This window comes from Ipomoea nil, unplaced genomic scaffold (assembly GCF_001879475.1).
Source record: "Ipomoea nil cultivar Tokyo-kokei standard unplaced genomic scaffold, Asagao_1.1 scaffold2826, whole genome shotgun sequence".
NCBI lineage: Eukaryota > Viridiplantae > Streptophyta > Magnoliopsida > Solanales > Convolvulaceae > Ipomoea > Ipomoea nil.
This window is the reverse complement of record NW_017619254.1, coordinates 3,925,001-4,041,443: the sequence shown is the minus strand read 5'-3', so window position 1 is coordinate 4,041,443 and position 116,443 is coordinate 3,925,001. Positions and strand designations below refer to the sequence as shown.

General features: G+C 34.3%; 11 protein-coding genes, 2 long non-coding RNA genes and 2 other non-coding genes across 28 annotated transcripts; 10 read left to right on the top strand and 5 right to left on the bottom strand.

The window, feature by feature from the left end:
* The first annotated feature begins 660 nt into the window (after nt 1-660).
* Nucleotides 661-3,068, top strand: LOC109159139 (protein GrpE-like). Its single transcript, XM_019307167.1, has 3 exons — nt 661-1,074; nt 1,482-1,997; nt 2,637-3,068. The coding sequence occupies exons 1-3, from the start codon at nt 763-765 to the stop codon at nt 2,874-2,876; spliced, it is 1,068 nt and encodes a 355-aa protein (XP_019162712.1). The 5' UTR covers nt 661-762; the 3' UTR covers nt 2,877-3,068.
* An 861-nt stretch (nt 3,069-3,929) lies between these two features.
* Nucleotides 3,930-18,498, top strand: LOC109159137 (DNA polymerase delta catalytic subunit). 3 transcript variants are annotated; one of them, XM_019307166.1, is made up of 31 exons: nt 3,933-4,287; nt 4,638-4,748; nt 5,300-5,406; nt 5,520-5,679; nt 6,550-6,745; nt 6,851-6,986; nt 7,083-7,220; nt 7,710-7,787; nt 7,905-7,996; nt 8,833-8,899; nt 9,000-9,071; nt 9,537-9,623; nt 11,383-11,502; nt 11,603-11,701; nt 11,899-12,006; nt 12,760-12,855; nt 13,021-13,086; nt 13,707-13,763; nt 13,913-14,000; nt 14,119-14,198; nt 15,051-15,164; nt 15,986-16,100; nt 16,244-16,416; nt 16,524-16,595; nt 17,073-17,147; nt 17,230-17,319; nt 17,392-17,552; nt 17,773-17,846; nt 17,967-18,054; nt 18,163-18,252; nt 18,299-18,498. In XM_019307166.1, exons 1-30 carry the CDS (start codon nt 4,032-4,034, stop codon nt 18,248-18,250), a joined length of 3,264 nt encoding a protein of 1,087 aa, XP_019162711.1. In that variant the 5' UTR covers nt 3,933-4,031; the 3' UTR covers nt 18,251-18,252; nt 18,299-18,498. The 3 variants fall into 3 exon arrangements, 2 of the variants coding, with proteins under 2 accessions (XP_019162711.1, XP_019162710.1); XR_002050517.1 differs by having other exon boundaries at nt 3,930-4,287; nt 16,524-16,630; nt 18,163-18,482; XM_019307165.1 differs by having other exon boundaries at nt 18,163-18,482.
* Nucleotides 18,499-19,944: 1,446 nt separating this feature from the next.
* On the bottom strand, nt 19,945-21,410 carry LOC109158768 (UDP-glycosyltransferase 73C3-like). Its single transcript, XM_019306665.1, has 2 exons — nt 20,895-21,410; nt 19,945-20,838 (listed from the first exon to the last, which is right to left on the bottom strand). The coding sequence occupies exons 1-2, from the start codon at nt 21,408-21,410 to the stop codon at nt 19,945-19,947; spliced, it is 1,410 nt and encodes a 469-aa protein (XP_019162210.1).
* Nucleotides 21,411-27,505: 6,095 nt separating this feature from the next.
* LOC109159005 (KHG/KDPG aldolase-like) lies at nt 27,506-32,623 on the top strand. 5 transcript variants are annotated; one of them, XM_019306971.1, is made up of 10 exons: nt 27,506-27,741; nt 27,894-27,948; nt 29,449-29,484; nt 29,590-29,634; nt 30,045-30,128; nt 30,395-30,460; nt 30,809-30,847; nt 31,137-31,236; nt 31,542-31,692; nt 32,132-32,623. In XM_019306971.1, the coding sequence occupies exons 1-10, from the start codon at nt 27,536-27,538 to the stop codon at nt 32,145-32,147; spliced, it is 798 nt and encodes a 265-aa protein (XP_019162516.1). In that variant the 5' UTR covers nt 27,506-27,535; the 3' UTR covers nt 32,148-32,623. The 5 variants fall into 5 exon arrangements, with proteins under 5 accessions (XP_019162516.1, XP_019162514.1, XP_019162512.1 ...); XM_019306969.1 differs by having other exon boundaries at nt 32,129-32,623; XM_019306967.1 differs by having other exon boundaries at nt 31,750-32,623.
* Nucleotides 32,624-34,140: 1,517 nt separating this feature from the next.
* LOC109158767 (UDP-glycosyltransferase 73C3-like) lies at nt 34,141-35,664 on the top strand. Its single transcript, XM_019306663.1, has one exon. It carries the CDS (start codon nt 34,141-34,143, stop codon nt 35,662-35,664), a length of 1,524 nt encoding a protein of 507 aa, XP_019162208.1.
* Nucleotides 35,665-37,471: 1,807 nt separating this feature from the next.
* Nucleotides 37,472-39,751, top strand: LOC109159006. Its single transcript, XM_019306973.1, has 3 exons — nt 37,472-37,965; nt 38,237-38,361; nt 39,390-39,751. The coding sequence occupies exons 1-3, from the start codon at nt 37,575-37,577 to the stop codon at nt 39,591-39,593; spliced, it is 720 nt and encodes a 239-aa protein (XP_019162518.1). The 5' UTR covers nt 37,472-37,574; the 3' UTR covers nt 39,594-39,751.
* Nucleotides 39,752-42,860: 3,109 nt separating this feature from the next.
* On the top strand, nt 42,861-47,417 carry LOC109159002 (protein ZINC INDUCED FACILITATOR-LIKE 1-like). 2 transcript variants are annotated; one of them, XM_019306965.1, is made up of 18 exons: nt 42,863-43,089; nt 43,960-44,000; nt 44,215-44,275; nt 44,356-44,458; nt 44,612-44,714; nt 44,835-44,888; nt 45,010-45,072; nt 45,226-45,275; nt 45,388-45,463; nt 45,561-45,600; nt 45,631-45,761; nt 45,933-46,020; nt 46,124-46,209; nt 46,303-46,410; nt 46,548-46,592; nt 46,672-46,760; nt 46,846-46,889; nt 47,174-47,417. In XM_019306965.1, exons 1-18 carry the CDS (start codon nt 42,942-42,944, stop codon nt 47,275-47,277), a joined length of 1,434 nt encoding a protein of 477 aa, XP_019162510.1. In that variant the 5' UTR covers nt 42,863-42,941; the 3' UTR covers nt 47,278-47,417. The 2 variants fall into 2 exon arrangements, with proteins under 2 accessions (XP_019162509.1, XP_019162510.1); XM_019306964.1 differs by having other exon boundaries at nt 42,861-43,089; nt 45,561-45,761.
* Nucleotides 47,418-47,692: 275 nt separating this feature from the next.
* LOC109159003 (ABSCISIC ACID-INSENSITIVE 5-like protein 2) lies at nt 47,693-52,860 on the bottom strand. 4 transcript variants are annotated; one of them, XR_002050482.1, is made up of 5 exons: nt 52,684-52,859; nt 51,598-52,587; nt 51,396-51,467; nt 48,912-49,097; nt 47,693-48,050 (listed from the first exon to the last, which is right to left on the bottom strand). XR_002050482.1 is itself a non-coding variant. In XM_019306966.1 (3 exons), exons 1-3 carry the CDS (start codon nt 52,417-52,419, stop codon nt 47,970-47,972), a joined length of 975 nt encoding a protein of 324 aa, XP_019162511.1. In that variant the 5' UTR covers nt 52,420-52,860; the 3' UTR covers nt 47,693-47,969. The 4 variants fall into 4 exon arrangements, 1 of the variants encoding a protein (XP_019162511.1); XR_002050483.1 differs by having other exon boundaries at nt 52,708-52,859; XR_002050481.1 differs by having other exon boundaries at nt 51,598-52,860.
* Nucleotides 52,861-55,136: 2,276 nt separating this feature from the next.
* Nucleotides 55,137-58,179, bottom strand: LOC109159007 (protein PLANT CADMIUM RESISTANCE 10). Of its 3 annotated transcripts, none has more exons than XM_019306974.1 (4): nt 57,968-58,179; nt 57,430-57,646; nt 56,279-56,505; nt 55,137-55,488 (listed from the first exon to the last, which is right to left on the bottom strand). In XM_019306974.1, exons 2-4 carry the CDS (start codon nt 57,602-57,604, stop codon nt 55,315-55,317), a joined length of 576 nt encoding a protein of 191 aa, XP_019162519.1. In that variant the 5' UTR covers nt 57,605-57,646; nt 57,968-58,179; the 3' UTR covers nt 55,137-55,314. The 3 variants fall into 3 exon arrangements, 2 of the variants coding, with proteins under 2 accessions (XP_019162519.1, XP_019162520.1); XM_019306975.1 differs by having other exon boundaries at nt 57,430-57,609; nt 57,968-58,163; XR_002050484.1 differs by lacking the exon at nt 57,430-57,646 and having other exon boundaries at nt 57,968-58,164.
* Nucleotides 58,180-59,687: 1,508 nt separating this feature from the next.
* Nucleotides 59,688-75,585, bottom strand: LOC109159299 (beta-glucuronosyltransferase GlcAT14A). 2 transcript variants are annotated; one of them, XM_019307409.1, is made up of 4 exons: nt 74,860-75,585; nt 74,691-74,766; nt 63,087-63,202; nt 59,688-60,388 (listed from the first exon to the last, which is right to left on the bottom strand). In XM_019307409.1, the coding sequence occupies exons 1-4, from the start codon at nt 75,368-75,370 to the stop codon at nt 59,871-59,873; spliced, it is 1,221 nt and encodes a 406-aa protein (XP_019162954.1). In that variant the 5' UTR covers nt 75,371-75,585; the 3' UTR covers nt 59,688-59,870. The 2 variants fall into 2 exon arrangements, with proteins under 2 accessions (XP_019162954.1, XP_019162953.1); XM_019307408.1 differs by lacking the exons at nt 74,691-74,766; nt 74,860-75,585 and adding exons at nt 63,350-63,425; nt 63,519-64,238 and having other exon boundaries at nt 59,690-60,388.
* On the top strand, nt 61,689-61,768 carry TRNAL-UAG. The gene has a single exon. It is a non-coding gene; the product is annotated as a tRNA-Leu (tRNA).
* Nucleotides 62,351-62,430, top strand: TRNAL-UAG. The gene has a single exon. It is a non-coding gene; the product is annotated as a tRNA-Leu (tRNA).
* A 10,930-nt stretch (nt 75,586-86,515) lies between the features above and the next one.
* On the top strand, nt 86,516-87,311 carry LOC109158869. The gene is made up of 3 exons (XR_002050459.1): nt 86,516-86,534; nt 87,004-87,085; nt 87,199-87,311. It is a non-coding gene; the product is annotated as an uncharacterized LOC109158869 (long non-coding RNA).
* A 1,723-nt stretch (nt 87,312-89,034) lies between these two features.
* On the top strand, nt 89,035-93,720 carry LOC109158766 (TATA-box-binding protein 2-like). Its single transcript, XM_019306662.1, has 10 exons — nt 89,035-89,088; nt 89,157-89,266; nt 90,613-90,655; nt 92,625-92,691; nt 92,785-92,890; nt 92,986-93,069; nt 93,171-93,221; nt 93,293-93,337; nt 93,406-93,504; nt 93,586-93,720. The coding sequence occupies exons 4-10, from the start codon at nt 92,651-92,653 to the stop codon at nt 93,718-93,720; spliced, it is 561 nt and encodes a 186-aa protein (XP_019162207.1). The 5' UTR covers nt 89,035-89,088; nt 89,157-89,266; nt 90,613-90,655; nt 92,625-92,650.
* Nucleotides 93,721-94,353: 633 nt separating this feature from the next.
* LOC109158678 lies at nt 94,354-95,945 on the bottom strand. Its single transcript, XR_002050432.1, has 4 exons — nt 95,740-95,945; nt 95,536-95,624; nt 95,246-95,446; nt 94,354-95,113 (listed from the first exon to the last, which is right to left on the bottom strand). It is a non-coding gene; the product is annotated as an uncharacterized LOC109158678 (long non-coding RNA).
* Nucleotides 95,946-116,443: the final 20,498 nt, after the last annotated feature.

Here is a 116,443-nt window from a genome sequence, read left to right as displayed (position 1 = left end):
AGTTATGAAATTATGAATGCACAGTTATGGAATTATGGAATTATGAACACAGAGTTTTGACATTATGAACTTATAATTATGAACATATAGTGATAAAATTATGAACATAGAGCTTCGAAAATTATGAATTTATAGTTATTGAATTATGAATGTACAGTTACGGAATTATGAATGTACAGTTATAGAAGTATGAATGTACAATTATGTAATTATGAACACAGAGCTCTGACATTATGAACTTACAATTATGAACATATAGTGATAAAATTATGAACATAGAGCTTTAAAATTGTGAACATAGAGCTTTGAAAATTATGAATTTACAGTTATTGAATTATGAATGTACAGCTACTGAATTATGAATGTACAGTTATGGAATTATGAACACAGAGCTCTGACATTATGAACATATGTTCCTATAACGAAGCGATCTGAAATTAAAAAAAAAAACTAGAAAATAACGGTGCCACTAATGACACTATTATCGTGTCCACAATACATACTGGACACGGGTCCATAGCATAACGATTGTCCAAAAACCTCACCATGCTTTAAGAAAAGAAAAAATAGTCAAATATGAAATCCTTGATGGGTCGGGTCCCAATGTCCCACACTCCCACGGGCCATATCTAGGCCCTTCGTTTCATTTCCAAAAACCCTCCATTTCAATAGCCCGAATCACTCACCAATCCACCATACTCACCTGTCCAACTGCTTTCCGTCCATTTCAATCCTCTCTCTCTCTCTCTCCCTCTTCATCCCATGGCCTCCACTGTCCTGAGGACGGCCTCCGCCTTGAGGGCGCCGCCGTCAGCTTCCCTCACCGCCACCGCTAACTCTTCCACCTCACGCCATAATTTCTCCTGCGTCGTTTCCTTTCCCAGACGGAGACGGGCTTCGTCACGCCTCCCTGCACGCTGTCGCGTCCACCACCACTCTTCTGGACCCGCAATTCGACTGCCCGTGAGCCGCTCATCGGGGAAATTCTCGCTCTTTGCTTCTGATGGAGACGTTGCGGAGACTGCTCAGACTGAACCTCAGGAACAGGACCAAGTTCAAGACTCTGAGGTAGAGGTAATATATATCTCCTCCCACTTGGAAAAAATTGCCAAAAATCTTAATTAACTCCATTTGTATAATGTGAACAATCTGCCAAGCTTTGTTTTTGTTTTGTTTTTCCTTGTTGAATTAGTACAAGATATACGGATAGCGTACTAGTAAGCACAGAGTTATTGGTTCAGCATTATGCTTGAGATTGTGAAAAATCGAGTTTTTATCATATACCAGAAGTATTACATGGATAATGAAGAAAACAGGCCAGTGTGGTATCTTAGATGTGGCTGGTATTTTTAGTTTTAAAATGGGGAATGGTTAAATGGAAGATTAATAAGTTTGCCTGTCATGTATTGTTTCCTTATTGAGTACTTCTTTATCTTGATACTCCAATATTGACTATACTGTTTGTCAACATAATTGGACAGGACAATCAAGATGTTGCTCCGGGAAGTGATGATATTTCAAATGAGGCTGATACTACAACTTCAGAGGAAACTGCTTCAATTGTTATGATGGCTTTGAAGTCATATAGAGATGCGTTGGATACTAATGACGAGTCTAAAATTGCAGAATTAGAAGCTTTTCTCAAGTCTATAGAGGATGAGAAAGTCAATCTTGAGAGAAAACTGCTGTTATTAACCGAAGAGCTCTCAAATGAGAAGGACCGAGTTCTTAGAATTAGTGCTGATTTTGACAATTTCCGGAAGAGAACTGAGAGGGAACGACTTTCTTCGTTTACAAATGCGCAAGGGGAAGTTGTTGAGAAACTTTTACCGGTGTTGGATAACTTTGATAGAGCGAAAACCCAAATCAAGGTGGAAAGTGAGGGAGAGGAGAAAATCAATAACAGCTACCAGAGCATCTCTAAACAGTTTGTGGAAATTCTAGGATCTCTTGGTGTTACACCTGTGGAGACCGTTGGGAAGCCATTTGATCCATTGGTAAGTTTATCCTAATTCAAGACACATATATGTATATATGTATTTAAATTATATTTCACGTTGAGCTGTGTTTTTCCCCATTCGAATTATAAAGCTGCCCTCTCTGCATAACTTATCATTTTCATGTGAATACATTATGGTGGGAGTTATATTGGAATATATTAGTTTTGCATTGCGTTATGTTATGTTGGGAAAATCTACAATCTGTTTTGTTTCCCAATTCTATTCATTCTTTAGTGATACAATTCACTCAATGCAGGGAAACTTCTGATTTGCATATTTCAAAAAGCCATATACAACATGTTCTGGTTTTGTGAAGATATATGAATATGATTTTATTCTAAAATTAAATCTTAAATTATTTGAACTAACTCAGACAGATGATAAAATGCACTCTGAACTCCAAAGATGATTAGTTTATTTTCTGATGTGAAGAAGTAAATAGTAATGCGCACATTGAAACCACCTATCAAATGACAAATATTTGCATCTTGTACTGTTTAAGATTTCTATGCTAATATAACAATGTGGGTTGCTGTAATTCTTGTCAAAGCATCAAAATACTATTCCATACCTGAAAATAGGATTTGTTGATGCTAGTGTCTTCTCTGATATATGTATGATTCTTTTAATTGCCAGCTCCATGAAGCTATAATGCGTGAAGATTCAGTGGAATTCGATGAAGGCGTCATTATACAAGAATTTCGCAAGGGTTTCCAACTTGGAGAAAGACTCTTGCGCCCCTCAATGGTGAAGGTGTCTGCTGGTCCTGGGCCTGCAAAGCCGGAGACATCGGACCCTGCAGAAGAACAAGGGGGTTTTATTGAGACAGCTGAGGAAGGTGGTAGTCAGCCAGAGGGTGCTAATGAGACTGGTTAGGAGAGTAACTCTATACAAGGCCCACCTTTATGACCAAAACAAAATTCACTTTTTCTTAAAATTTTGTATGAGTAAACCAAAATCCCTTGTAGCTATAAGTTGAGTTTTTGGTCTGTTTGAAGGGTTGATCTTTGATGAGTTTATCCATACATTCTTGAAATCCAATTGATATGTTTATTTTTTGGACGTTTCTTTCTTCTGTTTATGATAGTTTCTTCATATTCTTTTCTCTTTTTATTTGTTTATTTATTTTAGGAAAAATGGTCAAATAGGCCATTGAACTTTACTAACTGTTAAAGTTGTAATTAAACACATTAACATTTTATTTTGATGCAATTAATTTCAAAAATCGTTTAGTGACCTGTGATAGAAGGCTACTAATTTTGACACCATTTTTGACCAAAAATCGATTGGTGCAAGTTGCTTTCTCCCGTGACCATTTTTGGTGGCCTCTTTGGAGAAAGGCGACCAAAATTGGTTGCCTTATCCGAAGAAGTGACAATTGGAGAAAGGCGACCAAAACTGGTTGCCTTATCCAGAGAAGTGACAAGAACTGGTTGACCAAAATTGGTCGCCTTTTCGTAGATGCGACCAAAACCGACCAAAACTAGTGGAAATGATGCTGGAAAACCATAGGGTTCTGAGTATAGTGTTTTTGTTATGTTTGGTTCTAAATTTTTAAATTGACTACTGTGGTCTTTCGACTTTCAAATTTACCATCCATGGTCCAAATTAACCACTTTTGATTTTTTAATTATCAAATTTTAACTACTTATGATCCTTCTAGAATGATGACTGTGGATTAAATTTCAAAAGTTGAAAGATCATGTAATAAGTGGTAATAATTCAAAAGTCAAAAGATAAAATCAATTTGAAAGTTCAAGTTCAAAGTTAGAAGAATCAAGACTAAACGTAAAAAAACTCTGTATAGCATTAATTCAAAAAAGAGCATCACTCAATAGTCAATGGTGGCTATGGATTTTTTTTTTTTTTTTAAATTAAAGAAAAAAGAAAAGAAAGGAAGGGCATCGTATTTTAACCCTATAAATACTCCCATGACCCAGTTTGACAGTTTCCCACAGAACTGGCGGGAAACTCGTTAACCCTTTCCCTCCTTTCTCCCCAACCCACTCCTCTTGAATTCTCAGGTCCACTATGAGCAGCGGCAATCCTCGGAAGCGACAACAGTCGGCGCCGGCACCGTCGCCGCAGCTGCAGAAGAAACAACAGGCTGCCGTGGAAGAGGAGGACGTCGATGAAGACATCTTCCTCGAAGAAACATTGCTTCAGTACGATGAGGACTCCCAGGTCCTTCGCGAGCTCGAGGAGCAATCCGCCCTCGCCGAGCGTCTCCGCAAATGGAAGCGGCCTCAGCTTTCGCAAGCTTACCTCTCACAGTCGCAAAGCGTAGGTGAGTGAAAATTAAGTCAACTTCAGGAGTGTTATAGTTTCGTTGCTTGGTTCCTTTCTTCTATTTGAAATGCGTCGAGCCTTTCCATGTTTGAGCAATTTTTGTTACAATTCATTGCTTTTATGGTTTATACCATTGATTCCTAGGGTTTCGAAAGCTCTGAAAATTATCAATTCGTTAATTTCAGTTTTCATGTCAAAATAAGATTTTTAAAACTATTTTTTTTTTCATAAAATTATCCATTTAATGTGTGGTGTTTGGTGAGTGAATTATTGTAATAAATTTGCACATTGTATTGTGTTTTAAAATGGCCAGTTTTCTGAAATTTATGTGATTTGTGTCTTTCATAGTATTTCAGCAATTGGAAATTGACTACGTGATTGGGGAGAGCCATAAAGAATTGCTGCCTAATTCTTCTGGTCCTGCTGCCATTATAAGAATATTTGGAGTTACTAAGGAAGGTTTGTGCAACTCTCTGTGTTGCTTACACTCATAAAATGCATACTCATAAGTAATGAAACAAAATGCAGCTAATTTTGTTGTTTGGGTTGTAATTTGGTAATGTAATAATTTTGTATTCATTCATGGAGAAAGATAGAAACTTCTGTACTCTGTGTTAAGACTTTATCCATCTGGCTGAGAACACTAATTCATCAATATAAGATGCATTTCTAAAAGTAATTGTAATAATCTTCAAAAGATATTTGTGTTTAGAGAGTCTACATATTTGAAAATAGTTATTTCTAAATTTCTAATATTTTGCGTCATCTTATAAGTTGCATATGTTTTCTTAATAGGATTGAGTATTTATATTTTTTCTAAAAAAAAAAAAAATACAAAAAGAGATCTAAATCTTAGATTATGAATCTCTAGATGTCCATGGGGTTGTCTGGTAATTGAGTCTAAAAGGAACCTGAATAGAACGGAAGATTTTCTGCATCTAGTGCATGACTCTCTATGTCCTTTCTATCTTTCTAACTTCTAAGGAATATCTCTTGTTGGTGTTGGTCAGGTCACAGTGTTTGTTGTCATGTACATGGATTTGAACCATATTTCTATATCAGTTGCCCTGCAGGAATGGGTCCTGATGACATATCTCGTTTTCATCAAATTCTTGAGGTATGCGCATATTTTTTTTTTGTCATGCATATTTACGTGGTTATACCTTCTTCCAATAATTTTTTCCTCGCTTGGCTTTAATATTTGGTTATATCTTTATGCTATTACTGCAGGATAGAATGAGAGAGGCAAATAGGAACAATAGGGTTCCTAAGTTTGTCCGTCGCATTGAAATGGTCCAGAAGAGAAGTATTATGTATTACCAGCAGCAGGGTTCTCAACCTTTTCTTAAAATTGTAGTGGCATTGCCAACAATGGTTACCACATGCCGTGGTATGCATGATTTTATGGACTTTCCTATTTATTTGTCTCTACTGTAAACCTCTTGTTTTTTTCTGGAACTTAAACATCCCTATGGTAAATGAATAGCTTCTTAACTTGTACTTTCAGAGTCCAAATGGTTATCCATTAAAGTTGTTCTCAACACTCATTCATTTTAAGTGACCCTAGTACAACCATGGCATAAGTCCTTTTATTTAATTTTTTACTTTTCTTAAACTCTTAGTAATATGAATCTCTAAGAGGGGGAGAGCTGACTTTTGCACTGTGGCAGCAGAGAAAATGATCATGATGGAGACAAGAATTCCGTGGGATGATGTGCCTCTCTGCCACAAGTGAAAATAGCAAGTTATTGAAATAGTTGTCGTTGATCATTCATGGCGCATTTGGTTCATGGAATGAAAACAGAGGAATAGGAATATGGTTCCATAAAGGATGGAATAGATAAAGAAAGGAAAATAATTGCTATTCCATTGTTTGGTTAATATATAGATAAAATAGAAGGAATAGTATTCCATAGGTTGGTTGGTTGGCTCAAGGATTCAATGACAAGGGAGCTCATTACTAAAAATATATAGTAGCTCAAATGTTATGCGACTAGTGCAAATTCTTCATAAGAGATTTCCAAATCGTTCTCATATGTGTTACATTGGTCAGATACTTTGTTATTTATAGCCTTATAGGGTGTAGCCATAATTAAAAGACGTGGGTTCAATTAAGTTGGATAATTGTTTACACACATCATTGGGTTCACTAAACTTGTGTTGCAATTTATACTGATTATCAGGTTTTCCCCCTTTATTTTCCACAATATATAAATATAAAATATATATTAATTTTAGTTGTCTACATAAAAATTGGCAGGTATACTTGATAGGGGTATTCAAATTGATGGACTTGGTATGAAGAGTTTCATGACATATGAAAGTAATGTTCTCTTCGCTCTTCGCTTTATGATTGATTGCGGCGTTGTTGGTGGAAATTGGATTGAAGTTCCAGCTGGAAAATACAAGAAATCATCAAAGAATATCTCTTATTCCCAACTGGAGTTTGATTGCCTGTATCCTCATGCATGAGCCTCCATAAAATCCAAATATGTTCCTGCTTTCTTTTGTTGACATTTGGTCATGTTTTTAATTTGTTTTCCTTTATGATTGTTCTTTAGCTATTCTGACTTGATAAGCCATAAGCCTGAAGGAGAATTCTCAAAGATGGCTCCTTTTCGTATATTAAGTTTTGACATTGAATGTGCTGGGCGTAAAGGCCACTTTCCTGAACCTACCCATGATCCTGTTATCCAGGTTAGACCTCAACCTGTTCCATTGAAAATTGTTGTGTGTCATACACTGCTAGTATTGAGCTTCTTTTTACTGACACAAATTCTCATTTTGATCTAGGTAGCGAACCTAGTTACCTTGCAGGGACAGGATCAGCCGTTTGTGCGTAATGTTATGACCCTTAAGTCTTGCTCACCAATAGTTGGGGTTGATGTCATGTCCTTTGAAACTGAACGAGAGGTTTTACTAGCTTGGAGGGTTAGTTTCTCAACTTAGTGCTTCTTGCCCTAGATGGGAGAAACTTTACAACTAAATTAGTTGGATAGAGATGATTCTTCCCAGTGGGCTGTTTCATAATAATTTATTTTCATTGTCTGTTCGGTGAAGAGCAGAGCAGAAGCAATGGATTTTGCTTTTTCTGTGCTTTCCAATTAAACTCAAGCAGTTGGAAAATCTGATCTAATTTTTACCTGCCTGTGCATCAGCCCTGTGATGTGTTAATGTGTCTCTCTTGATTATTTCACAAATTTGTTCCAGTTATAAGGAATTATTAAATGCTGTGGCTTAAAAGTTAAAACATTGAACTGTTTTTTTTTTTTTTTTTTTTTTTTTTTTTTTTTTTTTTTTTTTTTTTTAAAATTTTTGGTGATAAGTATTCACAAACATTGCTAACAAGGAATGCTTATTTGTCTACTGTTTTTGTCTCTTTTATTTTTGTTTTTGACTCAAAATTTGCCTGAACTGTAGGACTTTGTACGGGAAGTTGACCCTGATATATTAATTGGGTATAACATCTGCAACTTTGATTTGCCATATCTCATTCGGGTTAGTGGATATTTTCCACCTTTTGTGAATGTTTCCATTAATTTCAATGTGTTTTTTTAAATTATATTTTATATATTTTTTTTATTGATCTACTGAGATGCATTATCTGGGTTGTAGAGAGCTGAGGCCTTAGGGATGGTAGAGTTTCCTATTCTTGGACGAGTACGAAACAGCAGGGTCCGTGTGAAAGAAACAACATTTTCTTCAAGGTCCCATTATATTTTCATGCTGATTGTTCACTGTTCACAAATTTCCTTTGCAATGCCCCACTTTATTTAACTTCTCTGATATTTTGTGCTGTTATGGTTATTTCCTCGTTGACATCTAGCATCTTGATCCCACACCGCCCAATATATTTTCATACTGAAATTAAAATGAGTTACTACAATCTCCAATTAGATATTGATCCTGGGATTCTATATTTACTCATATATAATTATATATCTTGTTATAAGTGGCTCGCCTTCTTTAAACCTACAGGGCCATTACTTGCATGTAATTGTGATTCACTGAGATCAATCCTGTGCAACTACTGGAGGGGCATAATAGGCTTGGTCTATCATATATAAAGACAGTAAAAATTCCCTGGTGTTATGTGACATTTCAAGCTTTTTAGATGAGTTGGAGATACATAATTCAGTGGTACCTCTATACAGCAAGACCCACATATAATCCCATATTTAGACCATTATTTTTATTAATCAGTCTTATGACATTCTTACATCTATATGACCTTGTGAATGGTAGAGGTCTTTTTGTTACCATTTCTAAATCACTATTTTTATGAATTTATGACATTTTTACATCCATATGGCCTTGTGAATGTAGAGGTCTGTTTGTTATTATTTCTGTTCTTGAAATGCTCTGAATGCAACATGTAACCTTAACACCTCCTCAGTTTGTAAATCCCAAATGGTATTCCTGCATGGATATTTTTGATACTCCGTATTTTGTTTAAGCTGATGAATATGGTGTCATGTATTTTTCTCAGAGATTTTGACTGTGAAGCTTGCTAACTAGACTAATTATGAGCATACTATTTCAGGCAACTTGGAACAAGGGAAAGTAAAGAAATTACTTTGGAAGGGAGGGTTCAATTTGATTTACTTCAGGTTTACACACAAAAATTCATTGGAAGAGTTTCTGATTCATAGTTTTCCCTGGTTTATAATAGCATATATATCTGACTGATATATTTTGCTTCCCTTGCAGGTTGTACAGAGGGATTATAAATTGAGCTCTTATTCACTTAATTCTGTCTCAGCACATTTTCTTAATGAACAGGCAAGGCTTGTGCTTTTTGCCTTTTTATCTTTTCACAATTTTGGATGTGGATTTGATCGAGAGTTCTAGAAAGTAACTACCATTCTGACCATAATTGGGACAACAATAATAAAACTATCTGACATGAATTTTGCTTCACTTTCGTCCAATTTGCCTGTTCTTCGCTTTATATATTTTTGATATATTTTAGAGGTTTTATATTTGTATATTTTGGTTTTGGGTGGGCTATTTTCCTTATATTGCTCCCTTGCTGTTTACTCTTGTGCCATTAACAATTCAAAAATTGACACAGTTGAACTTCTACTTCTGCTCCAACTGCTTAGCTTGCAACAGTTTCAGTTTAATTTTCTTAGACCCCTTAGGTTTATTTATCACTGACATCTCTCAAAAATCTTCTTCCTGTTCTTTCATTTGTTTTTTACTCTTTGCTTCCTTTGTGATCTAAAGCTATTATTTTGCTTGCAGAAAGAGGATGTACATCATTCTATCATATCTGATCTTCAAAATGGTAACTCAGAAACAAGGAGGCGACTTGCCGTATATTGTTTAAAGGTAAGTATGATCTGTAAATTCAGTTGTACTTTTACTCTTTAATGAGTTTTGCAGGGTGTTAAGAGTCCCACATTGATAAAATAAGAGAGAACATATGGGTTTATAAGGCCATGAGTTAGACTAGCTAATTGGTTGGATTCAATCTTTTAGTGTAGTTTGGCCATGTGCATTATAGCCCAGTTGAGTGACCCTGACTCAATCTTAGATTATAATTATAATACAGGGTAAGGTTTAGTTTTCCTTTTGAAGTTTTAAGTTACTTTGACCTGAGATGTTGATGAGCTTAATCTACTTATCAACATGCAGTGTGTGTATACTGGCTTTAAAATGACTTGTAGGCGTTTTACTTATCAACAGGTCAAACTATTTGATTTAGGGAAAGCCCAATCATTCCAAAGTCAGCTTTCTTTTTAATATTAACTAGAGTTTTGCCCAAATAGGTTTCCAATTTTTTTTTTTTTTTAAATTGATGTCGTAGTCTGATTAATTTTTGTAGAGGTTAATAATTACAAATAATTAGAAATTGATAATTATAAAGAATAATCAACGAATAAATCTAATTATCTATATAATTACAAAATAAATTATAAATGTGAGTAATGTGAATAATTTATAGTAAAAGACAAATAAAATGGATCTAATAGTAAATGTATTTTTGAGTATATGAACATTTTATTGAAGTTCATTAATCAAATATAAACAGTTAGACCTACTTAGCCATTATAATTATAATATAATATCCTTAATGATTTAGGGAACTGATTTAATAAGATAATATAGATTATTATTAATACATAAAGACAATTGAAATGGATCTAATAATAAATTATAAATCAATTAATTATGAGTAAATGTTAATAATTACATATGGATAATTACAAAAAAAAAAAAAAACAATATTGAAGATAAATAGTACTCCTACATGATAACAATGAGATATCGTTATCTAGTTATGTAATAGTAACTAATTTCATATCAACTTATTATGTAAATATTATCTAGTTATTTTTAGTTGTATGAAAATAATATCTAGATGATTCATAGAGGTTAATAATTACAAATAATCAAATATATAGATTATAAAATCAATAAATAATACGAAGTAAATAATAATAAAAATAATATTTGATCATCTAGATAACTATAAAAATACTCTGACATAAAAACAAAATAAATTATAAATGTAAGTAATATGAACAGTTTACAATAAAAGACAATTAAATTGGACTTAATAGCAATAAATTACAAATCAATTTTCTCCTAAGTAATTCTACTTTATTAGTAAAAAAGTAGATACATTATGCCTTGGCAGCCTTGTTATCAAAGGTTGTGCCACATAGGTTTATGGTAGTGCAATGATGTACCTTGTACTCAAGTCCAATATTACCGGCTAATTATGGGAATCTATTCATAAAAACATCTCTAATGATTGCATAAATCTGTTTCCTCCTGATTAATGAAAAAAAAAATTCCATTTTGATCTCCTTTGTACTTGAAGCCTTGAATAGTATACCTGTGAACATAAATTGTTGAGAAGTTTGGTCATTTGGGATTATTCTCTAGTAAAAATGCTTGTGCTCCAATTCTTCATCTTGAAACTAGAGAACCTTAAACAATTGCTATACCTACACAGCAGTTTGTGAGCCTCAATGAACATTATTGATAATTGTGATGGCATTTACTTTAAAGGTAGTGAGCATTATATTGATGAACATTTACTTCAAGAGCTATGGTTTGTCAATGCCTCATTCATTCGCAGGATGCTTATCTCCCTCAGCGGCTTTTGGATAAATTAATGTTCATTTACAACTATGTGGAAATGGCTAGAGTCACAGGTGTTCCTATTTCATTCCTCCTGTCTCGGGGGCAGAGCATTAAGGTTATTTTCTTATGAACTCACTTTTCCTAGTATTCTTTTGTGGTGAAAGATCAAAGATGTGGCTGTGCTGGAGATTTGAATTGTAAACCACTATTTTCAGGTGCTTTCTCAACTTTTGAGGAAGGCAAAAGAAAAAAATCTCGTCATCCCAAATGTCAAACAAGCTGGATCTGAGCAAGGAACATATGAGGGTGCAACGGTAATTATATATATTTTGTTTAATCCACAAACCTGACCCTCAACATTAATCTAGTTGTGTAAAGCTTTAGATACACATATCACTAGACTTCTTGAATGTGAAACATAGCCCCACTAAAAAAGAATGTTCCTCTAACATTGTATACCTTTTTATGTTGGTGAATATTTATAACAGTGATTTCTATCTTTATGTCACAGGTTTTGGAGCCCCGTGCTGGGTTCTATGAGAAACCCATTGCTACTCTGGATTTTGCATCTCTATATCCATCAATCATGATGGCATATAATTTGTGTTACTGCACACTGGTAAAATATTTTTCTCTGGGCTGTAGTTCCCCCCCCTCCTTGCTTTACCCAATATTTAGGGTCTATTGAGTACTTGGAAAAATTCTATAGTTTTCAAGAAAAATGAAAACAGAGTTTTCTTTCCAAAATCAACAAAGGAATTTGAAATCAGTTCCCAAATACAAAAACATACATTATTTTACTTATCATCATCACCATTATCATTACTTATGAACTTTCAACCCCCTATCTACGCACCCTCACCCACCACCTCCACCGTCATTACCACCATTGCTTCCTTCCATCCACTACTACCTGCATATTTCCTTACCACCCACCTACTTATGTACCTCCACTCCTAGCTTCCTACACCCCACCACCTCCACCACCACTCGATACAATTGTCACTTACAACTGGTATTCGTATTTTTATATGAAGAAACAATTGGATTTCAAATGGCTTTGTATTTTATAAATTACAATTGTCACTTACAACATATTTGAAAATAACTAAATAGTTCCTTGCCATTATGAATGCCAAAATAATTATTGTGTGATAGTAAAATTAAATGTTATTCACAAGATTGAAGATTTTAAGTCAGCCATTACTTTAATAATTTCAACAATACAATAAGTTGGTCAGACTTTTTATCTAAACAGTGCCTAGCAAATCGCTCTATATGATGGTTGGGCTATAAGCATTAATGTACAATGGAAGGATTCCAGGTGTTTTGAAGCTTAATTATTTTCCTTTTCCCTATAATCTCTGTCTAGGTAACTCCTGATGATGTCCGCAAACTCAACCTCCCCCCGGAGTGTGTAAACAAGACTCCATCTGGTGAAACATTTGTCAAGTCAAATTTACAGAAGGTTAACTTTGAATCCAAATTTTCTTTTTATTTTGTTCTCGAGGACTTATATTTGTGATGTATCTGTCTCAATAAAATCATTGTTTTTTTTATGTTTATAATTCTATTGCCATTCATAAGGAAGCTACTATTATCTGAGCATAATTACTTAAGTTCTCTAATTCAGGGAATACTCCCGGAAATTCTTGAAGAACTACTGGCAGCCCGTAAAAGAGCCAAAGCGGATTTAAAGGTGTTAACTATCTTTGTGGCTTATTTTACTCCCTGTATTATTTGTCTGCAGGAGTTCCATGTATGGTTTTATGCAAATCCAAATTTTGTTATTTTTTGTATTGCCCTTGGAATTGAACTTAACTCCATCATTACTGTCCAAACAGCTACTTCTTAACCTCTTATGGAACTTCACTGCTTAGCATTGAATAGCATATGTACATAGGACCAGGTCTAAAATTAAATTTTGATGGAGGCTCAAAATTTCCGCATATGCTGGGTTATTGGATTTACAGCTTTGGAATCTTCTAATGTTAATAGTGTGTAATCAGAGTAAATGAAATAATCATTGGAGTTTTGTTCAATCAGAAATGGTAGATTCTGCTACTTGCTATGAAAATAGGTAAAGGGAGACAGCTTAAAAAACAATGAGCTGTCTTCTATTGTTATGGCAGGCATGTTTACTTTTTGCACAGCAACAGAATATGTATAATGATGCATATTTGCTTTTCATATACTTATATATAGTTTTTTTTAGAAGGAAAAAGTGGTACTATATTGTTCATTGGATGCAATAAGACTTTTAGCCTGTTCAAACTCGCATCTTTCTCCATGAAGGTAACCAATATAGTTTGATTTCAGGAAGCGAAGGATCCTCTTGAGAAAGCTGTTTTAGATGGACGTCAACTGGCTTTGAAGGTAAACCTACTAAATCATGTCAATTTTAGTTATTTATATCAGCAAGTACTATTTATTTTCCTTTGCCTGGCTCATCAATTATTAATCTGACTTCTGATATTCAAACTAGTGGCACATAGTTTGATCCATCTGATGTCTTCTGGTTTCAGATTAGTGCAAATTCTGTATATGGGTTTACGGGAGCTACCGTTGGTCAATTACCATGTCTGGAAATATCTTCAAGTGTTACAAGCTATGGTACTATATTTGTAATAGTCTTTTCCATTGGGATTTGCACAATATTCCAATAAAACAATTGAAAAATGTTTTCTGTTAGTTTGCTTGATCTTACAAATCTTCAATTTTTTTCCAAAAGGGCGGCAGATGATTGAACACACTAAGAAACTTGTTGAAGACAAGTTTAAGGTACTTGGGGGCTACCAACACAATGCTGAGGTATATTATTATCAATATCTTATCTGATTCAAAGGCAATGCCTAATCCTGCCAAGCCTACTGGTTTCAAAACTTTTTATAGGTATTATCAATATTCAATAGTATAATACTCCGTAACTGGAAGCAGTCCACTGAATTGCATTTGAACCTTGCTTATCAATTTTCTGTTGCATCAGAGGATAGGCCTCATAAGACTTGAAACAATTCGACTGGATACTTTAGGATGTTGTTTAGTTCATCCTGTCTTGTAAAATTTATCCCCTCAGATGTATCATACATGCTGGACATATTTGAATGTCTGTGCTATGCATACTGTAGGAAACCATATATGCAAACACAAAGCATTATGCATGTGTGTAAATTATGCAGAAAGATGAAAATTCAATTTTACGTGTGCACCCTATTATGTTCCTCTTTGAACCACAGATTATCCAACTAATGTTATACTTAAATTGATCAGCTTAGGTATTATCTCCTCCCCCACCCCCCACCCCACCCCCACCCCGCCATATGTATTGGCCTCATTACCTTTTTGGGATGTCCCAAAATAATTGGTTACTATCATCTTTCAAAGGAAATTTAATAAAAAATCTATCAAAATCCCTATTACATTGAACGAGATTGGTGCACTAAATGCAAACGTGGGTACTAGTGAAATATCCCATGCATTAATACTTTGACATAAATTTTCATACGTTGTGTGTCCAATCAAAGTTGCCAATAAAAACAGGATGGAGTAATTAATTTGACAATACTACTATTACACTTGATAGATGAATTTATTAATAGTACGCAAGTTTTACTTAGATATCCCTTTACAATATTGTCTCAGTAAGCAGTTATTTTATACCAGGTTATATACGGAGATACGGATTCAGTCATGGTGCAATTTGGTGTATCTACGGTGGAAGAAGCCATGAACTTGGGTAGAGAAGCTGCTGATTTCATTAGTGGAACATTCATAAAAGTTGGTGCTCACTCTTTGCTTTCTTTAGTATTCTGCCCATATCATAGTTATATCATCCGTGTCATAGTTTCGCTTGTAGTTATTTTCAATTTGAATCCTTCAGGGTGTCGATTTTGGCACCTGAATAGACCACTGCTATTTTCTGTGTTCTTGTCCTTATTTGATATTGAAGATTAATGATGGTTTCTACGGTGCTTGATATTAAGGCCTACCTAAACACTCCAGATATGCTTTCTATTAAGTCTGTGGCTCTTGAGGAAGTGGATTTTGTGTTAGTGAGCAAATTGTGCTATATGTTTGGTGGTGTATTTAATCAGTGACAATGCTCTGATTGTGGCTCTTATGGGAAGGATGGCTTTCTTGGCTCCTTTACGGATTAAAATGACCGATTTTACCATTTATGGGAATTATGACTAATAATAGAATCAACTTAGACATAAGTTCGTTCTCTCATCAACTTTGATGGAGTCTCTAACTATTATGTACTAGATATTGTTTTTTAAAATGCCTAGTTTAAGATGTACTGTATAATTGGTTTTAGAGAAGGTTAGTTATGAATTAAAGTAATACTTTCAAATTCAGCTTTGTCTATGTATATTCTTGTTCAACATATTTCCGAAGGCGAATAATGTAGTGTTGCTGTTTCAATCATTTTTTCTGTAGACTTCCTGTTTGTATTTGCTGCTAAGATCTTAACCTTTTCTTGATGCTTCTTCTTTTTGGAGTTGTATTATATTGCTTTATCTTTCTTCTCCTATATCCATCTCTCTCTATGCATTTCCTTCTTCCTTGTCTCACAGTGGTACATTTGCTCTTTGTAGCCAATAAGACTTGAATTTGAGAAGGTTTATTATCCATATCTACTGATTAGCAAGAAAAGATATGCTGGCCTTTTATGGACTAATCCAGACAAATTTGACAAAATGGATGCTAAAGGTAAGTGATCTGCACCCACCCACCCCACCCCCCAAAAAAATCAGTAAGTAAAATAAAGCAAATCGTTGTCGTGTGACCATTATTTTACCATGGGCATATTGTATTACCTTGATAAAGATGCGTTGTTTTGCTTTGTTGTGCAGGAATTGAAACAGTGCGAAGGGATAATTGTCTGTTGGTCAAGAACCTTGTAACTGAGTGCCTTCACAAAATACTGATCGATAGAGATGTTCCTGGAGCTGTTCAATATGTTAAAAATACTATTTCTGATCTTCTTATGAATCGCATGGATTTGTCTCTTCTTGTTATTACAAAGGTAAGTGCAATTTTCTTGAATTAAACAAGGTCATCAAAATGCCTTTAATAATAGATGCTACTGAATTGTTTTATTGTGTCATTAATTGCAAATTTTACTTTTCATAGGGCCTGACAAAAACAGGAGATGATTATGAAGTAAAGGCAGCACATGTTGAACTTGCAGAGCGGATGCGCAAGGTTAGGTGTACTTCTACTCGATCATTATTTCAAATGTAAATAGCAGATTGCCCCTATCTTGTTGTTTCGATCTTTTTGGTTAAATATGTCATTGATTTCGCCACCTTAGCATTTGGGTTAATCACAGAGTGTAAATAGCAGATTGCCCCTATCTTGTTGTTTCGATCTTTCCATAGTCCCCCAAATTTCACTCTGTGATTAACCCAAATGCTAACAACATTCTACTGTTCTTGACTACTGCTGAAACTAATTCTGCCTGAAACATGAATATTTATACATTTTTTGGTTTAAAATCCTTTATATTGTGGTTTAAACTTAAGTCTGCAATGGTAATTTTCGTCTACATCTACATCACTCCTTTGTTAGTCATTTGCCCATTTATCATACCAACTCAAGATTCTTGGCATCTTTTTGTATCTTTTGTTACTCCTGCTGTGTGAATTTGATAAAGGTGATGCATTGTATTGTGTTTAACAGCGAGATGCTGCTACTGCTCCAAATATGGGTGATAGAGTACCTTATGTCATTGTTAAGGGTGCTAAAGGTGCTAAGGTAATAATTTTAGTAATATAGTACTAGAGTTTAACATTCACCCTCCCATTGTTTATAATCAAGGTTAATTCATGATGTACAGGCTTATGAAAAATCAGAGGATCCTATATATGTCTTAGAAAACAACATTCCAATAGATCCACAGTACTATCTTGAAAATCAGATTAGCAAGGTAAGTGTGCCACATAACTAATTTTACTTTATGCTCATTTATATGTAATTGATGATTGTGGCTTTTCTGCAGCCACTTCTAAGGATATTTGAGCCCATATTGAAGAATGCCAGTAAAGAGCTTCTGCATGGAAGCCATACTAGATCGATCTCCATTTCAACTCCTTCCACCGGTGGCATAATGAAATTTGCCAAAAAACAATTAACTTGCATTGGATGCAAAGCACTAATCAGGTATAACTCAAGTAACCTTGACAAGGGAAATCTTCTGTGCTTTTGTGCACAACTGTCATACTGCACCCTTCCAAAGGAAGATTTATTTGTTGCACAGCAAGCATCCTTTATTGCTAAAAATTTTGGGTGAATTCATGTGTTTTCCCATTGTATAGATCTTTTTCCTTGTGTAAAAGAGAGATTAAAAGACTTTATTAATCATTATTTTGGTTTTAACCAGTGAATCAGATCGAACTCTGTGCAAGCACTGCAAGGGAAGAGAAGCTGAACTTTATTGTAGATCAGTTGCAAATGGTAGGGGGAAGAATTGCTACTCTCTATGCATACCCAATTTAAACCTATGTTTGAACAGTGAAATGGGGAGAAAAGCTGTTATAATTGTTTAATAGTGGGTGTCAATTGAATGAATTACAGTGGCTGAACTAGAGAAGCTGTTTGGGAGGTTGTGGACACAGTGCCAAGAGTGTCAAGGCTCGCTTCATCAGGACGTGCTGTGCACCAGGTTTGATATACTTTATACTTTATATTGTGTAAAAGAGTATTATTATTGCCAGAGTAGTTGCAAGCTCTTATCTCTAAAGAATCGTTTTTTTTTTTTTTTTTTTCTCAGTCGAGACTGTCCCATCTTTTATCGAAGGAAGAAAGCGCAGAAAGACATGGCGGAAGCCAAGGTCCAATTAGATCGGTGGAGCTTCTAGTATCTCACATGGGGGTCTCTGAATATGAGACCTCATCTTTACGTACAGTACACTTAAGTACTGATGTAGAAAGCTTTTTACAAGCTCTAATAGTTAGGTTTATAAAAAAACCAGGGAAGTTCAGGGTTAGTAAACCAAACTTTACATTTGAGCACTTGTGTCTCAAGTTTTCTGTGCATTTTTTGCTCTAAAGTTATATTTTTATTCTTTTTATTTATTTATTAAAATCCAATATGTATCTTGTTACATGCACCAAACACTTAACTTTTAGGGTTTTTTTTTTTGCAACTCTAACTTTTAGGCGTCCAAAGTCATTTCACACTCTAACTTTTACGGGTTGTTTGGAATGTATTGCTATTTGGTTGAAGGAAATTGTAATTTTATCAAATTGTAATTCTCTCATTTTTGTTGAATTGCAAATTTGTAATTCATACCTCCTCAATATGAATTGCAATTCAATGAGAAAGAAAAGGGAAAAAGGAAGAAAAATACTTTTTTTTTTTGTCCATGATTATTATTACATTTTAATTTTTATACCACTTCAGACTTTTTTTGTCCATGATTATTATTACATTTTAGTCTTTATACCACTTCTTTCATTCTCATTCCCAATAATTCTATTCTCCTAGCCAAACAATATAATTTGAATTCTTACTTTCTTCTCACTTTATTCTTTTTCACTGAATTACAATTCTTTTGTCCCTAATTTATTTCTTACAACCAAATGCCTTGTTATCAAAAATTGAGTTCAATCCCTCTCATCGTGTTTTTTTTTTTTTTTTTTTTTTTTTTTTTTTTTTTTTTTAATTCTAACACATGGTGTGTTTGTAGTCTTTTTATTTGATACAATGTACTATACATGCTTTATTATAAGAAGAGATTATTAGAAGGTGTCCATTGCTTATAAGTGCTCACAAATGTTGTCTTCAATTCTTTGTCATCGTGGCATTTTTTTTATTCAACATGTGATGTGTTTATATATAGGCCCTGTTTGGTAAAATGGCTGTTAGCTGATAGCTGTTTGCTGTTAGCTGATTGTGTTAATTAAAGGGTATAAATAGTTGATAATATTAGCTGATTGTAGAAAAGTGTTTGGTAAATTAGCTGTTTGCTGATAACTGTTTGGTATAATTTCTTTTCTCAAAAAGCTAATTGAAAAAGTTGCTAGGAGTAACTTTTTTAATTTTAGCCTTTTGGAGTTGCAAAAAGCTAATTAACCAAACATTTATATTGATATTTTAACTAAATCAAACAATTAATAGTGGCCAAATAAGCCAAAATTGACCTATAGGCCAATTTTTTTACCAAACAAGGCCATAGTCTTTTTATTTGATACAAGGTACACACTATACCTGCTTTATTATAAAAAGAGATTATTAAAATATTATATAATAATATGTTTATAATTTATTTATTTATTTTACACTATAAATTTTATAAATAATATACTCCGTGATTATTAAAATTAGTATTCGTGTATTGTGAAATATTAGGTTTGCATGCACTAAAAGCAAAAGTCTCAACAATATACGGAGTAATAAACTAAAGCAAATAAAACATTCATATTGATGGATAACATGCCGCTGCGCTGCAGGGCATGGAGAATATTTAATTTATTGATGAAATTGAGAATTCTGAAGCATGAATCTGACCCCTTAAATTTGTCGCACAATGATATATAACGATGATGAGTCTCATATCTTTGTAGCGCCAAACGTGGAAACTGCTTGAATTAAAGCCATCAAGTTGCACTGAGAAGAACCACCTTTTTGGACTGCCTTCTTAGCCTTTTCTCCTAACTCTTTCACTTTCCTCCTCCTCTCTTTCCCTGCTTCTTTATCCATTAGCTTATCTATGCCTTCCTTGATCTCCTCATTCTTCACCACTACTATGTTCTCCTTATCTTCACTCCCATCCCAGTTAACTGACACCTTCAACCCTAGGCTCACCCCAATTCCGAGCACTTCCACCACCAGCTTCTCGTTCAAAAACTGTTCCGCAAACAGCGGCCACGTCAACATTGGCACCCCGAAAGAGATGGCTTCCAGTGTTGAATTCCACCCGCAGTGTGTCAAGAATCCTCCGACCGAGGGGTGGGCCAGGATGAGCACCTGCGGGGCCCACTCCCGAACCAACACCCCTCTCCCTTTGTTCCTTTCCTCGAACCCGGTGCTCACATTCCAATCCTCAAACGCATCAAGATGCATGTCTTTCTTCCCCAACACCCAAATAAACGGCCGTTTTGACGACTCCAAACCTACAGCCAGTTCCGTCATCTGACGTGGCGTCAGCCTAGCCAAACTTCCCAGGCTAACGTATATCGTCGACCCTGCCTCCTGCAAGTCCAGCCACGTCATCACTACGTCGTCGTCCTTCTTCTTGTCGGCTGCCGACGTGGCACCTCTCAGCGCCTGGTCTTCGTACTCTTGATTGCATAACGACACGGGGCCCACGCACCACACTCTCCCTCCGTACATTTTCTTATACTCTTTAACATAATCCGGCTCCAGTTCATCGAAGCTATTGACAATGGCGCCGTAGGCGGCGTTTAACGTCTGCCGGAGCTTTTCCGCCACCAGTTTCGCGATCTCGCCGTTTAAAACATTCGGGTCAAACGTGACACCTTTGACCTGTGCTTGCAAACTTGTATCTCATGGGGTACGTCGGGGACGGTGAACATCTCCGTGTCGGAGTTCACTCCCCCGAGAATCTCGGAATCCGTTATTTTGTTTATGCACCAGTAGGAGAAACAACAGGAGCCGTTGAACACAATCCTGGGGATATTGAGCCCCTCCGCGATCTCCGCGGTCCACGTCAGCAGCATGTCGGAGACGATGCAGCTCGCCGGCGGCTCGCACCGCTTCATCGCCTCCTCCACCTGCGGGCGCAGCATGCCGACGGCGGCGAGGAAGTTCATGTCGAGGTTTTTCCCTTTGGGGACCAAGTCCGCGTTCTCGCAGCCCTCCGGCAACCCGGCTTCCTTCCACGGAAACCGGAGCTCCAGCTCCCGGATGTTGAAGCCGCGTTGGCGGTCGCGGTGGAGCATAGAGCGGAAGCGGTTGGCGTTGACGGGGGTGGTGAGGATGGTAACCTTGACGCCGTCACAGCGTGCTAGCAACCTGGCAACATCTATCAAGGGGAGCATATGGCCCGGCGCCATGACGGGAAACACAATAAAGTGCAGCTGCCGGCGGGATTGGTTCGCCGTTATCGCCATGGCCGGTGGAATATATTACTGTGAATGTGATGTTATAATTCAAAGCAATATATATTGCATGCACAAGCACTACAGTCTATAGAACCATACCCTGTGAGTATCTATATATATATATAGAGAGAGAGAGATGGGAGAACGTGTTTTGTACCACATCTGATCTGGCCTGTCCGTCACTTTCGATATACGTACTGGTTACTTGTGGATTATTAAAATTCCAAAAGTAGGTGTACGTATATATTAGTTTCTTTTTTTGAACATTACGTATATACGGAGTATTAGTTTCTTTTTTTGAACACTACGTATATACGGAGTATTAGTATATATATTATGGGAAAGTATACATACATACATATATATTGGAGTATATATAGGTCCTGTTTGGTAAAATGGTTGTTAGCTGATAGCTGTTAGTTGTTAGCTGATTGTGTTAATTAGAGGGTATAAATAGTTGATAACATTAGCTAATTGTAGAAAAGTGTTTGGTAAATTAGCTGTTAGCTGATAGTTGTTTAGTATAATTTCTTTTCTCAAAAAGCTAATTGAAAAAGTTGCTTGGAGTAACTTTTTGAATTTTAGCCTTTTGGAGTTACAAAAAGCTAATTAATCAAACATTTCTATTGATATATTAACTAAATCAAACAATTAATAACGGTCAAATAAGTCAAAATTGGCCTATAGGCCAATTTTTTACCAAACAGGGCCTAATGAAGGGTAGGATCAAATAAATGAAAATCGCATCTCTCGTGTGACTACCTATTGTGCATATTGACATATTGTAATGGGCAAATTATGCTGTGTATCCGTATGCACCATGCATGGTGCATACGGATGCAAAAATGACGTCGTTTTAATAAAACGCGCGTCTCCTCTTAAAAAAAAAAATCAGGTTCGATTCCCAGCAACAACATATGAACTAAAATTCATATATAATCGATGAACTATAATTCCATAATCGATAAACTATAATTCCATAATCGATGAACTATAATTCCATAATCTAATCTATGAACTAAAAATTCCAGAATGAATGAACTAAAATTCCATAATCTATAAACTAAAATTTCAGAATCGATGAACTACAATTCCATAATCGATGAACTATAATTCCATAATCAATGAACTATAATTCCATAATCTATGAACTAAAATTTAAGAATGAATGAACAATATAATGTTGTTGCTGGGAATCGAACCTGAATTTTTTTAAAGGGGAGACGCGCATTTTTTAATAAAACGACGTCGTTTTGGCATCCGTATGCACCATGCATGGTGCATACGGATGCACAACATAACTATCCATTGTAATGTGTGCAAACTACCTATTGCATCTTGTAATGTCTTTTTGTGTGATTGTGCAATATGGAAACATACATTTATGTAGTTACTTTTGTAATTATAATTTTGCATTATTAAGGCTTGAGGTGCAATTCGCACAACAATGATTCTCATTTGATTATATATATATATATATATATATATATATATATATATATATATATATATGTATGTATGTATATTTATGGCGTTAAGGTAAAAAAACATGATGAGATCAGATCTCAACCCTTAATTTGGTACAAATCAAAACTCCAAGGGAATTTTATTTTTATTTTTTTTTAAATAGATGAGGTGTCATTTTGATAATTTTCTCTAACTTTGAAGTGCATAATTTTATACTACAAGTTCAAAGACTAAATTAGTTTGAGATATTTATTAAAATATCATTGCATTTTTCTAAATTGATATTTGAAAGTACATAAGCATATATTATAAAGTGCAAAATATTTATATATACTACAGAGTGTAAAGTTTTATATTACCCGTGCATAGGTTTATACTACAAAGTTTGAAAAATATTCTTTGTTTTTTTTTTTTTTTTTTAAATTTCTGGACCCTATATATATATATATATATATATATATATATATATATATATATATGGAAGGGTTCAGGTGCGAGTATAGCTTCCCATGCGGTTGTGAGGTTGACGCACCTTAAGCATTAAAATGGCGTACTTGGAGCACGGGTACACAAACCACGCACCTTAAGCACACAATTAAACGGCAAATTATGCCCTGAACCCATGTCCACAGTGAATTGTGGACACAGGTCCAAAACGACGTCGTTTTTCAAAAAAACGCGTCATTTAGTTAAAAAAAAAAAAAAAAAATCGCGCGCGTTTTGCCGTTAACGGCGTTATTTTTTTTTTTTTTTTTTTGGATTATGAATGTATAGTTATGCCGTTATGAATGTACAGTTATGCAATTATGAAATTATGAACACAGAGCTCTAACATTATGAACTTACAATTATGAACATATATAGTGATAAAATTATGACCATGGAGCTTTAAAATTGTGAATATAGAGCTTCGAAGATTATGAATGTACAGTTATGGAGTTATGAATCTACAGTTATGAGATTATGAATCTACAGTTATGGAATTATGAATGTACAGTTATTGATCGAATTATGAACAAAGAGCTCTAACATTATGAACATATAGTGATAAAATTATGAACATAGAGCTCTAAAATTGTGAACATAGAGCTTCGAAAATTATGAATGTACAATTATAGAGTTATGAATGTACAGTTATGGAGTTATGAATGTACAGTTATGGAGTTATGAATGTACAATTATAGAGTTATGAACGTACAGTTATGGAGTTATGAATGTACAGTTATTAATAATATAGTAATAAAATTATGAACATATACTCCTATAACGAAGCGGTCTGAAATTTAAAAAAAAAAAAAAAAAAAAAAAAGGAGATAACAGTGCCTAACGGCACTGTTACCCGTGTCCAGCAAGCATGCTGGACACGGGTCCAACGCATAACGATTGCAATTAAACAAAGCGCCTTAAGAACACAAACCACGCGCACCTAAAAATTTAGGCCAACGCACCTTAAGTACACAAACCACGCACCTTAAGAATACAAACGACGCACCTATGATTTTAAAATGGCGCACCTTAAGATACCTTCTTCGTCTTAGGCGGAGACGATGTTATTATTATTATTATTATATTATATTATATTATTATTATTATTTAGTTTATTTTAATTAATTATTTAAAAAAATATTTTAAATTTGGGTGACCTGTTAAAAAGGAGGAAAACCTGCAAATTGGACAAATTGTTTGAAATGGATTAGTTTAGAAACTCAATTGTAATTTTTTTTTTTTAAAAAAAAAAGTTAAGTGGCCTAATTACATTATCGCGTGCGGTTGAATAGCCTATTTGACCCTTATTCCTTTTAAATTTAACATGTTTTTTTTTTTTTTTTTTTTTTTTTTTTTTTTAATTTGATAATTTGATCATTATTATTAATGATGGGTATATCATCCACATATAAATATAGAATGACATAATCATTTTTCGTGTCTTTAACTAGACATACTTGGGGATAACCCCAATCAAGATGGCTATGGATACAAACTTGTAACCACAATGTCATAGATTCGAATCCCAGCCTCTTGGTTGAGCCAGTCAGCTATAGTCAATCTATGTTGGTTTACCTCTTTTTGATTATTTACTGACTAGAATTATAAGGCGGAGTTTACCCTATGCACGCCCTCAAATAGTGGTTGCGGGTTTCTCTCGTCACTTTTTAAAAAAAATAAAAACTAGACACACTTGTGTGACTAATAGTACATAACAAGACGGAGAGTATATAGATATACAATGTCGTCCTCAAAATATTGAAAATTATAACTAATAGTAACAAGATGGAGAGTATATAGATATACAATGCCGTTTTCAAAATATTAAAAATTATAACTAATAATAATCAGACGGAGAGTATATAGATATACAATATTATTGTCCTTAAAAGATTGAAAATTATAACATATAATGCGTAATAATTAATAATTAATTATTAATTATTAAAAATTATGACACGTAATATGCAATCACTAACAACTAGTAGTTGCTAACCATAAAATGCAGCGGCTAACGGGAGGTTGCGCGTTATCTCCATTGCAGATGTATCCTATCGTAATTTGGTGTAGAAAGCAATGCTGCATTTGCATGCACAACTGCACAAGCCTCACCACATAACTACTGTACGTTTTATATATATGTAGAAGGGGGAACGTGTTTTCCCATGAAACATACAACCCATTCTAATTATATTGCCACGCATTCCACGACTACACGTAAATTAATACATTATTAAAATATTAGCTCTCCTCCTTTGCTAAAATTATTATTTCTTTTTTACCCGTATAGATAGCTCAACTGGTCATAAATGTGAAATTTTTAAAAAATGATCAGGGATCAAGTCTCATGTTTAGTTGAGTTAGCATGATTCTCAAAGTAAGGGGGTTTCATTTCTTGTGCACAGTGAGCAAAGATCTAGCCCTAATTTTAATATTTGCTCAACAAAATTATGATTTCTGTTACACGAAAATTAGTTTTTTTATTTTTTATTTTTTTTATGACAGCCGTACTCTTCTTTTATTATTATTATTTTTTATTTTTTATATACTTTAAATTTTAAAAATTAATTATCCTTAACTTGTGTTTCAAATTCTAACATCATATTGCATTATAACATAATTAATACTAAATTTAATATTATGAATTAAATTAAAAATAATTTTAGTTATGTCTGGTTAATCGAACCAGACACATCAAATGATATAGAAGATCAAGAAGTAATTATTATTTACAACAATAATTATTTTTGTTGCAATAGATGTAAATGTTGTCACAACTTTTGACGACTATTTGTCGCATTGATTTATTACAATAGTTAAGTTACATATGATAATTTTAAATGTTGTGCGTCATTGAGATTGGGGATTCAATTTTTTGGGAAGAATAATTAAATTGCTTAGCTTGTCTTACGTGTTTTAGTGATTAGTTTGTACGTCACGATGGTAATTAGTGCGTTGTTGTTAATATTATTAAAAAAATATATTATAATAATTGTATGATACTCCGTTGTTGCAACATTCATATCCAAGTTTGTTGTAGAATGTAAAGATACCTCCTCTATTATTATTATTATTTTTTTTTTGACAAATAAAATAAGATACTCTTATTAAATTTTAAAGTAGTAAAATTGAACGAATACAATGGAGATGGACAAAGGTCCCAAGTTTGAAACTCTGTCTGAGAGTCATAGGAAATTCTTCAAACGGGGAGGCACTTCAAGTTTTTATAAAACCATCAACATTAGTGGATTTAGGATCGATTTTTTAGGAGAAATGAGTGAGGTGAAGGAAAGAGATGGAAGAGGTAAGGGGACATTGGATCACCTTGACGGAGGCCACGAATATGACACAATTGGTCCGTGAGGTTACCATTAACTAGAAATTTATACCATACAATTGTGACGCATAGCATGATTAACTAGATCAATTCATTCCGCAAGAAAACCAAACGCCTCCATCATCGACTTCAAAAAATTCCATTCCATGCGATCATAGGCTTTCGCCATATCCAACTTAAGTGCAACCCGGCCACCCATCTTTACCCACCCACAAAATTTAATATTGATTATTTAATTTGTAATTTTTATTTTTTCTCTTCATCCTTCAAACTTTGGAACATTAAGTTAATAGTAAAGTAAATATCCGTTAATTATGAAAAAAATTTGGTGATATAATAATTGAAGAGTTAATGATATATATTGAAATGGTAAAAAGTTATGAACTAAAACGGCTAACAAAGAACAATTTAAGACTAAAAATGTATTTTTCTCAAAGTTTAATTTTGAACCTTTAGTTGTATAAAGTAGACATTTTCATACATTATGTTTTTTTTTTAAAAAAAAAAATGATATTGTTGTTGTTTTTAAATAACTTGTGTGCAAACTTAAGAAAATCATGTTAGATAAAAATGTATTAGTAATAAATAATAATAACTGTTAATAAAATATAAATGTTTGATATTAATTTGTCAAAATAATTTTATGGATAATTGAATATAATTCTCTAAAATTTTTACAAAATTTTAAAAAGTTAGATATAATTATCATTTTTTTTTTTCTTTTTCACTAGCAAGTCTTGAGATAAATATAATCATTGTCATCTATCCTCAAAAGGAAAAGTTAACAATGGCAGTTGGGAGCTGTAGTCTACCGCTTCCTCTTTCTCAAATGACTCGGATTTTCTCTTCATCAGCATCAACAAGAGAAAGGAAGATTACGTCTAAGTGTAAATTGAACTCTGTCTCCCTTAACACTCTTAGTAACAGTGTCTCCGATAAAGCGTTGCTAGATATCCAAAATTCTGGAGTCATTGCGTGTCTCCGTGCTCCAAGGTAACCCCAATCTGTAAATTGAACTCTGTCTCCTTTTCCCCTTCTTTCTGTCTTTTTTTTTTTTTTTTTTTTTTTTTTTTTTTTTGGTTTAATTGAAATTTGTTGGTAGAGTTTCTCATGCTTTCGCGAAACATTGGGGTATCTTCTTTTAGTGCAGAAGTGGCCATGGAAGCTGCGCTTGCTGCACTTGATGCTGGAATCTCCGTGGTGAGTTTTACTTCCTTTGAAGTATTTTGCAGATAATTCAGGCAGGAAAGGTTGTTTTCATGGAGAGTTGAAGGGAAAATTGTATTTTTGTCATCCACTTATACGGTGTTACACATTTAGGCCCTCTTTGATCAAATAGTTAGCCGGCCAATTTTAGCTTATTTGATCACTATTGGTTGTTTGACTTGTTAAAAAATCATTATAAGTGTTTGGTTAATTAGTTTTTTGTAACTCTAACCTACTAAAATTAAAAAAGCTACTCAAAAAAACTTTTTCAATTAGCTTTTTGAAAAAAGAAATTATACCAAACAGCTATCAGTTAACAACTAATTTACCAAACACTTTTGTACAATCAGCTAATATTATCAACTAGTTATACATCTAATTAACCCAATCAACTAACAACTAACAGCCATTTACCAAACAGGACCTTAGTGTCCTGAGTTATATAAGTGATCATCTTTTGATCCCTAAGTTATGCCTAAAGTGGCGAGTTTAGTCTTAAAGAATCAAATCCTTCACTTTATTAATTGACATAATGGTGACAGAAATAGTCCCGAGGACAAAAATCGCCATTTCATGTATAACTTCACTTCTCCCATAATTTAAGGTTAAAAGATGGTCACGTATATAACTTGGGGCCAAGTCTGTATTACGGGTATAACTTAAGGACAAAAATGCAATTTTCCCGGAATTGAATTACATTGTTTTTGGTGCCTCTTACTTAAGAGTTAAGACCCCTATTTCCTGCATTTTCATGTTAATGAAGGGATTATAATCACTAACCCACCTCATTTTTTAATGGAAGTGGCCTCTTTCCTCTCATCTTTCTACTTTAGTCACATTTGAATGCAAGGGAAATATTCCAAGGTTGTCCTTATTTAATCTTGATGACCATGTAATTAAGTATGTCTATCATCTAGGCGATCCTTGTCTATTTTAGAAATGATAGATTGGAGATTTTGCTACATGAATTAATAAACATGAAATCTTTTGCTTTTTATTTTATTTTACAAGATGCTCTTGTAGAGTTAAAGAGTAGGAGATAAAGGGTGGACTTTCAGGAGATTTATAAGTTATTTGTGTGAGAAAGATGATTAGGACTAGGGAAGAGTGTATATGACATAGTCACTACTGATCACTTGCTGAAGGTTAATCTAAATAGTGTTTCTCTTGCAGCCACCTCAAACCTTGCTGATTACACCAAACTGGCTAACTAATATAGGTGGTGTTGACTGTTGAGTGATGAAATTCAAGACGTAAGGGGAAACATAAATTTCAAGTAAAGATTTTGCATTTAGTGAATTTAGTCCTAAAAGGGTCAACCGAACAGTTAATGCCTTAAAGCCTCTCTGAAGGGCAACCATGCTATTTTGCAACCTGAGGAACGGGGAAGTTGTTGTTACCTAACTTGGCCTTTCTTTACTATGGAGTACTTTTTGGCAGGTGAACTAAATCCACTTTTAAGGCCTTCTAATAAATAATATTTCTTGATTGCAGCTGGAAATTGTAGTGTCAACTCCAGGTGTGTTTGAGGTACTTGTAAACACATGGTAACATGCTTTTGGTTTTCTTGGATGCTGAAAAATACTACTACAAAGCTGTTTGACCACTCCCGTACATCTCAATTCTTCCATGCAGGTATTAAGAAAATTAGTCCATTGTTATCCCACAAAAACTATAGGAGTAAGCATTCTACTAGCCATTCTTTTTTATTGCATTATTTTTGTGTTTGCTTCTTATTAATCCAAACTAAGAATGCCTCACTATTCAAAGCTAGGCCTTTTACACTGCATTTTTTTGTCTGGAATCCGGTTGTGAGCATCAATGCTTGCTTTTACATAATCAAATAAGTGCATAATTACCAAACCTTTTGTTAGTAAATCTCAATGTTTCCATAGGTAATACATGACTGAAACAATTCAACATTTGTAAAGTTGTTATTTGACTCTTGATGCAAGGTATCGAAAGCATGGGTGTAATTGATCTATTGATTTTTAGTTTTTTTTTTTTTTTTTTTTCCTGTCATCTATTTCATGAAAGGGGAAAAGAATAAGGACCAGATGGTACCTAGTAAAGAAGTGCTACTTTTGCAGATTGGAACTGTATTGTGTGCAAAAGATGCCAAAGATGCGAGTGAGTTTGGAGCCAAGTTTCTTATGAGTCCTGTATTAGTGAAGGTATATAGTTGAAGCTTGAGTAATAATATTGCCTATCAAGTCTTTGTTGTTTAATCTATTTCCATTTCAATCTGTATTCACATAATTATTATTACTATTTTATAATTCTGGACATAAATTGTTCTTTAGTCTGAATGGCTTGGATGGAAATAACTTTGAATATCTTCTGGCTATTAGTGCTGCGGTAGAACTTTTGAATATACTTATGAGCGTAGGATCGCTTATTTTTTCATAAATATATTCTGAACCACTTTTCTCTATCTCAGGACATTCTAGTTGGTCTTTCAGGAGATGAGGCTCTGTATATACCTGGAGCAATGACCCCAACAGAGGTAGGGGTATAACCGTATAATGTATTTTCCTCTCTTTGCTTTATCCGGACTGGCAAGTGGCAACTATCTTTGTTCCATTGATATGACATTAGAAAAATCATTTCTACCCATTGGATTTGAATTTTGTAGCAATGGGTATCTATCTTTTTCGTCCAAGGACATTTGAACTAGTAGAGGCCTTCACGAGCATTGGGATTGCTAACTCCAATCCCCATCTTAATAAAGGGGCGTAGCCCCTTTTCTCAGATATTCTTGAGATTGTTATTGTTCTATAACTTATATAGCAACTGCTCTAAGATGAGACAAATGGCAGAAGAGACTTATAGAATTAATTGCATGATGTTGCAGATATTATCTGCCTTCAGTATGGGTGCCAAGATTGTCAAGGTCAGTTATGAAAATTTCCCAAATTTTCAGAATGAGAGAGAGTTTTGGTTCCCGTTAGCTTTTATGCATAGTTTGTCTATCTTTGCTGTCAAACCTTAATTTACAATATCCATTCGTCATTTTTTATTTTATGGTTGTGATATAAATATAATATTCATTGTTTAAAATGTTGTTCTTTTTGTTCCAAATGAGTAACTTCTTTTGTTTTCTTTGACAGTGGATATTACATTTTAAAATTTCAAATTCCTCGTGTGCTCATTTTGAAATTGTCCTTTTTGGTCTGCAATAGGTATATCCTGTCTCAGCATTGGGAGGAACTAAGTATATTTCGGCATTGAAAAGGCCATTCTCTCATATTCCAATGGTAGCATCTCAGGGGATAACGATAGGTTGGTTATGTAAAAGGTTTATCACTCATAAGCCATGTCTTACTGTTTTGCTTTTAGATTTCAGTCTTGGTATCTAAAAGTTTTATCTTGTTTTTGGGGAAATGAGAAATGGTTTTACCGTTTTAGGTTTGTTATTAGCAAAGTGATTGTCATCATTGATTGCATATACGGGAATGGGGGAAGTAATATTGTGTTATTACTTATTAGTATCTCTCTTTTGCATATTCTTCAGTTTGTAATTTGTACAACAGTTGTCTTCTAAGCCTTCTGACGGAGAGATTGATAACTGTGCTATAATAATTCAGATTTAGTCGGGGAATATATTGCTCAGGGAGCATCGGCAGTTGTTTTGTCAGATGCTATATTCGATAAGAAGGCAATGAGCCTACGTAATTTCGATGTAGTACATCAACTAGCCTCCCGTGCAGCTCTGCAGGGAAAAGAAGCTGTAAAAAGGTCAGGATGTGTGTATTCACTTGTCACATTATTCTTTTCATCTATTGTCTGTTCTAGGATCAAACGCTTACCTTTATTTCCTTGTACCGCTACTTTTTCGAGAGGCAGGGTGTTGGACTTGGCCCTTCACTGGCCTCTGCCAACAATTTCCTAGCCACCAATTGCTGGACTTGGCCCTTTACTGGCCTCCGCAAAGACTGAAACAATTGCATGCAATTTACGAGAAACATATCCTAGATGGGGACATCAAATTCATTGCAGTTGTTCCTATGCGTGATGGATATATATTTTCTTGCGCTTAAATACGACCATATGCACCCCCCCCCCCCCCCCCCCCTCCCCTTTCTCTTGTCTTCCTCCAGCACCCAAAAACTTGCCATGGTACAAACTTTATCAATTTTATGGTTCATCTTAAAGGAAACAGTATATTATAATGCAGGAGAAGCGGTCACTAGAACCATTTTGAGTTCTTATAGTGAGCCCTGATGACAGAATTGTGAAAGCAAAATGGTTCAGTCCTGAAGAGTAGACTGTAATGGCTAATCACCAAATAGCATTTTTGCTTTGCAGCTGTTCTCCTGGGGTTCTTTAGCTGTTCTCTTCTCCAGATGATAAAGTCCGTTCCTATGTAACAGCTCGCAAACTACATACCAGAGATAAATTGCACTAGGTAAATTTTATTTGACGAGCTTAACCAAGAAGTAATTGACAAGAATCAAACTCGTGAATTTTTAAATACGAACATTATGCTCATCTACTTGGCCACCTCTTTTATACGTACATGCTTTTTAGCTCAGCATATTTCGGGGTATGCCTTTGGAATGTTGCACATATTTTTTCTTAGTAACATATTTATCGTCACTTTATATGAGATTGTGATTGTATGTACTTTCAAGTATTTTAAAATGTAATACTAATTATAATTTTAGTATGATTTCTAGAAATATTTCAATTTGGTAATTAGTTAACGTTTGTAGATCTCTATAATTGCACTCTGTAATACGTAACAATGCAAAATATACTGCATCAAGGGTTCGCAAAAAATGATTTTATATGAATCACACTTATGTGAGGTCGTTTTATGGATCTTTTTTCGTGAGACAAGTGGAGTTATGTCGAGTTAATATGCAAATGTAATACTAAATTAAGATTTATAAAGAAAAATGTAATACTTTTAATGAAAATGTAATATAATACTTTTACATCAAAATGTAAAAAAAAAAATACATTTTCTCATATAAATAATAAACGTTTTATTTTTGATTTAGTATCACATTTGTTAGTATAAGTATTACATTTTATTTTGATCCGACCCATTTCACATACAAGGATCCATGAAACAGTTTCACACAAGTTTTGTTATATATATATATATATATATATATATATATATATATATATATATATATATATATATATATATATATACCCGAAGACTGGGTGGGTGAACGATCCGAGCGGAGTAGCAAGTGAACGGGTTACGAGTCAGGAGTTACCAGGAGAAAGAGGGGATATGTCTAACCAAGGCTCAAAATGATTAATGTTGATCTTGCTAAAATCCTCAACTTCGAGGGGTCATCCTGCAGGAAGACTTTCGGAATTGGTCCTAAGGAGTTGAGCGAGTGAAAGGGGCAACCTTTAGTCGATCGGGTGAGAAGGCACCCTGTGGAGAAACGAATAGAGGTAGCCTACAGCTGATCGAATGAAAGAGACATCCTGGAGCTGATCGGGAGCAGAATGAGGAGTCGGACGAGGCTATTTGATAGGATAAAGGAGTCGGAAGAGAGGGTTAGTTAGTCAGGACGAACTAAGTGGAGAAGCGAGCTGAGGCCGAGTGATAGAAGGAGTCGGCAGAAGGTAGCTGGAAGATGAAGATTCTAGATAGTCCGACCATTATGAGACACGTCATGGAAGCGGGCAAGGAGCCGGATTAATGATTAGGGTGTAATTAAGGCATTTATTGTTTATTATTTAGCTCATTAAATATATTAATGACGAGACTGAGTCCAACGGTCACACGGACTGCTATAAAAAGGCTTTCTAAGTGACTGTAAAGAGGTGAAGAAATTTCAATATACACATGAGGATTGAAGAGATTATTCCGAGTGTCTTTAATATTTTTCGACAATCTAATCTGTTTCCAATTGTGTTGGACCTCGTGCTCAAAATTAAAGGTTAACAAACCAACAATATATATACTTGCTCACAATATACTAATATATACGTACACATACTTTTAGAAATTTAATCAAGACGGACAGGCCAGGCCGTATTAGACAGTATAATATAGTATGTTTAATTTGGTGGATGCATGTGGGACAAAACACGTTCTCCCATCTCATCTCATATATATATATATAGACATTCGATCTGTAGTAGTTGTGCATGCAATATATATTGCTTTGAATTATAACATCTATATATATATATTGAATTCGACCGGCGGCCATGGCGGCGATAACGAGGAACCAATCCCGTGGGCAGCTGCTGCATTTCATTGTGTTTCCCATGATGGCGCAAAGCCATATGCTCCCCGTGATCGATGTTGCCAGGATGCTAGCACGCTGTGACGGCGTCATGGTTACCATCCTCACCACCCCCGTCAACGCCGACCGCTTCCGCTCCATGCTCCACCGCGACCGCCAACGCGGCTTCGACATCCGGGAGCTGGAGCTCCGGTTTCCCTGCAAAGAAGCCGGGTTGCCGGAAGGCTGCGAGAACGCCGACTTGGTCCCCAAAGGGAAAAACCTCGACATGAACTTTCTCGCCGCCGTCGGCATGCTGCGCCCCCAGGTGGAGGAGGCGATGAAGCGGTGCGAGCCGCCGGCGAGCTGCATAGTCTCCGACATGCTGCTGACGTGGACCGCGGAGATCGCGGAGGGGCTTAACATCCCCAGGATTGTGTTCAACGTCTCGTCTTGTTTCTCCTACTGCTGCGCTAACAAAATAACGGATTCCGGGATTCTCGGGGGAGTGAAATCCGAAACGGAGATGTTCACTGTCCCCGACGTACCGCACAACGTACAAGTTTGCAAAGCACAGGTCAAAGGCGTCGCGTTTGACCCCACTGTTTTGAACAGCGATATCGCGAAACTGGTGGCGGAAAAGCTCCGGCAGACGGTGAACGCCGCGTACGGCGCCATTGTCAATAGCTTCGATGAACTGGAGCCGGATTATGTTGAGATGTACGGAGGGAGAGTGTGGTGCGTGGGCCCCGTGTGGTTATGCAATCAAGAACACGAAGACCAGGCGCTGAGAGGTAGTGCCACGTCGGCAGCAGCCGACAAGAAGAATGATGACGACGTAGTGATGAAGTGGCTGGACTTGCAGGAGGCAGGATCGACGATATATGTTAGCCTGGGAAGTTTCGCTAGGCTCACGCCACGTCAGATGACGGAACTGGCTGTAGGTTTGGAGTCTTCGAAACGGCCGTTTATTTGGGTGTTGGGGAAGAAAGACATGCATCTTGATGCGTTTGAGGATTGGAACGTGAGCACCGGGTTCGAGGAAAGGAACAAAGGGAGAGGGGTGCTGATCCGGGAGTGGGCCCCGCAGTTGCTCATCCTGCAGCACCCCTCGGTCGGAGGATTCTTGACACACTGCGGGTGGAATTCGGTAATGGAAGCCGTCTCTTTCGGGGTGCCAATGCTGACATGGCCACTGTTTGCTGAACAGTTTTTGAACGAGAAGCTGGTGGTGGAAGTGCTCGGAATTGGGGTGAGCCTAGGGGTGAATGTGCCGGTTAATTGGGATGGGAGTGAAGACAAGGAGAACATAGTAGTGGCGAAGTATGAGGAGATCAAGGAAGGCATAGATAAGCTAATGGATAAAGAAGCAGGGAAGGAGAGGAGGAGGAAAGTGAAAGAGTTGGGAGAAAAGGCTAAGAAGGCAGTCCAAAAAGGTGGTTCTTCTCATTGCAACTTGATGGCTTTAATTCAAGCAGTTTCCGCGTTTGGCGCTACAAAGATATGAGACTCATCATCGTCATATATCATTGTGCGACAAATTTAAGGGGGCAGATTCATGCTTCAGAATTCTCTATTTCATCAGTAAATTAAATATTCACCATGCCCTGCAGCGCAGCGGCATTTATCTATCAAATCAATATGAATGTTTAATTATTTGCTTTATTTTATTATATTGCTGAGGACACTTTTGTTACTTTGAAATAAATAAATAAATAAATTATCAAAAAGTCGTATTTAGAGCATTTATAATAGTGAAGTTTTTTTTTTTTTTTTTTTTTTAATTGAGGAGTTTTTGTAGGTGTGATTAGAAAAGGGAAGAGTGAAAGAGAAAAATAAAAGAGAGAAAAAAAATTGATTTGCCATTTAAAATATATATGCTTAAGCTGGCGCCCCCGGCTTGATTTTGCGCGAAACGCGCATAGTTTCTCTCTCTTGCCTTCTCCCGCGCACGGTTCCAAAAACCCATTTTTACCGAGCAAACAAAATTTTCTAAAATTACAAAATATGCACGGGCTCTTACAAAAACTCATCAAAAATCACAACGGTTGGAGATGCTCTAACATTCAGCTTTTCCTAATTTTATTTTCTCTTTTGACCTTTTTTTCTCTTATGTAATTTGGCATTCTAGTTAGCTTAGTTTTCACATGATAGTTGTACGGTAATTGCCGGTAGATTGTATGCAAAATAATAAAATGTAAAGAGGTAGGGAAAATGTAAAAACTCAAGATGTAGAGCTTAAGAACACACCATCACCCTTTCATTAAGCCTTGAACATGAATATATATATATACATCAATACAACTCTTCATTTTCTATAACATAAATGGAATAAATATAAGACAAATGAAAGGTTGTGTTATAATACCATAATAATAATATTTATAACATTTTCAAAATAATTCTTCATGCTTTCAATATTGTGATTTATATATTTTATTATGTAATATCTCTTATGGCGGATTTTTCATGCTTTTAAATTGATTTTATTATATTTTTATTATTTTATGAGAAAATGGTACTTTTTCCCCCTGAGCATTTTTCTCTCCTGAATTATTGAAGTGACTATTTTTCCCCCTGAAATGTTAAATGGACATATTTACCCTTAAAATAAATAATTCATTTATTTTTTTCTCCAATAAATTATGACCATAATTTGGTTCAAACCAAACAAACACTATAGCAACCAAACCGAAATATTTCAATTACAATTTTGAATCGAAACCCGATATTTAGAGTTTATTAAAATCGTGAACCGGAACGGACTGTTCATGTTCCGAACTGAAAAAAATAAAATACTTTTATTGTTGAATTTAGACTATTTTAAAATAAAAACTAAAATTTTAAAATAAAGACAGTTCAAAATCGTGAACCGGATCCGGAACCGCCGGTTTACGGTTCAAGATTCAACTTTTTTATACATAATTTTAATAAATTGACATCTAAATATTGGGTTTTAAATCTGAATCATAACCGGATACTTTTAATTCGATTGCTTTAGTGTCCGGTTCAGTTCAAACCAAACCGTGGTCATCGCTACGTATACGCAATAATTTGTTGGAGAAGTAAAATAAATAAAATGTTTACTTTAAGGATAGAAATGTCAATTTAATATATCAGGGGGAAAAAACACCACTTTTAGAATAATTGAGGGGGTTAATATACTTACCTAAATAATTGAGGGGAAAAAAGTGCTATAAGTATATAACTCAGGGGAAAAAAATGTCATTTTCCCTTATTTTATTAGTATTTTGTTTGTAAAATATTATGGAGTAGTATTTATATTTTATAAAATACAGTTTTAAATCAATCAAATTGTGAAATCACACTCGAAATTCACACCAACACCATGGTTCAGTGCCAGGTCTCATAAACTCGATTGTGAGGGAGAATGTGGAAAGGAAGAGAGATCGATTAATGGCTAATCCTAGGAGAACGTCGTTTTCCACCGCCATCAACCACCACCAACTGCCCAGCTCCACCGTCAGCGGCGGCGGCCAAGCTCCAGCCACACTATTGAGTTCAGCCAAGTCGTTCCTAAAGAAGCCTCACGCTTTCCCATTCCTGCTCTCGCTTTTCCTTTTTCTGACCTGGGTCTCCCTCCGATTACGACGACCCTCCACTCATTTTCCACTCGGAGGAGGATCGGAATCTGGATCTGAGTTGGGGCAGCGTGCGGACTGGTCACCTGACGATGACCATTTTGCCAATTTAGCGCGATTCTCTGCTTCTTCTTCACTTATTGCCAAAGACAAGCGTGGATGGCTGCTGAATCCCATCTCGCTTGCCCTAGATGCTCATATTTCAGGTCTCTGCTTCTTCTTCTTTGTCATATTCACCCTGCTTAGTTACCGAATTAAATAGGATTTCGTTTTGAAAATGTATCAGAATTCAGTAGAAAGGTGCTTTCGTTTATGCTGTTGTTCTTTCTAATGATTGCTTGAAGTGGTTGAACACTTGAGAGATTAAAGAACTGTCTTGAATTCTATGTTCAAAATGCAGTATAGGTTGATTTTAGTGTCAAGTTAACTAGTTGAGTTATGCCTGTTAAGTGCTCTATAACTTGCCATTTTATACAGGGGGAGCAACAAGTTGTGCTTCAGTTCATTTGGGTGAGATCAAACCTGGTGGCACAAGGGGAAACCATAGGCACCATACATGTAATGAGACATTTGTCATTTGGGGGTCTAAAATGATATTCAGGGTATGCTGTTTCTTTAATTCCTACCTGTAATTGCTCAGACCCCGTTGTACTCTGCAATTTATAATTTCCTGAACGAGTTAATACAATCTAGTGTCCTTCGAGTATAGTGTTTTTGACACGTTAAGTCCTACACTTTCAAATTCACCATCCATGGTCCTTCGACTTTCATATTGTTACCATCCGTGGTTCAAGTTAACCACCCATGGTCCTTCAACTATCAAATTTTAACCACCCATGGTCCTTCCAGGAGGACCGCGGCTGGTTAAATTTTGAAAGTTGAAGGACCATGGGTGGTTAACTTGGACTACGGATGCTAACAATTTGAAAGTCGAAGGACCATGGGTGGTTAATTTAAAAGTTTAGGACTAAATGTGGCAAAACTACTATACTCGGATGACCCTAGATGGTATTAACTCTTTCCTGAACTGATTAACTTTAATTTGCATTTGGCACCAATGATGTATATTGTTGAGATGCTGGAGAGTTTTCTTTTGGTGCAACTTGTATGAGAAACTGTCTGTTTTCTCTGTTGAACTTGATTTCTGTGTAATATTATACTCGAGGTGAGAATGCAGGAAATAGTTGAAACTCACTCAATTAATTTGTCTAATTTGTTGGAGAGATGGCATATGCTTCAAACAAGTGCTCCATATTACATTCCTCATCCACTTCTGTGGAGTTCTCTAAGTGTATAATTGCAGGAGAATCATAGAAGAAAGTGATGTGATGTGTTGGCACTAAACATTACTTTGAACTATAACTATGAAAGAATTCAATAGACATCATGATATTGATTGATATTCTAATTCCAAGAAACTTTGAAGTGGTTTGCAAGTTATAGTTTAAGCTTGGATATTGCTTTAGTGTTGATATCTGGTCCCATCTTTCCCTCTGATAGTCTGCAATGCATGCAAATGAAAACACGAGAACGTAAAGGAATGATAAGATTGTTCTATTAAAGATTCTATAAGCCTTTCTTTTCATCTTTTGCCTAGATTTGATGCTAAGCTCGTATTCTTTATTTGCAGCTGGAAAATAATGCCCTTAAAAAAGGGTATGCTGAGGTGAAACTTGGTGCAGATGAGGTTGCTGTTGCAGCTAGCCCCAGTGGAACTGCTCATGCTCTAGTAAACATCGATCCCGTGCGAAGTACATTCTTCTTAGGGTGCCAAGATAGTGTAGTTAATCATAGTGGCTCTAAAACTGATTTTAACATATGGAAAGATCTTTAGGCTTGTCTTTGCTCTTTCTACCCCTTTTGATAACTGCAGCTGTGCATAGCATTTTCTTATACATTCATTATAGATCGCATTTGAGGGGTCCCAAGCATATAGATTGTCGGGTTTAGGATAGTGGAGACGGTTTATATTTGATCTGTAGCATTAATTCAGAGTTTAATTAATGTTCAGAGTTAATGCATGTTGTTCTGCTCAGAAGTTTACTTCTTCTTACTCTTTGAATTGTGCTCCCCCATGTGATTTCACTTACATTGGTTAATTTAGTGAAAATAACAGAGAAATTTGTGTGAATTTAGCTGGAGATTTATGAATACATTCATTAGACAAAAACTCGTGAGAACTCATTAACTGCCAAAACTTGCAGAGGATCATATCAGCCATGCATAATGGGATATGGTGGTCTCTTGGTTTTCTATTGCATAATGGAAAATGATGTTCTCTTGGTTGTCTGTTACAAACAAGCTTCCTATAAGCTTTTTATTGGTAGTTGGCACCAGGCTAGACCAACAAAGATAGGATTAGGTATTCCTAATTTTTATTTTATGCAAAAAAATATATTAATTATAACTTTTTCTTTATCATTTCAATAAATAGGCTATCTAACTATACTTCATTACTTTGTAATGTTGAATTACACACAAAAATAAAATTAGGTCATTCAATTAAAAAAAAAATGTAATTGGGACCCTTGAATATTTCATAATTATGCAATTAAACCTAAATTTACATATTGCTCTGGTTATCATTGATGTGTTGTGTTGATCATTCTATTACAAATTATTTTTTAAAATTTATTTTAAAATTTTAAATAAAATAAATTTTTAAAAAAAATCCTCATCTCCAACGGGAGATGAAGAACACGTCTTTGTCTCTAAGCCGGAGATGAAGGTGTTTATTTTATTTTATTTGAAAGTATTAAAATATATATTTTTTTTAAATAATTTTTAGTAAAATAATCGACACGTCAGTAGTAAATCGACAGTGTGGACGGCCACAGTTATTTTTTTTTTATTAATTCTTTTTAATAATTAGTATTATTATTTTAATTAATTTATAATAAATAATATTTTTAATAAAAAAAAAAAATAAGGACACGTGTCAATACCGTATGCATTTAACCTGATAAACAAGTCAACTTGGACTTAATTGAACAATTTTACAAGTTTAGGGGACCTGAATGGAGCTTTTTCACTTAGGGGATCCCATTGCACTATCTACTCGACTTAGGGGGCCAATTTGACGCTTTTTTCCTTTATAAAATTGCTGTTTGGAAAGATCATTCATAATACTTTTGCTGTTATGAATATTATTAAGAGTAAATACCCAAAATGGTCCCTCGACCATAGCTAAATTCACAAATTGGTCCTCGACTTTTAATTTCAACCAATTAAGTCCTTAACTTTGCAATTTTAACACAATTTGGTCCTTTGTCTATTTGACTGTTTGTTGACTGCGCTTTTTTAGGATATATATGTAATTTCATAGTCCATCGTCGGTTTTTTAAGGTTCCGGTTGCATTTCTAGACCGCACTGTTAGATTTGAATCCACTGTCGGCGCTACACCCCATGCCGGAGAGATTATAGCTTTTGATAGATATATAGATCGCCGAAGTCCCTGGAGTGGCTCTTCGAAAAAGCCGTGACTCCAAGCGATGTAGGCAAGCTGAACCGGCTCGGGATCCCCAAGCAGCAAGCGGAGAAGCACTTCCCCCCTCCAAAACGGCGTTGTCACCTCCAAGAGCGTTCTCTAAGCTGAACCGGCTCGTGATCCCCAAGCAGCAAGCGGAGAAGCACTTCCCCCTCCGAAACAACGATGTCACCTCCAAGAGCATTCTCTTGAGCTTTGCACGTGAAACTACATATATATATATCCTCAAAGATCGCGGTCAACAAACGGTCAAATAGATGGAGGACCAAATCGTGTCAAAATTGCAAAGTTAAGGACTTAATTGGTTGAAATTGAAAGTCGAGAACCAATTTGTGAATTTAACTATAGTCGAAGGACCATTTTAGGTATTTACTCTATTATTGATGATTGTGCTTTATTAATTATTAATTAATACTTCTTTTTAAAGTTGCTTTATATTCTATAGAAGGATCAAAATTCTAAGTTAATTAGAATCCAAAGCAAATGAGGAAGAATTCGATGAGGTACAGTTATGTATTTAATACTAATAATTTAAAAAGGAAGTAGAATATATAATTGTGAATGCGTGTACCCCTCACAGTTAAAAGATTAGGGGGTATTTGGTAAATGGCTTTTAGTTAATAGTTGTTACTTGTTAGCTGATTGTGTTAGTGGATTTGATTAGTTTATAGTATTAGCAGATTGTAGAAAAATATTTAGTAAATTAGCTGTCAGCTGATTATATACAAAATACTTCTTCAAACCAGTTTTATTTACAATCTTATCAAATTTAGTTGCCAGATTATATTCGCTTAAAGCACAGATTATGTGATGAATTTGTGAACAAAGGATAGCATCAGTTAATTAAAGAAGACACTTTTATGCATTAATATAAAGCTTCAGATAATGAAATTAGTCTGATCTTATGAACAGTTTGATGACATTCTTAAAAGTGATAAAACCTGAAGTAATGAGATAGAAAATCACATGTATACATTATACATGTTTATCATACTACTTATCATGGTTTGTAAAGTGACTAATGATTACTACTCCGTATTACTTTAGAAATATGAAATGTGGTTTAATGTGGACGTTGGTGCATGGTGCCATGCGTCCAGAAATTAGCAACCAACCAAAATTGACTAATGATTACTACTCCGTATTATTGGAAGCTAAGTAATTGAAGAAGAAGGCGACAAAGAAAGATGCATGGCATTGGCAGCATGTGGAAGTCGTGTTTGTTACCACACCAAAAATTAAATAATCAAAATTGGCGCAGTAAGTAATTTGTGGTTCCCATGCCATTCATCATTTCTCATTTCTGGGACCAATGCAAATTAAATGCTCCACCCGCACACTGGAACTCTGTCTGGGTTATCTGGAGATTCTCATTTATGTTGTATCAATTAGCGGTGAGAGTTGAGGGCGACGCATCTTACTTAGTACGGAGGTTTTTCTTCAAAAGAAAAGGTTCAATCTTTGGTGCTGGCCTGACAGCTGAGTTGTTAATGAAGTCAAGATTTTTTCTTTTATATATAATATATATATCATTCTGTCCACTAAATATATATATATAGTTTAGAAAGTATAAAGTTGTGTGTGTAAATATATTTATTTAAGCTAGTACGTGTTGATAAAGTTGAAGAGTGAAAGAGTAAAAGCAAATTTGTGGGCGTGGGAGAAGAATTGAATTGAAGCTGAGGTGCAGGAAAATGGCGGAGGTGAGGACTTGTTTGTTGAAGAGTGAAGAGGAATATTGGGAATTCTGCCCGGGTTGCAATATTCAACGGATGAAGCGTTCCAATGCCGGAATCCCGTTTAAGCATCTCTTCTTCGTCGGCGTTATCACACTCTGTGCTGGTCTCTCTCTCTCTCTCTCTCTCTCTCTCTCTCTCTCTCTATGTATGTATGTATATGTCAATGTAAATGAGATTTGAGGAACGTAACCCAGGTGTTGTAGGCTTCCATCGTTTTCTTCTTAAGGTTGATAGGTGCATTAATGGTGGACCCTCGATTCAAAATTTACAAACTCGTTTTTAACCATAGCTAATTTGGTCTTAGAACATACATAAGCTCACCTCAACTATTGTATGCTAAATTTACCGAGTGGTAAGTGGTAATTCCGAATAGAGCATCTAGGATGATGTAAATTATGGTAACTCAGCTGAACCACAGTTGCCTTTACTGCGCACAAGGAGCCCCTCACTTTGAAAGGTTGCTCCCACATAGTGAGACTCAATCGCCGATCATTCTCTCCAAACTTCACCCTTATGATCAACTGAGCTGCCCATGCAGGCGCTCTCTCAGGTGATTCTGTCTAGCCTGGTTGTAGTTAATAATTGTCAAGCTTCTTAGGCCTAAACTTTTTTTTGGGTGACCAGGTAATTGTACCCTACCTTACCTGAGGCCGCTTGTGACCTTAGTTGGTAAAGGATCACAAGAGGTAAACCAACCTAGCCGATCAGCTCGAACAAGGAAGGCCAATAGACCACTCCCGTTGAGAGTCGAACTTGCAACCATGTAGTTACCATTTACCAAGTCAATAGCCTGACAAACTTGGCTAGGGTTACCCCTAGGTCTAAACTTTTTGTATGCATGTAAAGCTGTGAAAGGGAAATGGCAAAAATATATAGATTCTTTCTTATTGGTCTTTAAGCACCAAGTGTATTAATTATTTTTCTTGATTTAATTGCATTCTAATGCATTCTTTTCTATTGTGTTCCTCTACAGCTTTGCCAATCTCATCGCTCTTTCCTTTCCTGTATTTTATGGTACATCCTTCTACTAAACTGTACTAAAAATTAAATTAACACCTATCGACTTCCAGTACATATGAAACATACACAATACTGTGTAGTCTGGAGATATTAGTGATGCTAGTTATTGTAGAATGTCACATCTTACAAGATTGTCAGTTTTACAGTGTGTTCTTTATGCATCAAATTAGTTTAGCAACTTCAGTATTGTCATCTTGATTTCCTGCAGATCAAGGATTTTAACGTAGCAGAAAAAGAAGAAGATATTGGTTTTTATGCTGGGTTTGTAGGTTAGATTCTTTGCACACTATTTCCATAAAATAATATTGTGCAATTACTTATTTTTTTATGCCTGAATATTTTTTTCAAGGATCTTCATACATGGTTGGAAGAGCTTTGACATCCCTTCTTTGGGGAATGGTGGCTGATCGGTGGGGCCGTCGACCAGTTGTAATATTCGGCACAGCTGCAGTGTTAGTAGAGCTGGGGATTCAGTTTTGTAGTGTGTTCCTGTTGGATAAAAATTATAGTTATTCCGATATTAGCTTAGTTTTGATGCCCGTCGTCCTTTTTGTATTTTTGTTGCTTTCTCTTCTTTTACTAGCTCTTAATGGTAATAACTACAGGGCAATCTTCAATGCGCTTTTTGGCCTTAGTATAAACTTTTGGATGGCAATTTCTACAAGGTTTCTTCTAGGAAGTTTGTGTGGAATACTCGGTCCAATGAGGGTATGTCTCGTGAATTTAACATCCCATTTGATTTGATACTCACTTTCGTATTGTTTAATAAGTGTTGGCAGTAGTTACACTTCTAACCTGTGATATCTATATATGCTCGTGATGATCCAGGCATATGCTGCAGAAATTTGCCGCAAAGAATACCAAGCTTTGGGCATGTCTGTAGTAAGATTATTTACTCGGCCCTCGATCTTTTTTGTATATCTTCTATAATCCGAAGCTTGTTTTTCAAATATTAACTATTACTACTGTTCTTATTTTTAAATTTTTTAAATTTATTTTGTAGATAAGCACGGCATGGGGCATAGGCTTGGTAATTGGTCCATCTCTCGGGGGTTTTCTTGCACAGGTACAATAGTGTGAGGGAGATCTCTAAATGCCAAAATCCTAGGTTGTTTTTGCAGCATTTCAGATTGACGGGTATTCATGTAAAGAGAATGAATACTCATAGCGTTGCTCTTATGTTTGCTGATAACTTTTGCTGATATTAATCTTATTATAGCCTGCAGACAAGTATCCCGATATATTTTCTAAAGAAGGCCTTTTTGGAAGGTTAGCGATATCTTCTTGGGTGTACAACTTTCACATAAGGGTTTAAACGGGGGAGACGAGATTCTAGTCTAGATGATACCTAACAATTCTACAATCACTTTTGATTTTTCAGATTCCCCTATTTCTTACCTTGTCTTGTGATCTCACTTCTAGCGTTGGTTGTATTGGTCTTCACTTGTTGGCTTCCGGTATTTTATCGTATAAACTAAATTATTTGTTCTGTTGTTCTTACACATAATATGAAACCCGGGATTTTGTCTGCTGACAAATTCTATACCGTTGCAGGAAACACTGCACAACCATAGTTCAAAAGACGTGGAACAAAGTGATTCTCATTATGCTATAGAGGGCGTGGTAGATGAGTCTAATGTACCTCGGAATAACAAAGTTTCCCAATCTCAAAAGAGCCTATTAAAAAATTGGCCTTTAATGTCTTCGATTATGGTCTACTGCATCTTTCAACTTCACGATATAGCCTACACAGAGGTAATTCATACGAAAGCTCTCTATTCTTTAATCTTTCTTCTATTCACACCGTAAATGGGACATGGCCAACCCCATAAAGTTATCGTGTCTTGGTATTAATTGCTCAACTCAGTAGTATATTGTTCCCCTTTTGGCTACTTATGCATTGGCTTTGACTCGTTATTTCCTCAGATATTCTCCTTGTGGGCTGTTAGTCCTATAAAGAATGGGGGGTTAGAGTATACAACTTCAGATGTTGGTGAAGTTCTTTCCGTCACTGGTATAAAGATGAAGCTCAAAAATCGTTTTTTTTTTTTTTTTTTTTCCGAAACCCAAATCTTTGTTAGTAAATACCCTTTTTTTTGTTTCTCTTGATCTACCAGGCATGGGTCTGTTGCTTTTTCAACTATTCCTATACCCATTAGTGGAGAGAACTATGGGAACAATCATGGTTTCTCGCATTGGAGCAGTAAGTCTCTGATTATATTGAAGTGAGATATTGAATCTCTTTTTCGTTTCAATTAGTTACCGGATTTCTTTGCTGCATTGCTTTCATTTGCAGGTATTAAGCATACCTTTGCTGTTCAGTTACACCTACATTGCTCTGTTATCGGGTCTCTGCCTCTTCATTGTGCTTAATTGTGCTTCCTTGTTAAAGAATGTGTTGTCTGTAAGTTTTCCAAGACCTTAAAACGTTCAGTTACCTATTCTCTTTCATGTAATGTCTTGTTCTCGAGGACAAACTTTTGATGTGTTTTAGAATCTGAGAACTCAATAAATTGTCCCTTACTCTACATCTATGAGCAGGTATCCATTACGACGGGATTATTCCTTATACAGAATAGGGCTGTGGTAAGCTCTTACTCGCCAAGATGTGTATTTTTCTTCTTCTTTCTCTAAAGTAGGATTTAATAAAGAAGGCGAATTCCAGTCCCAGGAACAAAGAGGTGCAGCTAACGGCATTTCTATGTCTGCAACGTCTCTTTTCAAAGCCATTGGCCCTGCAGCTGGAGGTGCAATGTGAGTAGTTCTGTTTCTTCCTTTTCCGTTTTCTTCTGCATATTACTATTCATTGTGAGTAAGTTGTGGTCTTTAATGCTTTTAGATTTTCTTGGGCTCAAGCGCGCCAGGATGCAAGTTTTTTGCCAGGTAGAGTGTTTCACTAATATTGCTTTCGCGTATTTAATAGTCTAGTAACAAGGCAAACCTGCAGCCACTATCTGAGGGGAAAAGCTAATAGGCCGCTCTCACTGAGAAGAGTCGAACTTGTAATCTTGCGCTTATCAAACCAAGTCTGACAACCTTGGTTGGGTTGTCCAAAGGCAAAAACATTGTTTTTTTTTTTTTTTTTTTTTTTTTTGTAAATAACTTGTTTCCACCTTAAAAACCTTGTATTTACTGAGAGATTGCAAAATACTGTGTTGTTTATGCAGGTGATCAGATTGTTTTCTTCATGTTGAATGTTGTTGAAGTAGTAGGCTTAATTTTGACCTTCAGGCCTTTTCTCCAACTGCCAGAAGACACTATCAAGTGCTGATACTTTACATTTTGAGTTCTGGGTACAACCATACTTCATTCTATCTTAGAATTTATGGTACATTATCATATAGTAATTAGTAAACCATCCTCAATGTCTCTGGGGCTGTGTTTTTTTTTATTTATTTAATTTTTTTGGGTATATTCTAATTTCCATGTAAAATAATTATTTTATATTTTAATATAAATTTGAATTTTAATATCCCCAAGGAGAGGATGATAAACAGCTTGCCAAAGCAAATACAGAAATACTCAGTCCCTGCAGTAAACACTTGATGTAAACCATATTTAACCAAAAACAAAAAAGGGTAAACTTGTCAAAATAGCTTCCAAAACTTTCATATATGGCAAAGTTCTACTACAAAGGTAATAAGCAGTATGTTATACAGGAGGGAGGAATTTGATCCTACAAAGCATTTGCAATAAGAAGAAAAGAGCTAGCAAAACTATGATCTTTAAGTTTTAAACTATATAATGTGCATACAAGAAAGAAACTAATCAAGAGAAAGGCAGGGAAAGCCAAAGGTGAAACCAACGAAGGCAGGCTCCAGAGGACGATCCAACGCAAATCTCACAGCAGTTGTCCAGGCAGGTACAAGGGGTGTAAGGAGGAGGAACACTACTTTATGAAAGTTGTTTTAGTGACACAAGAATTCTATGCATCTATACTGTTATCATTCACGAATCCAGTTGTCAGAAAGGGGCTGAGCTTGTTCTGCGCAGCTGATATTTGGGCTCTGGAGGTGGAACATAAGGCAGCACCTTCTCCTTCTCCTGCAAAATAAACCATATTATAATCAAGACATTAGTGAATGTAGCAGTGAAAAATCATGAGGATCAGAGTGAAGTAATTGAATAACATCATATGAAGAATATAGCAGCCAGTTCCAAATTGTGCAATTACAGCAGACATTCATATCATATCATGTAAGCATGTTGGGGTTGCTTTCAGAAAGATGTTTCTAGCGCAAGAGCATACTTGTGGTTGAACTCCAAAGAGTAGATGAATTAATGTTCCATTTAATTCAGTCCCAACTTGACCATCAAGTTTTCTTGCAAGCCAATACGGAGGTCGACATCTATGTTTATATATGCATATATGTACACGAAGGTAACAGAAGAAGTTCTTTCCAATGGAAACGTTTCACAGTAGCACATTTGCCTCAACTGAGATTCATAGCCCAACACACAGTTCCACACATTAAAACAATAAAAAGAGCTGTTTCTGAATGTCATCTGTCAATATCCTAGTAAATTCAGAAATAGTTTTAGAAGCAAGAACAACTTGTGCCGTTTCTCACTTTTCAGACAGAATATGTAACAGAAAGTGGACAAAACTAGAATGATAAACCTTTAAATGATACTATGATAGGCTAAAGAAGTTGTTTAATTACTTGAGGAAACAGAAAGGGGAAGGAAAACAGGAAACAAACATGTAGACAGGCATGAATGAAAGCAACTTTTTTATCCTCAAAAATATATTAGAATGCCAAATCTTTCTATGTGCTTGCCATATCAAGTCCTATATTTTAATAGAGTTAATTCTCAAAATGGTCCCTTGACAATGCCATAATTCCCAAACTAGTCATGGTTTACCAATTTACCAAATTACATCCTTGACTATGCAAAACTTACCCAATTTAGTCCTCCACTGATTCTGTGGAATTGCCATCAAATGAAAGGTCAAAGAAGTAAATTCAGCTGAAGGTTTGACCAATTGATACTTTCCTTCTACTCCTTCCATTCTCTCTCGATCAAAATCTTTTGTCCCCTCTTAGTCAGGATATTCTCACATGGACATCCGTCGAAGATCTCCCAAACCTGTTTTAGACCACCACCACCACCATCAACAAAAGGCTTTGGCAGCAGCCAATCTTTGTCCAGGGGCAGAGATGTGGGGGTGGTGGGGCCCCCACAGAATTTTTTTTTATATTTTTTTTAAATATATCCCCAAAATGATGTTGTTTTGTGGATATATTTTAAGCAAAAAAATAAAAAATAAAAAATTCAGACCTTCTGCCCCTGTCCCCTCCACCCCAGAGTTTCACCCTCTCCTTCAGGCTTTAGTGCTTCTCTCGTTACCCTCAATTGAAAGCTCTTTATTACACTGGAGGGAAGTACCCAACTTTGCAGAAACTTGGTAGAAGCGCTTCTGTCGGGGTTTCACAAAAGACTGGAACAGACCAAAAACCAACACCTCTCTCCTTCAGGTCTCTTGCATTTACAGATTTTTCTCAGTAGAAGTCTTAGAACCCCTCACAAGAAATTGAGAAATGCAAATTTTGAATTGGTAATTTGTGATTATACAGGCAGAGAAAGAGCTATGAATCACTAAATCTCATGTGTTAGCCCAAGGCTCTCGAAAATCAGATCCCTAGAATAGCACTGCCTTGTCTGCCTTAATCTCAACCTCAAGATCTCTTCTCAGTAATTATTATATCATCTCAAACCAATCACCTCGATTCTGATTATCTTAGCATTCTTCAGAAGTCAGGCATGAATATCTGCAATTTCTCTATCATTCTAATTTGAATATAGCATTTGCTTGATTAGAACATTGTGATATATACTTCATATATTAACCCAAAAAGAAAGCCAAAAGTGTCCTTTGCATGTAATGTATGTGCTAAGCTTTTGTATATTCTAGGATCAAATTCAAGATGGAATATGGCTATAGTTTCTCCATCCTACGGCTAATTCTAATAATATTGCTTTCAAGTGTTTAGTTATTTATTTATTACTCTGTACTTGATTACTCTGTTGATATGAGCTAGATTAAAATAGTATCAGATATGAAGAATGGACTTGTTACCTATCAATGATCACTTTCTTGATTTCTAGTAGATGTATTGTTTTATTATTTGCTTCATGGGTTACGATTTTTAGTTTGTTTGGATGGAATTTTGGATTCTTTCATATTGCTCCTTTCACTGTCAAATGATATATATACTAACATTCTAACAAGTAGATTATGAATTAGCCTAAATATGGAGTGTTGTTAATGGGATTGTAAACTTCATTTGTATCAGTGTGTTGGCTATCAGCAGCTTTATAAGGCTCAAACTCAATTTACTTGTCTTAAGTTGCCCAAATTCAAGCCTATCATACATGAGGCTTCTACTAAAACAATGTCTTTCAACATGGAGTTCTTAGCCTTCACTCAACTATAATTCTCGCTCCACCTCGTCTTCGCCTCTTACCCTTTAAGGCCATTGATGCTCTCCTGCTTACTCTCTACTTGACTAACACCAATTTATTCACCATCTTCTCCGTCGCCAACTACTTCCTCCACCACTAGCACAACAATATCCACAATTCTACCCCTCTCCACTCCGCCACTCTCTCTGAACTCACCGCTATTGTTTTCCTCATTGCCTCCATCTATCTCCTCAGCTTCTTTGGAATTTACTCCATCCAATCCTTCATTTCTAGTGCCTCTCACGATGCTTGAGACATAAAGGGCAAGGATGAGCCTCACTTCATTATCGACGAGGATTACCACCATGGCCCTTGGCCAACCACCCTTGAGTGTGTCATCCACTCATCCCCACTCCCACTGCTATCTCTAATGTTAAGGATCTTCACTAAAATTTTCTTCAATTGTCTCTTTCCAATCAATCTCTGAAAGGATTCGATTACAATTCAATTTTGGGGTAGTGTTGTGGAACACCAATAAGATATGTGCATATCTTGGGACAGAGTGAGTAACTTTTTAATAACCGATCCTATTTGTTTCCATTTTAGATTTTCAGTATGCAGAATGAATGTGTCCTGTTAGTGTTACACAACAGTACAAGAAGAGTCATGTTTCCATGTCTCTGCCTAAGTACAAGGAACAAGTTTTCTATACATTAATAACTTATACTTTGTAGGACATTATGACCTTGTGTTTCAGCCAACTGCTTCATGTTAAGTGATTTTCTTTTGAAATATTAAAGGGCTATCCACCTATATGATAAGCCAAGTATTTGCATCTGGATATTGTCTATGACTGAAAGACAACAATGCAGGCAAAGGCATTTAAAATCAGTACTTGTAACACAAAACAATAAATTCAGGCATGCATCGAACTCACTGGTACCATGCATTTATGACTGAAGTTGCAGTGCAGAAGCATACCTTCTGTTTTTTAAGCCTTTCATTCTCTTCTTCTAAAAGAGAAACCTTGTTCTCCAGCTCATGGGTGTAAGCCTGTCACATCAATGGAATAATATTTTATGGCAACATAAGAAATTTAATCAGGATTTCTCTCTCCCTTTGTCTTCTTCTGGGTTTAAGACAAGTTGAAATGGGCTGCTTCCTCAAGACATTTAAAACTCACCTGCTTCCTTGCTCGTGACCGAGCTGCAGACTCCCTGTTTTTAATCATCCTTTTCTGCCTCCTTTCAGCACTTTTCTCAACCACAGTGTCTGGGGCAGTTCGCTTTCTTCCAGGTGCTTGTGTGTCCGATAGTGTTCCCATCATAGTTGGAGACATGGCCACCTGTGTGTCGGGATAACTTGTATCCATGATTGGGTTTGGTACAACAGGTAGAGGCTGGCCTGTCACAAAAACAGGCAGCATATTTGGCAGTTGTTGCTGTGGAGGTGGTGGCTGCTGCTGTGACTGATGAATTGTTGGGATCTGATAATGCGTCCATTGAGTTGGCTGCTGTACCGCATTCTGCTCTAGCAACACCATCGAATCTGCCAAATCTTTCTTTCCCGGTGATGACTCAGCTACTATCCCAGCCTTAACCAAGAAGTCCTCCAGCGTCATCTCACCCAGAGTAGCTTTCCTATCAAGGTCACTCCTCTTCTGCCCCTGCTGAATATCCTGCCACACCTCATCAACAGTCTTCTTGCTAAGATCCCCAGATAGCGGGAGGCTGGAGTCATGGCACAGAGAGGCCCCAGAACCGGGCTGGGCCACTCCAAAATCAGTTCCCCCCTCCCCTTGACTGGCCTCAGCAGTCCATACAGTCTTGAGAAGCTCATCAAGATTCATGCTGCTAAGAGGCTTCCCCAAATGCCCTAATTGATGCTCAACCTCATCAAGAGTGAGGCTGTAGAGTGAGCCCTGCCTAACCAATCCACTCGATTGGGAGTCTTGAGTATGAGTGTGGGCTCCACCACTCCCACCACCGTCACCCTGAGATCCCATACCTATCTTCTCCCCACCCCCCAACCCCCAACCCCCTAAATCAAATCTATCTAAAATCAATTAACCCAAAACCCCTTCAAACTCCAATCACTTCAATGAGCAAAGCGCAAAGCTCAAAACTCAGAGCTCTACGCCCAACACAAACGAGGCATTCATTCCTTAACAAACCTATACGCTCGCAATCATCGAGAAACATAAATTCATATATTGAAGCAAAAACAAATCAATATGTGTATATACATAGAGAAATAGAACGAGAGGTACATTTAGCAGAAGAACGCGAAGAACCTTATTGTGTAAGAGAATGGCAGCGGCGGTTGGAATTTGCATGGATATCAGTGGAGCTCCAGCATTCCCTCAGAACACAACAAAAAGCCCAGAAAGTGAAACCATTCTCTGCTCTGTTAAACTGGGGGCGAGCTAATTGAGTGAGTAACTGAGTTAATTCGTTTTTTTTAATTTTTTTTTTTAAGTATATAAAAATAAAAATGAAAATATTGGATTTCGAAGCATTAAAGCAGACCGACATTCTATTCTCTCTAGAAAATTTTGCTTCCACCACTTTCATTTAATTATATTATTCGCCTACACCCCCCACAACCCGTACTATCAATTTTAATCCTAATGAAAGCATTCTATTAATATTTTATTAATCGCAATTTTATTGTTATTTTATAATGTATTCATTTAATTATATTATTCGCCTACACCCCCCACAACCCGTACTATCAATTTTAATCCTAATGAAAGCATTCTATTAATATTTTATTAATCGCAATTTTATAGTTATTTTTATAATGTATTGATTAATTATTTATATTATTATAATAGAAGTGGTTACCCACATATACAAGCTAGTGAGCTACTATATGCTCGAACTCACCACCTCCTACATAGGGGAGCAACTTAGAACCATTGGACCATAAAGTTATTGGTTATATTGATTAATTATTAGTTTTAATAAGTGTTTGTATATTCGATGGTTACATGTATTATTGATACATTTTAAGAATTTTAATCGTGATCCGTTATTATTATCATATATTTATATCGTCTTCTCCATGTTCTTTTTATATTTTAACTTGTAACTTTTTTTTTTCCATCAAAATACTAATCATGATTAAAATGTCATTTTCTTTCAAAAGAAAACAAAGACAAAACGCTTGTTGCCTTCTTCCATATTATGAAGACCGCAAGGCAATATTTTTTTAAAAAATAAACTTTTTGTCTAAATCTTGTAAATAAAGTAATAAATCTTGTGGGATCAATTTATAAATTAGTACTCGTTAAGGGCACGTACGCGACAATTAATGATAACCATTCCATGTAGATATTGAATCAAAATCATTTAAGAGAATTATGACTTAGCAAAACAAATACGGAGTATAAATTAGTACGATGATGATTATTATTTAATTAGCAATGCTTTTTTGAATACTATTAGTCAATAGTATTCATTTAATTAGCAATGCTAAAAACACAATTTATATCTGATGAGCTGTGTTTGTCGGATCCATAATTAATTTTAGTTCCTTAGAAGATACAAAGTGTGAAACTTTTGCCAAATGTATTTTATTTTTTACAATAACATTTTTTTTTTTGAAGATACAATAACATATATTTATTCCCTTAGTACATAGTATACTCAATTGCTCAAACTCATGACATCCAATTTGAAAGAGCCACTTCATGCCACTATATTACAATTTACAAGGTTTGACGTTTTTTAGTTTTTTTTTTTTTTTTTTTTTTTTTTTTTTTTTTAATGAAAATCTTATTTTCCTAAATTTTTTAGATTATGTAAAATTTTGAAAAAATACATTATATAAAAGCATTCATTGAACCAAATAGTTCCTTAATGTTTTTTAGCAATAATAGTTTATGATGGACAACATAAATTTTAATTTAAATATTTTTCAAACTTATGCTACGCTTTAACATTGGTATGCCCCTATTTACTATTTAGGGAATATTCACAAACTTATTTTATAATAATCAGTATGCTTCAAAAAAGGAAAGAAAAAAAAAAACACTAGAATTATTAAAGTTTAGTATTCCCATTTCCCTCCAACAATAGCTAGTCTTTAATGAATTATATTTTATAATTCACATTTTTCAATTTTGCCGAGTTATATTTTAAACCCCGTGAACTCATCTTTATATTTATCCGGAGATAAATTGAGACAGTCCAATTTAAGATTCTAACACATAAATTTCTCCTCCATTACATCCTTAGTGATTTTGACAATATAATAATGATAGTGGGAAAGGAGGATCCGATCTGCATCTGAATAAAAATGTCATCTTTTTATTATGACTATGAAGAGTGGGATCAACTTTTAGAGAAAGGTGGCTTTTTGTTGCCACCTCGGCCCCGCAAGATTCTATTCTATTTATTCTTTTGTATCTTCTCACTATTCACTAAAACCAAGTTCCCAAATTGTTGCCAATGCCTCCTTAAACACTAAACAGAAGCATTCAGCATTAATTTAAAAAAGAAAAGTAAATATTTTAAATTGCAACGTGCACCTTGATGTTTCTTAAATTTGCATATGAATCATTGCCAGTCTGCCACTAGAACAAGACATTATAGGTAATCGATCGAATCAACTAAGCTAGTCCGGCGCGGCGGCAGTACCGCTTATTTCTTTGTAAATTAAATGTAAATGTTCATAAACCCTGTGAAGTATGTTCACTCAAGACTACTCACACGACTATATGAGCCAAGATTCATTTTATTTATATCAATTGGAATAAAACGCATACAGTAACAGTTGCAGAAACTCCAATAACAACGTACAAGCGAGTGACAAAGAAACCAATGGAAAACGCAGGAGGAAAGAAAATCTGTCTTGGTGACAAATGGCTAAAGACACCAAGAAATTTGGAATCTACTCATTTGTTTTCAGAAGCTAATTCCATTGTTTGAATTTGAGGGGCTCTAACCTCTGTTTGGTTTAGGTTGGGGGAGTTTGAGTCTCCAGACCTCTCACGAAGCTCTCTGTATTCCTGGCACATCGCACACATGTGGCAGAAAAAATGTGTCACGAAGTCCCCGCATGGTGCTTCCTGCACAGGAATTCAAGAAAACAGCAAATTAAATCAGTGGGGAAAATCTTTGAATACCCCTACCAAGCACCTACGTCTTTGCCATGTCAAGACAAAGGAAGGGTATATGCATTGTATTCTCTCTTCAAATAAATTGCAAAAGATGACCTATATGGCTCATATGATTTACAAATATCAAGATGTGAAAAGATCTTTGAGAAACAAAAATGAAAAGAGAAACAAATTGACTAAGTGCTTCTGAGATTTGAGTGGAATTGCAAGTCCATTTGGGATGCTTCAACATTATTATAGGTTCGAGGAGGAAAAGGATAGCCTTTTCAAAGAGTTCTTTTACACACTTTAAAACTAGAGACAGAGAAACTTGGGTTCAAACTTGCCCGCACTAACATTTCTTAAGGACTGGCATTGCCTCTTATAGAGAAATGATGCTTTATTATATGCTACAGATACCCAACACTCAAGCAATAAGCCCATAATCAGAGTCTCAGGTTAATACACCAACTAATGGTACCTTTTGAAAGTGTTTAGAGCAATATATTTCAAAAAGGTTGGGAAAAAAAAAAAGAAGCAAAGCATTTAAAATTTAAAAAAAAATTAAATTAAATGAAGATGTTCATGCTGTAGTAATTAGTAAGAAACGAGGACAATGATAAACCACATTTTCATCCATCAACATATTAACAAAAAAGCATACCACTGTTGGAGAGAAATTTTTCAACAATACAATCAGACCATCAGACCAGATTTTAACACATTGTGCAAATATGGAAATGCAATGGAAATGACATACCTGTAGATTGTACTTTGATCGCAATGTTCTACGATAGCCACAAGCGTAACATGCAACAAAGCATCCAGGTAAACCCAGAAGAATTCCATCGGTTAGCATGCAGCAAAATGTATTCACAAGACTCCATAAAATGAAGTGGGTCACGCATGAACCTGCGAAGGTTCCAGAGCCCAAGAACTCCGCATTTTTCCCAAAAAGATAGCAAGGGCAAAGAAGACCAATGATACCTGAGTACAAAAGTTTGCAATCACTAAAAAGTTCTAGGCCATCAAAATTAGTTTTGACCATTAACTATCACATAAGACATCACCTAAAAGCACAAAACAGAAAAGAGAAGGAATGCTTCTAGCTACACGGAGTCTGATGAAGTTTTATACACTCCTTTGTTCTAATTTCTACAAAGTACAAACACTTCCTTTTTGAATGGAAACATGAGCTAAGATCTCAATACCAGCCATTAGGCACCATAGCGGCATAGCCTAGCAAAAAGGAAACCAAAACCTATTTCTATGGAGTGGATTATGCATTTGAATGAAATATTCTCTTAAACTGAAAATAGCTCTGAAGCAACAAAAATCCCATTTCTGAAGAAGGAGAAACACATAAAATTTCTACAGATTTAAGGTCAAGAGAGGTAACATTGTTAGATGGCAATAGTTATTTGGTTTTACAAAAAAAGCCTTCATCATGAGGAAAAAAAAAAAAACTCAACCCATATTTAGTTTCTTATTGTGTGCATTTCCAGAGGTTACATAAGTGATCAGGCTACTTTAACCCAAAAAAACTAATCACACCCTCAGTGCAACTCCAGAACTCCCATGTGTTTTAGAAGTGAGCTTTAGAAATCTCTTGACACATTTCTTCATATATTTAGCAATTCTACCTCCTAGGCTCCTAATAATAGCAATTACATGCACCGTATTGTTGGTTTCTGATATGTTTTAGGACTCGCAATTTTATTATTCTTCAGCCATAATAAGTCCATAACAATGATCAGTGTGGATCAACAGGATCCAACTTGAATTGCTCCAGCCAGCTTACACAAGTAGAGAATAAAACACTGCTGTCATACTAGTTAATCACTAAAATTGCACCTTTTATTCACTTTTTTCTTCTGATAAATCAAGATCTCAGGGCAGAAAGTAGCGTACAGCTCTGCGGATCATCAAAACAAGCGCAGATTCCAGAAGACCACTGTTCCCCGCCATCATTTCCGTGTTGTGGTTGCAAAGGGGCATCTTCCTTATATGGAATGCTTTCGGGCTCTCTATTGGACTGGCTCAACGGAATGTATGGCGGCGGCACATAACTGCTCTGCCCTCCCATTATTTCTTCTTGAAAGAGGATATATTTCAATTAATAAACACCCTACAGCAGGATCGAAGAAGAAATCCATTTTAAACCATTCGAAATTCGCTCATCTACTCTAGCGAATCAAACAACGGATCAATAATATAATAAGCCACGTATGGTAGAAAACATAAAATATTCAGTGATATTTTAACCGCTAGAAATGTTTTTTCATGAATTCTAGCAATCAAACAACAGATCAACAATTTGATTAAAAAAACACATATTTAGAGGTAAGGAATGTAAGAGAAACATCAAGCTAGGAGTTCAGCTCACAATTCACAATGCCAAACAAAAATCTAGCGATGAAATTTAGAGAATATAAGGGACAAATCAAACCTTAAGCTCCTTGGAGTCTCATAAACTATGGTGATATTTGAGATACACGTAATGAGAGAGCCGATCTACCTTCGGCGAGACTCTGAAATTGCTGAGAGAAACAACTCTACTTGTTTCAATCCGTCTATTGTACTTTACTTGGGAGTTGGGAGCAATCGGGATGGAGGCATGGAGCACGCAAGAGCTAACGTAAGCAACGGCTCGGTAATTTTTTATTTTTTATTTTTAAATAAAATCCAAATTGACCACCTAACATAAAAATGTAATTAGACCATAGAAAAAATACAATTAAATCACTAAACATCTCGTATGTCATTTCATCTTATAGTAGGTTACCATATTTGCTAACGTGAAGGATGAGTTGACATTTATAATAATTTTTAATAATCAACTTTAAAAATAAAAATAAAAATAAAAATTTTAAAATTTTTTAAAAAATAAAATAAAGAAAAGAACGTTGAGTCCCCACCCCCTCCTCCTTCGTCTTCGGTTGGAGACAAAGGAAGGGGGAATGGGGGTGGCGTGAGACAGGTCCTTCGCCTCACACCACCCCCCTTCCCCCGCCTTCATCTCCGCGCAGAGACGAAGGAGGAGGGGGAATGGATGACCAGCAGCCATCCTGACGGTTTTTTTTTTTTTTTTTTTTTAAGTTTATTATTAAAAATTATTAAAATGCCAACTCATCATCCACGTAAGCAATCAACCTGATAAAATGGATGGTAACCTGTTATCCAGTGAAATTACATACATTTGAGATGTCTAGTAACCTAATTGCATTTTTAGGTTATGTTAGTCGCCAATTTGGACATTGTTGTTGTTGTTGTGCCTTGGCATCTTGATTACCATTCATCCATTTTAAATGGGTGGTTATAAGTTCAAATTCCAACAAGAAACTTCTTTAAACTGAAAATGTTTGAGAAAGTATATAACAAATATTATTATCTTGTAATGAGACTCCACACCTTTTATTTTTGCTATATTTATATCCAAGGCTAGATTAATCTTAAACACATGCCTAAAAGTCGTTGAAATAGATAAATATATTTCGAGTTGAACGGTTAATGAAGTGAGACTTAAATGTAATTAATTGAGCTAATTAAATTAGCATCGCGGGATTTATGGTGTATATGGTTGGCTGGAAAATATATTTGTTGGAATTAGAATTCTTAGAACTTGAGAGAAAAAGTAGTTTTTTATGTTATTTGGTCTATGAAAAAATAAGTTGCACAACTTTCCTTTGATATTTTATTTTTCGAAGTTGATAGGAACGACAAAAGTATCATTATACATATTCATTAATTATAATTATTATATTGTAATTGTATATTAATCTTGATACGCATTATTCTTTAAATTAATATTCTTATGAACCAAACAATATAAATTAATATTCTCAATAATTTTTTTTATAAAATTTAAATTATATTTCTCAATATTCTTTTTCACGAACCAAATAAACTAATGAAAAAATAATGTATTACTATTATTTGTTTTGAAAAAAAAAACAAAACAAAACAAAACAAAAAATGTGTTGTTTAGCATTGTTTTCACTTTTTTATCTGAAATTAATTTTTGTTTTTCTATTTATTCAACCCAACAAGGTTACAAGGATTTGGAAAAAAAAATTGTTTTCCAAAATTTTCTAAATATAAAAACACAACTTCATCTATAATCATTATTATTATTACATATAAAATTTCACTTATGTATCTAAAAAAAATTAAAAATAAAAATAAATAATCTTATTTTTGTCACAAGAAATCCAATATGAAAGCTACCTTTAACTACCAAGGTTTATTTTTGTTCACAAACCTTATTTCCGAGAATGTTTGGGTACAAACCACTTGGCCATAGATAAATTGTTCCTAATAACTACTCCGTATACAGTCATTTAATGTGAAAATTATCTACATCGGCGCTTGGTGGAATTCTGAGCTGAAACAAGTTTAGTTAGCAAAGTTTTCATTCTTCTTGCACCAGTTCCATGCTGCACAACACCGTATTTCTCAATCTGCAAACCCGAGCATGTTTGGTGCTTGTTATCTCCCTTGGAACACCATCCCCCCAAAGAAAACTGTCCATTGCGCCTCTTGAGAAGTTCGCGGTCTATTTTGTTAAGGACGGGATCATTTTTCTTGAACTTCCTGGCAAATGGCCGGTTGCTTTGTATCATTCTTCTGTAATCTTTTAGTCCGAGGGACCTGGGGTGTTGCTTTGGAGGGATGTCCCAAGTGATGTAGTGAAGGTCGTGATTCACTGTCGTGTTCTTGTAGTCCTCAGAATTGCATGCAACAGTTTGGAAATAGCCCTCGGGAGATGACACGAAATTGGTGTAGTAGAGAAGAAGCCTTCTCGGCAAGTTGTCCCAGCCTACAACACAGTACTCCGCAAAGGATCTTGACAGAACTGTCCAAGCTGAACCTGAATATGGAAATGGAACTACTCATCAATTAATCCTCTTAATTTATACTCTCAATCTTTTTATATTAATTAAAACAAAATAGTTAGGAGTTTTTCTACAACTCAGCCGGCTACAGGTGTCTAAATTTTTCATGTTTTAAATGTACAGAATGTGGCATTTTGTATAATAGCACCAAACCCATACCAAACAATTGAGTATGAAATTGTAACAATGAGACAACATTCAACTTCCCACTCTAAGTTTGGCAGGGTTTTTATATTAAGGATTAGATTATTCATCCTACTCTGATGTTTAATAAGGAATAACAAATGTGATATTAGGTAAGTGATAATTAAATGCAAAACAATTGCCCCACAAGTAGGTGATAGGATATGGTTGATCTGTCTTTTTCTTTTACTATATAGGATATGGTTGATACAGGTGCAGTTCGTAGCTTATAAACACAGAACAGTAAATGAAATTCCTGCAACTTCACATGTACTTCCCTAGACACAGATTTGCTTTCCCCCGAGTCTAATGAAACTCCATCATTGCATGTTCACATTATCTGATAAACCGGATTAGGGCGAGTCAAATTTGTGTGATATGCTTGAGCCATCCACATGATACCTTATATTAACCAGGTATAAAATAAATAAGTGGTGGTTTGGCTGAGTGGTCTAAGACGTCAGATTTAGGCTCTGGTTTAAAAGGGCGTGGGTTCAAATCCTACAGCCATCAACCCATTCCAAACAGTGGCCCCTTAGATCAAGGGGAGGGGCTACGACCTCTTCTAGCAGCCACTCATGATTGGCACTGACAATCCATACCATATCTTAAAAGAGATTATCTTAGTTTCCCCACAAGTAGTTGAACAAACCTCGATACCCATCTGGCATCATATTTTTATGGCACAAGTGTCAAATAGGCCCATCTACTAATTGTCCTTTTTTACAGGTTACCAACAGGTTGCATATTTAATTATTAAAATAAATAAATAAAATAAAATAAAAAAATTAAAAAAAAAAAAAAAGAACAGCCACCGACTGACCGGGCTGTTATTCTTTTTTTTTTTTTAATTTTTAATTTTTTAATTGTTTTATTTTATTTATTTATTTATTTTAATAATTAAATAGGCAACCTGTTGATAACCTGTAAAAAAAGTCAATTGAACAAATTTAGCTGGTAAATAGACCTATTTGACACTTAATTTAGTTTATGGTGGGAATTGAGCACTTCGCAGTAGTAGATGGGCTTGGTTGTGAAATGCCTAGTCATCCACATTATACCTTATATTAACCAAGCAAATAGTTAATAAGTGACGGTTTGGCCGAGTGGTCTAAGGCGCCAGATTTAGGCTCTGGTCCGAAAGGGCGTGGGTTCAAATCCCACAGCCGTCAATCCATCCTATATTGTTTTGAAGGGTTTCTCGAGCATAAGTTATTTATCTAAGCCACTCATAAATAAAACTCATGATTGGCACTGACAGTCCATACCATCTCCTATTTATCACTCATGATTGGCACTGACAGTCCATACCATATCTTAAAAGAGATTATCTTATTAGCTAAGTGATAATCAAATGCAAAAAAAATTCCGCAGAAGTAGGTGAGCAAACCTCAGTAAATTTTTAAAGTTGGTTGTGAAATGCCTGAGCCATCCACATGATACCCAATATTATTAACCAGGCAAATAGCAAATGAGTGACGGTTTGGCCGAGTGGTCTAAGGCGCCAGATTTAGGCTTTGGTCCAAAAGGGTGTGGGTTCAAATCCCCACAGCCATCAATTAATCCCATGATTGGCACTGACAGTCCATACCATATCTTAAAAGAGATTATCTTATTAGCTAAGTGATAATCAAATGCAAAAAAAATACCCCAGAAGTAGGTGAGCAAACCTCAGTAAATTTTTAAAGTTGGTTGTGAAATGCCTGAGCCATCCACATGATACCCAATATTAACCAGGCAAATAGCAAATGAGTGACGGTTTGGCCGAGTGGTCTAAGGCGTCAGATTTAGGCTCTGGTCCGAAAGGGCGTGGGTTCAAACCCCACAGCCGTCAATTAATCCCAAAAAATGCGTGTTTTACACTGGAATAGTTTTGAAGGGTTTCTCGAGCATCCCACAATCCATCCCAAACAATGTTTTACAGTTATTTATATAAGACATACTCGCATAAGTTTTTTTTGAGTACCATACTCGCATAAGTTATTTATCTAAGCCATGCTCATAAGACTTTGCATCTAGAATTCTAGATACATTTATCCCTACCAGGACAATAAGTTCAAGTGAAGTTTCAAACATTATATGACTCCTTATTCCAAAATGAAATTGATATCTTAACTAACAAGTTAAATATAATATCCTATTTTCCAATTCCAAAATTAAATAGGATTCTAGATATGTTATACCTACCAGGACAATAAGTTTGAGTGAAGTTTCAAACATTATATGACTTTGTCCTTTCAGAATTCCAAAATGAAGTTGATATCTTAACTAACAAGTTAAATATAATATACTATTCTCCAATTCCTTATGGCCAAATTCTTTATCAGGCAATGGTTAGGCCATTGGACTGGACTACCTAAACAAAATGTACTTCTGTATTAAATCTCTTTAAACAAATGGTCAGCTTATATAAAAGTCACAAAACTAAAAATTTACTACTACCAAACTACAAAGTACAGTACTGTGAAAAGGAAAGGATATGAGAGGAACCTGTGTAGAGCTTGAAAGCAGTTGGGAGAGTTCTCTGCTTGATAGCCCACCAGATCTCTGATTTATTGACACTGTGCAATCCTGGATCTAATATAATTGGTTTCCCTCTCTTATTCCTGATAAAAATAACAAATAAAAAGCTTTTTCAACCAGCAAAGAACTAAACCAGGCCATAGCTGAAGAGTCAAACTTAATCAACAACTCGATCTAACAGTAATTTTATCAAACAATTCGTGAGCACTATGCATAATGTAAAATCTTACAGTTTCCAACCAAGGTGGCTGGTGTGCTGTATGAAGCTAAGATCCTTTGGCAAATTGGAGAAGGAATGGATCAGATCTGAGGAAATGAGAGAGAATAAATTGAGTAAAATGTCTAATAAGTGAATGATAAAAGTAAATTGTAGTGATAGATGAGAGCCACTCACCATACCATCTTGGGTTACAAGGGGATAGTCAGAGGCGCTGAGATTGATGAACCAGTCCCAATTTGCAGTCCTCATAAGCAGAGAAATGGCGTGGAGGGTGGTGGCCAGCATCGTGGGACCTCTGTAGGTCACTAAGCTAGGTTTCCCCACCACCCACACGTTCCCGATTTGGCCGAACACGGCGTTTCCGGCGACGAACCTGGCCAGCTCCCGGTGCTCCGACGGCGGCGCGTCCGCGTCAAGGTGGATCAGGTAGTAGTTCCCGGGGTGGTAGAGCGCGTGCACCAGGCGGCGCAGCCTCGGGACGTCGCCTCTGGAAGCGGAGATCAAGTAGGCAAACGTGACCGGGTACTTGCGCTGCTGGTCGCCGGAGCTGGGGCGGACGAAGACGGAGGTGGTGGGGCGGAGAATGGCGATGCTGGGGTGGTAGATGGAGAGCTGGGTGGGGATGAAGAGCAGGAACAAGAGAAGCGAAGCGGTGATGAAGCAGATCCTGAAGAGCTTAGCGGCTGCCATTGTTGTGGCGAGTGAGGTGAGGAAGTGGAATCGGGCGAGACTTAATATGGGCGGTTAGCGGTGGTTAGAGGCGGAAGGTGGAGGAGCGCAGTCACAATTGAAGGAAGAGTATAGATGGAGGGAGATGTATAGTATAGCGGGGAGGCCAGGGGAGTTCCTTTCTTGGGAGTGAAGGCCTCCATGTGTCATTGGTTGGTGTAATGTTTATGCATTTGTGCATTGCTATTCACTTGACCGGCATAATGTCAATATGACAATATGTGATCAACTTGTAAAAGTTGTAGTCTTTTGAATTGATTTTTAATGATGTAATAATTATTTAAGAGTTAATTACAAAAATGGTTCCTTGACTATAGCGAAATTATTAATAAGAGAATTGTTCATGTATAAATAATTGAATGTTGAATTTGCGTATTTAAATAGGAATTCTAAGTTTACAAATGCAAAAAAATATAGTCAAGATTGATTATAATTGTCAATAAAATAATTGTATAGGTATGGTTGAAACTAAATACGGGACATAAGGGAGAGCAAATAAAAATTAGGGTACTAATATTGAAGAGCTAATTGTTGATTGTCAAACAATGACATTGCGAGTTAGTTTTCCACTTCAATTTGTTGTGTAATTTGAATACTCTTTTTGTAAATAAATCCCCCGAGTAGTTAATATGATTGGCTTAATTATATTTTTTTATTTTTTAAAACTATTATTATTATTATTATTATTATTATTATTATTATTATTATTATTATTATTATTATTATTATTAAATATATGTATACCCTTAGGTCATTTTACATGTTAATCTAAAAAATTAATTTTTTCAAATATCTTTTTACCCACCATTGATATAATTCGCTGGTCAAATCAGTTAATATAATCTGCTAACGCTAACCGCTAACTACTAATTGTCAAACAAGGACATTACGAGATAGTTCTCACTTCAATTTGTTGTGTGATTTGAATACTCTCTTTATCAACCAATTTCTCAAGTAGTTAATATGATTGGCTTTATTAATTATATTTTTCTTAATTTTTTCAAGGTATTAATAAAATATTTGGTAAATAAATATATAACATTATTTTGTATTATAACTTTGATATTTAATTAAAAAAAATAATGCACAAAAAAAAGATAATAGACAATTTAGTGAATATAATCAATTGATGAATTTGAATGTAAAGAATTTTTACATTGGAAAAACATAAAGACAATATAATATTATAAAATTAATTCTCTTAATTAATTTATTGATAATGAATAATATTTTTTTTTAACAAAGACATTGTAGGGACAATGTAGCGAATATAATCAATTGATGAATTTGAGTGTAAAGAATTTTTATATTGGAGAAAAATAAAGACAATATAAGTAATGAAATTATTTCTCTTATTTAATTTATTGATAATGAATAAATTTTTTGAATAAAAACATTGTAGATACATAATTCTAAATTAAAGATCGAAATGCATATGTATTATTTTTTGTTGTAACTACTAAATTATTATTTAATTTAATAAAAGTAAAATAGAGTACTAAATATGCCAACTTTAATTGGGATGGGGATCGAACTTCGAACTTAAGACCTTTCATATTGAAATCAATGAATAAGTTAACGGTGAACTAACAAAAATTAACGGAAAAGATAATATTTAACGAAAAAGTTAACGAATAATCATATTCATTAAGGATAAATTAGTAAATCTTAAGAAAAATTAAAATCTAATCAATCTGAGTCATTCATTTGATTAAAAAACTTAGACCGCCATTTTTTATATTCATTATAGGCCTAACTCTCTTAGGCTCTTATTAGTATATATATATATATATATATATATATATATATATATAATAATAATAATAATAATAATAATAATAATAATAATAATAATAATAGAAGTAGATAGTAGATATGCACTAAATCCTATATTGTAACTATAATTAATAATTTATCAAAACCAGATAAACTAGTTTAGGTTTTCATTATTCAAACAAAAAAGGCTTAAGATAATTCTAGTCAAATTTGTATTTACCAAGTTTACCAAATTATATTGTTTCAATAAATAAAGCGTATCAAGAAAGAAATAGATTTATAATAGGACCCAAATCATACCATAATTGTGTGTTTTACTCCCTATCAACTACTGTATAGCATCTAAACGCACTCTATATATATAAACCTCATATTTAATAACCTAAAAACTGCAACTATCATTCTTGATTGAATTTGCAGATGGAGGATCAAAGACAGAAGAACGCTTCAGCTTCAACTTCTATAACTCGTCTTCCGCGAGAGATACTTGTCAAAATTCTCACCGGTCTGCCTGCAAAATCTGCTGTACGATTCAGATGCAGTTGTAAATTCTTTTATTCTTACATACCGAAGCCACGCTTTGGCTTCAGAATCGTCGTCGTACTCCCATCCAGTGTACGTTCCGTATTAAGTTTAAACTCCTTGAGTTACAATGAAGAAAGCCATGGAAGGCTCCAAGCAGACAGTGCCCAAGTTTTAGATTTACGAGGTTTAAGATGGGCGGATTCTACGAGTTCCGCCGATGGAAAGATGGTTCTGCTCAACAACAAACTATGGGGAGACCAAGCTCTCTTCGATATTAGTACAGGTCGGCGTATTTCTGTGCCGTCCGATAGTAGTTTGTCGTATGTGAGCAGTGTGTTCACTGTTGATGTGGTGGCGTTTGACTCGGTTTCCGAAAGGTACAAGGTTTTCAGGTCATCACCACTGTATGAGAATTACAGGTGGGTGTTGAATCGGTATTGGGTTTTAACTGTTGATGTGGATGAGTCATGGAGGGAGATAGAATTCACTACTGGACACCTCTATGTTGCCATGGTCCACATTAATGGGATTATCTATTTCATACCTGATATGTCTGAATGGTCACCTGATGATATAAATGAATTGTCATCATCACCAAAGATAGCTGCAATGGATGTTGCGACAGAGAGTTTTATCACGTTTGTACCGTTTCCATCTGGATATCATCCGTACCCGCATGGGTATGTGTTGTGGTGGGTGCCATGGATAATGAAATTGAATGGTCGCATGTCTTTCATTAACTTTATTATTCCTGATGCAAGAGAAGACGAGAGAAAAATAGAGATATGGACGTGGGAGAGATCAATGGAGGAGTGGGAGAAGCAGACTATCCTTCTTCCATTGGAGGAGAGTAAGGTGATCAGTCAAGCTAGTTCTATGGGATTTGCTACAAATAGTATGGGGGAGATTGTGTTCTTGCTTCAAAGTAACACGATGTCTCCATTGATTTTAGTTTATTCGTTTGGAAGAGATGTTTGGAAAAGGTTTGAGATAAGTGGAGTTTCTAATTATAAGCTTCATCTATCAAGTATGAAAAGTCTTGTGCATGTTGAGGATGAGATTGCATATTTTTTGGAATGAAGAATTTTGGTTTTTGTTTTTCCTTGATAGAAGATCGAGGATGGATTTAAGCTTTGGTGTTCTTGTTTTGATCGAGCACCAAAGCTTTAATGTTATTGAAGAGAGTATATCATGATTGGTATTCTTAATGTTATTAAAGAGAGTATATATTTAGACGAAGTTAACTCCTCCATATCATGATTGTTTTGCTTATTTTGACAATTATTTGAAGGCTAAATGTCATTATGTATTACTTTTTCAGAATGAATTTAATTTAATTACCTTAATGTTATAATAAGACTATATTATTCTTTGATTGTGTCGTTAATTAAATCAATTTTCTATTCCAAATGAAAAACTGCATGAATCATTATGCATAGGATGAAAATAAGTCTGGGTGAAAAACGATGGTTGATCTTGATGAATGCCGTAACCAGGGCCCTTATATAATTCTTGTATGTATATTTATATATATAGTACAAATTTTAAAATAAGTATTCGGAAATAGACAAATGTTACAAGAAATTGGATAGCCTAGTTGGCAGAGCGTCTTTCATATGCTTTCAACACTACCTTTTCTCATTATTTCACATTTTCACTATTATTAATTGTGCATATTACTTCAACACAATTTCATATATATATATATATATATATATATATATATATATATATATATATATATATATATATATATATATATATATATATAATATATATATATATATAATCGCACTCACATGCGAATGCTTCGTCCAGACGCGAAATAGGAATGGATTCTGTCTGTCCACGTATCCAGATCAAATGGATAAGAAACACTGATTTTTTTTAAAAGCGCGGGGACTTTTTCGTAAATAATTGAACATCGAAGTGCAAGTAAAATGTATTACAAGTGCATGTGAAATGTATTATAAGTGCAAGCTAGTAAAAATTTACACGGAACATCAATACTAAGTGCACCTATAGTTATAAGTAGTTGCACATATAGTTATAAGTAGTTGCACCTAGGTGCATGAATGTTTGCAGGTGATTTTGAGGGGTATTACTACCCGCTGAACTCAGATCAATGAATGTTAACAAGACAAAATTACATGCACTTATAGGTGAAAGTAGGTGCACCAATAGTTATAAATAGTAGCACCTATAGTTGTAAGTAGGTGCACTCAGGTGCATAAATATTTGCGGGAAGTGAATGTTAACAAGACAAAATTACTCTTTGACTTAACCAATTGGTAACGCAATTCGGAGCTAAAACTCTTACGTCTGCGGGGCAACTCATGTCAGTTAATTTAAATCCACTAGATTTCACCAAGATTATAGAAGTTGGTATTGTAACGTTTTATCGTTACTATTATTATAACATTAGAATAAGTTATGATAATATTCCGTGTTTGATATGTGGTGCAACACTAATAACCTAATAACTAGACACCATTATGATTAGGAGTCTAGTTAGGGTTTAGGAGACCTAAAGACATACAACTACAATGATGGCCAGTGGTTATATAAGGTCACTAGTCCTCTCACTGCTCACATTACATACCTCATACACCATCAAGAGAGAGATGAGTAAAGTGAGAGACAAAATACTCGTGTTATCCCTGCAGCAGTCCGGATCGCTCAACCGTCTCAATAAATAAAGTGTATCATGAAAGAAATAGATTTATAATAGGACCCAAATCATACTGACGGTAATAATGATACCGGAAATATAATATAAGAGTAACGAATAAGAAAGTGACAATAGTTGTATTGCCTTTTGTCTCAGTATAGAAAGTACAGTGTGTCCCCTGCTCAGCTGAGGGAAGTTCTATTTATGCTAGGTCCTAACGGTAACAACATGAAGAGACATCTTTGGGGAGCTGAGTTAACGGCAAGAATATGAAGAGTCATGAATGAGGCGTTGAGGCTTTAACTCTCTCTCATCAATGGTGGCATCAAAGGTGGCTTCAATGACAATAAATGTGACACCTGTTGGATTCTAACCGTTGGAGTTCTGCACGTTGGGTTCCCATGTGATGCTGAGTCAGATGCTCATTTGTGATCCGGGTCGGGTGCCAGCCCTATTATCCTGTCACCAGTCCCCCCTACTCCTGAGTCAACGGATGTGTTTGAGTTGACTTGGGAGTAAGGCTGAATCTATCTTGATCCTGTGTAGAATCCTGCTTGATTTATGATATGTGATTTTATTTGATCCTGTGTATGTGATTTTATATATTTTTTTCTTTTTTGTTTTTAATCACATATGATTTTATTTTATTTCTTATGCTAGCCGAGATAGGCTTTGGCCTAGGTTGGCAGAGGTGCGTGCCTCCGACCGAGGCGTCGCCTCGACCGATCGTGGCCGAGGCGTGCGCCTCGACCGATCGTGGCTGAGGCGTGCGCCTCGACCGATCTTGGCCGAGGCGTCGCCTCGACTGATCGTGGCTGAGGCGTCGCCTCGACTGATCGTGGCCGAGGCGTCGCCTCGACCGATCGTGGTCGAGGCGTGCGCTTCGACTGATCGTGGCCGAGGCGTCGCCTCGACCGATCGTGGCCGAGGCGTCGCCTCGGCTGACCGTGGCCGAGGCGTCGCCTCGGTCGATCGTGGCCGAGGCGTCGCCACGACCGATCGTGGCCGAGGCGTCGCCTCGACCGACCGTGGCCGAGGCGTCGCCTCGACCGACCGTGGCCGAGGCGTGCGCCTCGGCCGATCGTGGCCGAGGCGTGGCCTCGACCGATCGTTGCCGAGGCGTGGCCTCGGCCGATCGTGGCCGAGGCGTGGCCTCGACCGATCGTTGCCGAGGCGTCGCCTCGACCGATCGTGGCCGAGGCGTCGCCTCGACCACTCGTGGCGAAGGCGTGCGCTTCGGCTGATCACGGCCGAGGTGTAGTCTCGACCGATCGTGGCTGGGGCAGGCTCCAGCCTTTTTTTTTTTTTTTTTTTTTTTTTGGCCGAGACGGACTTCGGCGTTGGCCGAGGCGGGCGCCTCGGCCGAACCGTGGCCGAGGTGTGCGCCTCGGCTAACCATTGGCTGAGGCGGGCGCCTCGGCCAACCATTGGCCGAAGCGCGCCTCGGCCAACCATTGGCCGAGGCGTGCCTCGGCCAAACTGTGGCCGAGGCGGGCCTCGGTCAGACTGTGGCCGAGGCGGGCTCCTCGGCCAAACTTTGGCCGAGGCTTGCCTCGGCCATCCGAGTCGAGTCACGTCTCGGCCAACCTGTGGCCGGGGCGTGCGACTCGTTCCTTTTTTTTTTTTTTTTTTTTTTTTTTTTTTTGGAAACAACATGGGCGCACCACAAGCACGAGATATTATTCCATAAGATTTCATAATTCAAAGCGGGCGGACCGCGATTACCAAACACTAGTCCCAAACGACTACTAGAATATTAAGGAAAATACTTAATCAAATGTTCCTGGCTCCATACCCGATCGATTATCTTTACAGATGGTGTGGACTTATGGATCATTTCTGCCAATCGTTTTGCATGCTTTAACGTAACAACTGCGGGCCGCTCGCTGGTCTCCTCTGACGACCCCTATCCCGCTCGGAGTGGGGAACTTCATACACAAGTGTTCCACCGACACTATGGCCTTAGGTTCTCCAGTGCCGGTCTCCCTAATATGATGTTGTGTGCACAAGTGAGTCTTACCACGATGAATTCCAAGTCAAGTTTGCGAATGTTAGGGCTCGTGCCTATCTCCACTGGTAAGACCACTGACCCCTCCGTCTCCACTGAATCACCCGTAAATCCAGAGAGTGGGGTACGTACTTCTTTGAGCTGGTTCCTAAGTATCCCTAACTTGGTGAAGGCATCGTAATACATCACATTGACTGAGCTTCCCTTGTCGACTAAGATGCGGCGGACAATGACATCGTTGACTGATGGACAATTTTTATGTCCTCGCAAGTGCACGAGTTATTGTAGCAATAGCGTGCAAAGGCAAGAGTCGATCTCACAGGGAATTGTATGATGCAATTTAATAAACTTAAATTTAAGAAATAATTGACTTGATAATGTAAAGTGCTAGACAAATGCCAAAGATAACAATCAATAATAAAACTCAGTTGTTAAGCTATAAAATTAAACCAGAAAGCTGAATAACAAATAGATTAAACTAAATAACAATCAACATGAATTTAATTAAATGAAATTGCAAGGCAGGAAAAACACTTGAATAACTACGGAACAAAATAACAAGAAATTAAAGACAAGAATATAAATCAATTACCATTGATCATTGCAATTAGCAAAATACTTAATCTTTAAGCATTGTAATTAGCAATATCATTAGGCATTGCGTAGCAGTAACAAAAATCCAATCCAACATAATTAAAGTTAAAAGGATTTGCAAACCACAATAAATTGTTTGTAATTAACCGTGCAAATACGAATGAATAAAGCTACCAAGCTATTTAAGGAAATAGAAAAGAACCAGAATGCTGCGTCCAAGGTGTTGCCGCCGAACCAATTATACACCGTCACCGGAAATCTAATCAGGGAGAATCGCTGAATCTAAAGCCGCGCCAAGAAATCACCGTCAAACCAGAGCTCTCGAGACGGTATGCCGCGCCAAGAAATCACCGTCAAACCAGAGCTCTCGAGACGGTGGTTGCCGGAGCCGATCTGCCCCCTTAGAACTCCTCCGGTCCGGAGATGTTCTGCTAAAGTCTCCGATCGGAGACTTTTCTCCTCTGTGAAGCGATGATCTCCTCCTTCGAACACCATCTATTTATACTGCTCAGCCCCACGGCTCTTCCGCACTTCCTCCCTGCGACTCGCTCAGATAGTTGATGATTATTGACTCGTGTTTCCGATGCACTGGTTTGCGTTAATCACTGGCCCTGCGACTCTTTCTCTACCGTTAGTTCTTGCGGCTTGGGTTTATACGATGGATGGGTTGGCAGAATACTACTACTACTACTATTATTATTATTATTATTATTATTATTATTATTATTATTATTAGGAATTATTAGATTGTCAGAATTCAAATAATAGGACAACTTTAATAATTAAAACAACCTAAAAATGAATAACATTACTAAAAACTAATTATAGCAATAATAAATAAAAATAGATAATAGTTAATTAATTATTTGCAACTTAACTATAAAAAGATTATCTAAAATAACAACAAAAATAATGTTTATCATTGACGTCCATCTCAATTACCAGGGTGTCACGATGGGGTAACGGGCCCTCTGGGAGGTCATCATCAGAGAAGGTGATGGCCTCCTGTCTCTATTTCTTTTCTCTGGGAAGACTCGCCACTTCTCCCACGTATAGCCGCCGGCTCCACTTCTTTCTTTCCGCGGGCGTGTCGCCCCCTGCAGGTCCACCATAGATAAAGTGTATGGTGTGCTTCTTTTGTCGTCTAGGCGCCACCTCGGTTTCTTTCTCGCTATCACTCTGCTCAGATATTTGGTCGTGTTCTCTTTTTTTCAAGGTGGACGGCTCGGTGACATCCTCATTTCTCCAGACATTTTTTGGTGGATTTTTTGATGGATTGCGCTGCGGCTGCTGCTGCTGCTTGGATCGCTTGACAAAATGCCGAAAGTAGCCCTGCTGGATGAGTTCTTCTATTTGTCTCTTCAAAACGTGACACTCATCTGTATCGTGGCCGGCTTGACTATGAAACCTGCAGTACTTTGTTTGGTCTGCCTTTGGGGAGACCTTCATGCACTCCTCGGGGAATTCTACCATTCCCATCTCCTCAGCTTGTTGTAGAATGACACTGACGGGATGGGTAAGAGGAGTTAGATTACGCAAGGGGACCAGGCGAGGTCGTTCGTGGTCTCGGCCTTTCCCTGCGGTCGGGTGGTTCGAGGGTGGTGCCTGGCTGGGCGGACCCGCTTTCCCAGGCTTCCCACCTTTCCTTCCATCCTCTTCGTCCTTCTTTTTTCTGTCGACGTCCTCTGCTTCGGCATAGCGGCTAGCCGTCCTTATCAGATCTTCGTAAGAGCGGGGGTGGTGGGCGTTCAACTGCTTGTGGAAATACCCTGATCTTAAGGCATGGATAAATATCGGGATCGCCGCCTTGGAGTCGAAGTCGTAGACATTATTGACTTCCTTTTTCCATTTTATCAGGAAGTCTTTGAGGCTCTCGCCTCTATCTTGCTTCACTACACAGAGGTGAGAGAAGGGTTTCTTACGCTGTATGCTACCGGAGAAGTATGTCAGGAAGCTTTTGGACAACTCCCCAAAGTTTTGGATCGACCCATCAGGGATGGTGTTGAACCAGTCTTGGGCCGCTCCATCCAGGGTGGACAAGAACGCTCGGCACATGATGGCGTCCCCTGCCCCGATCATTACCATAGCGGCCTTGTACCTCGTCATGTGGACGCGTGGGTCAGTGTCCCCTGTGTACTCCTTGATGGCGGGCAACCTAAAGTCCCTCGGCAAAGGTACGTCCATGATGCTTGGGGAGAATGGTGCTGCCATTCGTACCTCGGGTTCCGGCGACTGCTCCTGTGCCTCCACCCTTCTTGCTAACTCCTCGATTCTTCTCTGCAGCCTCTCGACCAGGGCCGACTCATCAGGGTGCCGGCGCGGGGCCGGCTGCCGCTCCTCCAAGTGTCGGTGTGGAGCCAGCTCATCAACGCGTCGCTTCCCCGCCGAGTGCCGTCGCGGAGCCGGCTCTTCGACGCGTCGCTCCTCCAAGTGTCGACGTAAGGCCGACTCATCAACGTGTTGGCGTGGGGTCGGCTCCCGAGACTCGCCTACCTCCTCTGTGGATGATCTCTCGGCTTCTCTGTTTTCGTGTTGGCGAGGACCTCTGGTAGAGGATCCCTCGGCCCGTGGTCCTAATCTTTGTCGCACGGGCGCCCTTTGTCCCAATCGTTCTGGTGCAGATTGGGAAGGGCATGGTTGTCGTCTGGCCGGTCCACTTCTTTGGGTCTCCACCCTTATTTCCTGGGGCCGCGGCGGGGGCACTTGGCCTTGCAGTCCCACCGCCACCTGATTTAGCGCCGCCGTCACTGCTTGCTGAATGACATCGGCAATCGCCTGGAGGTTCACGGCTTGGTTCACCCCTCCATTGTTGAGTTGGTCTCGAAGGTCCCCTCCGCGATTGTTGGTGAGTTGGTCCCGGAGGTCTCCTAAGGCATTGTCATTGTTCACGTTGCGGGAACCATGGGAGCTGCGGGAAACCATTCTTTCAAGCTTGCTGTTGAAAGAGGAATGAGTTGTGTGTGTCGTAGCCTGCTTGAGTATTGGATCAGATCTAACAGTAATTTTATCAAACAATTCGTGAGCACTATGCATAATGTAAAATCTTACAGTTTCCAACCAAGGTGGCTGGTGTGCTGTATGAAGCTAAGATCCCTTGGCAAATTGGAGAAGGAATGGATCAGATCTGAGGAAATGAGAGAGAATAAATTGAGTAAAATGTCTAATAAGTGAATGATAAAAGTAAATTGTAGTGATAGATGAGAGCCACTCACCATACCATCTTGGGTTACAAGGGGATAGTCAGAGGCGCTGAGATTGATGAACCAGTCCCAATTTGCAGTCCTCAGAAGCAGAGAAATGGCGTGGAGGGTGGTGGCCAGCATCGTGGGACCTCTGTAGGTCACTAAGCTAGGTTTCCCCACCACCCACACGTTCCCGATTTGGCCGAACACGGCGTTTCCGGCGACGAACCTGGCCAGCTCCCGGTGCTCCGACGGCGGCGCGTCCGCGTCCAGGTGGATCAGGTAGTAGTTCCCGGGGTGGTAGAGCGCATGCACCAGGCGGCGCAGCCTCGGGACGTCGCCTCTGGAAGCGGAGATCAAGTAGGCAAACGTGACCGGGTACTTGCGCTGCTGGTCGCCGGAGCTGGGGCGGACGAAGACGGAGGTGGTGGGGCGGAGAATGGCGATGCTGGGGTGGTAGATGGAGAGCTGGGTGGGGATGAAGAGCAGGAACAAGAGAAGCGAAGCTGTGATGAAGCAGATCCTGAAGAGCTTAGCGGCTGCCATTGTTGTGGCGAGTGAGGTGAGGAAGTGGAATCGGGCGGGCGTGACTTAATATGGGCGGTTAGCGGTGGTTAGAGGCAGAAGGTGGAGGAGCGCAGTCACAATTGAAGGAAGAGTAAAGATGGAGGGAGATGTATAGTATAGCGGGGAGGACAAGGGAGTTCCTTTCTTGGGAGTGAAGGCCTCCATGTGTCACTTCCACTTTCATCGGTTGGTGTAATGTTTATGCATTTGTGCATTGCTATTCACTTGACCGGCATAATGTCAATATGACAATATGTGATCAACTTGTAGTCTTTTGAATTGATTTTTTTAATGATGTATAATTATTTAATTTGATATTCCTATGTATTAATGTATATATATATATATATATATATATATATATATATATATATATAAAAGTAGTTTATTAATCTCTCTATTATGTCTTTTTTTAATTTTATTATATAATAAGGATATATTACACATTTTACAAAATTTAAACAAACCTAATATTTTAATTTCTCAGTAATTTAATTATTATGTGTCTAAACATCTTAATTAATGGTTTTCAAAAAAATACATTTTAATTAATTTTTTCAAATAAGATGTCATAGGTTCGAGCCACCACATAATTTGGTTCACCGTTCATTTTTCCCACTTTCATAAGGAACAACATGTCATAGCATTCAACTAGAAGATCGAGAAATCTCACTCACACTAGCACGCGTTTAGTTTTATCATTCTTCGGATTGAAATTCTGTCTCCAGTTCTGAACGATCAGATAATGATCCATAACTGTCCACAGCCCACCCAGTTTAGCGAATTCATAATCTTCGACAGACCAAAATCTAACTAGGAAATAATCATCATCAAGCACTACGACATCCATTTTTGCTTTTGGGTGCCAAATAGCATGGATTCTCTTTGTCAAGTACGTGTAGCCTACTCTTCGCCCCAACACCTTTACAATTACCGATTGTCTCCACGGTTTCCTCATGCGAATCTTGTCCTCCTTCATTAGTTTGATTGTCGAGGCCTCCGGATCCTCATCGTCTTCTTCATCCTCCTAGACAATCTCCTCTGGTTCTTTATAATCTTTTTTCTTCCCTGTCACAGTCTCCATAAAAGATGACTTATCGGAGACCTTTTCTCTCTCCCCATCTCCCTCAGCCTGTGTTTCCACTTCTTTTATTCCCTCTTCTGCGTTAGCGTTCTCCTTTTATTCGATCTCCCCATCTTCCAAATTGTGCAATTACAGCAGACATTCATATCATATCATGTAAGCATGTCGGGGGTGCTTTCAGAAAGATGTTTCTAGGGCAAGAGCATACTTGTGGTTGAACTCCAAAGAGTAGATGAATTAATGTTCCATTTAATTCAGTCCCAACTTGACCATCAAGTTTTCTAAGCCAATACGGAGGTCTACATCTATGTTTATATATGCATATATGTACACGAAGGTAACAGAAGAAATTCTTTCCAATGGAAAGCACATTTGCCTCAATTGAGATTCATAGCCCAACACACAGTTCAACACATTAAAACAATAAAAAGAGCTATTTCTGAATGTCATCTGTCAATATCCTAGTAAATTCAGAAATAGTTTTAGAAGCAAGAACAACGTGTGCCATGTTTCTCACTTTTCAGACAGAATTTGTAACAGAAAGTGGACAAAATTAGAATGATAAACCTTTAAATGATACTATGATAGGCTAAAGAAGTTGTTTAATTACTTGAGGAAACAGAAAGGGGAAGGAAAACAGGAAACAAACATGTAGACAGCATGAATGAAAGCAACTTTTTTATCCCTCAAAAATATATTAGAATGCCAAATCTTTTTATGTTCTTGCCATATCATGTCCTATATTTTAATAGAGTTAATGCTCAAAATAGTCCCTTGACAATGCCATAATTCCCAAACTAGTCATGGTTTACTAATTTATCAAATTACATCCTTGACTATGCAAAACTTACCCAATTTATCTTGTAATGAGACAACCAATCAATATTGCATTTTCAGTTTAAAGAAGTTTCTTGTTGAAATTTGAACTTATAACCACCCATTTAAAATGGATGAATGGTAATCAAGATGCCAAGGCAAAATAATAATAATAATAACAATAATAATAATAATAAAATATAGAAAAAATGGACAAATAAGCCCTCCAACTTTAACTAAGAAGTCAATTAGCCACTTAAACTTTTTAAAGGATCAATTAAACCCATCAATATTGCATTTTGGTGCAACAAAGTCTAAATACCTATTAGTGACATGTTATCACAGGTTAATAAGGTTCCGGCCAACAATTCGATTAATTCCGGTGATATTTTTTGACATTAAAGTGACCGACGGCCAATTCCGGTGATACTTCCAATCAATCAACGGTGGAAACGGACGAGAGGACAACCACTGGGTTGCTTTCTCCAGTGAGATGGCAACCTGTGATAAGGCAATCGTGGGTTGCCTTCTGCCTTCTCACTGAGAAAGCAACCACTGGGCGTCTTCTCTGGTTGAGAAAGTGACCCAGTGGTTACCTTCTCTATGGAGAATGCGACTTCTCTGTGATCGACAATCGTTCGTCAATCGTTAATCATTTTTTTTTGCATGAAATTGTGCAGGAGGGTGGCCGGATCCCTAATGACATGTGATAGCATTTCATTTACCAATTTTTTAGTTTAATTGCATCGAAATGCAATGTTGATGGGTTGAATTGATATTTTAAAAAGTTTAGGTGCCTAATTGACTTATTAGGTAAAGTTGGAGGGCCTATTTGATCATTTTCCCTAAAATATAAAATAAAATACACATATATGTCATCCCAATCAGCACAAACGTGTTACTAATCTGTTAAAAATGTTAATTGCTCTTTTCTAATTCAATGGCTTAATTGATATCCCCAAATAGTTCAATGGCCTATTTATACATTTTTCCATTAAAAAAGATTGTCTTACTATCACATCACTTTATTAAAAATTATTTCTTTTATTAATAAAATAATACTAATAATAATATTAATACTAATTAACAAAAATAAAATACTACATAGACTCTCATTTCTTACTCTTAACTTCTACCCCATCTCATAAATTATTGATGTAATAGACACTTTTCTTGAGACCACATAATAAAAATATCCAATCTTTATTTGTCATAACATGGAATAAAAGTGAGAGTAAAATTTAGAAATACATGTAGTAGAACTCTAATATATATATATATATATATATATATATATATATATATATATATATATATATATAAAAGGCCAACTACTGTCCTTTGCAATTTTGACAATCAATTGCATAATTTGCAAGTATTCCTTGGTCAGAATTGCAAAGGGGGCATAGGTATCAATTTTTTTTTTAGGAAAAAAATCACCATCCGCAAAATTTCATGGGTGTGTATGGCCTTAGGCCAATATTTTACGTTCATATCGTATTCATTTTTTTTTTGAGAACATTCATATCGTTTTCATTTAGATATCATCAGTTCCCGAAGGAGTAAGAGCGGGAGCCAGGGTGGGTGCCATGAATGAAGTTGAATGGTCGTCCTTCATTAACTTTATTATTCCTGCTGCAAGAGAAGACGACGACCCTGTACCTGGGTCAGTGGGACGCCGATAAGTGTGTGCTTGAATGGACCTCTTCCTCGAGAGTTTTCCAGATTGGCCTCCCTTTCTGGGGCGGCGCTAACTGACCGGACGGTATTTAAGAAGCGGGTCGGCGTAGCATAGGGTTTCTCGCAAATCTTGGTCGGTTCCATCGTGTAGTTACCATATTTTTAAAGTTGAATTAATTTCACTTTTAGTCCCACAACTTTTGATATTTTATCACTTTTGGTGCATAATTTTAAAAATTTTTAATTTTGGTGTCTAACTTTGTTATTTTTATTATTTTGGTCCTTTCGGCCAAATTGACAGCGAAATGTTGCTGGATTTTATATTTTTAGGGGTAAAATCGTCATCCCAAGGAAACATCTTTAATATCTAAACAAAATCACTTAAAATCATATCTATAGGTGTTTGATCGATGAGAATAATGGGGAAGACGGGCAGAAACCAGACATATCTATGAGATTTATAGTTTCGACCATTGGCAAATTCTTTTTTTCCTCTTAATATGATTTTTCTTTTGTTTAAATATTGAAGATCTTTTCATGGGGTGACGATTTTGCCCCTAAAATATAAAATTTGGAAATATTTTACCGTCAATTTGGCTGGAAGGACCAAAACTGGTAAAAATAACAAAGTTAGGCACCAAAATTGAAAAAATTTAAAGTTGTGCACCAACATTGATAAGAACTCAAAAGTCGTGGACCAAAATTGAAATTAATTCTTTTAAAGTTTGAGGAACAAAGCTTTTCGTCGTATGATTATTCTTTAACTTTGTAGTTAGTAGTCTACGCATCTATTGGCTCAAATCACTTGGAGTTCTACTACATAGATTTCTAAAATTTTACTCCCTTATTTATACTCTCTGAGGTGGTAAATCAAAATTGGTTACTTTTATCATGTGAATCTACAGAAAAATGTCTACATCAATAACATGTGAGAGGAAATACAAATTGAGAGTTTAAAATAAGAGTACACCAAGTATTTTTCAAACCACTTGGTTGTTATCTTTTGTCGTCCACTTGTCCTTACGAATCTGACACGATTGAGACACGTTAGATTAGGACTTATCTCAGTAAATGTATATACAGGATATCTTTGCAACAGAATAAAACAAAAAATTACATTTTTTTTATTACAAAAAAAAAAAAAAGAGATACACATACAATCTATGCCTACACTCAGGCTCAAAACCTAGACCTCCCACCTAGGAGAGCAATCCAATACCAGTAAACTACAAGCCACTTGGTACAAAAAATTACATTTGCATAATCTAATTATTACTCCGTACAATATACAAATAGTGTTTTGTACAATTATTATATATTTCAAAAAACACTTGTAACATTGTGGGTGCCCATAATTAAAAAAAATAGTCGAGACTAATTACTTTAATAAAAAAAATATTAAATACAAAGAAAAATGAGAATGATCAATCAAATTATATAATTTGAAAGTGGTAAAATACCATGCAATTTGCACAAATAGCTTCCCGACATATGACATATCACATCTCAAAATTCTCCTTCTGTAGTCTAGAGAAGGTAAAGCTGTGGAAACGTATTCACCACATGTATGGTGAACACGCTTTACATTTATAATTTTTATACTATAGGTTCATAATTTCTATACTGTAAATTCATAATTTGTAAATTATAGATTCATAATTTTTATACTGTAGATTTATAAAATTTATATTGTAAATTTATAATTTCTATAATGCACATTCATAACTTCTGTACTGTAGATTCATAATTTCTATACTGTAGATTTATAATAGGCGGTGGTTAGAGGCGGAAGGTGGATGAGCGCAGTCACAATGGAAGGAAGAGTAAAGATGGAGGGAGATGTATAGTATAGCGGGGAGGCTAGGGGAGTTCCTTTCTTGGAAGTGAAGGCCTCCATGTGTCACTTTCACTTTCATCGGGTGGTGTATTGTTTGCCCTTCTTTTTTTTTTTTTTTTTTTTTTTTTTTTTTTTTTTTTTTTGCCTCTTTTTGCATTTGTGCTTTGCTATTCCCATCACGGGTAAATTGTCCCCCTAAATCAAGTGGATAGTGTAATTAAGTCTCCAAAAAAAACTTCATTCAAGTTTCATAAATCAATAAAATTATTCAATTAAGTCCAATTTGATTTATTTATCAAGTTAAATTGATGCAGTATTTGACAAGTGTCATTCTTATTTATTAAAATTTAAAAAAATTATTTATTAAATAATAATAATATAATATAATAAATTAATTAAATAATAATAATACGAAAAAAAAAAACAGCCACCGACCGCCGAACAGCCGGTGTCTGTCTTCTTCACAGACAGTCGTGGCTGTCCGGCAGGAGACGGCCACTGTCATCTAAGGAAGATGGCCATGGCCATCTTCTAGATCTGGAACGAGGGCTACGACCTTGGCCGTCGCCCTCGTTCAAGTCCCCTTCGTTTGCTATCGTCCAACCATTGTCGCCAGCGAACACACCAAGGAGAAGAGACCAGCGTTAACGGGAACTAGCTCCGCCACCATCGAAGGACCAGCCGCCGTAGGAACTGCTGCTGCTTCGTCGCCCATGTTCACGCTGAAAAAAGGTCCAACCGCCATCAAGCTTCGCCGGGAAAAAGATGTTGTTGTTGACCGCCGCACCTGCCTCGCTGGAAAGAAACAGAGGTTGCCATCTACTTCTCGCTGATCTACTACTGTCCGGCCGCTGCTCTACTCGTCGGAGGGAAGTCTCGATAGAGGTCGTCGAGCCGCCTTGCAAGAGGGAGAGGGAAGTGTCGGTTGTGGTTGCTTTTTTTATTTTTTCTTTTTCTTTTAATTTTTTTTCTATTTTTCAATTAATTAATTTATTTATAATAAATATATATTTTTTCTTTTTAATCAATAAAAAATATTTGTTTTAAAAAATGTGTCAACACCGTATCGATTTAACCTGATAAACAAGTCAAATTAGGCTTAATTGAACAATTTTAGCAATTTTGAGGGCTTGAATTGGGCTTTTTTCATTTAGAGGACCCAATTGCACTATCCACTTGATTTAGGGGATCAATTTGACAATTTTTCCTAATGTCAATATGTGATAAACTGCAAAGTTGTAGTATTTTGAATTGATTTTTTAATGATGTAATGTAATAATTATTCAATTTGATATTCCTATGTATATATATTTACAAGTAGTTTTTTAAACTCTCAGTTATGTTTTTATTTTTTAAACAATTATTATATAATAAGGATATATTAAACATTATATAATAAGGATATTCAGTGGAGGCGTTATTGGTTCTTTGTGTTTCAGCAGGTTGAGAAAGTATATGAACAGATACTACAATGTAATAGGACCAGTAACTTTCAAAAAAAAAAACATTTTACAAAGTTTAAACAAACTTAACATTTTAATTAAATTCTCAGTAATTTAATTATTATGTTTCTAAACAACTTAATTCATTTTCTCAACAAAAATTCATGTAAAATTATACCCCCCCATCAAATATATTACCGGAAAATATTTTCTTAAAATTTAATTGATGAGAAAGTATCAAACAACCTCTGAATATTAAGATTTGGATAAATTTGATTAGAGAGATAGGCCAAAAATTTTTAACACAAAAAATCGAATTAATAACTTGACAAAGTTGACCTGAAACTGACAATATTAAATCGATTGACACTCCTAACTCAACCTTCTTCACTTGTTATATTTAATCGATTGCATTTGACCCAAAAATGACAATATTATTCTTCTTGAAGCGTTATCATGTGATTGGTAATTAAATTTATTTTATTAGTTATTAGTGGGTTAGCCAATTTATTGGCATCCAATGAATGAAAGCCACATTATTAATTAGAACAAAGTTTGGAGGTAAAAATCAGGATGTGAAATGAACAATTTCCTAATAAAAATTTATAAAACAAAACATACAAACACTGCACGGAGCTAGAAATCTTCTTGATTGGGAGTGAGAAATCAAAATACTTCAAAATACAATAAAATATTCATAACAAAATATGAAACATAATTAATTAGATAAAATGGTTCAGATACAAAATACATTATAAATCACACATCTCGTATATTGCTATAATATTTATAAATATTTTTCTTTAAGCTAGATCAATTTTATGTATTTTTTTCTAAAATAATTTAAATATGATGACACTTAATAATTTTTTTTAAAAATTATATTGAGTATACGAGTCATCAAAAAATATCATACGATTTTTAAAATTAAATCACAAAATATATTTTATATAAATTAATTAATTAATTTAAATAATTTTTACAATTTATAACTCATTAAACAAACCTCACAAAATCTACTATACTAATAAGAGCCCAAGAGAGTTAGGCATATAATGGGTAGAAAAAATGGCGGTCACAGATTTTAATCATTGAATGACTCAGATTGATTAAAAGATTGATCAGATGGTTCAAATTGATTAAAAAATTGATCAGATTAGGCCTATAATGGGTAGAAAAAATGACGGTCACAGATTTTAATCGATTGAATGACTCAGATTGATTAAAAGATTGATCTGATGGCTCAGATTGATTAAAAAATTGATCAGATTAAAATTTTACACTAAAATTTCCTTTAATACCCACACACCGTTACTAATTCTGTTAAAATTTTAAGAATTGCCGTTAGTTCACCGTTAAGTACATCTCACCAAACCTCCGTTAAATATATCTCACCAAACCTCAAAGAAATTTCAATGTTTCGAGCACAGAGGAGAACAAAGAGGAGAACACAGAGGAGAACAGAAGGAGGTTCTCCCGACGGTATGCTGCGACGTTCTCCCGACGGTATGCTCCCAAATTGTACTTTTTTTCCCTCAGCATTCATTCATATCTCCTAAATATGTATATATCAGGAATTCCTCTGTGTATTTTCTCCAATCTTCGCTGTACAGATTCTCTTCCTTCGGAGACTTTTTTCTTGGGTTATTAACAATGACTCATATCATGTTTCCACAACCCTAATTGTTATTATTATTATTATTAATTTTATTTGATGTTTTTTTTTAATTTTATTTATGATGTAATTTCGATGACTGTTTATAGATTATGGGGAATTTAACGTAGGTGTAAAAAGAACCGATTCAGATCAACAAAGGAAGCATTCATTGTTCTTTTTGCCTCTCAGTTTAATGAAGATAGTGTAAAAAGAACCAATTCAGATCAACAAAGCAAGGTACAGTTGCATACACGACCTTCTAGGTATAGTTTAAATATCAAACCAAAGTGTGTTTTTTCAGTAATTTATTCTATTAATGGTGGAATGTAATTTTAAGCAATCTATAATATAACTATACAAAGATTGTACAGTTTTTCACTTGGAATATGTACAATTGAATTATTCATACTGTATAGAGTAATGCTAATCATTCCCTTTGTATTTGGGCAGCAAACTCCTTCGAGACGAAACAACTGAGTTGCATTCTAATCTTAGTTAATATCTTATGTTTTATGTTCTTCTTGACTCTTCCTTTTTAATTTTTATCCTAAATTTCTTTTTTTTGCTTTCAGGCTGTCAAGAAAGTCGCTGATGCAAACTCCTTTGATTTTAGGCTTATAAATACAAGCAGGTAGTACAAGCGGCTAGGTTATACTCTTTCTGTAGAAATTATTTATTCATGATCTTTCTTAGGAACAGTAATACAAGTGGCAAACTTTAGGCACTAAACATTCAATTGAAACATTTCATTGTAGTATCAGTGTGCCATTTCAATATCCTATCTTCACTAGAATTTTGAATTCAATATGAGTTTGCATGATAGCCTTATTTTACTGGAAAATAGATCTTTCTTTGACTTATTAAATGGATTATTATGCACTCTTTGGAAACCAGGCTTTGGGGTTTTCCTCACATTGAGTGATTATACAACCCTTCCTAATAATGGTCTAAACTCAGTCTTGGATTTTCCATTTTTATTCAATTTTGTATATCTTGAGTTGGAACAAGCTTAAGAAATCTCCATTGCTAGAGGAAGTAGTTAAAAATTCAGTGATTTCTTCTTGAAGTTAGTTCAAAATTTTAACTAGAGTAGAATATATGTTAACTTGGAATGAGTTATTCCGTGAAACAGTTCATTGATGTGAAACAGTTCATTATATGCGTTGGATTTAATATAATATGCATTGGAGCTGCGCGAGAAATTGTGAGTGTTATCACAATTCAACTCAATTTTTGTTTTATTTGTTTGATTTTTTATTATTATTTTTTTTTTCGCTCTGACGACGACTTTGGTATGTAACCTTCTGGTTTGATTTGGCTTTTTTAACATTTTGGATGATTTGCATTGTAATTCAATCCCCAATTCTGTTAGGGGTTAAGTTCGTGAAAGATAAATTTGTCAAACTAAAGCAAGCAAGTGAAACAGATCATCGCGTTGAACTCAGTGTAAGAACTCTCTCCCACACTCACTCCTTTGTTCTTTATGTTTATATATATGTGTTCCCTTTCAAAGTAAGACTTTGTTGGACACTTGAGAAAAATGCAAAGGTAGGATGAGCAGTTTATACTTCTACAAGAATATTGCTTGTAATTACTTTGTATTTGGGCAGGTAGATAATTATCACTACAAAAAAACGCGAAAATAACGACGGATTTATTCCGTAGCTAACTTAGCGACGGAATAGCGACAATTTAGTGACAATTTTTAGTTTTTTTGTTAAATTGACATTTAGCAACGGATTAACGAGGGATTTGCGACGGCATTTGCGACAGAAAATTTTCGTCGTTAAATACGTAGCTAATTTTAGAGGTAAATTTTTGCGCAAAAATAGCGACGGATTTGTGATAGATTAGCGACGGATTTTTCGCGGGTTGATTCTATATTTGTTATGTGTTTTCAACCGTGAATAAACTATATGATCTGGACTCTGCAATTTATTAATCATTAATTATGTGAGAAAACTTTGCTTTAGATTAAGTTTAACAAGAAGAGTTAATATGGACATTAGAGCGACACCTGAATTTTAAGCGAAGGACCTGAATTTTAAGCAAAATTCAGCATGTGTTTAGTCTGTTGCACATTTGATGTGATCGATCGTTTGTAAAACATTACATATGTATTGAATAAAACTATAATGCTTTCTTGTGAAGTTGTTTTTATCTATCTATCTATATTGTGGAGAATAGTTTTTTTTTTTTTGCATTTTCATCTACCTATTATTGTGTGGTTAGTTAGGAGTAATATAAGAAAATTCGAAGAGTGGTCACGATGCAAAAATTTCATGCCATAAATTTTAGCTAGATGCTGCATATGTTTTGAATTTGGAGTATGCGAAATGCCTTTTTTTATTGTGCTATTATTTTCAAAATACACAAAGTCACAAATCATTTTTTTATTTTAACGTGATGATGCAAAGTGATTTTTACGTAAAGATTATTTATATTCAGTTCTTTTATCTGTATGAAGTTTTATCTTCTTTGTTGGGCTTTAAATTTACCAGCTCTGAGTCAACATTATATCCATCAGATGGCATTATGTGTCAAAGATAATCATCCATGGATGCCTTTTGGGGAACCTATTGGATGTGGGTAGCCTTGCTTTTACCCAGCCAGACCCATTTGATATGGTTAGCTATGCTTTTCACATCTACCTGGATATGATTTCCATTTTCGCTTAATGTCCTTTCACTTTCTGATGATACATGATGCTAATTCTTTAGTTTAGTGCATTCCCTCTGTCAAGTTCTGTAATTCCATTCTGTTTGTTAAACATTCTTAGTAGCAGTATGTTTGACACACCTCAACTCAACGCTTCAAAGCCTTCATCTCAATTTCGGATGTTTGGCACACTTTGTTAAATAATAGTACATTATGCCCCATTATCCAATCAAATATAATTAAAAATGTAAATCAAGACTTGAATGTGATGTCTTTTCTACAAAGTTCGAAATCTAGCCATAACATTTATTAGTTTCTACCATATAGTTAGCTCAAGTGAATTTTTTCTTGAACTTCACAATCAATCAAACTGTTTTCATATTATTCTGGCTTAATTTTATTTTTTAATAGTCCCCTTTAATTTGTTGAACTCCCCAGGCTATTGATTTTGCAATTGTTGCTGCATTTTTGTTGGAAGCTCTCCCATCTCTCAGAAAATCAAGCATGGGAAGTAAAGGAAGTACTTCAAATATACTTCTTGTACTTGTTCTCATTAACATGCCTTTTGTGATTACACTGTACATATTTGATGGCCACCCTTTTATTAAAATAGTATGCCAATATGTATTTCAGTTTTCTCAGTGGTTGATGATGAAATGAGTATTGGAGATGAAGAAAGTGATGAGGTTCTAAATATGGACTTGGAACAACAAATATCCAAAGCAATTGATCCAAATTTTCTTCTATAGTTGGTTAAAATCTAGGACCTTTTTTGCTAGAAAAGCAGCAAAAGAAGAAATAAAAGGCTTCAATTGGAAGAAATAAATATCGACCGTTCCACCGTTCATTAATCCTGTAAGTAAAATACTTATTGAGCATTCTTTAAATATATTTACTCAAAACAAATATAAATTAACAATCACTTTCATTTTATAGTCTCGACTGCTTGGATTAAGGGCAAAATCAGCATTAACCTTGACAATAACAACACTTGGCATATAGGATGTAGCCATTGTTTAAAAAAGGTTTATGCACAAAGTGACCAGCAATTTAACTGTATGCATTGTGGTGAAAAGAGGGCGGTGGGTACTCTAAGGTTAGTATCAATTCAACAAACCAATTTAACAAAAAATACACACACACACACACACACACACACACACAAGATTAAGTACTATACTCATTCATACCAATTCAAAAAATACGAACTACAAAATGCACAAGTGCAAATTGGATGTGGAAATTGTTGATGAAACTGGGTACATTGCGGCATTAGTATTCGGACTACTTGCAGAGTCATTGTTGTTACATTCAAGTAAACAAGTTATGGATCTAGAACAAGAGGTACTATTCATGAACCTTCTACAAATATATTAATATTTCGTTTAATTCTGTCACATGAGAATATATGGCACACATCTCACAATGAATGAAACATGTAGGGGAAAAAACTACCACTGCTAAATATCAACAAGCGCCTACAAGATCAAGAGTTCGTTGTACAACTAAGATCTCAGGCATATACACAACAAGGCAGATCCACTTCTTCCTACAGTATAATCTCATTGCATGATGCTTCCCACTATGATATTACAACTAACACAATTGAACATGGCGCACTACCAAATCAAAAGAAGAGGATGTGTACTGAAGGTGAAGATCAAGAGAATGACAATGCCCCCCTCAAGAGAATTAAGAAGGCTTAGAGAAATTTATTAAACCAAATGTAGATTTTATTTACACTATTATTTTTCGACTAGCATTATTTACACTATTATTTTTAGACTAGCGTTATTTACACTATTATTTTTAGACTATGTATTTAGAAAATTACAATCAATTATTTTAGTGACAATTATAATCAATCATAATTGCATTATCTTACATTCGTAAGTTTAGATTATCTATTTAAATAAGCAAATTCAACATTTGATTATCTATATGTATGACCAACTCTAATATAATATTGTATTGATATACTTAAAGTACTTATATAAAAATATAAACATTGGGCATTATCTCAATCGCGCAATGCGTGTGAAAAACTAGTAATATATTATAATTATAAATAAAAATCTGACAAAAATACTATTTCTTAGGCTGTGAGGGATTTATTAAACTTGCAATCAACGTGACTTTGGAATTTATTAAAAAAGTATTCATGGAGATCAAAAAGTATAATTCGGAAGTTGAAACAGAATTTCCCGCTATCTCACAACATCACGTACTCAAAAAGTATTCATGGAGATCAAAAAGTATAATTCGGAAGTTGAAACAGAATTTCCCGCTATCTCACAACATCACGTACTCTCTCTCTGCGGCCTGTTAGTTACATACATAATTTGGAAGTCGAAACAGAATTTCGCGCTCCCTCATAAAATCGCATCCTCTCCGTATATTCTCTCCCGTTTCATTGATCGCCGTTCTCATTCTCTTATTCTCTTCACCGCGAAGCAAACAGGAGCGAAGTCGACGACAGAAGCGGAATCGGAAATCGCGGTCAACATCAAGGATCTTTTAGCGGTACATTCTCTCCCGTTTGATTGATCGTCGTTTATTGATTGCCGTTCTCATTCGAAGTGCGAAGACAGCGCGAACCGCGAAGCAAACAGGAGCGAAGTCGACGACCTCCGAGGCTCTAACCGGCGACCTGCGCGCTGCGGCCAGCTCCGGTCTCTCTCCGGCTCTCTGCGGTTTACTGGTTCGTCCTCTCACTCTCACATTTAGTAAATAGTAACTAAGCGTGAGTTGCGATTTCCTTTGTTACTTTGTTAGTTTGTTACTTGTTATTTGTTATTTGTTAATGATAGCGCGATGTCGAGATCAACATCAACTATCTTTTAATGGTAGGTTTTTGAAATCTTTCATTATATGAATTGCATCATGACTGCAGTAGTTTTTTTTGTTATTTGTTTCTGATCACTCCCGCACATGCATGTAGCAGTGGTGTTTCCAGTTCGCCCGTCAGTGTTGATCCAGCCGTGATCAGGCGGTCTCCAAGGCTGGCCACGGCGGCCATCTCTAGGGATGGCAATATGCCCCGTCCCCGTCGGGGATCCCCGGCCCAGTAGGGAACGATGACGGGGACAGGGAAAAATTTCGGGAATCGAGGACGGGGATGGAGAATTTTTAAAATTCTCCGACGGGGACGTTGATACCCTTCCCCGCCCCCGAATAATTAATATAACTAAAATAAATAAATATATATATATATATATATATATATATTACATAATGCTATGTACACAGTAGCATTAAGTAATATATATATACTCTTATTACTAAAAGAAATTTTGGTCTTCTTTTTGTCTGATGATGATGATGATGAAGATGACCGTGATGATGTATGTTTTTGGTCTTCTTTTTGTCTCTTCAATTTCTCCAGTCTGATGCCTTATTCTTGGGCATTATTCTATATATTGTAAAATGAAATGTTTATATTTTGCATGTTTGTGTTGCATAGCTATTAGTTGAATAATTGATAGAGTTGTTGATTAGTTCTTTCCTAAATTTGATGAGTCAATGAAGAGGTTTTAAACCGGACCATTAATCTCATTAAAACGAAGTAGGTCATATATTCATTTGTGGGAACACGTTAATCATATTATAATATAGAATCACAAGAAATGGGCGTGTGGTACAGTTTTGAAGAGGAATCCATTTTAGAGGACATTCTTGCAGGTTCAGAACTTCTTTCATTAATGGGCAGGAGATGATGCAGGTGGCTTCAGAACTTCTTTCATTTGTAGTTAATGTGTTTCTTTTGAATCTGAAACTTAAAACATAGCCTTTTCAATGGAATGGAACAGTGGCTGAGACAATGAATATTTGCACACTAGGGACAAGAAGACCACACCCCTTACCCCAAATAAAAAGAATTGATAACAGAGATGGAAAAGTAATCATAAACATCTTTGATGTCTATTTTATTCTTGTTGATTGCATGTCATGCCATTTTTTTGTTGATTGCTACAAAGTTAATCTGACCTTTTGATGCAAAATATTTGTATAATGGCATGATGCTGATAGTTATGTTTAAACTTGCAGGTTCTTAAAGATTATCCACTTGATTCACTTCCTGCTATACAAGGTAACTACTGCTGGTCTGCCACAATTTGAACCTAGGATACATTAGAAGAACTCGTTCCTTGTTACTTATTTTACTATTTCTTTTTCTAAATCCATTAGTTTTACATTTTAATATTTATATTTACTTTTCTCATGAGCTGTGTATTATGTTATATGACATTCTAATGCTACCATTATCTTTATTATATATGAAACTGATAAATTTATCATGCAGTTAAATGATTTGTGCTAGTTAGGACATTTATTTAATTTACTAGGATAAATAAATGGTTTGTTTGTAAATGATAGTCTGCACATTATGCAGTTAAATGGTTTGTTTAAAGGATAAATTTACTATCCAAATTTGAAGAGGATGGTCTATCTTGATGGGCACTTTTGTAATGAAGTTACTATGCAAGCTTAGAGTGCAATGCAAGGATAAATTTGATATGCAATGCAAAGATAAATTTTTGATTCAGAGCGCAGCCAGAATGGCTCACCATTTATACCATTTCAGTTTTTTTTTTTTTTTTTTTTTTTTTTTTTTTTTTTTTTTAATCTCCTTGAACTGGACTTGGAGCCAGTCAAGTTTATCCTTGATACTTGATATCCCTGTCCACCCCTTGGAAGACATGTTAATTTCTCCACTTCCAAATCGTGATTGCAAACTTGGCGTTCCTTTTCTTTCTTCGCTGCCCACCTCCGGTACTTGACACATTAGTGTTAATCCAATTATTGAAATCCATAGATAGAGATGTACCTAGTTGTTCAAGCACTTTGATTTTCTCCCAGATATTGGCGAGCAACTTCTTAACGTGTGCTCAACTTCTTCCTTCTCTGCTCCGCAAGTGCTTCAACGCTCATCGGTTGTAAACCCTCTCTTTTTCCTTTCAGTATTGCACATATTCCTCCCATGCTTGACTACCCATAAAAAGGCCCTTGATCTTGTTGGGGACTTGCAGGCTGCTGAGAATGAGTAATGATCACGAAACACCAAGGAACGAAATTCATTCTCTCACCGTTTCATTGATCTCATTATGCGCCTTTAGCTTTCCCAATTTCCGTACATCATGCTAAAGAATGATTATAATTGTCTAAAAAATTCATCCTAGTTCTCCTTGTTTAATGAAAAAAATGTATATTTAGCTTGTGATCATGGCTTCTTTGTAACCCCTTATTGATGAGCTAGTAATCTAAATTTCTTTCTTTAAATATGCAGTGAGAGTTGTGTGTTTTGAAATGTATGTAGCTAATTTGAGCAGCACGCAAAAATAAAACAGATCATATATTAGGAATAATAGCTTAAGATGAACCCAAGGAGCTAGAGCCCGGAAGAGGGGTCGGGTGGCCTTGAGAGAACACCAAGAGGAATTAAGGAGAAGGTTGGGTTGGCGCCGTCGTGCACGGTATAACGATTGACAATGCACAAAGTAAAATGGCAGCAGTGGCCTTAAACTGTGGGGAGGGCCCTGTTGCATTAAATAACAAAATCTTTAGCTTGGGTCTATTTTACTTAGGCTATTTCGGCCCAATAGCTTTAAGCTCAAGCATTATTGTGTGGACCATAATCATGATACTCACAAGTTGTGTAGATCATATTTTGTATATTATAAAATAATATATATTCAGTACAAAAATAATATACATTATATTCAGGAGATGTACATTATTTTTGTATTGAATGTACATTATATTATATAATGTATATTTAGTACAAAAATAATGTACATTTAGTATATTAAAAATGTACTTTGTCGTTTAAGTTTTTGTTAGTTTTTGTTTTTTTTTTTTTTTTTTTTTTTTTTTTTTTTTTTTTTTTTTTTTAGCTTTGTTAGCCTTAGACCCTTTGATCGTATTAGGCTTTGGCCTTGTTCTTTTAGAGTCACTTTGGGCTCTAAATTTGTAAATATTTTCAACTTTAATAAATTTCAACTTGTACTTGAAAAAAAAAACCACAAGATCTCATAATACTTTGCTGCTATCTTTTGTAGAGTTAATTGCATTTCGTATTCGTGTAATGGCGACCAATCCTCATGTAATTCCAGTGCCAACAATCCTGTATGTTTTCTACCTAGTATATGTTTTATTTATTTATTTATTTATTTATTTATAGTGTCGATGTTTATCTATAAGCTACCTCCTCTATCCCAGGAATGTTGTCTCCAATTTACGATTGGGTTGTGCATTGGATGCTCAAGAGGTTGCTGAGAGGTTGTGTAACGCAATGAAAAAAAATGATGCCGCATATTATCATGATGTAAAAGTTTGCTTATTTCATTTTTTTAAACTTTAATTGTTTCATAACTTTGATTCATTTATTTTGATTGCTACTTCTTTGCTAATGTTTTCCAGTTTTTTACGGAGATGACTATCCTGAGACTTTCAGAAAGTGAAGCTGCAGGGACTACAGCTACATGCTTTGATTCTGGGATGTTGGTATGCTTTGATTTCACTTCATACTTTGTTAATTTTTTTTAGTTATCTCATTTTTATTTTATTTTTTATTTTTTATTTTTTGCTTTTTGCTATTGAATTAGGCTTGCACGGGAGCAAAGACTGTTGATCAATCTATAGCCGCCACTATGATGGTATGATAATACTTTTAGTATGATAAATCATACAACAGAATTTATTAACTGCTATTTGATTGCTCTTTCAGTATGCTAGGCTCATCAAGTCGCTTGATTTTCCTGTAAACTGTCAGGTTCGTGTCCTTTTCTTTTCTTATGAATTCAAATTCTCCAAACTTTTTAACCGTTTGTATATATCCAGGAGGAGGATATTCAGATTAGGAGTATTGTTGCTTCATGTGATGTGAAGTTCCATATCAGACTGGATGATTTCGCAGAACTTACTGGTGGCTCTTCAATTGTAAGTATCAAAATTTGTAATCCAATTTTTTTTTAAAAAAAAATCTTTGTTGCAACCTGATGAGTGTTTTTGTTCATGCAGTATAATCCAAGATTGTATCCACCCTTGATTTACAGGATGACGAACCCTAGCGTTGTACTTCTCATATCAGAGGGGGGAAAGATAATCCTCATTGGAGCTAGGGTAATCCATTTTTTTCTTTCACCATTAAATTAAATTTTAATGCTAATCAAAATTATTTTCTACTTTTTTTCACATAAATCGTTCTAACAAAAACACCATGAGGGTTTAGATATATACAATTAGGTAAAAAGTAATATAAAAAAAATTTCTTGATAAGTTTTATCTTGTCTTTACGTTGTAATATGATGTGTATATTGCCTCATGCATTTTGACAATAGTAATAATATTTACAACTGGAAAAAGGTAGATTAAAATAACATTCCACAAAAATATTTTTTTTTAAATTGGGTGAAACAAGCTACCACTAAGAGCAATACTACATGGTTTCTTCAGTTGGTCTCTAAATATATAAATTTATAGGTGTATACACATGTATGTACACTAAATAAATAAATAATACTCAGTACAATTTTGCGAGAAATGAATTGCTGATGGAACTACACACAAAGTCACAAATGACACGATATTTGGTTATATTTTTTACTGCGGTAATTTTTTATTTTTTTTTTTTACCTCTTATTGGGTTTATTGGACCAAATTAATTTCCTACTTTTTCAGGTAGCTGACATAGAGAGTGCTATCAACCACGTTCACGATAAACTTCCACGTGCAAATGTCGAGGAAGAAGAGCAATGGTATGCCCAATATATGCTCTTAAAACAAAAATTAAAAACTCCACAATCTCAAACATTATACTACCAAAAAATCATACAAAAATAAAATTGTTAATTTTTTACCTGCAGATTCTATTCTACCACAGATTCTATAGGGGAGGGAGCTGCGTACCTATGACTACAATCTCTCCATGCTCTCTCTTTTCCTTTCCTAGTGGTTGATTGACATTAATCCCTATCCTGTTGATTGACATTACTCCCTAGTAGCTGTTTGACATTACTCAAGTAGTTGTTTGACATTACTCCCTATCTAGTTGATTGACATTACTCCCTATCTTGTTGATTGACATTACTCTAGTAGTTGTTTGACATTACTCCTTATCTTGTTGGCTTGGCTTGGCAATGGGGGCGGGGGCTGGGAATAGGGTCACGTCGGCCAAAATACTCCGTATATCTTTTGGCAACGGGGGCAGGGAATAGGGTCTTGTTGGCAGAAATACTCCCTATATCTTGTTGGCAACGGGGGCGGGGGCTGGGAATAGGGTCTTGTCGGCCAAAATACTCCCTATATCTTGTTGGCAACGGGGCGGGGAATAGGGTCTCATCATCCCCGTCATCCAAGGCTATAGACCCATCCCCGTCACCTCGAGGATTTTTTGGGAACGGGAAATTTTCTTACATTATACGATCCTGCAATGCCATTTCAAATTCTTTTTCCACCGCCTTCTGTACACGGCAGGTGACAAGGCTCCATAAACCAATTCTGAGACTTGTACATTTGTTTTCTTGACCTTTTTCTTTGGGGCCTCAGCCTGAAAAGGTGACAATGAATCTCTGGTAAGCACCGCTGATATAAGATGCAGTCACTGTAAGGTACTGATTGAATAACAGGATAGGTTACAAAATCAAAGGAAAGAGCAACTGTATTACAACATATAACAAACCTTAGCATCAGTCTCCATTTGAACTGGTTTGTCTCCAGATTCTGGGACATGATTCTCAGAAGTATCTGATGTGACTTTATCATCTTGCATGTTAACATCAATTTCAGAGGAATCTTGGGCAGGAATATCATCAGTTTCCATTTTGGTTGATTCTTTTAATTGTTCTTTAACAACTGGTACTTCCACCTCTTCTTCTAGAAGCTAGAGAATATTCACAAGAAATCAATCAAGATTTGTACAACAGTAAAAAAGTATTTTCACCAGTCACCAAGAGAAACTTCGTTACTTACAGTTGCTGACTCAACAGAAACAATACCATGCAGATTCAAGCGACCTTCAGCTTTGCACGTTCGCCCTTCCCAGATTGGAAAGGACCAATCTGTCCATAAATGCAGTAACAGTATTATGAGCATAAACATTATCAAATTCTTACTTTATGTATTACAGAGTAAATTACATATTACACAGATCAGATAAAAAACAAACTTAATTACCGTGTAAGTACTGATTTTTGAAGGTGCCTGTAGTTCACTGACATCAGCATACTGTACATCAATCGAGAATGTGCCAGATCTGTAGAATGTCAAAGCTTTCACACTTGGTATAGGATCCCCTGTTGATTTTCAGCAGCTCCATTTTGGGCATCTGGAGAAGGTCCTTTCCAGGACAAAGCAATTGGGAAAGGGAAGCTCTCATTGACCTACAACCAACAAGAAAGAAAACTTTACAAACTCTCTAACTGGAAATGTTAGACTGTACACCCCACTGGAAATCCTTGAAGACCAGACATCTCAACAGTAAGGAATAAAGATCAATATTAAAAGGAGCTGATCCAATAAAATTTATCTGAAAATCTCGCACTTTAAATGTTGGACTGAGAATGGCACACTGTAATGCACAGCCTTTAGAAACACATTCACTTGCATTCATTGGACGCCTAGGCTCCTTACCAAAGAACTCTGTCAAAATCTTAATAATAGCAGGTACTCGTGATCCAGACCCAATAACCTCAATAGAGTGAATATTTTCAACTGCAAGTCCAGCTTCTGCAATAGATTTCTCCAATGGCTTCTTCACTCTTTCCAATATGGGAATACTAATTTGCTCTCTTTTAATGAAACCCCTGACAACATCCTTCTCATCCATCAAGCACTCTATATTCAGAGGTGCCTCAGGATTGGCACTTAAAACCTTCAACTTCTCACAGGCAGCGCGACCCACACATTTTTAAAATTATGACCATGAAAAAAAAAACTTATCAAAAGTCTAAATTGTTAAGCCTTGACAATGGTTAATGCTGCAAATTTTCTTCAATAAAACCTATTTCCCGGTGGAAGTCTGGATATATTATATTCCGTAGTAATTTTAAATTCTTCTCTTTTCTTTCTTTTTTTTTTTTTGGAAAAAATTGTGGGTTATTTTAGAAGTAGGTATAACATTGTTAATAAAAATCTAAGTGGAAGAACAGAAGTAGATAGAGGTATGTAGTAACCAGTTTACCTGGGGAGTTAGTGGCTATTACAGTACTGCTAGCCGATTAGGAATTATGATTAAAGTTTTATTTTTTGAATGTTTTATATATATATATATATATATATATATATATATATATATATATATATATATATATATATATATATATATATAATTGGATCGGGGCCCGTATCGGGGATGAGGAAATTCTCAGCACCCCCATTCCATAAACCTGGGATCGATTTTTCTATAATAAACAAATAAATAAACACATATATATCACACAAATACATACAAACCGTATTAATCAAATATTTAAGTCTTATATTTCCCCTTACAAAATGTTTGAATTAATTTAAAAAAAAAATAAAAATTCAGTAATTTTGTATATGAAAAAAAATAATAGTTAGAATATATATTTAAATGGGGAATGAAGAAAGAAAATAAAAGCGGAGATTAGCCTATAGCAAAATGGTTTATTTCAAGAACCAATTTACCCATACAATAAAAAATATAAATAGAAAAGGGTGAGGTAAGCAAAAAAGCTGACCACGAGACTTTGAGCAAGAGAAAAGAGGGCGGAGAGCCGGAGGATCAGAGGGCGGAGATCTTGAGAAGCCGAGGGCGCGGAAAGTCGGAGAAGGAAGAAAAGAGAGAGATGGGAGAAGCCGGAGGATCAGAGGGCGGAGATTAGGGTTAGGGATTTGCTGATTATATATATAATGGGTTGGGTCTATGGTTAGATATTTGGGTTGTTTTTCGGGCCGAATTTTGGTAATATGAGTAATGACTTTGATTTCGTGGTTAAATAAATGGGCTTAATAATAGAGCATTATTATATGTTTAATAAATGAGCTAGAGTTTGGTTACATAAATCAAGGCAAATTATACGGTGCATGATCAATCATGTACTGTGCGTCTTTTTTTTAAATGAAAAGAAACGGTGTTTGTTTTTCGTCGTTTCGCACCCTTTTGCAAAAAGTAATCTTGTTATTGAGTGTCATTTTGTATACACTGCAGTTTCAGTTCAACACAACTACAGTTTCATTTCGATATAACTATAGTTTCATTCGATATTTATAGACTCAAATATGTGAAAATGATATTTAATTTTATTTTATAAACACTATAGTTTCATTAAAACACAACTACATGATCATTTTGATATAATTACAACTTCATTGTACAATATACACTCAAATATGTGAAATGTTATTCAGTTTCATTTTATATACACTGCAATTTCATTTCACTATAACTACAGTATCATTTTGATATAACTGCAGTGTCGGTTTAGATATATTGTAGTGTCAGTTGGTGTTTAATACACCAAACAAGCGGACTTCGTTAACTATAACAGCGCCGTTTTTTACCACGGTGCACATGCACCGCGGTCTATGATATAACGACCGATAAATAAAAGAAAATTATATCGTGCACCGCGGTGCATAATCAATTATGCACAGACACTACCGACACTTTCAAAACGACGTCGTTTTATTTAATGAAAAGAAACAGAATCTTCGCAAAAAATAACTATGTTCTTCAGTTTCATTTTGTATACACTGCAGTTTCAGTTCAACACAACTACAGTTTCATTTCGATATAACTACAGTTTCATTAAATATTTATACACTCAAATATGTGAAAATATTATTTAATTTTATTTTATATACACTATAATTTCATTAAAACACAACTACATGATCATTTTAATATAATTATAACTTCATTGTACAATATACACTCAAATATGTGAAATATTATTCAATTTCATTTTATATATACTGTAGTTTCATTTCACTACAACTACAGTATCATTTTGATATAACTGTATTTTCATTTGATAATATAAAAATAATACGTGAGCCAGTGTCGGTTTAGACACACTGTAGTATCTGACGCGCGGTGCATAATCGATTATGCACCGCGGTGCACGATATAACGACCCATAAATACATCTATCTATACTCTATAATATTATGGTGTGTTTGGTTCATGTAATAGGTCGGGAATGGAATACCATTCCGGGGAATAGACCTATTCCATTGTTTGTTTTGTTATTTTATTGAGTTTTTCCCCAAAATGGTCCCTTGACTATCGCTCATTCTCAATTTTGCATTTCGACTTTTAATTGCACCCAATGTGGTCCCTTGACTTTTAAAAACTCCCCCAAATCGGTCCTCCGTTAGAAATTCCGTCTATTGAGTGTTAAAATGAAGGGCATTTTCGTTCGTTTACCTATTATATGCCTAATATACTCTGAAAAATAGTCGAGGGACCATTTTGGGAATAGTCGAGGGATCATTTTGGGAAAAAACTCATTTATTTATTTCATTTTTGTTTATTTTCATTTTTTTAAGACTATCAAATTATAATTTCTATACATTTTTTTTTTCTTACAAATATAAATAGTTAAAATCCACAATCAAAAGTCAAAATTTTAAACTTTGTCTACAAATTTTTTCCTTCTATCTAAACATACCAACTTCCCTCTATTCCTATCAAGTTTTACAATAAGTTCCGTAAGTTTCAAAAATATAATACTCATATACTTTTTATGTTTATATATATATATATATATATATATATATATATATATATATATATATATATATATATATATATATATATATATATAGACACACACACAAACTTCAATAGACAATCAATCACTATGTATCACATTAAATATTATTTTTATCACTAAATATAACATTAATATTTTTATCAGTTTAGACACCCAAAATGTACGCTTCATTTCTCATTATTATTTTTACAATCAATCGCTATGCTTCTAGCACTTCTTGGAACTGAGAAGTACGCGTCACTTCTCGGTCAATGACAAAATCTTAGAAAATATCTTTGAAAAGTTGACTTAAATTAACTTGCAAGCATGGGCGGATTTAGCATGGGGGCAGTGGGGGCAGCTGCCCCCACTCACCCCACCCCCACCCCCACCCCCACCCCACATATAGCCTTTGTATGTATATATGTATTTATAGTACATGTTTTACATATAAATATTTGAAAACTGATAAGAGTAATTACTAGTTAAGTTGGCCGAGTTGGCAAAGGCATGTTTGAGCTTAGGAAACGTCTGTGGTTCGAATCCTTCCTCTCTCAACATTAATCCCATCCCTTTCCTAACTGTTTCTGTTTCAGCTCAACATAAGGGTTTCTTTAATTGCTTCATTAAATCCATTACTTTCAACATAAGTGTTTCTTTATAATTTGTTTTTTATTTGAATTATTTTATTAAATTAATTATGTTTCATATGTTGTTATGAATACTTTTATAAAGTTTTAATGTATTTTATTTTTCGTCTATATCTAACAATTTTATGACTATATTTCTTAAGTGTTTCATTGTTTTTCAAACTATAATGTTTTGCCCCCACTGACAATTTTTTCTGGATCCGTCACTGCTTGCAAGGCCATTAGTTTCATTCCAAAGTTAGTACAAATCATAACTACCATTTCCAAATGCCTATCTACCAAGAAGTACATCATGCTAAAGAGAGTCTACAACTATGACTATCAATTTTATGTGTTAAAGGACAAGTAAAATAAACCAAATGGAAAAATAATTAGCACAAAACAAGCAATTCTAAACCTAAAGCCTCATCATTTTTCAATATTACAAGTTCTTGTCATTTTGAAGTTTGTTTGTATTTTATATATGAATATTAATAAACTTAAATTTGAAAGGTAAACTTGTTTACCAAAGTACGAAACTTATTGTAAAACTTGATAGGGATAGAGGAAAAATTTGTATGTTTAGACATAAGGAAAAAATTGTAGAGAAAAGTTTAAAAACTATTTATATTTGTAAGAAAAAAAATCTATAGAAATTCTAATATGATAGTCTTAAAAAAATGGAAATAAATAAATGAATTTTTTCCAAAATGGTCCCTCGACTATTTTTCAGAGTATATTAGGCATATAATAGGTAAACGGACAAAAATGCCCTTCATTCTAACACTCAATAGACGGAATTTCTAACGGAGGACCAATTTGCGGGAGTTTTTAAAAGTCAAGGGACCACATTGGGTGCAATTAAAAGTCGAAATGCAAAATTGAGAATGAGCGATAGTTGAGGGACCATTTTGGGAAAAAAACTCTTATTTTATTCATGAGAAAAGCATTCTCGGGAATGAGCTATTCTCTTTGTAGGGGGAATACTCATTCCTAGGGGATCCCCTAGTATTAGCTATTCCTGAGTATTTGGGAATAACTTTAGTACTATAATACCGAAAATACCCTATCACCGTCGCCGCCGTTACTACCACCACTGCTACCGCCGCCACCGCCACCACCACTACTACCACCGCCGCCGCCACTACTACCACCGCCGCTACCGCCACCACCACCACCAACACCAACACCACCACATATTTTTATAAGCGTATATATGTCTTTTAAAACATATTTCATTCTATTTCTTAAACTAACCAAACACTGTAATATAATTCTTAAACTCTATTCATCCTGCGATCCAAACTATATAATACAATTTCTATTATATTTCTTGCATATTCCATTCCTAAAAAATCAACAACTAGTCCATAAACTAACTAATTTTAAATAATTTTTCTAATTTGAAGGTTTCCAACAGGTCATCCTCCCAAATTAATTATTTCTTAAAAAATAAATTTAAAAAATTAATTATTTCAATTAAAAAAAATAGCAGAACTACGATCGGAGACAAAGAAACCTTCTTCGTCTCCGGACATGAAGACGAAGAAATTGGCCGGAGACGAAGAAGGGGGAAAATATATATTGGTAGAGTATCACTAAATTAGTTATCCTTTTATATTTTCAGTCAATTAGTAATATCAGATTCATTTTCAGTCATTTATTCTTTTTTATTTTCAGTCAATTAGAATATCAAATGTAGTGACATTTTTACATAATTTTCGTTCCATTTTTAATTGATGATGTAGATATTATTATTGAAATATTTTCGTTCCATTTTTAATTTACCTTTACTATTGTTTAAAATATGCATTTACTATTGATAATGTAGAATATTATTATTGAAATATTTTCCTCCAATTCTTAATTTCCATTCCATTTTTAATTAAAATGTAATGATCTGATCATTTTTGTAGTCAATTATGGATCATTTTTATTTGCAGTCAATTATTAATATTCATTTCTTTTTATATTTTCAGTCAATTAGTAATAATAGATTCATTTTTAGTCAATTATTCTTTTTTATTTTCAGTTAATGGTATGTCCAATATCTTTTTTTTTTTTTGAGGATATATTTCCAAAAATTATTAATAACAGTTTTTAATAAATTATTAGTTTCAAGAAATTTAACGGTGTCTACTTTCTAAGAACAAGAATTATAAAATGGAAGGGAAGGTAAGACACATACCAATCAGGACCGACAATCATCTCTTGTAATTTAAACTACTCTGAAAAAAAAATTAAAAAAATCAACTCAACAGATTATGTGTTAAGTAATGCGTGGAAACATTAAAGTTTAACAGACAGCCTATTATTACAGAAATTTAAGCATATTTCCTAAGTAATACCTGGAAACATAAAACTGTTAGTATTCTAATGTGAGATCACATCTATCTATACTATATGTCTATATATAAAAATAAAATCCTTTTTTTTTTTTTGAAACTATTAAAATAGAATCCTAAACTTTAATTTTTCGGCCAATTCATAAAAAATATCTTTTTTAATAAAAATATACTATTTTCTATTTTCCTATTCGTACAATAATTCTAGGTTAAAATTTATATTCTAATCTATACTTTTATCATATATATATATATATATATATATATATATATATATATATATATATATATATATATCTACTATACTAATAAGAGCCCAAGAGAGTTAGGCCTATAATGGGTAGAAAAAATGGCGGTCTAAGTTTTTTAATCAAATGAATGACTCAGATTGATCAGATTTTATTTTTTTCTTGAGATTTCCTAATTTTCTACTATACTAATAAGAGCCCAAGAGAGTTAGGCCTATAATGGGTAGAAAAAATGGCGGTCAAGTTTTTTAATCAAATGAATGACTCAGATTGATCAGATTTTATTTTTTTCTTGAGATTTCCTAATTTTCTACTATACTAATAAGAGCCCAAGAGAGTTAGGCCTATAATGGGTAGAAAAAATGGCGGTCAAGTTTTTTAATCAAATGAATGACTCAGATTGATCAGATTTTATTTTTTTCTTGAGATTTCCTAATTTATCTACTATATATATACTAATAAGAGCCCAAGAGAGTTAGGCTTATAATGGGTAGAAAAAATGGCGGTCAAGTTTTTTAATCAAATGAATGACTCAGATTGATCAGATTTTATTTTTTTCTTGAGATTTCCTAATTTACCCTTAATGAATATGATTATCCGTTAACTTTTCCGTTAAAAATTATTTTTTCCGTTAGTTCACCGTTAACTTACTCATTGATTTCAATAAGAAAGGTCTTAGGTTCGAACCTCATCCCAATCAAAGTTGACATAATTAGTACTCTATTTTACTCTTATTAAATTAAAATAATAACTTAATAGCTACAACAAAAAATAATACATATGCATTTCTTTAATTTAGAATTCAAATTCAAAATTCAAATTCATCAATTGATTATATTTGCTACTTTGTCCCTACAATGTCTTTATTAAAAAAAATTATTCATTATCAATAAATTAATTAAGAGAAATAATTTCATTAGTTATATTGTCTTTATATTTCTCAAATGTAAAAATTCTTTACATTCAAATTCATCAATTGATTATATTCACTACATTGTCTATTATCTTTTTTTTTTTTGCACTATTTTTTAATTAAATATCTAATTTATAATACAAAATAATGATATATATTTATTTACCAAGTATTTTATTAATACCATGAAAAAATTTAAATTAATAAAGTCAATCATATTAACTACTTGAGGGATTTGTTGACAAAGAGAGTATTCAAATCACACAACAAATTGAAGTGAGAAACTACCTCGCAATGTCCTTGTTTGACAATCAGCAGTTAGCGTTAGCGGATTATATTAGCGGATTAGACCAGCGAATTATATCAACGGTTGGTAAAAATATATTTAAAAAAATTCGTTGTTTAAATTAACATTTAAAATGACCTAAGGGTATAATAATACAAATGAAGGGGGACACCCACCTATACACAATATTCGCCTACACCGAGGCTCGAACCCTAGACCTCCCATATAAAGAAGCAAACCGCCGGATACCTCAATAGTATATATTTAATATTTTATGCTTTAATTTTTATTTGCTCTCCCTTATGTCCCGTATTTGGTTTCAACCATACCCGTACAATTATTTTATTGACAATTATAATCAATTTGACAATATTACCTTGCATTTGTAAACTTAGAATTACCAATTTAAATACGCAAATTCAACATTCAATTATCGAACAATTCTAATATAATATTGCCTTGATATACTTTAAAATACTTATTTAAGAAAAATATTGGGCATTATCCCAATCGCGCAATGCGCGTAAAAAAACTAGTATACTAATAAGAGCCCAAGAGAGTTAGACATATAATGGGTAGAAAAAATGACGGTTAAATTTTTTAATCAAATGAATGGCTTAGATTGATCAGATTTTAATTTTTCTTTAAGATTTTTCTAATTTATCCTTAATTAATATAATTATCCGTTAACTTTTCCATTAAATATTATATTTTCCGTTAATTTATGTTAGTTCACCGTTAACTTACTCATTGATTCAATGAGAAAGGTCTTAGGTTTGAACCACATCCCAATCAAAGTTGGCATAGTTAGTACTCTATTTTACTCTTATCTACAATTATAATAAGAGCCAATAATGTTAAGCCCTTAACTGGAATAAAAAAAAATGCCGGTACTACTTGTTTCTTAAAATGAATGGTTCATAGTATTTTGATTTTAGTATTTTTAATGATTTTTCTTATTTACCCTTTATTATATTATTTTCTTTCCTTAAATAACCTTAAATTCCGTTAGTATAAACTTTATTAACGGAATATTCCGTTAACTATTTATTATTCTTAACTTACTTATTAATTTATATAAGAAAGGTCTTAGGTTTGAACCCCATTCCAATTAGAGTTAGCATAATTGTTAAACATATACTACGAATATGTTAAAATGTATTAAAAAATAAAATATAAAATTTAACATAAACTTTGGTCAAATAATTAGCCCGACTTAATACATAGCATTCAATGGTTATAAATCAGGAACTTTGATAATCATTTGATTTTCTTTCATTAAAAAAAATAAATTTAAGTTTAGTTTTTTATCGTTTAATTAATCTTCTTTTGATTATTGAGAACAAAACTTAATATTTCAATTATGCTTTTATCAATGCATGAAAACTTCTAAAGAAATTTGTAAGTTAATTTTTGTTATATTATTATAACAATATCTATTGTAACCTTATATTTTGAATTATTTATTATCATCATCTATTGACAGCAATTGTTTTTAAAATAATCAATAATTTCATTATTGTGGATGAAAAGTATGTACGCCATTTTATTCAATCGTTATGCCGTGGAACTGTGTCCACCTTGCAATGTGGACACAGTTCTATGTTCATAATTACTAAACTATATGTTCATAATTATAAAGCTATATATTCATAATTTTTTAACGTCATATTCATAATTATTGAACTCTATATTCACAATTACAGAACTCTATGTTCATAATTATGTTCATAATTATAGAACTATATGTTCATAATTTTTGAACTATATATTCATAGTTATGAACAATTTTGGAACCGTGTCCACCTTTATTCACCTTGCAAGGTGGACACGGTTCCACATCATAATTTTCCCACTTTATTGCTCTTATTACTTAAATTAAAAAATAAATTAGTAGCTACAACAAAAAATAATATATATATGCATTTAATTAATTTAGAATTAGATGTCTCACAACACATGAAACATGTAGGGAAAATTACCACTACCAAATATCAACATGTGCTTGTAAGATAAAGAGTTCATAGTAAAACTAAGATCTCAGTCATATACACAACAAGAAAAATCTAAAACTTCATACATCATAATCTCATTACATGATGAATCCCTCTATGATACTACCAATAAACGAATTGCACATGACACACTACCAATAACAAAAATAAAATAAAATAAAATAAAAACATGTACTGAAAATAAAAACAATAACAATGCTACCTAAAAGAGAATTAGAAACATTTAAACCAAAAATAGTATTTATTTAGACTATCACTTTTAGACTTAGTACTTAGATTAACGTTATTACAAAGTTACAAACATTTATTTTTGTGACAGTTATATATAATCAATCTCTCATATATTATCTTGCATTTATATACTTTAAATTACCGATTTAAATAAACAAATTCAACATTTATTTACCTATACTTATTTAAAAGTAAGTATTGGGCATTATCCAATTCGCGCAAAGCGCGTAGAAAAACTAGTTAAATTATATATGTTAATTTATGTTAGTTCACTGTTAACTTACTCATTGATTCAATGAGAAAGGTCTTATGTTCGAACCTCATTCCAATCAAAGTTGACATAGTTAGTACTCTATTTTACTCTTATTAAATTACTAGGTCTTTTACGCTTAGTGGACATTATTATATAACAGACATATTTATATCCTCATTATATTTACCGTTACGATTATCTTATATATATATATTCAATGTACAATATACTGAAGTTAGTGATGTTGATGAATGAAATTATTTCTCCTTTTCACTTTTGTCTATCTCTTTTTTCCAGTAAATTTCATCGGTTAGAGTTAATGGCCAACGGGCACAAACAACACAACAACATTACAACATAATCTATCTATATTTAAAAGTAAAATCCTCCAAACCAATTTTTCCCTCCAAAACTTAAGGGTATTTATGTAAAATCATAAATATTCTGATTATGGAATATTTAATTATGTATTGATTCCGTGTGATATATATATATGTATACATTATGGAATATTTAATGCAGGAGATTCCGTCTTCTGATATATATACATGTATATATTGATTGATATTACTAAAATATAAATATAAATTAGGTAGTAAAATATTGATTGATATTAATAAAATATAAATATAAATTAGGTAGTAAAAAATAATTCAATAATTACATACAGTAATAATTAAGGATTTGTTATTTAAATCACCATTAAGTTAAACTCAAACCTATCACCTACAAACTTATTCCTGTCTTTCTACTCTTCTTTTTACACAGATTTTCAATGGCAGCTGAACCTCACTCTGAGATTGTTGGTAATCAACTTCGTGTAGGATTACGGTGGAATCACATTAGGTTTAGAGTGCTTCGTGTTGTTCGTCTTCCTGAGACAAAAGGTTCTCAAACCATTAAATCTACAGAGTGTGTAGTACATGATGTAGATGTATTTTTTTTTTGAACCATTAATATTTTGTATCGCTAAAATTTACTGTTGATGCATATGTTTTTTTTTTTTTTTTTTTTTTTTTTTTTTTAATTTCAGGGAACATTTATACATATGCATATTTCACCATTGTATGTACAAAAGTGGTTCAACAAATCTAAAGAAGCAAAGTTTATCGAATCTATAGATTTGAGGTGGTTTATAATGACTATAGAAACAAAACTTCTAATATCAGGTGTATGTTGAGGTTTTGTGTTAGAACTTGTGTAGGAGTATTGAAAGATGCAGATTTCCCAACACATGTTTATGACCGAGAAGATTATGATTTCGATGAAGAGGTGATCTATTGCTTACTTACATTGTTTTGCTTTTTTATATATAACTTTATTGATGTATTTACATTTTCTTAACTTTCACGATTCCCTGGATCAACAGGTGCCTGAAGCTCCGGTTCGAAATTTGGCTAATGATGATTGAAATAATGAGGAGGCTGCTTAAAGATGAATAACGACGAATATGTCAACATTTTATGTTTATTATGTTATTTGTTATTATTTTTAGTCCTACAATTTAATTTGTATGAAATTTCTATTCCCTCGATATATAAAATCCAATTGCCGCACAGATTGTTAATTTTTAATCTCAATAATTCAAACTATTATACCATCAATTTAAACATATACCATGTACAAATTTATACTAAGGTAATTAATAAATTAAAACACAATATTACCGTGTACACAATATATTTTATTAAATATGGTAATTACCGTGTACAAATTATTATTTTTTTAACCATGTAATTCAAACTAATTATTGAATTGAATAAAATCAATTTTAACGTGTTACCATACATATTACGTAATCGTTTTTGGTAAATTAATTAATTACTTTATAAAATTATGTATTACTATAATAATTAAACTAAATATGTTAATTATCGTGTACAAATTATTAATTTTTAAGCCATGTAATTCAAACTAAGTACTCAATTGAATAAAATCAATATCAACATATACCATGTACATATTTTTACTAAGGTAATTAATTAGTTACAACTCAATATTACCATGTACAGATTTTAATTAAAGTAATTAATTAATTATATATTATTAAATATGATAATCACCGTTTCAATATTATGATAATCACCGTTTCAATATTATTAAAAATTTCAAATCCTACAAACAATCATGGTTACTGTGTATTGAAAATCCTTTAGTCAATATTATTCTGATTCTGATTTCTTCCCATATTTTATTACTAAACTGTGTACATTGTTATATAATTAATTAAGACAGAATAAATTGTACGAGTACATATTTTAATTGTGGTAATTAATTAATTAATTACTTTATAATATATATTATTAAATATGGTAATCACCGTGTACTCATTTTTATTTTATAGTATAATTTAAATATATATAGATTAAAAATTTCAAATCCTACAAAAATTATGATTACCGTGTATATTGAAAGTAAAGTATTAATAATATATATTATAATCACCACCATATATTATTAAATATGGTAATCATAATCACTGTGTACATATTATTATATTTTGTTGTAGCTTCATAGATTACCGTGTATTGAAAGAAAATATGTTAGGAATATATATTATAATCATCACCATATATTATTAAATATGGTAATCACCGTTTACATATTATTATATTTTAGTAATTTTAGTAATTAGAAATTTCAAATCCTACAAAGAATCATGATTACCGTGATTGAAAATTCTTTTGACAATATTCTTCTGATTCTGATTTCTTCCCAGATTTTGTATATATTATAATCATCACTATATATTATTAAATATGGTAATCAGTAATCACCGTGTACATATTATTATATTTTATTATTTCAATTCATAGATTACCGTGTATTGAAAGAAAATATGTTAGGAATATATATTATACTCACCACAACAATAATAATAAGTTAACAACAACAACAACAACAACAACAATAATAATAATAATAATAATAATAATAATAATAATAATAATAATAATAATAATAATAATAATAATCCAAACAAAACTATATACAAAATAAAATAAAATTAAAAAAAATGACAAAGGGGAGTCACGGGCTCCCTTTGTAAATGATGTGGGATTGATCCCACATTGAAAATGTTTCAAAATAGAGAGTTTCTCTATATAAGAGGAACAATGATCCTCTTATAAACATAATTGTTTGCCCATCAATGTGGGCAAGTATTGAGAAGTCAAAAAGTTCTTATTTAAGAAGCCTTTAACTTTGTGTTCTTATTTTAGTTTTTATTTATTTATTATTTTATTTATTTATTTATTTATTATTAGTGGTTGTTGTGAAAGACTAACCCAAAATGTATCTGTTGTTTTAGTTTTTAGTCGTTTGGAGCAAATTACTGAGTTATTATATAATTTTTTCGGGTTTTGATTAAAGTTAAAATGTTAAAATGACGAATTTGTTAAAATTTTGATGAATTTATCAATAATAATAATAATAATAATAATAATCCAAACAAAATGATATACAAAATAAAATTAAAATTAAAAAAAAAAATAAGAAGAAGACAAAAGGGAGCCACGGGCTCCCCTTTGTAAATGATGTTTGGATCATTTTCATTCCTTTCAATGTTTGGAAAATGAGCTATTGAGCTCCTCTTATAAACATAATTGTTTGCCCATCAATGCGGGCAAGTATTGAGAAGTCCAAAGGTTTTTTTTAGTACTATTGACCCGTCAAATTATGCTGTGGAATCGTGTTCACCTAGCAAGGTAGACACGGTTCTAAAATTGTTCATAGTTATGAATATATAGTTCAAAAATTATGAATATATAGTTTTATAATTATGGACATAGTGTTGTGAACATAATTATGAACATATAGTTATGTAATTATGAATATAGAGATTCAATAATTGTGAATATGAAGTTCAAAAATTATGAATATATATCTTTATAATTATGAACATATAATTCAGTAACTATGAACACAGAATTCTGTAATTATGAATATAGAGTTCAATAATTATGAATATAAAGTTCAAAGATTATGAATATTTAGCTTTATAATTATGAACATATAGTTAAGTAATTATTAACATAGAATTGTATCCACCTTGCAAGGTGGACACGGTTCCACAACATAACTATTCGATTCACCCTATTACATGTAATGTTTGTTCATATAAACTTTCTCAACCTATTGAAGCCCAACATGTCAAAAGACTCTTATTTAAGAAACATTATCTTATTAATGACTTCTTATTTTAGTTTTTTTTTTTTTAATTTTTAAATTTATTAGGGGGTTTGGTAAAGATTAACCCAAAATTTATGTGTGTTGTTTTAGTTTTTAGCAGTTTGGAGCAAATTGCTAAGTTATTAAATAATATTTCTGGTGTTTTGATTAAATATAAAATGTTAAACAGACGAATTTTTTAAAATTGTAGCAAATTTGTCAAATAATCAAATTACAACAACAACAACAACAACAACAACATTAATAATAATAATAATAATAATAATAATAATAATAATAATAATAATAATAATAATAATAATAATAATAATAATCCAAACAAAACTATATACAACATAAAATTAAGTTAAAAAAAAAAAATGGAGTCACGGGCTCCCTTTATAAATGATGTGTGATCATTTTGATCCCACATTGAAAATGTTTGAAAAGAGAGAGCTCCTTTATATAAGAGGAGCATTGCTCCTCTTACAAACATAATTGCTTGCCCAACAATGTGGGCAAGTATTGAGAAGTCAAAACGTTCTTATTTAAGAAGTCTTTGCTTTGTCTTCTTATTTTAGTTTTTATTTATTTATTATTTGTTATTTATTTATTATTAGTGGGGTTTGTGAAAGATTAACCCAAAATGTATCTGTTGTATTAGTTTTTAGCAGTTTGGGGCAAATTAGTGAGTTATTATATAATTTTTTTAGTGTTTTGATTAAAGTTAAAATGTTAAAATGACGAATTTGTTAAAATTTTAGCATATTTATCAGTATAATAATAATAATAATAATAATAATAATAATAATAATAATAATAATAATAATAATCCAAACAAAATGATAAACAAAATAAAATTTAAATTTAAAAAAATAAGAAGAAGACAAAAGGGAGCTACGTGCTCACTTTGTAAATGATGTTGAATCATTTTGATCTCACATTGAAAATGTTTGGAAGAGAAGCTTTTGAGCTCCTCTATATAAGAGGACGGAGCAATGCTCCTCAATGTGGGCAAGTATTGAAAATTTCAAAGGGATTTTTTTTTTTTTTTTTGTGAGTACTATGGACCCGGTAAATTATGTTGTGGAATCATGTCCACCTTGCAAGGTAGACAATGTTCTAAAATTGTTCATAATTATGAATATATATAGTTCAAAAACTATGAATATATAGTTTTATAATTATGCACATAGTGAAAATGTTTGAAAAGAGGAGCTCTTGAGCTCCTCTATATAAAAGGTAAAGACATAATTGTTTGTCCATCAATGTGGCCAGTATTGAGAAGTCAAAAGGTCATTATTTAAGAAATTTTAGTTTTGTATTCTTATTTTACTTTATTTATTTATTTATTTATTTATTATTTATTATGTATTATGTATTATTTATTTATTTATTATTAGTGGGGATTTGGAAAGATTAACCCAAAATGCAGTGTTGTTTTAGTTTTTAGCAGTTTGGAGGAATAATGAAAATTATGTTTTAGTTTATTTATTAGTTGTTTTATTTAGTTTATTTATTTATTATGTTTTAGTTTATTTAAAATGACAAATTTGTCAATAATCAAATAATAATAATAATAATAATAATAATAATAATAATAATCTATATCTATATCTATATCTATAAAAGTAAAATCCTCATAACAAATTTTCCCCCCAAAACTTTTGTAGTAAAACTTATTTGGTAAGTAATTGTCAAATGGAAATTAAATAAAATCTATTAATTGGTAATATTATATATGGTATTATATTCTATAATATAATATAATTGATAATATTATTGTCCAAGTATAATAAAAATATTAACAATAACAATAACAACAACAATAACAACAACAACAACAATAATAATAATAATAATAATAATAATAATAATAATAATAATAATAATAATAATAATCCAAACAAAACTATATACAAAATAAAATTAAAATTTAAAAAAAATAAGAAGAAGACAAAGGTGGCTCCCCTTAGTAAATGATGTGGGATCATTTTGATCCCACATTGAAAATGTTTGGAAAGAGGAGCTCTTGATCTCCTCTATATAAGAGGAGCAATGCTCCTCTTACAACCATACAATTGCCTGCCCATCAATGTGGGCGAGTATTGAGAAGTCTAAAGGCTTTTTATAGTACTACTATTGACTCGAAAATAATATTTTTGGTATTTTGATAAAATATAAAATGTTAAACAAATGAATGTCTTAAAATTTTGCCGAATTTGTCAAATAATCAAATTACAATAACAACAACAATAATAATAATAATCCAAACAAAATTATATACAAAATAAAATTAAAATTAAAAACAGAAAACAAAAACAAAAACCAAAAAAAAAAAAGAAAAAAAAAAGACAAAGACAAAGGGGAGTCACGGGCTCCCTTTGTAAATGATTTTGAGATCATTTTTATCCCACATTGAAAATGTTTGAAAATAGAGAGCTCCTCTATATAAGAGGAGCAATGATCCCCTTACAAACAAATTTCTTGCCCATCAATGTGGGCAAGTATTGAGATGTCAAAAGGTTCTTATTTAAGAAGCTTCAACTTTGTCTTCTTATTTTAGTTTTAATTTATTTATTTATTATTTATTTATTTATTATTAATGGGGGTTGTGTAAGATTAACACAAAATGTAAGTGTTGTATTAGTTTTTAGCCATTTGGAACAAACTTATTTCTTTATTATTAATGGGGGTTGTGAAAGATTAACACAAAATGTATGTGTTGTATTAGTTTTTAGCCATTTGGAACAAATTACTGAGTTACTATATAATTTTTTGGGGGGTTTTGATTAAAGTTAAAAAGTTAAAATGACGAATTGGTTAAAATTTTGACGAATTTATCAACAATCAAATAAATAATAATAATAATAATAATAATATAATAATAATAATAGTAATCCAAACAAAACGATGTGCCACGGACTCCCCTTTGTAAATGATGTTGGATCATTTGATCCCACATTGAAAATGTTTAGAAAATGAGCTCTTGAACTCCTCTATATAAGAGGAGCAATGCTCCTTTTACAAACATAATTGCTTGCCCATCAATGTGGGCAAGTATTGAGAAGTCCAAAGTTTTTTTTTTTTTTTTTTTTTTGTACTATTGACCCGATAAATTATGCTGTGGAATTGTGTCCACCTTGCAAGGTAGACACGATTCTAAAATTGTTCATATTTATGAATATATAGTTCAACAATTATGAACATATAGTTCTATAATTATGAACATAGTGTTGTGAGCATAATTATGAATATATAGTTATGTAATTATGAATATAGAGACTCAAAACTTATTTGGTAAGTAATGTCAAATGGAAATTAAATAAAAGCTATTAATTGTTAATATTATATATGGTATTATATTCTATAATATAATATAATTGATAATATTATTGTTCAAGTATAATAAAAATATTATTGTTCAAGTATAAAATAAAATTAAAATAACAACAACAATAATAATAATAATAATAATAATAATAATAATAATAATAATAATAATAATAATAATAATCCAAACAAAACTATATACAAAATAAAATTAAAATTTTAAAAAAAAAAAAAGAAGAAGACAAAGGTGGCTCCCTTTAGTAAATGATGTGGGATCATTTTGATCCCACATTGAAAATGTTTGGAATGAGGAGCTCTTGATCTCCTCTATATAACCATACAATTGCTTGCCCATCAATGTGGGCAAGTATTGAGAAGTTCAAAGGCTTTTTATAGTACTATTGACCCGACAAATTATGCTGTGGAACTGTGTCCACCTTGCAAGGTAGACATGGTTCAAAAATAGTTCATAATTATGAATATAATAATCAATATATAGTTCAAAAATTATGAACATATAGTTCTATAATTATGAACGGAGTGTTGCGAACATAATTATGAACACATAGTTATCTAATTATGAATATAGAGATTCAATAATTGTGAATATGAAGTTCATAAATTATGAATATATATCTTATAATTATGAACATATAATTCAGTAACTATGAACATAGAGTTCTGTAATTATGAATATAGAATTTAATAATTATGAATATGAAGTTTAAAGATTATGAATATATAGCTTTATAATAATGAACTTATAGTTCAGTATTTATGAACATAGAACTGCAAGGTGGACACGGTTCCACAACCTAAAACCCAACGTGTCAAATGGCTCTTATTTAAAAAAAATTAAAATTATCTTAATGGATTCTTAATTTTTTTTAATTCTTTTTAAATTTATTAGGGGGTTTGGGAAATATTAACCAAAAATGTATATGAGTTGTTTTAGTTTTTAGCAATTTCGAGCAAATTGTTAAGTTATTAAATAATATTTTTGATGTATTGATAAAATATAAAATGTTAAACAGACAAATTTTTTAAAATTTTGACGAATTTTCCAAATAATCAAATTACAACAACAACAACAACAACAATAATAATAATCCAAACAAAACTATATAAAAAATAAAATTAAAATTAAAAATAAAAAAAAAAACAAAAACAAAAAAAAAAAGACAAAGGGGAGTCACGCACTCCCTTTGTAAATGATTTTGAAATCATTTTTATCCCACATTGAAAATGTTTGAAAAGAGAGAGCTCATCTATATAAGAGGAGCAATGATCCCCTTACAAACATAATTTCTTGCCCATCAATGTGGGCAAGTATTGAGATGTCAAAAGGTTCTTATTTAAGAAGTCTCAACTTTGTCTTCTTATTTTAGTTTTTATTTATTTATTTATTTATTATTATTTATTTATTATTAATGGGGGTTGTGAAAGATTAACAAAAAATATATGTGTTGTATTAGTTTTTAGCCATTTGAAGTAAATTACTGAGTTACTATATAATTTTTTGGAGGGTTTTGATTAAAGTTAAAATGTTAAAATGACAAAATTTGTTAAAATTTTGACGAATTTATCAACAATCAAATAAAAAAAATAAAATAATAATAATAATAATAATAATAATAATAATAATAATAATATATAATATATAATAATAATAGTAATCCAAACAAAACGATATACAAAATAAAATTAAAACTAAAATAAATAAGAAGACAAAAGGGTGCCACACGGACTCCCCTTTGTAAATGATGTTGGATCATTTGATCCCACATTGAAAATTTTTAGAAAATGAGCTCTTGAACTCCTCTATATAAGAGGAGCAATGCTCCTTTTACAAACATAATTGCTTGCCCATCAATGTGGGCAAGTATTGAGAAATCCAAAGATTTTTATTTTTTTTTGGTACTATTGACCCGATAAATTATGCCGTGGAATTGTGTCCACCTTGCAAGGTAGACACGATTCCAAAATTGTTCATAATTATGAATATATAGTTCAACAATTATGAACATATAGTTCTATAATTATGAACATAGTGTTGTGAACATAATTATGAACATATAGTTATGTAATTATGAATATAGAGATTCAAACTTTTTTGTAAGTAAATGTCAAATGGAAATTAAATAAAATCTATTAATTCTTCAAAGGCTGAACCCCAACCCTAAGGGCCCCCTACACTCCGATCCGCATTTGGGAGGATGTAAATCATGGTAACTCAACTGAAAAATAAAATCTATTAATTGGTAATATTATATATTGTATTATATTCTATAATATAATATAATTGATAATATTATTGTTCAAGTATAATAAAAATATTATTGTTCAAGTATAAAATAAAATTAAAATAATAACAATAACAACAAAAATAATAATAATAATAATAATAATAATAATAATAATAATAATCCAAACAAAACTATATACAAAATAAAAATTAAAATTAAAAAAAAAAAAAAAAAGAAGACAAAGGTGGCTCCCCTTAGTAAATGATGTGGGATCATTTTGATCCCACATTGATAATGTTTGGAAAGAGGAGCTCTTGATCTCCTCTATATAACCATACAATTGCTTGTCCATCAATGTGGGCAAGTATTGAGAAGTCCAAAGGCTTTTTATAAATGAGAAGTTCAAAGGCTCTTAATTTTTTTAGTACTATTGACCCGGTAAATTGTGTTGTGGAACCGTATCCATCTTGCAAGATAAACACGATTC

Bases quoted from the DNA above. Each gene is read 5' to 3' on its own strand.
- LOC109159139 (XM_019307167.1), top strand. From the start codon at position 763: ATGGCCTCCACTGTCCTGAGGACGGCCTCCGCCTTGAGGGCGCCGCCG. The intron at 1,075-1,481 runs GTAATATATATC...ATAATTGGACAG, and splicing joins TTCAAGACTCTGAGGTAGAG to GACAATCAAGATGTTGCTCC. The intron at 1,998-2,636 runs GTAAGTTTATCC...TTTAATTGCCAG, and splicing joins GGAAGCCATTTGATCCATTG to CTCCATGAAGCTATAATGCG.
- LOC109159137 (XM_019307166.1), top strand. From the start codon at position 4,032: ATGAGCAGCGGCAATCCTCGGAAGCGACAACAGTCGGCGCCGGCACCG. The intron at 4,288-4,637 runs GTGAGTGAAAAT...TGTCTTTCATAG, and splicing joins CTCACAGTCGCAAAGCGTAG to TATTTCAGCAATTGGAAATT. The intron at 8,900-8,999 runs GTTTACACACAA...CTTCCCTTGCAG, and splicing joins TTCAATTTGATTTACTTCAG to GTTGTACAGAGGGATTATAA.
- LOC109158768 (XM_019306665.1), bottom strand. From the start codon at position 21,410: ATGGCGCCGGGCCATATGCTCCCCTTGATAGATGTTGCCAGGTTGCTA. The intron at 20,839-20,894 runs GTTTGCAAGCAC...TTAAACGGCGAG, and splicing joins ACGTACCCCATGAGATACAA to ATCGCGAAACTGGTGGCGGA.
- LOC109159005 (XM_019306967.1), top strand. From the start codon at position 27,536: ATGGCAGTTGGGAGCTGTAGTCTACCGCTTCCTCTTTCTCAAATGACT. The intron at 27,742-27,893 runs GTAACCCCAATC...ATCTTCTTTTAG, and splicing joins GCGTGTCTCCGTGCTCCAAG to TGCAGAAGTGGCCATGGAAG. The intron at 27,949-29,448 runs GTGAGTTTTACT...TCTTGATTGCAG, and splicing joins TTGATGCTGGAATCTCCGTG to CTGGAAATTGTAGTGTCAAC.
- LOC109158767 (XM_019306663.1), top strand. From the start codon at position 34,141: ATGGCGGCGATAACGAGGAACCAATCCCGTGGGCAGCTGCTGCATTTC.
- LOC109159006 (XM_019306973.1), top strand. From the start codon at position 37,575: ATGGCTAATCCTAGGAGAACGTCGTTTTCCACCGCCATCAACCACCAC. The intron at 37,966-38,236 runs GTCTCTGCTTCT...CATTTTATACAG, and splicing joins CCTAGATGCTCATATTTCAG to GGGGAGCAACAAGTTGTGCT. The intron at 38,362-39,389 runs GTATGCTGTTTC...CTTTATTTGCAG, and splicing joins GGTCTAAAATGATATTCAGG to CTGGAAAATAATGCCCTTAA.
- LOC109159002 (XM_019306964.1), top strand. From the start codon at position 42,942: ATGGCGGAGGTGAGGACTTGTTTGTTGAAGAGTGAAGAGGAATATTGG. The intron at 45,073-45,225 runs GTACAATAGTGT...ATCTTATTATAG, and splicing joins TCGGGGGTTTTCTTGCACAG to CCTGCAGACAAGTATCCCGA. The intron at 46,890-47,173 runs GTAGAGTGTTTC...TTGTTTATGCAG, and splicing joins GGATGCAAGTTTTTTGCCAG to GTGATCAGATTGTTTTCTTC.
- LOC109159003 (XM_019306966.1), bottom strand. From the start codon at position 52,419: ATGGGATCTCAGGGTGACGGTGGTGGGAGTGGTGGAGCCCACACTCAT. The intron at 51,468-51,597 runs GTGAGTTTTAAA...TTGATGTGACAG, and splicing joins GGTCACGAGCAAGGAAGCAG to GCTTACACCCATGAGCTGGA. The intron at 48,051-51,395 runs GTATGCTTCTGC...TTTATTTTGCAG, and splicing joins AAAGGCTTAAAAAACAGAAG to GAGAAGGAGAAGGTGCTGCC.
- LOC109159007 (XM_019306974.1), bottom strand. From the start codon at position 57,604: ATGGGAGGGCAGAGCAGTTATGTGCCGCCGCCATACATTCCGTTGAGC. The intron at 56,506-57,429 runs GTACGCTACTTT...TTTTGTACTCAG, and splicing joins TTTTGATGATCCGCAGAGCT to GTATCATTGGTCTTCTTTGC. The intron at 55,489-56,278 runs GTATGTCATTTC...ATTCCTGTGCAG, and splicing joins GATCAAAGTACAATCTACAG to GAAGCACCATGCGGGGACTT.
- LOC109159299 (XM_019307409.1), bottom strand. From the start codon at position 75,370: ATGGCAGCCGCTAAGCTCTTCAGGATCTGCTTCATCACAGCTTCGCTT. The intron at 74,767-74,859 runs GTATGGTGAGTG...TCATTTCCTCAG, and splicing joins TCCCCTTGTAACCCAAGATG to ATCTGATCCATTCCTTCTCC. The intron at 60,389-63,086 runs GTTCCTCTCATA...TTCCATATTCAG, and splicing joins TGCTTTCAAGCTCTACACAG to GTTCAGCTTGGACAGTTCTG.
- LOC109158766 (XM_019306662.1), top strand. From the start codon at position 92,651: ATGGCGACCAATCCTCATGTAATTCCAGTGCCAACAATCCT. The intron at 92,891-92,985 runs GTAAAAGTTTGC...AATGTTTTCCAG, and splicing joins ATGCCGCATATTATCATGAT to TTTTTTACGGAGATGACTAT. The intron at 93,070-93,170 runs GTATGCTTTGAT...CTATTGAATTAG, and splicing joins GCTTTGATTCTGGGATGTTG to GCTTGCACGGGAGCAAAGAC.